Source organism: Mustela lutreola, chromosome 1 (assembly GCF_030435805.1).
Source record: "Mustela lutreola isolate mMusLut2 chromosome 1, mMusLut2.pri, whole genome shotgun sequence".
Taxonomy (NCBI): domain Eukaryota; kingdom Metazoa; phylum Chordata; class Mammalia; order Carnivora; family Mustelidae; genus Mustela; species Mustela lutreola.
In genome coordinates this window covers 127,600,704-127,744,882 of record NC_081290.1, presented here as the reverse complement: position 1 = coordinate 127,744,882, position 144,179 = coordinate 127,600,704, and the positions used below count along the sequence as shown (strand labels likewise).

The window sequence follows — 144,179 nt, the reverse complement described above, 5'->3', positions numbered from 1 at the left end:
ATAACCATGAGGAAATTACAAAAAACTAAAGCTTTATTACTTACAAGACTTGGAAATTATATAACACACCTGGGCCACACAGGAAGGTCATGGGTAGAGGGAGAAAAAACGCACAGACTTAGGGTTCTGCTTTTAAGGGATCGATGGTAGAGGCCGAAGGTTTCACAGGATCATTCTTTATTGGTGAATTTAAAACAAAAAAGCAGGACTTTAAGGCACTGGAAGAGAAGAAACAAGTTGCTCAAATGGTCTGTTATCAAAATCAACTAAAATCTCCAAAATAAGGAAGCCTTAGGAGAGGGAAGTGGCTTGGTTCTGTATCTAGCTGTGTCCCTGGTACTGTATTTATTCAAAATATGCTTCTTTGAAATAAAACGCCACTGCAATCAAAGCTTAAGTCAGGGGCTTGCATTAACAAACAAGCAAAACCTGTAGGGGCTTCTCCTATAGCAGTTTACATCTTGAGATCAGTTTTTGGGGATTGGTTTGCTTTCCTGCATGACCAAACTTAAAATTAGTCTGATCTTCTGAAACCGCTTTCTTTTATGTAACTTTATGGATAGGAATACAACCCTAATTTAATACCTAGGAAAGCCAAGAGTTTACTATTGTTTTCAACATAGATTAATAAGAAGTGTAAAGAAATTACCCTCTGGTAGTCTGTCTTTCTGGGAGAGGGAGAAGCAGGCTGACCACTGAGCAGGGAGCCCAATTCAGGGCTTGATCCCAGGATCCTGAGATCATGACCTGAGCTGAAGGCAGACGTTAATAACTGCTACCCAGGTGCCCCAGGAGTTTTAAAAAGCCAATTCAAATCAGATAATATTAAAGAATGAATAGTCTAAATTCATTACATGGAGAATAAGTGGATAGAATATTTGAATAGTATTGTGCAAATATCTATAATATTTGATCAACTTAAATTCCTATATACTTATATTTTTATTTTTAGTGTTCAGTTATGTTTTCATTCATTCAACAAATATTTATTGATCACCAAGGTGCTGAGTTCTAGAGAAATCACAGTACGTATGACAGATTTTATATTCATGTTCTAGTGAGACAGACAATTGTAGTAAAGGGGTAAAGTGTTATATAAAGTTACTTCTTTTTTTTTTTTTTAAGAGAAGGGGCATGATTCAAAAGAAATAGAAAATAAACTTATCTTTCCACAGAGTCTTATGGAAATGCAAAATAAGACTTCAGCTGCAAAGCCTTTGCCAGTTTTCAACTGCAAAAGGTAAGTCTCAGCTTGGTTAATATTTTATTTAATAGAGCATTTCAGTTCTTGGTTGTACAAAGGGGGATCTACAGCTAAGAAGATGTGAGGAAGAATAAAATCCTTTTTTTTTTTTCTTTTAAAGGTGGAGAGTTGAACTTCCAGGGGACACCCAACATAAGTGGGCCAGAAAACAGAGAAGCAAGGAAACACAGCATAAAGGAGCCAGGATCTACAGAGAAGATGGTCAGAAATTCCCGGGAAAGAAGACACAAAGTACTTGTTAAAAAATGGAGGTCTGATATCTATATTAAGGTGTACAGCTGGGATGTGACCCTCTCCTTCACCCTAACCTCCAGTGAACCTTTCTATGGGGACTGAGCTCCATTTCTGCATCAGCAGAGTAAAATTACTACAAGGATTTTGGATATTCCAGGGAATATCTACAATGCCATCACACATTCTAGAAAACCTGCTTTTTAGCACTGGATGTGGTGCATAAACAATGAATCTTGGAACACTGAAAAAAATTAAATTAAATTAAATTAAGATGTTTAAAAAAAAAAAAAGAAAGAAAGAAAATCTGCTTTTCAAGGGGAAAAACCATAGAACTATTATATTACAGCCTGAAGAATAAAGTAAAATTCAACTTTATTGGTATTGCTTAAATTCCTATATCTGAATGAGTCAGGAAAAAATATAAGTTCCCTTTCTAAAAAGAGTAATTTTGTTGCTAAATCTATGATGTTTTATATAAAAAAAAAAACCAACAACAGAAATTCCAGCACCAGCTGCCTTAAAAATAGGATAAACATAATCATTCATAGAACAGAAATTCCAGAGTTATAATAGGACTTGGTTGGTCCAATCATTGATTATCTTTTGACCAGACAAGATTGAGATTATTTCTTCTTATGGTTGTAGCAACTGGTATTTTTTCCTGTTGGAAAGAAAGTACTTTGGTGTCTGGTATTCCAACAAGATGTCTTTTTTTTTTTTTTTTAAGATTTTATTTATTTATTTGACAGATAGAGGTCACAAGTAGGCAGAGAGGCAGGGAGAGAGAGAGAGAGGAGGAAGCAGGCTCCCCGCTGAGCAGAGAGCCCGATGTGGGGTTTGATCCCAGGACCCTGGGAACATGACCTAAGCTGAAGGCAGAGGCTTTAACCCACTGAGCCACCCAGGTCCCCCCAACAAGATGTCTTAAAGCTTATCTGGACTGGCTTGCCAAAGGAACATGGCCAGCTTTAACCCAGCAATTTGTCCAGGAAAGAAGGTATGCAGTGGTTGGATTTGGTACTATTCTGCACGAAAGCCCGGGAGTTGATACAATGCATGTATACTTTAACAACGGGGAGAAGAGAGACAGAAATGTGTAAGCAGAGAGACAAACATGTCCATTAGAATAGGCAGACATGGAAAAAATAAAGCTAATTCTAATAAAGGAGAATTGTGTGACTTTATACACAAAATGCTTTCTTTAGTCTTAGAAACCTTTAAGTTGATTTGATCACTTACACATAATTTGCTATGAGTATAGTATTCTATTTATTTCAAAAGCTATTGTTTGAACATTGCATAAACTCTAATAACACTGTAAACTCAATAGAATAATACCATTTGCTACTACATATACTACCTGAGAGAATTTCAAGGTTATGAAAGTAGTTTGAGGCCCAAATAAACTCTAAATGGCACTGAATGCCCCCTCTGTTTTCAGCAGTTTTATAACATCATAAATATTTTTGTGTCTGATACAGCTAATGAGTTCCATAAAAGAATTTTTAGCCCACAAACATCCTTGTTCAGCACTCTCTTTTTGGCAACAATAATTAGGATTTTTACCTGACTGTGCTAAAATACATCATGGTTGGATAGCTATTTTTTAAAAAAATAAAATAAACAAAATTATATTATGTCATAACAAAAAAGACAAGATTTTTGTTTTAGTTGTTCAGTGGTTTTTTGCTTGTTTGCTTGCTGGTCCCCACTCCTGCTTTAAAATATCAGTGTCTGACTGCCATTCTATATCATGTATGGATAAATGCAAAAATCTGTCACTGATACTGTCCCAGATAGACATGATTATTTTAATCCTGGGGAGGGGGCAAGCAAATAAACAAACATTTTGTCTTTTTTTTTTTTATTATGACATAATACAATTTTGTGTGTTTAATTACTTGCTTTCAATTATGATACAGTCAATGAACTAGAAGAAGACTAAGGTTAACTGGAATGAAATTTATACAGCTCAACTTTCTCCAGAGATCAGCAAGAAAATTTGGGTCTAAAGGAGCCACATAGATCCATGGCATTCTCTAAGTGGTGTTTTTAAATTTCCTATTTGATATATTTGGTGCATAAATGTCAAGCAGCTGTTAAAAATTTAGTAATGTCTCAAATTTATTTTATAAGTTGCCCCAAAAATATGAAAAATAAATCTTAATTATTATCTAATGGAATGATGGGCATGATGATCTCCAGGCTCTTATATCTCATTTTAGAGCCAGGAGTTTATTATACAGATAAATATTTTTTTGTTTTCATACTAGTGTGTATAATTATATTACATAAAGGAATTATACCAATTTACTCCATATTTCTTCTTAATACATAAAAAATATTATATGATCTAAGTTCCAAAATAGTTACCTTCACTAAGTGCTTGCTATGTGCCAGATACTGTATGTTAAACATTTTGCCTCACTTTATCTCCCTTGTAAACCCTACCTGGCACAATATTATTTTAAGGAGGAACAAACTGGGCCCTGGAAATTTAAGTAACCCTGAACTAGTAAGTGATAGACCCAGGATGTTATCATAGATTGTGTCTAACTCCAAGAACCATGTGCAATCCACTGTTTTATAAGGCAGAATCATAATAAAATCATAGGAATAGGTAATAAGATGTGATTCTCCATTTCTGCATTGGGTATTCAAGTTCCACATAGACCAGTCCTCACCTGTGCTTCTTCCTCTATTCCATTCATCATTAACTTGTTCACCTCCTATTGGTTGAATTCCTCCTTGGTGCCAGGCTGATCGACTGTGGGAAATACAATGGTAAACAAGTCAGATAAGGTCCCTGTTCTCATGAAAATTTTATTTAATTTTTTCTTATAATTAGAGACACCAACAATAACAAGTTAATATAGAAGTTTAAAAAATACTCATAGGTTTGTGATAAGCAACAGTAACAAAACTCACTAGACACAGTATGATAAAGAAAGAACTGTCTTTTAAAGATTGGTGATCAGAGCAGCCAAGTTGAAGTTGTTCTGTGAAGAAGCAGAAGAAAGAAATGCATCTTTCAATATATTCACTTTTAAATTCCATTTTCATGAAATTCCATGTTCATGAAATTCAAAAGAGTGAGAGGCACACTCCAAGTAAACTGATGATCTTTTCAAGATATCCCAGTGATCATCCATAACAAGACAATGCGTTCTTTGTCTTTGACCATAGAGCTGTATGATCCCTTTAAAAATCCCTAATGAAAATAGGGAAGAAAACATCAGTGTACATACTCACTTCTAAATACATGATTAGGCAGAGAATATAGCGTGGATTTAATCTGACTTACGCGTAAGATTCTCTGGATAGTGAGGGTGGGAGATGGAGTGGTTAAAAAGACAGGCTTGGTATAATTTACTGTTGTTTTATATTGAAGCAAAACACTTAGAACATTTCAGGGTTATCTGTGCTTTTCTAAAGCATGGTGTAGAGAATTCTGAGCTGGCATCTGAGTTCAGCAGGAAAGATGCCATGACATGCACAATGGAAGTAGAAAGTGACAGCAATGAAGTCAGAAGAGAGCCTGGTGACAAAGGACACCCATTTGCCATCCCTTCTCTAAGGCATAAAGGTTACCCAGAGGGATGACAAGAATTGGATATTATTGGTTAGGAATCTTAAGTCAGATTTCCTAGAAGCAGACCCTGGACGAAGGATTTAAATACAAGTGATTTATGATGTACTCCCAGGAGAAAGAAAGAAGGGAATAAGAAACCAGAGAGGGCAAGGGAACAAACCAAGGCGGATATGCAACTTCAGGAGAATTCCCAGATTCAATAGGATCCCTAGGAGAGCTCAAGAACATGAGTCCCACTTCAGAGTAAAGGATCTGGATTTCTCTTTGCCCACACGGTCAGTCCCTGGCATTTGGCTGCCCCGACTCGGGAAACAATGTGATTTCCAGGCACTTGTGGCTCATCAGGACACCTCAATATTCTAGAACCATCCTCTAAAGAGCCATCATCTTCAGGCAATATCTTTGCACAGAAAACACATCAAAGTCAAAGGGTGGGTCCAAGGAACTGGTAAAAAGACCTGAGGGGACCTGGCAAATAAACAAGTAGGATCTGTGATACTACCTCACAAATCCCTCAGTAAATATGAGTGACCGAGAGAGCAATATAGGAGACAGTGTGGGAAATAGTTTAACAATGAAGTAAAGCTTCTGTACTAAGATGTCAGAGCACATGCCAAAGCATCTTTGCCCAGTGCTCAAAGCAGAGTTATCCCTGTGGAGGATATGAATGGCTCTATGGGGGAAAAGGATGTGTTCTCAAGGGCTGAAAGTTGAAACTGGGAGGGTATACTTGCTGAGTTAAGAAAATTAAGGTAGAGATAGAGCAACAAACTGAAAATTGTGACTAGATTGATTATTCTGTGGCCTCATGGCCTATAACTACACACGTAACTGGGATAGGTGTTACATGTGAACAAGACATGGGGATGATTGTCACAAGGGATATAAATTCAGTCTGCCTTTGGTCCAGTTTAAATCAGCCGTGATAAACAAGAACCTGGGAATTACCGGAGTTCTCCTCAGTAGTTAGCATTAAGCAAGATAAAAATCCAGAAGGGCAATAAATTATCATTGCTTTGATTAAAGAACTTCTTGAAGTGAGAATCTTGATTCCCACTAACTGCCATTGCAATAACCCTGTCTAGCCAGTATATTAAGCAGGAACTAAATGTAAACAGCAGATTATTAAGGACTGAATGTGATGAACCCTCTGATTCACTCAGTTTACTTGCTAGGTAAAGGCAAAATCATCTTTCTCATCTAGGAATCCTGTTGCTTCCTAATCACAAAGTTGCCAGAAGGAAATTTGAATTAGCCTTGGGCTCTGAGCAAAAACAAGCATTAAAACAGTTACAGAGAGTGGTGTCACAAGCAATCCCATTGAACTCTTAGGACCTGGCTGCTCTCATTACATTAGAGGTATCTGCAATCAGAATAAATTAGACCTTTGGCATAATTTGAATAAGGTTACTCCGCTGAGGCCTCATGGATGCTAGATCTGAGGATTGCCTGACTGCTGCTAATTCTAGCTTACTTGAAAAGAAAGTGTTGGCTTCTTATTGGATGTTAATTAAAATTTTACCCATCACAGAAGGGTCAAATAAATCTAAGGACAGAAATACCAGTGATGAATTAGATGATGTCATAGAAGCATTCTAATAGAATTAAGCTTTCTGATAGCATTGTAATAGGGAGAGAGGACCATGGCAGAGTTTCCTTATAAAAATGGAAGTTTAAGGGATGCCTGGGTAGCTCAGTTGGTTGAGCATCTTACACTTAGTTTCTGCTCAAGTCATGATCTCAGGGTCATGGGATTGAGCCCCGAGTCAGGTTCTGCACTTGGCACGGAGTCTGCTTGTCCTTCTCCTTCTGCTCATTCTCTCTCTCAAATAAATGAATAAAATATTTTTTTAAAAAATGGAAGTTTAAGGACAGCACAAGGTTGAGGGGGATTTCAGTGAGGTATGCCACACACATGAGTGGATTGCCTCACTTTCCATAGATCTTATGACCTCTGAGGAACTCCTTGTTCCCATTGCTGTGCAGCTAATATCTTGTTCTCACCCTACTGATGAAAAATAGGCTTTCTGGTCACTAGCAGGAGTTCCCAAATTTAGGGAATTTTCAATGTTAGGGAATTCCCAATCTTAGAGCCATAATGCCGTTTGGAAATCAGCCACGATATGCCCAGCAGATGGTAAAACTTTGATGGAAGCAAGCAAGGGCAAGTTCACATACATAATGAATAGAACTGAGAAATGTTTAATTAAAGGCAGAAGAGGAATTAGACTCAGGTCCTCTAGAGGGTGTTTCAGTATTTATAGACTTGGGTTGTAGCCAAAGACCTTTGCTATATGGTCAGGCCAATGGGCTCTAGATGACCGAACAATAAAAAAGTACTGCATATGGAGAATTCAGTTACAAAATTATCTGTGGGGATTTAGAGGAAGAATGAAATTGGGTCATGTAAATGCTCACCAATAAAATACTGTTGCCAGCTAAAAGGGAAATTGGAAAATTAGCATAGATGCCTCACTAGCTCCTGACTTTATGAACAAGTGGGCATGTGGATGTGGGTGTTCAGGACATGTACTCATGGACTGAGATGTCATGTCCTCTGGCACCTGAAGAAATGTCTAATGTAATAAGAAACTATGCCTAATGGCAACTGGAAAAGAATCAATATCTTTAAATCTGATTACACTGAATTTCAACCATTAGCTACAAGGATCTGCAAATGGTTTTGACTGGGATTGACACGGATTCAACTCTAGGGTTTTCTTTTTTCTTTCTTTTTCTTTTCTTCTTCCTTCTTTTCTCTTTTCTTTGTTTATCTTTCTTTAGCAAATATATTTTTTTTTACATTTTTTTATTGTGGTAAAATATATGTATCAAAATTTACCATCCTAACCATTGTTAAGTGTCCAGTTCAGTGGTATTAAATACATTCATAATACTATGCTATATCAGCACTGTAAATTCCCATTCTTTATCTTATAAAACTGATCCTTTATACTGAATAAACAATAACTCCCCATTCCCTCTCTCTGGCCCCTGGCAACCACCATTCTATTTTTTGTCTCTGATTTTGACTACTCTAAGTACCTCATATAACTGGAATCATACAATATTTGTCTATTGGTGACTGCTTTATTTCACTTAGCATAATATATCAAGATTCATCCATGTGCTTTAGAAAACATTAGAGTTTCCTTCTTTTTAAAGGTTGAATAATATCCCATAGTATGTATGTGTGTGTATGTATATACAAACATGTATGCATGTGTGTGTGTGTGTGTGTGTGTGTGTGTGTGTATCACATTTTGCTTATCTGTTCATCTGTCAATGGATACTTGGGCTTTTTCCATATTGTAGCTGTTGTGAATATTGCTGCTATGAACATGGGTTTACAAATATGTCTTTGTGACCCTGCTTTCAATTCTTTTGGGTACATGCCCAGACACGAAATTACTGCATTATATAGTAATTCTATTTTTAAGTTTTTTGGAGACCTGCCATGCTGTTTTCCACAGTGGCTACACCATTTTATGTTCCCACCAACAGTGCCCAAGGTGCTCAATTTTTCCACATCTTCACACACTTGTTATTTTACTTTAATAATAACCATACTACTGGATGTGAGATGTCATGGTAGATTTTGGTTTATATTTCCATAGTGATTAGCGATACTGAGCATCTTTTCATATGTTTTTTGCCCTTTGTGTATCTTCTTTGAAGAAAAGTCTATTCAAGACCTTTGCTGGTTTTGAAAAAGGTTTTGTTTCTATTACTGTTGAGTTTTAGAATTCCTCTGTGTATTTTAGATTTAATTCCTTTTCAAATATTTGATTCACAAACATTTTCTCCCATTCTGTGGATTGCCTATTGTGGGCTTTTCTACTCCTGCAGTACAATAGAACTTCCCTATGACCCTGCCATTGCACTCTTGGGTATTTACCCCCAAAGAAGCAGATGTAGTGAAAAGAAGGGCCATCTGTACCCCAGTGTTTATAGCAGCAATGGCCACGGTCACCAAACTGTGGAAAGAACGAAGATGCCCTTCAACGAATGAATGGATAAGGAAGATGTGGCCCATATACACTATGGAGTATTATGCCTCCATCAGAAAGGACAAATACCCAACTTTTGTAGCAACATGGCCGGGACTGGAAGAGATTATGCTGAGTGAAATAAGTCAAGCAGAGAGAGTCAATTATCATATGGTTTCACTTATTTATGGAGCAAAACAAAAAGCATGGAGGACATGGGGAGTTAGAGAGAAGGGGGTTGGGGTAAATTGGAAGGGGAGGTGAATCATGAGAGACTATGGACTCTGAAAAACAATCTGAGGGGTTTGAGGTGGCGGGGGGGTGGGAGGTTGGGGTACCAGGTGGTGGGTGTTATAGAGGGCACGGATTGCATGGAGCACTGGGTGTGGTGAAAAAATAATGATACTGTTATGCTGAAAATAAATAAATTTAAAATAAAAACAGCCTTGGAGAAGATAATTAAAAATTTGGAAAAACAAATTTTCTACCATATTGGCCCTTTTGGATAAGTAAGTGCTTGATAGCTACCAGTAAGCAAAATTGGAAAAAGAAGCCTAATATTATAAGATCTATCACATTTTAAATTTCTAATTGGAATAGGTAATGAATATACTTATTATTCAATACAGATGAAGGGAAACTCTTGAAAGATTGGCTTAGATGTTTAAATAATTTGGTCCTCAGCCCAATGGTTGAACAGGACATTTGAGCTAAACAATGCTTATCATGAGGAGTGATAAAAGGAAACAAAGAGAAATAATAACAAATGGAATTGGAATTTATAAGTGATTCACAGTCCTAGGAAAGAATGCTGTCATGCTATTTCCACAAGAATGTTTATTCTTCCCAAGTGCTCTTATATATGGCACTGATTAGTGGCTAATATTGGGAGGAAATTCTGAACTTATTTTTTTTTTAGAGAAGTGGAACTGGACTCTTGTTAATATATGAGCTCTGGGTCATAGGGCAGTTCTATTTTCAACATTTTGAGGAAGCTCCATGCTGTTTTCCAGAGAGGTTGCACCAGCTTGCATTCCCACCAACAGTGTAGGAGGGTTCCCCTTTCTCCGCATCCTCTCCAGCATCTGTCATTTCCTGACTTGTTGATTTTAGCCATTCTGACTGGTGTGAGGTGATATCTCATTGTGGTTTTGATTTGTATTTCCCTGATGCCGAGTGATATGGAGCACTTTTTCATGTGTCTGTTGGCCATCTGGATGTCTTCTTTGCAGAAATGTCTGTTCATGTCCTCTGCCCATTTCTTTTTCTTTTTTTTTTTCTTTTTTTTTTTTTTTTTAATTTTTTATTTTTTATAAACATATATTTTTATCCCCTGGGGTACAGGTCTGTGAATCACCAGGCTTACACACTTCACAGCACTCACCAAATCACATACCCTCCCCAATGTCCATAATCCCACCCCCTTCTCCCAAACCCCCTCCCGCCGGCAACCTCAGTTTGTTTGTGAGATTAAGAGTCACTTATGGTTTGTCTCCCTCCCAATCCCATCTTGTTTCATTTATTCTTCTTCTACCCACTTAAGCCTCCATGTTGCATCACCACTTCCTCATATCAGGGAGATCATATGATAGTTGTCTTTCTCTGCTTGACTTATTTCGCTAAGCATGATACGCTCTAGTTCCATCCATGTTGTTGCAAATGGCAAGATTTCATTTCTTTTGATGGCTGCATAGTATTCCATTGTGTATATATACCACATCTTCTTGATCCATTCATCTGTTGATGGACATCTAGGTTCTTTCCATAGTTTGGCTATTGTGGACATTGCAGCTATAAACATTCGGGTGCATGTGTCCCTTTGGATCACTACATTTGTATCTTTAGGGTAAATACCCAATAGTGCAATTGCTGGTTCATAGGGCAGTTCTATTTTCAACATTTTGAAGAACCTCCATGCTGTTTTCCAGAGTGGCTGCACCAGCTTGCATTCCCACCAACAGTGTAGGAGGGTTCCCCTTTCTCCGCATCCTCGCCAGCATCTGTCATTTCCTGACTTGTTGATTTTAGCCATTCTGACTGGTGTGAGGTAGAAGATCAAATGACAGAGAATAAAGAAGCTGAGCAAAAGAGGGACAAACAGCTACTGGACCACGAGGGGAGAATTCGAGAGATAAGTGACACCATAAGACGAAACAACATTAGAATAATTGGGATTCCAGAAGAAGAAGAAAGTGAGAGGGGAGCAGAAGGTATACTGGAGAGAATTATTGGGGAGAATTTCCCCAATATGGCAAAGGGAACGAGCATCAAAATTCAGGAGGTTCAGAGAATGCCCCTCAAAATCAATAAGAATAGGCCTACACCCCGTCACCTAATAGTAAAATTTACAAGTCTCAGTGACAAAGAGAAAATCCTGAAAGCAGCCCGGGAAAAGAAGTCTGTAACATACAATGGTAAAAATATTAGATTGGCAGCTGACTTATCCACAGAGACCTGGCAGGCCAGAAAGAGCTGGCATGATATTTTCAGAGCACTAAACGAGAAAAACATGCAGCCAAGAATACTATATCCAGCTAGGCTATCATTGAAAATAGAAGGAGAGATTAAAAGCTTCCAGGACAAACAACAACTGAAAGAATTTGCAAATACCAAACCAGCTCTACAGGAAATATTGAAAGGGGTCCTCTAAGCAAAGAGAGAGCCTACAAGTGGTAGATCAGAAAGGAACAGAGACCATATACAGTAACAGTCACCTTACAGGCAATACAATGGCACTAAATTCATATCTCTCAATAGTTACCCTGAATGTGAATGGGCTAAATGCCCCTGTCAAAAGACACAGGGTATCAGAATGGATAAAAAAACAAAACCCATCTATATGTTGCCTCCAAGAAACACATTTTAAGCCCGAAGACACCTCCAGATTTAAAGTGAGGGGGTGGAAAAGAATTTACCATGCTAATGGACATCAGAAGAAAGCAGGAGTGGCAATTCTTATATCTGATCAATTAGATTTTAAGCCAAAGACTATAATAAGAGATGAGGAAGGACACTATATCATACTCAAAGGGTCTGTCCAACAAGAAGATTTAACAATTTTAAATATCTATGCCCCCAATGTGGGAGCAGCCAACTACATAAACCAATTAATAACAAAATCAAAGAAACACATCAACAATAATACAATAATAGTAGGGGACTTTAACACTCCCCTCACTGAAATGGACAGGTCATCCAAGCAAAAGATCAGCAAGGAAATAAAGGCCTTCAATGACACACTGGACCAGATGGACATCACAGATATATTCAGAACATTTCATCCCAAAGCAACAGAATACACATTCTTTTCTAGTGCACATGGAACATTCTCCAGAATAGATCACATCCTCGGTCCTAAATCAGGACTCAACCGGTATCAAAAGATTGGGATCATTCCCTGCATATTTTCAGACCACAATGCTCTAAAGCTAGAACTCAACCACAAAAGGAAGTTTGGAAAGAACCCAAATACATGGAGACTAAACAGTATCCTTCTAAAGAATGAATGGGTCAACCGGGAAATTAAAGAAGAATTGAAAAAAAATCATGGAAACAAATGATAATGAAAATACAACGGTTCAAAATCTGTGGGACACAACAAAGGCAGTCCTGAGAGGAAAATATATAGCGGTACAAGCCTTTCTCAAGAAACAAGAAAGGTCTCAGGTACACAACCTAACCCTACACCTAAAGGAGCTGGAGAAAGAACAAGAAAGAAACCCTAAGCCCAGCAGGAGAAGAGAAATCATAAAGATCAGAGCAGAAATCAATGAAATAGAAACCAAAAAAACAATAGAACAAATCAACGAAACTAGGAGCTGGTTCTTTGAAAGAATTAATAAAATTGATAAACCCCTGGCCCGACTTATCAAAAAGAAAAGAGAAAGGACCCAAATAAATAAAATCATGAATGAAAGAGGAGAGATCACAACTAACACCAAAGAAATACAAACTATTATAAGAACATACTATGAGCAACTCTACGGCAATAAATTTGACAATCTGGAAGAAATGGATGCATTCCTAGAAACATATAAACTACCACAACTGAACCAGGAAGAAATAGAAAGCCTGAACAGACCCATAACCAGTAAGGAGATTGAAACAGTCATTAAAAATCTCCAAACAAACAAAAGCCCAGGGCCAGACGGCTTGCCGGGGGAATTCTACCAAACATTTAAAGAAGAACTAATTCCTATTCTCCTGAAACTGTTCCAAAAAATAGAAATGGAAGGAAAACTCCCAAACTCATTTTATGAGGCCAGCATCACCTTGATCCCAAAACCAGACAAGGATCCCACCAAAAAAGAGAGCTATAGACCGATATCCTTGATGAACACAGATGCGAAAATACTCAACAAAATACTAGCCAATAGGATTCAACAGTACATTAAAAAGATTATTCACCACGACCAAGTGGGATTTATTCCAGGGCTGCAAGGTTGGTTCAACATCCGCAAATCAGTCAATGTGATACAACACATCAATAAAAGAAAGAACAAGAACCATATGATACTCTCAATAGATGCTGAAAAAGCATTTGACAAAGTACAACATCCCTTCCTGATCAAAACTCTTCAAAGTGTAGGGATAGAGGGCACATACCTCAATATCATCAAAGCCATCTATGAAAAACCCACCGCAAATATCATTCTCAATGGAGAAAAACTGAAAGCTTTTCCGCTAAGGTCAGGAACACGGCAGGGATGTCCATTATCACCACTGCTATTCAACATCGTACTAGAGGTCCTAGCCTCAGCAATCAGACAACAAAAGGAAATTAAAGGCATCCAAATCGGCAAAGAAGAAGTCAAATTATCACTCTTCGCAGATGATATGATACTATATGTGGAAAACCCAAAAGACTCCACTCCAAAACTGCTAGAACTTATACAGGAATTCAGTAAAGTGTCAGGATATAAAATCAATGCACAGAAATCAGTTGCATTTCTCTACAACAACAGCAAGACAGAAGAAAGAGAAATTAAGGAGTCAATCCCATTTACAATTGCATCCAAAACCATAAGATACCTAGGAATAAACCTAACCAAAGAGACACAGAATCTATACTCAGAAAACTATAAAGTACTCATGAAAGAAATTGAGGAAGACACAAAGAAATGGAAAAATGTTCCATGCTCCTGGATTGGAAGAATAAATATTGTGAAAATGTCTATGCTACCTAAAGCAATCTACACATTTAATGCAATTCCTATCAAAGTACCATCCATCTTTTTCAAAGAAATGGAACAAATAATTCTAAAATTTATATGGAACCAGAAAAGACCTCGAATAGCCAAAGGGATATTGAAAATGAAAGCCAACGTTGGTGGCATCACAATCCCGGACTTCAAGCTCTATTACAAAGCTGTCATCCTCAAGACAGCATGGTACTGGCACAAAAACAGACACATAGATCAATGGAACAGAATAGAGAGCCCAGAAATAGACCCTCAAATCTATGGTCAACTAATTTTCGACAAAGCAGGAAAGAATGTCCAATGGAAAAAAGAAAGCCTTTTCAATAAGTGGTGCTGGGAAAATTGGACAGCCACATGCAGAAAAATGAAATCGGACCATTTCCTTACACCACACACAAAAATAGACTCAAAATGGTTGAAGGACCTCAATGTACGAAAGGAATCCATCAAAATCCTTGAGGAGAACACGGGCAGCAACCTCTTCGACCTCTGCCGCAGCAACATCTTCCTAGGAACAATGCAAAAGGCAAGGGAAGCAAGGGAAAAAATGAACTACTGGGATTTCATCAAGATCAAAAGCTTTTGCACAGCAAAGGAAACAGTTAACAAAATCAAAAGACAACTGACAGAATGGGAGAAGATATTTGCAAATGACATATCAGATAAAGGACTAGTGTCCAGAATCTATAAAGAACTTAGCAAACTCAACACCCAAAGAACAAATAATCCAATCAAGAAATGGACAGAAGACATGAACAGACATTTCCTCTGATACATTTTTAATTTTAAAGGAAAAATTCACTTATTTTATTCTGGTAAATTTTTATGACAGTGATTCTATCACTTAGTTTTTCAAATCTGCCTCTGAAACTATTTTCTCATTCTGGAGGTCATCATTTATAATAAGTTTGGTTTTTATTTGATCCTACCTATTAGCCTACAAATCTTTTGTTACCTATAAAATTTTAGCAGATAAATTAAGAGTATATTTGGCACATCATTTGTAAATATCTGGTATATTTATATCAGTAAATTTGCGATATCATTCTCATTCCTAACAGAAGCCACATTTTAGCAACTGGGATGGAGACTGGAGGTCTTTGTTTAGTAAATTTTGGATTCCAACTTGTGGGCATAACCATAGCTCATTTATGGTATAGCTCTTCACAGAACCTGACATAAGAGGGTCATGTGTAACACTGCCCATCTTTCCCCGCTATGAATAATCTTATATTGCTTCTTTATCTTTTTAATTCTAATTAGTTGTATCACAGAAATGACAAAATCTTTTTTACTTGTGGTAATGAACAATTAGAGAAAACAACAAAGGTCACCAATTCTTTAGTAATGTCTGGCCACAGTGTCCCTGGAAAATATAGCTCATTACTCTAACCCTCTATATTTTAAACACATCAGATTCCATATGATTAGAATACCCAAAAGTCATTCCTAGGTAAGAATTTAAGTCCTCTGTCATCATTGATGACAAGTATGGAGTTTTATTAGAGTCATTATTCAATTATTCAGAGTCATATTCTAAAAACAATACAATATGTCAATACAATATGTCAATAGTTACAAATTAAAACAATGAGTATATTCAGTACCTTAGTTTGGTAAATTTCTTAAAGTAAAATTCTGACTATATCACTTGCTGAATGGAGGATGGAAATAAATTCTTTCATACAATCATGGCAGGTGTGTAAATTGATATAGCTACCCTATAGAAAAATTTTGCTTTATAAATTAATTTTTTAACACTATAGATGTTCTTTGTATAGTTATCTACTACACAAAATAATTCTTACATAAATGCTAGGATATATCCACAAGGATGCTTATTTCAGCATTATTTGAAATAATGAAATTTTTGAATCAATAAATATCCTTTTTTTAAAGATTTTATTTATTTATTTGACAGAGAGAGATCACAAGTAGATGGAGAGGCAGGCAGAGAGAGAGAGAGAGAGAGAGAGAGAAAGGGAAGCAGGCTCCCCGCTGAGCAGAGAGCCCAATGTGGGACTTGATCCCAGGACCCTGAGATCATGACCTGAGCCGAAGGCAGCAGCTTAACCCACTGAGCCACCCAGGTGCCCTGAATCAATAAATATTCTTAATTTAATAAAATGTGATACCTGCATATGAATGAATAATCTGGTTATGTATGAATAGCTTTAAAAAAACCCTAAGGTTGTGAGTAATACATATGGTTACATATCATTTATGTACATTTAAAAACATGAATATTTGTATATTCTTTCTTTAGTATATTAAGCAATAATTTTGGAAAAAAGTACAAACTAACTGATAATCATAACTGCCTCCAAGTATAACTGCAGAGGATCAAGAAGTTGTGACTATTTCAAGTTTATCCCTTAGGGTCTGTTAACCTCAAAAATAAAACTGCCAGTTATTTTACCAGCAAAAAATGGGCTCATCTGGGAATAGCAATTCAGGACAAACAAGCCATGGTAAGTCATGGACAAGTCTGGAGAACAAAGGAAAAGTATGGGGTTTTTTTTTGTTTTTTGTTTTTTGTTTTTATAGAGGAAGGAGATTTCTATAGAAGGTCTATTGTAAACAAAATATAAACAAGTTGTTTATATTATAAAAAGCCCAATGGTAAAAACTGGGTTTGAAGTACAGTGGCTTTTCACTGGCTGAGTTGTGACTGTCTCTCATTGGCTGAAATGTTGCTGGGGAGGAACAAAACCTTTCTCTTCCTGCTGGGTAGTAAAGAAGTAGCTTAAGTATTGTCACTTGCAAGGTATATCTCTTCCTGTTGGCTCTGCAAGTGAAGACAAGTGGGCCCAAGAGTTTCCCCTTTTGGCCTCCCAACTCCTTTTACTTATGTTTCCTTTCATTAATTTTCATAATTCTAATTAAAAGAACAAATAAGACAAAGTATTCTTATGTTACTTACCAATAAAATGAATGAAAGAATTCAAATCAAATATGCTAGAAAGTTAAAGCGATTTAATTCTTAGTGTTGGAATATAGGTAATTATTATATTTCCTTTTCCATTTTTCTGATTTTTTCTATTCCCACTGATACTTCTCACTCTCAGTCTCTCTCATTCATTGATACACACACACATACACATGTTTAAAATCATAAAAAAGTTCAAGTTTCAAAAGAAAGAAGTTAAAAAAAAAGGAGTTTTGCACAGTGTAGTGGTGTGCAATACTGTGAATGTTTGTACGCCGCCAAATTCATGTTGAATGTTGAAATCCTAATCCCAGTGTGATGGTGTTTGGAGACTAGGCTTTAGGGAAGTTAATTAGATCATGAAGGTGGAGCCCTCAAGAACGGAACTGTTGCTCTGACAGCAAGAGGCCAGACTATTCACTAGCTCTGTTCGCCCTGTGAAGGCACCGCAGGGAGATGGCCCCCGCTGAACCAAGAACAGACATGCTGGCCCCCTAATCTCAAAATCAGACTTGAGAATTGTGAGAGATAAATGTTTGTTGTTAAAGTCACTGAGTCAATGGTGATTTCCTATACTAGCTTCAACAGACGAAGACACATAGGTGGAGAAGGAATCTGCGAAATTATTAGAGAGCAAGAAAGATGCTCATTCAAGTCTCATACCCTATATATGGTGAGAGAAAATAAACAGAGCCCACCTGAAACAGACAGAGTCCGACAGCTATTTTGCAGTTTGGTATTGAACTTAAACACTTCTCTGAAGAGCTCTGATTAAGTACAGGCAAGGTAGGGGAAGGAATAAAAGAAAGGTTAAGGGGGCGCCTGGGTGGCTCAGTGGGTTAAGCCTCTGCCTTCGGCTCGGGTCATGATCCCAGGGTGCTGGGATCGAGCCCCACATCGGGCTCTCTGCTCAGCGGGGAGCCTGCTTCCTCCTCTCTCTCTGTCTGCCTCTCTGCCTACTTGTGATCCCTCTCTCTGTCCAATAAATAAATAAAATCTTTAAAAAAAAAAAAAAGAAAGAAAGGTTAAGGATGTTCAGGTCTCATTGATAATGGCATGGGCATCCCAGGGGCACAGAGGAAACCTGTGGATACATGTGGAAAGGCGGGAACTAGAGGAAGTGGAGGATTGAGAGAAGAGCTGGCATTTGAGATGGGATGAACGATGATGGCTCGCGAGGAGATCCTAAGAAAGGGTATCCTAGGAAGTAAGATAAGATACTCTGCAAGTGCCAAAACCCCCTGGAGGACGGGACTGACCTAGCTTATGTGTACGGAGTTAGAGTCAGCCTGAATTATGAGTAAACCCAAAAGAATTGGACGAAGTGAATAGGGAGGAAGCTGGGTGTGTTCCCTTCCTGAACCATTTTGTACACAGAAAACAGGAGTTTTTCTTGAAGTATTCAGTGATGGGGTGGAGAAGCATATATAGTTGCTTTTATGAGGTGGGGCAGAATGAACCTGGGGTATATACAAGTGTTTTTTTTCAATGAATAGCATACAAATAAATAAATGGAACAATCTGTTGAGACGAACTTTTTCTCTCTGGGCCATCTGGTTCATATCAATTAGCACACACTTGTTTTATTTGATCCTTAAATAGACATTCTCTCAAAGAACTCCTAATGTAACCTTAATGTGAAACTGTTCTATATATATATATCTATATATATCTATATCTATATATATATATAAAATAAGTACCCTTTAGTACTTCCAAATGGGCAAAATATAGTATGTCTTAATTGCAAATAAAACACCAAAAAATTGTTATTATACTGTGTGTGTGTGTGTGTGTATTCACATACACCTATACACACACATACACACACACACACAGACACATTTTTTACTTTAGTATCTTTCCAGCATTATACTTGTCAGGTGTAAAGTGTTTAACAAGTATTTTTTTCATAAATGCATAAATATTATGGCTATAAAATATAATATGTTGCCTTAAGAAGATTTATTTTTTTTAAAGATTTTATTTATTTATTTGAGAGAGAGACAGTGAGAGAGAGAGCATGAGCGAGGAGAAGGTCAGAGGGAGAAGCAGACTCTCCATGCAGCTGGGAGCCCGATGTGGGACTCGATCCCGGGACTCCGGGATCATGACCTGAGCCGAAGGCAGTCGTCCAACCAACTGAGCCACCCAGGCATCCCGCCTTAAGAAGATTTAAATATAATTTTGTTACTTAGAGGTTGACCTCATACATTTTTAATATGAATTCAGAATGCAACACATTATCATTTATACAGAAGTGAGTTAATTGGATATTTTGATTGAGACTAATCATTATGGTCAGTACATATTTGAATTACTGATTTTCAAAGAATTAAAGTACAATAAAATATATTAATACAAAATTCTAGTAAATGTTATTTAGTATTCCCTCTAAGTTTCAGAAAGAATGTCAGAATCATGCATTCTCCAGGAAAATCATTATGAGCATTAATTATCCTTTATTAAATCTTTAATTATCTTTTATTACCATACATGCACAAGTTACAAGAGATTGAGTCCAGTTTGAACAATATGGGTAACATATCTAAGAAATCCTTCCTGTATTCTTTTTAAAAAATTCTGAAATATTCTCATTTATCTATTTTTATAGGATAAGTGTAGAGTATGACCCTTAAATATGTGGATTCTGAATTTTTGGCATTATTGTACTCTTTTGCTCACAACCTAATGTTTAAATTATGGATTCCAAGTAAATAGTCCAAAGATTCCTTTCATACCTACCAATACTTTAATATACAAGTTGTAGTTCCTGCTGTTGTTTCTATCCTTAAATTACATTTATTTTATATTCAAAATCAATCTCAATGATTATAGATGTTAAAACACCTAACATGCAGAAGTCATATGTGCCTCTTATCAAAATGTCAGTGTATATTTTAGCCAAACACTCATTATTTTAATTAGGAAATTTTGAAAAAGGGCAACTTCCTTAGAGATAGGTTTAGTGCTGGAAATACTGTAGTCATAGTAGTTAGGGGTAAAATCAGATAAAAATAACCACAATTTTTATTGCATGTACTATGTGCTGGGAACTCTGCTGAGCACTTTACATATAATAATACATTAAATCATCACAATAATATTGTGAGATTGTTATTGTTACCCATGTTTTAGAAATAGGGAAACTGAGGCTCACAAATGTTGAATAACTTGCCAGATATACACTAGTAAATAGAATCCTAGCATAGATTATGTGTTTCCAAATCCTAGATAGCCTATAATGGGCTATAAAAGGCAGACTTACACATCATAATTACTCATTCTTACATTATTTTTATTCCTTCTTTAAAAATAGAGTACTTAAGAAAAAATTCTTAGACCAGGTTTGCAGGGCTGTATATGGCAAATCTGGGTCCTATTACTTCCATTCCAAACGGTCTTTCTACTACCCATCCCTGCCTCCATGTAAGTTTCCATACGATGCTGGTTTTTGTCTTAGTTAGGACCCTGAGATTACTTTCATATCATGCATGTCCCACACGTAGTCTTCAGCAGATGTCACATTTCATTTAGACATTTAAATTCATTCATCTAGAAATTTGAACGCTTCTAAGATGCCAGTGGACTGATTGGAAACTCCAGTGATTTTTGAATGAAAGGGCTTTTGAGTATACAAATGAATAAACCAGACAAGTGCAGCTGTGTTTAGAATGAGGCTTTATAATAGTCCAAGGCAGAATTTATTAGGTATTCCCTCTTAATGAGTTCCATATAATTCTTTCAGTTAATAAGTTAAAGATCATCTTTGTAGCTGAGGAGCCTGAAGATTCTGACTTGGATTTATTAAAAATGCATATGTTTGGCTGGTAAAGTAGGCAGATGCCATTGTGTGCTAACTTCATGTCTAAGGAGAAGATCCCTTAAAGCTATATGGCGTAGGTTGTAGTCCTTAAAGAGAAGTGGATGGGGTGTTTATTATTGTTAAATGCCATTTTCCTCCTGCTACACTTCCAACTCTAATAAACACTTGAAAGAACATCCCATGGGAACCTACAATAAACTGAGCTGAGTTTTTTCAAAAATTAAAATCATTTGCCTCTTCATCTTGTTTACCATTTCACAAAATGGGGTTTCTGTTATGTGTCATCAATGGCATAGGGTGAGGCAATGCTAATTGACTAATAAAATCCCTATTTGATGAGGTAATTGGGAAAGGAGCTGTAGTTTGACTGCATTCTTGCTAAACGGGGGCGGAGGGCTCTGATTCCTTTTGACCACTTTACTGTGAATGATATTAATTGAACTGCAATTGCCTCAGGCTGCAAATTGGGATTTACTGAAAAATGTTTCAAGTTATAGGATTAAGATCAGATGGGAGTTTTAGTTAAGAGGCAAACATTAGGTAAAGTGCATTACATCATCAACTAAGGAAACTTGCCTTCCTCAGCAATGTTAACTAGGAAATAAAATACAAATAGCACTTTAACATTTTTAACTGCAATGTTTCTACACTTTACATATCATCATTTTTTAGTTAATATCTAGCTTCAAAATTCTACAATCTATGGTAAAATAGAGGTTACCTAGCTATATTAAACTATTTCTTACTTTTCTTGAAAACAGGCCTTTTTCTTTTAGACAAATGAGGTGGTTCCTTCTTGTGCTTTGGTAATGTGCATAATGCCTTCTGGTTTGTATAATAGTGATCTGTGTATTTAGCATATCTATTTCCTTCTCACACTATTGACTCTCATTTAAGAAGGGAGTCCTGGTCTTTACGGTTTTTGGTTGACACAATACCTTTAGCATATAAAGTGCCCAATAAGCATTTACTGATGTACAATTTTTTTTCAGTATTTTATTCTAAGAGGGTTTAGAGAGAATGGTTTGGGAGTGACATGTGAAATTTGAGAAATCTTAAAGTATTTGTGGAAACGTAAATGCATTTATTGTTTAGAATATAGAAATTTCAATTTTCTCATTGTTCTTCTAGGATAAGGACAAAATATAATAATATATGAGCATGTATAATAATATAGGTGTAAAAATATAGAGAAAATATAAAAGGTATTAAATATAAAATATAAAGTTTATGCCTATATGTATATATACACACAAAGTAGTAACCAATCATGAAAATGGCATCCATATTCTCCATTAATATTAATCACAAGAAAGTCTGTTTAGTAAATAAGGGAGGAGGTAGTGAATGCTAAATTATTGATATGCTGTGTAAACATATGCATTTAATTTGAAAATAAAATTGGAAAAAAATCTGCTATTCTAAAGCATAGCACAGCAATAATAGTCTAACAAGAAAGGCTTTAGGGAGCTTGGGTGGCTCAGTTGGTTAATTGCCTGCCTTTGGCTCTGGTCTCTAGTCTCAGGGACCTGGGGCCTACCTAGGCCCACATCAGGCTCCCTGCTTGGTAGGGAGCCTGCTTCTCCCTCACCCTGCCGCTTCCCCTGCTTGTACTCCCTCTCTCTCTGTCAAATAAATAAAATCTTTTAAAAAGTCGATTAAAAGTTATAAAAAATACTTCAAACCATTTCTCATCTTAGGCTTGGTACTTTAAAATTTTATATTCAACTATTTATGTAAACAAACTTTCAGTAAATAGGGATGATAAATTGAGTTGTTTTTAGAGCACCTTAATTTGAACACTGAATATGTAATAGGAAATATTTTAACTTCGTTTTTCAATAGAGATGCAACCATATGGCTAATAAACAATATTGGAGGAAAACATTTTAGTTAAAATGAGTAAAGACATAACATCCAAGAGTGGCATACTTAAAAGAAATAGTGAAACATGAAATAAACCATCTCCCTAAAAGGTAAGTTACCTAGCTGAACCTAGCACTCTAATCATTGCTAAACAGGACACATAAAGGTCAAAATCAGTTTGGTTGGAGTTTAAGATGTGAGAAGAGGGGTGGTATGGGAAATAGCTGCAGAGATAAGCTAAACATTTAATAGGAGAAAATTTCATGTCAGAGAGAGGACTTTTTACTTAGTTCACTGGGCAGCACAAGACACACCAAAGACGTTTGAGCAGAATGCCATGATCAAGCTTTATTTTGAAGAATTTAATTTCATGATAATTAAGTGAAATTTGTGATACTGGATTGAATCTTGAGACAAACAAAAAAAAAAAAAGTGGGGCAAATGGTAAATTTGAATAAGGTCTCTAGATTATAGCCTTGTATTAATGTTTATTTCTTGATATGGATAACTGCTAGTACTGTGGTACCCTCTCCTTGTTTAGGAAACATACACTAAAGTGTATAGAGGTAAAGAGAAATCATATCTTCAAATTTATTTTAAATGTTTCAGAAAAAAAAGTCTCAAGTACACACACACTCACACACACACACACACACAGTAGGAGGGAAATAAGTAAGTATGATGACATATTAACATTTGGGGAATCTGTATAAGTGGTAAACAGGAATTCTTTGGAATATTTTTGCAAGCTTTCTAAAAGTCTGAAACAATCTCAAGAAAGCTTTTAAAAAGAAAAGTAGTGTATCAGTGACATAAAGTAGGTTTAGAGATGACTAGGTTGTGAGAGTTGGATATATCATGATGAAAATCAACATTAGTAATTTTTGGAGAGAAATCTGGGAGAACACCCTCAAATTTAAAATGTACACATCTTTAAACTCAGCACTCCATTTCTGACATATGTCTCATGGAAGTATATTCATGTGTGCACAAAGATACTTAGTGCAATACTATTTTGTTTAGAAAAGTAAACCAATCAAAACTTCTGCTTAAGAAGCAGCTACATTCAAGCACATTCATGCTTTAGAATAATCAGGAGACAGAGGATAGATTTATAAATGTCCAATATGTCCTCACACAAAAAGATCTCCAAAACTTAAAACAGTAAATGAAAAATAAAGAAGTTGCAAAACTATGCATATGGTAAAATCCCCTTTATGTTAAATCCCATTGAATTAAATTATCTTTTATACTTAAACCTGGATAGAGTTGTAAATTTACCTAGAATAAGGTGATAACCTCTGGGAAGAAGAGAGAAGAGCTTGAAGAAAGATGGCCATGACACCAATGTTTAGTGCTCACTCTAAATACATCTTGCTTTCTAATATATCAGGTATTCATATCTTACTTGGATAATTTAAAAAACTAGTATCTCACAGTTAGTTCAAACTAAGCTGAGTTGGGGCACCTGGTTGGCTCAATCTGAGCAGGACACAATGCTTCATTTCAAGGTCATGAGTTCAAGCCCCACATTAGGTATGGAAAGTACTTAATCAAAATAATAATAATAATAATAATAGTAATAATCAGCTGAGATAGAGTGGAGAGAGATTAAAAACTGCTGTCGCAGTCTGAAAAAGAATGGGAAAGGCAACTAAATTAAGGTTGTATCAGCAGAAATGGAGAGGAGGCAGTGGTAAGGGTGAGAGGGAAAATCTCTATGCCTCTTGAAAGGGTGAAAAACGAGAGAAGGAAGGAAGATTTAATATGGCTGACTACAATAGCGACATCTTTAACACTTTAACAAGAACAAGAAATAAGGAAACCTACTGATTTGTGAAGAGAAGATAATTTTTATTTTGGAGACACTGAATCTAAGATACTGATATCCAGGTAGATATACTTTAAGTCTCCCAGAAAGACATAATATTTAGAGACATAGACCAGAACTACCGTTTTGTTAAGCAACTAAATCTTTGAGGTAACAATTACAAAACAACTATAAGTGGACACAGATTGTACTTCTTTGTTATGATCATGTTCCATTTGATGTTCCATAACACACTTAGTCCTGGAACAGGACATATTTATAGTTGGGTATTAAAATTGATCTTAAGGGCGCCTGGGTAGCTCAGTGGGTTAAGCCACTGCCTTTGGCTCAGGTCGTGATCTCAGGGTCCTGGGATCGAGTCCCGCAACAGGCTCTCTGCTCGGCAGGGAGCCTGCTTCCTCCTCTCTCTCTCTCTCTCTCTGCTTCTCTGCCTACTTGTGATCTCTCTCTGTCAAATAAATAAATAAAATCTTTAAAATTGATCTTAAGAGGCAACAATAGTATATTACATAAAGGAATTCATTCACATTTTTTTTTCAATAAATTCTTGCATGATGAAACCTGTCTTCCATTTGGTACATTTCCCACTTAAAATTCTGTTTCTAAATCAAACTCCTGAATATGAATGAAATTTGAGGCAACATAGAAAATGTATTATAATCAAATCTAATTTTTATAAGTAAAAATTTTAAATGGTTTAAGTTCTACTCAAGGCTTTTTTTTTTTCCCCCATCACAGTTCCATTAAAGTGTTACTGCCCTGGGTCCTCACAGGATATTCAAGTCCATTGGTGGGGTTACTTGTGGCATTTTATAACTATTCAGATGGCTAAATTTTGCAGCTAGGGGGTGCTGAAGGACTACAGTGGATTAGATTACATCTTACTTTTTAAAAATTTGGTAATCCGTGAAAATCTTTAAAAAATTAAAGTCTTTAATGAAATAGCATTGAATTACATATATCAATTTGCATAAACAATATTTAAACACATTTTATCATTGAATTGACCATATAAACTCTCAGCTCCAACAAAACTCTCTAAATAATGTAAATATACTTACTTTGTCTTATGCTTGTATTATATGAATTATGGATAATTCCAATTTCTGCTATGGAGAAATAAAAAAGTTACACTGGATTGATAACACTAGGAAATGGGAGACTTATAGATCATCAAGTGCCTATTTTCAGGTTCAAACAAGATCAATGTAAATAAATCTAAAAAAGTCTAGACTTCTGACAAGAAAGAAAATACAACTAGCAGTAAGACCTAACTTAAACAAAGATATTACATACTTAATCTTTAAATGTTTTATAGCAAATCCAAAAAGTATTCAAATAAAAAAAGAAATGAATTCAGAAAAAAAGTCAATTTTACTTAAAAAAATGTAAGCATTTTAATAAAGAAATTAAAATCCTCCCATGATTTTTCCCCCAAACTCAAGTTATTTCCAGTAATAGTGTATTTTCCTCTTCATTTCTTAAAAATTATGTGAAATCACATATCCATTATTATATTTCAATTTAAAATATTTATGACTCTTTAAGGCACAATGATTTTGTATAATCTGTATCAACAAAATGAAATCCATGAAAATATATTTAGGCTTTAACGTGAATTAAATAGACTTTCTTTTGCCAGAAATATTTAATCAATGTATCTATCCTTTATTTTTCTCAGAAGTCAGAATTCAGTATGAATTTACATAAATCTAGATTTCCCTTTGTTTCAAAAATGCTCTCTGTGTTTCATAAACTGGCATTTTGACAACACAGGCACACTTTAAAATGAGCTGATTTTGCAAATTAGTAATTTTTTGAACTTTATTTCTCCACAGAGCCCACATAATTATAGTTGATATGTTTCTACTTACAAAGTTTAAACAATATGTAATATAATTTTGCTTAATCTGTGATAATATCATCTAAAATTATACAATATTAAGATGGTTTTCTCTGAAAGTTACAAGGAAGGAAATTTGAAATTCTACATACATTAGAATGGTGACCATAACAGGATCCAGCGTGCACATCATTTTATTATGAGAATCATCTGAAGTATCTGCAATTTACACTAATTGAAGATAATTGTTTGGATTTTATTTTATGTAGTATGCTTATCCTTCATTTATTCTTAAAGCAATGTGTTCGATATACATATATACATCATTAGTAGAGCACAGAAGTAACAAGATCATGCTGCCATTCAAAAGTAAGGTGCCACATTTTTATTACAATCAAATGGCATCCAAAATGCAATATATTGCTATGAAAATGCAAAATTTCTCAGATTGGCATTTATGAGTGAGGCCAGTCACAATGAAATGGCATTTTATTTTACACAAATCAGAAAGATTTATCATAAATATATAGACCAATATATAACATTGAAGAACAAGAAGCAGAAAGGAAACAACGCTCTTGCATAAAGATCAATTCGCTTTGCTGCTGTTGGAATCACAGGTTTGGCAGGTGGCGGCTTCTTGTTGTTCTTCGCCTGAGATTTCCCAAGCCCATTGTTGACTTCAATAGGTTTTCCATAGCAGTCATAATTGGATAATTCAAAATCTCTTGGTAAGCTTCCAACAATGCTGAAGTCATTAGACCTCAGGTCAGACTTGGAAGTGCACACCTTTTTGCATCTCGTCTCTCCTACCTGAGAATAAAAGTTGAGGACAGAGTACATTTAGAATTGTTCTATTCATAAAACATCTCTTCAAAAGGATATTTTAAAAATCTGCTGGTTTAGTCATTTGACTATTATCTCGGTTTCACAAAAGATCCAATAGTAACTGATGAGGCCATCAGACTACCTGAATATTTAGGGTTCTAAAATGTTGCCCATATGACAAGGCTTATGTCATGGAATAAATTTTTGAAAGGTTATTTTATGTCAAGGGACTCAAAGTGCAAATCAACATTTATCTTAGGTACTCCCTATGTCAGTGCTTGTCAGTGTTCTCATTTGAAATACCAACACAATACAATCCAATATTTAACCATTATACAGACCATATTACTACAATACATGGATAAGAGAAATCTTCTGGTACTTCTAATCTTTGACTTCCCCATGGATTCTATTTCTGGAGATGGTGGTTTTTAAATGACTGAGGCCATTTATCTCTTTAATGAGACAGACTCTGTCTGTAAACTGCATTCACAACTAGAAACTAAAAAAGGGTCAGAGTGATCATGAACCAAAGACAAACTGGTGAAAGGCAATCATTCTTAATTTGTGACTAAAGTGAATTAGCCAACCACACTCAGAGAATCCAAAGAAATTATGTATATTTCAGCCAGATCAGATGTCATAGTGATTATTCAGTTGATAATCTCTAAACTATTAAATTTATAACATTCCCTATAAGATACAGAATAATTATTTCACATTGAACTCTCTCTAGCAATCAGAAATGCTCTCAGAAAAAATAGATGCTGGGGTGTCTGGGTGGCTCAGTGTATTAAGCCTCTGCCTTTGGCTCAGGTCATGGTCTCAAGGTCCCGGGATTGAGTCCCACATCGGGCTCTCTGCTCAGTGGGGAGCCTGCTTCCCCCTCTCTCTCTGACTGCCTCTCTGACTACTTGTGATCTCTCTCTGCCAAATAAATAAATAAAATATTTTTTAAAAGAAAAAAATAGATGCCAACCCCAACATCTTAAAAAAACACTGATATTACAAAAGGCCACCGAAGGGTTAACTCTTGACTCTACTGCTTAATTTCCTACTGTTCTTAATCCTAAATTCCACAGTTTGCCTTGGGAATCTCCATTATTGATATTTACTGCTTTTACTGAAAAAGGAAACCTGTCATTATATACTCTTAGTACACTATAGCTACTCTAGTTTTTGCATTTTTTTGTAATAAAATGACTAGTTATATAGATTCCATTCACCTTTACCAGATTATGGCTGGGTAAAACTCATGCTTAATATAAGAATTAACACAAATTATTTCCTAGCAGTACTTCAGGTAGCAGGACCCTAGCCTTTATCTGGACAAACACTGAGTCATATCTTCTGGTCAAGAGCCAGATGGCAGTGTTTAGAGGAATACAGCACATAAAATTAAGATATAGTGGGTGAAAACAAAACAAAACAAGTTAAGATGCGTTTGTGTATCTCCTATCATTATACATGTAGATTACTTCCATTTTTTCCTCAATCATGAACATGTCCTGGTAATGTTATTTTTTAAGCTGGTATATAAGTGTTGGCTTTAATCGTATATACTTTATACCACATAGATACGTGTAAAATTCTGCTGAGTAAGAATTGTTAAAAATATGTTTATATAAATATAACTATATAAAAATACACAAGAAGCTACTGATAAGTAGGAATAGGAATTGTGGAGCTGGAATTTTACCTATTTATTATATGTTTTTTAGGGGGGAATTTTACCCTTCTTAGTGTTTCATACTAAGAAAAAAAAAAAAAAAGATGTGAAACACCAATATATTAACATATTTAGAGAAGGTTTGGGATGTAAAATAGCCCAAGTGGAAACATAGTTCCATACCTCTTTGATGGAACTTTGTTTTAGCTAACAGAGGCAAACCTTAAGAGGATTCTCCCTACCCTTTCCTAATGTGTAGTTACGATTTACCAATTGTGAGAACTCAACTGACTTTAAAAGAGTATGGCTTGATTGGCTATTTTTGATTGAGCAATCACAATTTCAGGGTCTAGTCCATATCAATTTATGCAGTGGGTCTAGGAAAATATCTGGCAAAAAATAGGGACTGGTCAGTGGAATGAGAACAAAGGCAGCAACTAAAATTGAAATTATTTAAATATGACTTTGGGAAATCACATATATACAATTATGAATATATATATATAATAAATATATGAACATAAATACAAATATTATGTGAATATTGTAAATTATGATTATATAATAGAAAATATATTTTATATATATAAAACTTACTCATACCTTCCATTTAAATTCCCCAATTTAAAATTTTAAAAGGCCATTTTCAGCAAGCATTCTGTGATTTAAACTCCACCACCACACACATGCACACACAGACTCACATTCATACTCCTACACACTTCCTTAAGTGTACCAGAAAGAAGACCACATTTGAAGCTCTAATTTTCCAGTCCTATTTGAGGAGTAAGTCTTAGCATTATAAGTGAACTTTTGTGAAGAGTGAAATTGCTGCCTTGTTTGGAACAGAGGTTGAGAACAGTCTCTACATATCATATCTTTGTATTATCCCCAGACTCTCAGAGCAGTCATCAAAATCTGGGACTCTGTGGATATCCCATCTTGCTTTCTCCCTTTAGAATTCTCTACTCCAAAAGTTTTATTTACTAACTGTGCTTTAGAACCCACTTATCAAAACAAAGGGATATTTTAGCTTCTGCCAATAGACTCAATGCTTATCATTTACTTTACTTTCTCACAAAGAAAGCCATGCATATTTACTACAGAAATGCATTTAAATCATATTTTGTACACAGCTCTAGGTATAGTTTTAGTATCTATAAATAACTAAATAAGTAATCAAATTTATATGATATTATAACCTAAATCACACATAAATACTTGAAATTTTCTAATCTGTTTTATTTACAAAAACATATTCTTGGGTTCTGCTAGCCATTTCAATAATTTTAGAATTTCATCCACACAGTTTAATCAAAAATTAGACATAGGATGTTATATTTAGTCAGAGAGATTATTTAAATATAGTATATATGTCAGTAAAAGAAGAATAATTTCTTCAATGTTAAAGTAATAACAGAAAAGTACTCCAAAGAGCTTCAGTTTGGTTGTACTAAATCTTCACTCATTTAATTTATTAAAACCTCTTCTAGAAATGTATTTGAAGGTTCTCTTATTTGAAAAGAGTTGTGTGTGTGTGTGTGTGTGTATTGAAGGAGAGAACCTCTATTATGGAAATATCGTTTAATTATGTGACATAACTAAATAAGAAATAAGAAGTCCTCAGCTTCCTTAAATAGGCCATGATTCATTAACTAGTTGGCTGGGCTCACCTCTTAGCATTCATTGGAGATTTTACACAAACATAACTTTTTTTACACTAACATAACAATACTCTCCACACATAGTTATCATATCAAATATGTACTTAAAAGTATAAAAATATTTACAATGTAATATTATATAAAGCAATTATGATATCACATCAAGAGGGATTTAATACACTCCTTATTAATAAGAGAGTAGTCCTACGTAACATATTCTTAAAAGTGATCTTGGTTATATTAATCTCCAATTTATTATTTCTCAATTTTTCCTCATATAAATATGTGTCTCATTTACTTTCATCATATAAACTTGTCATTCCTGAAAATTACTGGTAGCAAAAATGAGCTAGTATGGTAATGAAACTGTCAAGAATAAAAAATGACGCAGATAAGAACTTCCTAATGCTTCAAATTACAACCTTTAGATTGTGTGTGTGTATGTGTGTGTGAGTGTGTGTGTGGTTTTCAGTTTGAGTCACACATTTAAAAGGAAATCACCATATGCAATATTTCTTGACCAGAAAACTTACATGTTTCACGTGGATAATAGTATCTTTTGCAGTTAATAAAAATATGTTCAAAAGGGAATAATTTCTATATAATTTACCCAATTTAAGTCATTCCTTATTTTTAAAAACCCATGATTACTATAGGAAACAACTATCTCATTCATACTTAAACAACAGGCTTTATGTTTTTAATTGTTCAAATCATAAGGCAAAGACACTATTTTGTCTTTTATTCACAGCATCTTTCTTATGAATAGCACAAGGTACACACTAGGCATTGGGGACAGGATGATATTAACAACAGTAGGTCCTCAACTAAATTTAAGGGGGAAATAACACAGATAATTATGCGTGTATGATGACAGATTTATGTATGCAGGCAAAATTTTAAAACATGCTAAAAGCTAGATTACATTATCATTGCTGTTTCTTATTACACTTTTTAAAATTATCCCTTTCCTTAGCAAACAGCATTATTTTAAAAATCAGCATCAAAAATTCCCTATAATTCAAATTTCATTGTGCTTTCATTAATAACTATTGTTATTCTGTCTAAAAATAAATGACATATCCTTTTGAAACTGTGCACCACAGGGTTCATGAGGCTGAAACTAGCAGAATGTTGAAAGCTTGTTTTTCAGAGAATCCTTTCTCCCTAATCAGCTATTGTGTGTTTTCAGACCCTACTAACAAATCCACTAGCTGTTTCTGTAGAAGACTGAACTCAAGGTCAACTGACATGGTGCCAGCCTATGAACAAGCAAGGCCCTGCATTCTTTCACAGAGATAACAAGACTAAGACCCCATTCCAGTTTATACCAGCTCTGAGTATGCCCACAGCCCCTTCTCCCTGTCCTAATATAACCTCCTGATGTGAGGGGCTGAATTTTTCCTCTTTCTTGTGTTAAGTCCCTACCCCAAAGTGAAATGAGATTTATGTTACATATATGTTTGCTCAATATGTGTGGTCCATCTTTCCTCATGAATAGTCATAAGTTTCTCTTCCCTTTTCATCAATATGTATGTAATCTCCTACCCTGAATTTCCCCCTTTAAAAACCCCACTTCTTCACCTGGAACCTCAGAGATGGTCCTTGGACACCAATCTACCATCTTCCCAGGTTGCCAGCCTCCTAAACAAAGCACTCTTTCCTTTCTAACCAACACTTGTCTCTTCAGTATTGTCTTTCAAGTGGCAAGCAGCCAAACTTGGGTTTCAATAACAATTTCATAGAAATTACTTTGCAAAAGTTTGTGTTTTGAAAGCAAAGTATACTGGAACAAATGTATTTTGAAACTAGAAAGTATGTTTTCCATAGCAAAACCACTAAATTAAAAAGACAACAAAATTTAATTTCTCTTTTTTATATTTTTTATGTCAATGTGTAACAGTCTTATGAATTTATCAAGCTTACATATTTTCTCTAAGTTTGACATATATATTGAAAATGTTAAGTTTTTTTACTCATTCTCATTTTGAAGTCTATCTCAGGATACAAATGTTACATGGGTACAATGTTCATTTTAGAAGTTGCATTTGGCCTGTAAGCAATAAAAATAACTCATATTTATTTCTGGAGACTAAATTTTCTGGTCAACTTTTAAACTCCATAAGTATCACTCTATGACTTTTGTAGCAAAATGTAAGTTTCAGAATCCAAACACATGTTTTTCTATTAGGAAGCTCAAACACAAAGAATTAAAATATAGATGTTCTTAAATATGTTCAACTTTCCTTCGTTGGGTAATTATTTTAATGCCTGAAAGCTAAATTTTAAAATAACACAATTCTGTAGAGAATTCAAGATGGCACAGGGAGAACCTGATCTCATCCCTTCCATAGACCTAACCAATCTACAACCATATATGGAAAAATTCCCTCTGAAGGGGATCAAGAATGTGGATGAACAGAGCCTCAGTACTAAGGGACATCAACAGAATGTGTAGAAGAGGCAGAGATACAGTCTCATTAAGGGGGAAAAAAAAAAAAAAAAAAACACATCTCAGGCACAGCACTCCATGTTTAGGAGGGATCTCAAAGTTACACAGCTTTACCCTGAGGAGTAAAAGATGTGAGCTCCAGGTCATGCAACTTAACCCTTAGATTCTGAACAGGAGACATGAGTCCTCAAAATACCTAACTCTGAAAACGGATAAGGAATATGTCCAGGAAAACTACAGAACCATAGTAATTGAAAAACCCACTTTTAAAAGGCTCAGGTGCTGACTCACTTGACATGGAAACCAGTGCAAGAACAGGAGGCAGCTGAGCCTCTTTTCCCCCAAGAACTTAGACAGTGGAGGTAGCCAGTTTTACCACCTTGTTCTTCCATGCTGATCCTGGCACTGGTGAGTGCCATTTTAGAATCCTTCCTCTAGACTGCTAATGTCAGAGGGCATGCTCCATAAAGGGCATCAAACAACCCTATGCCTTGGTCAGGCCTTGCAGTTGACAAGACAATAACCCCATCCACCATGCTCCTACAGCAGTCACAGCCAGGTATCCCAGCCAGCTGGGCCAGAGGCCACTCCCACCTATCACATGCCCACAACAGTCATGTATTCACCACAACGGAGGGTGCACACAGCCTACAGAGGGGATGCTCCTGGAACACCTGGCTACTGTGGCCAGGAATATGTGCACTTCTGGGCCCCACAAGACAACATTTACATGAGGCCACTCCTTCTAGACCAGGAAAAAGAGCTGGACTACTTAATACTTAGTAGCACACACGGAGAGTCAGGCAAATGAAGAGATGGAAGAATATGTTCTAAATGAATGAACAAGACAAAATCTTGGTAAAAGAACTAAATTAAATGGAGTAAACAATCTACCTGATAAAGAGTTCATAGTAAAGGTTATAAAAATGCTCACCAAACTCAGTAGAAGAATGGATGAAAACAGTGAGAATTTCAGCAAAGAGATAGAAAATATAAGAAAGCACCAGCCAGAGCTGAAGAATGCAATAATAAAATGTTAAATACGCCAGAGGTAAGAAAAGGCAGATTAGTTGATACAGAAAAATGGATCCGCAATCTGGAAGTCAGAATAGTGAAAATAAGCCAAACCAAACAGCAAAGAGAAAAATAATTTTAAAACTGGGTAGTTTAAGGGACTTTGGGACATCATTAAGTATACTAATATTCACATTATAACTCATACCACTCAATATAAAAAACACAGTCCAGTTAAAAACTGGGCAGAAAGGGCACCTGGGTGGCTCAGATGGTTAAATAAGTGTATGCCTTCAATTCAGGTCATGATCTCCAGGTCCTGGGATCTAGCCTCATGTCAGGCTACCAGTTCAGCAGCTCAGGGAGTCTGCTTCTCCCTCTCCCTCTGCCTCTCCCCTTGCCTGTGCTCTCTCTATCTTTCTCTCTCAGATGAATAAATAAAATCTTAAAAAAAAAAAAAACTGAGCAGAAGACCTGAAAAGACATTTTGCCAAAGTATATATAGATGATCAACAGGCATATGGAAAGATGTTCCACATCTTAACCATCAGGAAAATGCAAATCAAAACCACACTGAGATATCGCATCACACCAATCAGAATGGCTAATATCAAAAGAAATGACAAGTGTTGGTGAAGATGCAGACAGAAGGCCACCGTTGTGCACTGTTGGCAGGAATGTAAACTGGTACAGCCACTCTGAAAAACAGAATGAAGTTTCCTCAAAAAATTAAAAATAGAGTTACCATTTGACCCAGCAATTCTGCTTCTGTGTATTTATCTGATAAAAATGAAAACACTAATTCAAAAAGACACAGGTATCCCAATTTTTGCTGCAGCTTTATTTACAATAGGTGAGATACAAAAGCAACCTAAGTATCCACTTATAATTGAATGAATAAAGGAGATGTGGTAAATACATATAATGGAATATTACTCAACCACAAGAGAGAATGAAATCTTGTCATTTGTGACAAGAGGGGTAGACCTACAGAGTATTATGTTAAGTGAGAAAAGTCAGAGAAAGATAAATACTGTATTATTTGCCTTATACGTGGAATCAAAAACAAAACAAACAAAACTCACAGATACAGAGAACAAACTGATGGTTGTTTCAGGGGAGGGGGTAGGAGATGAATAAAAATAAATTAAAGGAATTAAAAGTACAATCTTCCATTAATAAAATAAGTAAAGTTATAGAATATAAATTACAGCATAGGGAATATAGTCAATAATTTTGCAACAATTTTGTATGGTGACAGATTGTGACTTGTCTTATTGTGCTGATTATTTCCCAATGTATATAAATATCAAATAACTATGTTTTCCATCTGAAACTAATATAATATTGTGTATAATTACTCTTCAATAGAATATAACATAATTCAGTCTAATGTTCTAGATCTTATTTATCCTTTATATCTATTGTCATTAAAATCTTGATATATTCTATGGTACTCTGAAAATCTCCTCCATCTATAAAATAAATAGCATCTATTCTGTAGACCTTCCTTGCTTTCTGTCTTGAGATCACTAGCCAGGGTTCAAGTTAGTGAGTAGAGGCATTAGTAGGTTGGAAAAAGGAGAAACTGATAAAAGACTGGGAGATATAAATGGAGATCAGCTGAGCACCTTCACTTGGTGGTGAGTTCTTGTGTGTCCTTTTTGCCTTATATATACCAGATTTGAAGCTGAAGGAGCTGAAATTGATATGCCAATGGGCACAGAAAAAAAAAAAATAGCCCCAATAAAATCCTGCTTCCTCTAGTCACAGAACAAAGCAAAAAGCAGCTTAGCAAGACGAAAACCCTTTTGGCTAATAATCTCTCTACTTGAGCCAAACACCACACACAAAAAAGTGTAACCCCGTATCCATTCATGCAGCAAAGTCTGAGTGGAGAACTGAGCCTTCCACCTTTAAGAGGATGTAACAAGGCACCCAATACTCTCACTGCAGTGGTATTGGAGAAGGCCAGACAAGAAGCTGGGACTTCTAGACTTCCATCTCCATAGACCACTAAAAAGGGTCTGCTTTTCCCACTGCATCAGTGGAGACTGTGTAAGCAACAAGGACCTTCACCCCCACCCAGCAGAAGCAAACTGCTTCCACTCTTTTACACTGAGGATGATACTACAGGAGGCCTAGCAGAGAGGCAGGACTTCTATCACCACAGAGTGGTAACAAGGGCATTCCCCCTGTCGTATCAGTGGAGACCACATGGGGTATTAAAAATTCCCAATACCACCCTGAAATAATGAAGAGACCCACACAGTGTGAGGATCTGAACTTCTACTTCTGGAAGTTCTGATGCAACATCCTTCCTTCTCCTGGAAGGACACAGTAAGAGAAAGCCCACAAAACAAGGCAAGTTTAAACAAGATTCAGAGTTTTAAAATAATATGAAAATGTTCTGATTTCAACAGAAATCACTCATCATATGAAGAACCAAAGAAGATCTCAAATTGAATTTTTAAAAAAAAATATGATCAGTAGATACCAACACCAAGATGAAAAATGTATTAGAATTATCTGAGGAGGAGTCAAGATGGCGGAGAAGTAGCAGGCTGAGACTACTTCAGCTAGCCGGAGATCAGCTAGATAGCTTATCTAAAGATTGCAAACACCTGAAAATCCATCGGCAGATCGAAGAGAAGAAGAACAGCAATTCTGGAAAGAGAAAAACAACCACTTTCTGAAAGGAAGGACCGGCGGAGAAGTGAATCCAAAGCGACGGGAAGATAGACCCCGGGCGGAGGGGCCGGCTCCCGGCAAGCGGTGGAGCAACGGAGCACAAAATCAGGACTTTTAAAAGTCTGTTCCGCTGAGGGACATCGCTCTAGAGGCTAAACCAGGGCAAAGCCCACGCGGGGTCAGCGTGGCCTCGGGTCCCACAGAGTAACAGAAGGATTGGGGGTATCTGGGTGTCGCAGAGCTTGCGCGTATTGGAATGGGAAAGCTGGCTGCAGAGACAGAGCCGACAGTAAGCTCACAACTCACGGTTACCTTGAACCTGTCGCAGGCTCCGTGAATCGGAGCACGGCCGGAGGTCAGGCAGACGGGAGTAACTGGGCGCTGTTCTCTGAGGGCGCACTGAGGAGTGTGGCCCCCGGGCTCTCGGCTTGGAGCCAGAGACCAGGAGGCCGCCATTTGTATTCCCCGTCCTCCAGAACTCTACAGAAAGCGCTCAGGGAACAAAAGCTCCTGAAAGCAAAGCCGACCCGGCCCCAGGTAAGGGCGGTGCAATTCTGTCTGGGGCAAAGACTCTTGGGAATCACTACACCAGGACCCCTCTCCCAGAAGATCAACAAGAAATCCAGCCAAGACCAAGTTCACCTACCAAGGAGTGCGGTTTCAATTCCAAGGAGAGCAGCAGAATTCCAGAGGCGGAGAAAGCAAAGCACGGAACCCATGGCTTTTTCCCTGTGATTTTTTTTTTTTTAGTCTTGCAGTAAATTTAATTTTTTTCTTTTTCATTTTTAGTTTTTTTTCTGGCCTTCTGGTAAAATTTTTTTTTTAACTTTTACCTTTTTCTTTTTTAACGTTTTTTAACTAGTTTATCTAATATATATATTTTTTTCTTTTTTATATTTTTCTTATTTGTTTTCTTTTTTTTTAAAATTCTTTTCTTTTCTTTTTTTTGTCTTTTTTCTTTTTTTTTTCTTTCTTCCTTTTGAACCTCTTTTTATCCCCTTTCTCCCCCCTCATGATTTGGGATCTCTTCTAATTTGGTTGAAGCTTATTTTCCTGGGGTTGTTGCCACCCTTTTAGTATTTTCCTTGCTCCTTCATATACTCTTATCTGGACAAAATGACAAGACGGAAAAATTCAACACAAAAAAAAGAACAAGAGGCAGTACCGAGGGCTAGGGACCTAATCAATACAGACATTGGTAATATGTCAGATCTAGAGTTCAGAATGACAATTCTCAAGGTTCTAGCCAGGCTCGAAAAGGCATGGAAGATATTAGAGAAACCCTCTCGAGAGATATAAAAGCCCTTTCTGGAGAAATAAAAGAACTAAAATCTAACCAAGTTGAAATCAAAAAAGCTATTAATGAGGTGCAATCAAAAATGGAGGCTCTCACTACTAGGATAAATGAGGTAGAAGAAAGAATTAGTAATATAGAAGACCAAATGACAGAGAATAAAGAAGCTGAGCAAAAGAGGGACAAACAGCTACTGGACCACGAGGGGAGAATTCGAGAGATAAGTGACACCATAAGATGAAACAACATTAAAATAATTGGGATTCCAGAAGAAGAAGAAAGAGAGAGGGGAGCACAAGGTATACTGGAAAGAATTATTGGGGAAATTTTCCAAAGGGAACGAGCATCAAAATTCAGGAGGTTCAGAGAATGCCCCTCAAAATCAATAAGAATAGGCCCACACCCCGTCACATAATATTAAAATTTACAAGTCTCAGTGACAAAGAGAAAATCCTGAAAGCAGCCCGGGAAAAGAAGTCTGTAACATACAATGGTAAAAATATTAGATTGGCAGCTGACTTATCCACAGAGACCTGACAGGCCAGAAAGAGCTGGCATGATATTTTCAGAGCACTAAACGAGAAAAACATGCAGCCAAGAATACTGTATCCAGCTAGGCTATCATTGAAAATAGAAGGAGAGATTAAAAGCTTCCAGGACAAACAAAAACTGAAAGAATTTGCAAACACCAAACCAGCTCTACAGGAAATAATGAAAGGGGTCCTCTAAGCAAAGAGAGAGCCTACAAGTGGTAGATCAGAAAGGAACAGAGACCATATACAGTAACAGTCACCTTACAGGCAAAACAATGGCACTAAATTCATATCTCTCAATAGTTACCCTGAATGCTAATGGGCTAAATGCCCCTGTCAAAAGACACAGGGTATCAGAATGGATAAAAAAACAAAACCCATCTATATTTGCCAACAAGAAACTCATTTTAAGTCCGAAGACACCTCCAGATTTAAAGTGAAGGGGTGGAAAATAATTTACCATGCTAATGGACATCAGAAGAAAGCAGGGGTGGCAATCCTTATATCAGATCAATTAGATTTTAAGCCAAAGACTGTAATAAGAGATGAGGAAGGACACTATATCATACTCAAAGGGTCTGTCCAACAAGAAGATCTAACAATTTTAAATATCTATGCCCCCAACGTGGGAACAGCCAACTATATAAACCAATTAATAACAAAATCAAAGAAACACATCAACAATAATACAATAATAGTAGGGGACTTTAACACTCCCCTCACTTAAAAGGACAGATCATCCAAGCAAAAGATCAGCAAGGAAATAAAGGCCTTCAATGACACACTGGACCAGATGGACATCACAGATATATTCAGAACATTTCATCCCAAAGCAACAGAATACACATTCTTTTCTAGTGCACATGGAACATTCTCCAGAATAGATCACACCCTCGGTCCTAAATCAGGAATCAACGGGTATCAAAAGATTGGGATCATTCCCTGCCTATTTTCAGACCACAATGCTCTAAAGCTAGAACTCAACCACAAAAGGAAGTTTGGAAAGAACCCAAATACATGGAGACCAAACAGCATCCTTCTAAAGAATGAATGGGTTAACCGGGAAATTAAAGAAGAATTGAAAAAAATCATGGAAACAAATGATAATGAAAATACAACGGTTCAAAATCTGTGGGACACAACAAAGGCAGTCCTGAGAGGAAAATATATAGCGGTACAAGCCTTTCTCAAGAAACAAGAAAGGTCTCAGGTACACAACCTAACCCTACACCTAAAGGAGCTGGAGAAAGAACAAGAAAGAAACCCTAAGCCAGCAGAAGAAGAGAAATCATAAAGATCAGAGCAGAAATCAATGAAATAGAAACCAAAAAAACAATAGAGCAAATCAACAAAAGTAGGAGCTGGTTCTTAGAAAGAATTAATAAAATTGATAAACCCCTGGCCCGACTTATCAAAAAGAAAAGAGAAAGGACCCAAATAAATAAAATCATGAATGAAAGAGGAGAGATCACAACTAACACCAAAGAAATACAAACTATTATAAAAACATACTATGAGCAACTGTACGCCAATAAATTTGACAATCTGGAAGAAATGGATGCATTCCTAGAAACATATAAACTACCACAACTGAACCAGGAAGAAATAGAAAGCCTGAACAGACCCATAACCAGTAAGGAGATTGAAACAGTCATTAAAAATCTCCAAACAAACAAAAGCCCAGGGCCAGACGGCTTCCCGGGGGAATTCTACCAAACATTTAAAGAAGAACTAATTCCTATTCTCCTGAAACTGTTCCAAAAAATAGAAATGGAAGGAAAACTTCCAAACTCATTTTATGAGGCCAGCATCACCTTGATCCCAAAACCAGACAAGGATCCCACCAAAAAAGAGAGCTATAGACCAATATCCTTGATGAACACAGATGCGAAAATACTCAACAAAATACTAGCCAATAGGATTCAACAGTACATTAAAAAGATTATTCACCACGACCAAGTGGGATTTATTCCAGGGCTGCAAGGTTGGTTCAACATCCGCAAATCAGTCAATGTGATACAACACATCAATAAAAGAAAGAACAAGAACCATATGATACTCTCAATAGATGCTGAAAAAGCATTTGACAAATTACAGCATCCCTTCCTGATCAAAACTCTTCAAAGTGTAGGGATAGAGGGCACATACCTCAATATCATCAAAGCCATCTATGAAAAACCCACCGCAAATATCATTCTCAATGGAGAAAAACTGAAAGCTTTTCCGCTAAGGTCAGGAACACGGCAGGGATGTCCAATATCACCATTGCTATTCAACATCGTACTAGAGGTCCTAGCCTCAGCAATCAGACAACAAAAGGAAATTAAAGGCATCCAAATCGGCAAAGAAGAAGTCAAACTATCACTCTTCACAGATGATATGATACCATATGTGGAAAACCCAAAAGACTCCACTCCAAAACTGCTAGAACTTATACAGGAATTCAGTAAAGTGTCAGGATATAAAATCAATGCACAGAAATCAGTTGCATTTCTCTACACCAACAGCAAGACAGAAGAAAGAGAAATTAAGGAGTCAATCCCATTTACAATTGCATCCAAAACCATAAGATACCTAGGAATAAACCTAACCAAAGAGGCACAGAATCTATACTCAGAAAACTATAAAGTACTCATGAAAGAAATTGAGGAAGACACAAAGAAATGGAAAAATGTTCCATGCTCCTGGATTGGAAGAATAAATATTGTAAAAATGTCTATGCTACCTAAAGCAATCTACACATTTAATGCAATTCCTATTAAAGTACCATCCATCTTTTTCAAAGAAATGGAACAAATAATTCTAAAATTTATATGGAACCAGAAAAGACCTCGAATAGCCAAAGGGATATTGAAAATGAAAGCCAACGTTGGTGGCATCACAATTCCGGACTTCAAGCTCTATTACAAAGCTGTCATCATCAAGACAGCATGGTACTGGCACAAAAACAGACACATAGATCAATGGAACAGAATAGAGAGCCCAGAAATAGACCCTCAACTCTACAGTCAACTAATCTTCGACAAAGCAGGAAAGAATGTCCAATGGAAAAAAGACAGCCTCTTCAATAAGTGGTGCTGGGAAAATTGGACAGCCACATGCAGAAAAATGAAATCGGACCATTTCCTTACACCACACACAAAAATAGACTCAAAATGGATGAAGGACCTCAATGTGTGAAAGGAATCCATCAAAATCCTTGAGGAGAACACTGGCAGCAACCTCTTCGACCTCAGCCGCAGCAACATCTTCCTAGGAACAATGCCAAAGGCAAGGGAAGCAAGGGAAAAAATGAACTATTGGGATTTCATCAAGATCAAAAGCTTTTGCACAGCAAAGGAAACAGTTAACAAAATCAAAAGACAACTGACAGAATGGGAGAAGATATTTGCAAACGACATATCAGATAAAGGACTAGTGTCCAGAATCTATAAAGAACTTAGCAAACTCAACACCCAAAGAACAAATAATCCAATCAAGAAATGGGCAGAGGACATGAACAGACATTTCTGTAAAGAAGACATCTAGATGGCCAACAGACACAAGAAAAAGTGCTCCATATCACTCGGCATCAGGGAAATACAAATCAAAACCACAATGAGATATCACCTCACACCAGTCAGAATGGCTAAAATCAACAAGTCAGGAAATGACAGATGCTGGCGAGGATGCGGAGAAAGGGGAACCCTCCTACACTGTTGGTGGGAATGCAAGCTGGTGCAGCCACTCTGGAAAACAGCATGGAGGTTCCTCAAAATGTTGAAAATAGAACTGCCCTATGACCCAGTAATTGCACTACTGGGTATTTACCCTAAAGATACAAACGTAGTGATCCAAAGGGGCACGTGCACCCGAATGTTTATAGCAGCAATGTCCACAATAGCCAAACTATGGAAAGAACCTAGATGTCCATCAACAGATGAATGGATCAAGAAGATGTGGTATATATACACAATGGAATACTATGCAGCCATCAAAAGAAATGAAATCTTGCCATTTGCAACAACATGGATGGAACTAGAGCGTATCATGCTTAGCCAAATAAGTCAAGCAGAGAAAGACAACTATCATATGATCTCCCTGATATGAGGAAGTGGTGATGCAACATGGGGGCTTAAGTGGGTAGGAGAAGAATCAATGAAACAAGATGGGATTGGGAGGGAGACAAACCATAAGTGACTCTTAATCTCACAAAACAAACTGAGGGTTGCTGGGGGGAGGGGGTTTGGGAGTAGCGGGTGGGATTATGGACATTGGGGAGGGTATGTGCTTTGGTGAGTGCTGTGAAGTGTGTAAATCTGTGATTCACAGACCTGTACCCCTGGGGATAAAAATATATGTTTATAAAAAATAAATAAATAAATAAATAATGAAAAAAAAAAAGAATTATCTGAGAAAGGTTTTAAAACATGAATGATAAAAATCCTTCAATTAGGTGTGGTGAACAATGGTTTGAAATCTTTTGAAAAAGAGAGAGCCTTAGCAAAGAAATACAAAATCTAAGCAAAGAAAGAATGAAAGAAAGACCAAATGGAGATTTTATTACTATAAAATATATTAAGCAAAATATAAATTTCAGCATATGAACTCAACAGAAAAATGGAAGGGGCAGAGGAAAAAAATCACTGGATTAGAAGATATAACCGAAGAAATTATCCCATCCCAATAAAACAGAGAAAGTCAACTAGAAAAAAATGAAAAGCCTCAGGGATCTGTGGGACTATAATAAAGGATCTAACAGTTGTGTCATTAGAGACTCAGAAAGTTGGGAGAAAGATAGTAGATCTGAAAAGATACTTAAGAAAATAATAGCTGAGGAAAGCATGAGTGGCTCAGAGGGTTGAATGTCTGACTTTGGCCCAATCATAATCCCATGGTCATGTGATCAAGTCCCACATCAGCCTCCTTTCTCAACAGGAGCTGAACAAATGCAAAGAAATCCACACCAAAACATAGAATTTAACTTCCGAATAATAAAGACCAAAAGAAGTCTTAAAGGTGGCCAGCAAAAACGAAAGTTTACCCTCAGAGGGAAAAACAATACAAATGAAGTGGAGTTCTCATCAGAAGACACAGAAATATACTTAAAAACAATATAGGTCAGAAGCAAGTAGCACAACTATTTTTTATGTGTTAAAAGAACTGTCAACCCAGAATCCTATAACTAATGAAAATATCCTTCAGAAATGAAGTGGAAATCAAGACTTCCTCAGATGGAGGAAAACTAGAACAATTTGTTATCAACAGCATTATCCAAAATAATGGATAAAGGAAATTCTCTAAAAGTAAACAATGAAAGATGTCAGAAAAAAAAGAACATGGTAAGCAAAAAGATATATAAATATAATAAGCTTTCCATCTCCCTCTCAGTTTTTCTAAACTATATTTGATAACGAAACAAAAATGTTAACACTTTCTAATAGGTTCTAAGAAATATTTACAATTCTATCATAAACAGAAAGTTAAAGAGATGTTAAAGAATGTAACATCACATGAACTGGCAAAATAATGACAGTAGTAGATTGTAACAAGTTATGTACATGTAATTAGTATCTAGAACAACCACTAAATAAGATAGACAAAGAAATATACTTAAAAACAATATAGAAAACTCAAAATGTCATTCTAAAAAATGTTAAAGTAACCTTCATGAAACAAGAAACAGAAAAGAGAGAGATTAAAAAAACATGAAACATAAAAAGAAAACATGAAACAATAGAATGAAATCCTAACATATCAATACTTACATTAAATTTAAATGATCTAAATATACCAATCAGAACATGAGAGTGGTGGAGCAGATTAAAAGCCATAAATCAACAATATATGTTGTCTGCAAAAAGCTTACTTCACATACAGTGATACAGACATGCTGGATGGAAAAGGCTTGAAAAGACATGTCAAACATGACCTCTCTAAGGTCATGATGACTCTGCAGTAATGAAAATAGTATACTTATTCTTCATATTCTTCATAAAGAGAGTTTAATGACTTAACTAGGAATTTTTTTTAATTTTCCTAAAAATTCTAGCTTCAGGCAACACCACATAGAAACAGTTTGTCTCCTTTTGTACTTAGAAAAGAGTCTGTAGCATACTTGCCTAACATTCTAGGTAAGGGATATGGCTGTAATTAACAAACTAATAGACTAATGGCCCATGTTAATGGAGCTATAATATAGCAGGAAGAGGTAAGGTTTTCAAGGTTGTAGGACAGTATGAACCTATTATCTCTTATGGAATTTATCATGCAAAGCTCAATGGACATAGTATCCTGATTTACTACTCATTCCATACAGAAGACATCAATCAGGTACACTGGGGTAAGTGGATAGCTATATTTAATCCATGAAATAGCCTACTGCTCCAGAATTTATCAGAATCTAAAGGCATTGTCTATTATTCTTAAATCTATGATCAAGTGATAAGGCAATGTCCAATTCTGTAAGCACTCCCCACTAAGCTGGACAGATACTAAACTATGGGTATAGTGAGAAACAGTCAGAAGGCCTATACTTTGGCAAGATCTCCACATTCAAAGGTAGCCATCAAAGCAGAAATGTACCATTAAACTCCATGGAAAGTGTTCTAGAAATCTGATACAGTGTGGATTCCTGTTTCTTAATTAGTATTTAACCTAAGGGTTTTTTTATTTTTATTTTTTCCAAAAAGTATGCTGTGTACAGTTCCTTTTTTTCTGTGAGAGAAAATGAGTGAACACCAATTCTATCAAACCTTCACACCACAGAAAAGTATCTTTCTCCTGATAGAGGAGAGAATTTCCCTGGACAGTTTCAATCTTACCTGCAAAGTGCTAATGTGAACAGGAGTGCCTGTACCATTGACAGTATTCTTTTTAGCAGCATTTCCACCTTTTCCATCTGCTTGCTCAGCCTTAGCAATTCTGGCTTTTTCTGCTTCAACTCTTTTGGGGTTATTCAACATCACCTGGACAACAGCATATTCCACCAGGGAAGCAAACCCAAAGAGAAGACAAGCAATGAGCCATACATCAAGAGCTTTCACGTAGGATACTTTGGGAAGTTCGGCAGCAAGGGTTGTACACTCAGAGGCCAAGCTGAGTACCGAGAAGATACCTACAGAAACAGAAATGGGAGTTAAAGTTGTTTTTTACCCCTGTGAAATGTTCTGCAAACATTACTTTTGGAAAATATCCCTCTCCAGTAAGTTGCAATGCTCCTCAGGTCTCTTTCAAGCTCAAAGAGTAGAAAAAACAATACTAACATACTTTTTATCTTAGGATTTGTGAATGTGGTTGGAGATTTTTACAAATATTTAATATTTAAAAGTAAACAGAAATTTAAACCAAGGTGTAAAAACACAATTTAGACCGGGTTTAAATATTGTAGATGTCTAAAAACTATTTTATAGTATCTCAAAGAAAGCCACAAAGCTCTCTAACTAGTTATTTCATTTTTCCACTTTATTTTAGACAGTTATAGAACTGAATTTTACCCTATGAAGAACTAAACCTGAGCAAGAATAGAGCATACAAAACAATTTTCTGATAAGGTTCACAATTAAAAAACAAAATCTAATAGAAAAGATAAAGATAGAGTATTCCTGATTATTTCAGGGAAACAAATGATTTCAGCTTTTCAAGGAAAGACTAATATTCTGCTATGTAATATTAACCACTTATGGAAAGCTAACTAGTTATATATCAATTTAAGTCAAATAATTTTAAGATCCTAAAGGAAAATTGCATTAATTTATATCTCTCCTTTTGTTTCCACTTGCCATATTCCCAGCCTTTCCCTTTAGTCTTTCTCTCCCTTCCTTCATATTTTCAGAAGAGGGGATGGGCAAATATGACCCATTGGCACTAACTACCAATAATACACTGGATCAGAAAAAATCTCATATGATGTTAAGGGAGACTCACTTTCAGCCATGTAGGTAATAGGTTTGCCTTGACTCTGTGAGTCCATTTCACTTATGGGCAAAGTAAACTTTTTAATTCTTAGATTTGACCACCCCTGAGAGTTAATGATATGTTATCCTAATAAAGATGTACTTGGCTCTCTTTTCTCTTGCTTTGAAAATATGGTAAGTACTATATTAGTATTAATAATCAGTTAAAACATTGAAAAATATATTCGATCAGTTGAATTCTGAGGCTCTTGAAAGTTAGAGTTTGTTGGTTTGTTTTTTTGTAAGTATGCAAGAGTTTAAATAGTCTCTATTAGAAAGAAAGGTTTCTAGCGGATGGAAACAATATTACTTAGAATATAAAGACTTGATAAACATCCTATATGCTATTAAACTAATTATCCTTAGTCCTGAGGAAAACTAAGAACTAATTAATAGGACTATATTTTAAAAGTTAATATAGGTCCTAATGTCACCAACCTGAAGTAGAAAATAACATACAAATCCAAGGTCCTATCACTTATTTCTTGAAACTACAGTGAGTTATGCCTATGGGTATTAATTTGGCAAATGATATTTCCAAGTCAATTTTTCTATTCTTAATCAAATGTTATCTGTCAAACTATCAATCAAAAATAAGCTTTACTGAATTCCTTGAGATAGAATATATTGACACACTATTCTCCATGTTTCCATAGCATTTCATGTTCATCAATAACAGAGAATATATCAAACTTAGTAGTATACCTGAATATTTTTTGATATATTAGAAACTCCATGAGAAAGTGGAGAATAATGTCAGATTATAGTGGGTCTTAAAAGCCCTATAATGAATTTACCAAATTTGGTAGAAAATATTAAGAAACTGTAAGCTGAGGGAAGAGAAATGACATTATCAAAAGAATGTCAAGAACATTACTCTGGTAAGGATATACAAAACAGACTAAGAAAGGAAAAAAACAGCAGTTTTAGAAAGAAAGCATGAGAAAAGAAGAATAGGACTAATATCAAAAGGATTTTGAAGAGAACATTTTAAAAGACTTGGCTATTGATTGAAGGAAGAAGGAAAAGATTGAGAAAATTATCTGAAAAACAGAATAACTAGAAAAGTACCCATGAAAGATGGGAAGAAGAGACTTAGAAAAGATGATGACTTTGGTGATGAAAATACAGAGTTAGGTTAGATAAAGGCCAAGAAACTGATGACCATGACAGAGCACAAAGCACGTGAGAGTTTTGTAAAAGGAAAGAAAGATCAGCCAATACGAAGATGGAGGCCATGCTGAAAATGCAGAAAGCTTTGTGAGGAAAAGATGCTGGAATTTCAGAGAAAGGAAACCAAAGAAAGAGAGAAGGGACTGTCTTTTAAAAGGAATGGTATGACATTAATAGATGTGGGGTGGGGGGAGAAAGGAGGTATTTATAATTCCAGGTATTAAGTTAGAAACCATGATAGTCAATTCTATTAGAATTTTTATCATTTCAAAGGCAAAAGAATAGAAATGGAGATGAGTTCTGGAGGAGGAGAACGTGAATATCATTGCATGCCTTCTCTTTAGGAAATCATATTAAAACAGGAAATATCTTGTTTTTGCAATCCTAAAATAGGAAATCATGGGGCACCTGGGTGGCTCAGTCAGCAAAGTGGCCAACTCTTGATTTCAGCTCAGGTCATGATCTTGCGGTGTGAAACTGAGCCCTGCCTCAGGCTCTGCCCTCAGCTCAGAGTCTGCTTCAGATTTCTCTCTCTCTCTCCCCCTCCATCCCAACCGCCACTCATATACTCTCTCCTTCTCTCTCTCTCTCTCAACAAATAAATAAAATCTTTTTTAAAAAGAAAATCTGAGCAAATAATATTCCTTTAGACAAACATTGTGACATTATCTTAATACATTCTTCAAATAAAATTACTTCATTATTAAGTAATGCATAGTGAATTTTTATCTGCATTTTAATAAATCATAAGCCAATCAAAGGAAATTCCACTGCTGGGTATCTACTCAAAGCAAATGAAATTTCTAATTTGAAAAGATATATGTATCCTTAAGTTTACTGCAGGATTATTTACAATAGCAAGATATGAAAGCAACCAAGTGCCCAATGATAGATGAATGGATAAAGAAAATGTGGAGATGTGGTGTGTGTGTGTGTGTGTGTGTGTGTGTGTACAGTGTAATATTATTCAGCCATAAAAAAATGAGATCTTGCCATTTGCGGCAATAAGGATGGAGCCAGAGAGGAGAATAGAATGCTAATGTAATAACAAATGCCATGAACCGGTCAAGAAGTAACTTCAAGTGTTCACATATCTGTCTAAACTCCAAATAATTTTTATACCATTAAGTGATAAACTATTTATCAAATTCATAGATGTGGAATTGTGATTAATAAAATGAAAATTCATTTAGAAGTACTACTGAATTATATTGGGATGTTATCATTTCAGAATGCCTTAATCAAAGGATACTAAAGGAAAACCATTATTAATATCATGTCCAAACTAAAATCCAAAAAGACTTTTTGACATTTCTGCAGTCAAATGCTCTACCACTGAGCTATACCCCCTTTTTGACATTTCTGAAAGAGGTCCTGCTCCAGATGAAAAGAGTATAAGAATGAAATGTATGTATGTGTGGTCTGCTAGAGGTCTGAGTTGTAGTCTAAATTATCAAATCTTTTTGACTGGAAGTTATTTGTTAAAAAAATTCCTTTTTAGCAGCAGTTCAAGTGTTTTATGTACCAGAGAAAGGGAATGTTCTGTATAATTTATAACAGTTAGTTCCATAGTTGTTTGCATAGTTATTCCCATACTTAAAGAAGTAACTAAGGACAAAGTCTTCACCTAAAATTCATAGAGGGAGCTTTCATGTTTGTTAACAATGGAAAAGGTAAATCAAAACAAGATTGGGAGAATATCCAGTGTCTTTTCATGTGTTTACTGGCCCTCTGTAAATCTCTTGGAAAAACATTTATTCAAGTCTTCTGCCCATTTTATAACTGGACTTTTATTTTGTTTTGTTTTGGTTTTTTTGCTATTGAGTTGTAGAAGTCTTTGTATATTTTGGATATTAGCATATCATATGATATGATAATATATCATATCATATGATAACATATCAGATATATGATTTGCAATTATTTTCTCCAATTCAGTAGGTTATTTTTTCATTTTAATTGATGGTTTCCTTTGCTGTGCAGAAGCTTTTTAGTTTGATACAGTCCCATTTTTTATTTATGCTCTTGATGTCAGACTCAAAAAATCATCACCAAGACCTATGTCAAGGAGCTTACCACCTGTTTTCTGTTAAAAGATTATGGTTTCAGGTCTAATACTTAGTCTTTAATCCATTTGGCATTAATTTTTGCACATGTATAAGACAGTGGTCCAGTTTGCAGGTGACTGTCCAATTTTCCCGGCACTACTGAGGAGACTGTCCTTCCCCAGCTGTATATTTTTGGCTCTGCCATCGTAAATTAATTGACTATATATGCATGGTTTTTTTCTAGGCTCTCTATTTTGTTTCATTAATCTGTGTATCTATTTTTCATGTCAATACCATAATGTTTTAACTGCTATAGCTTTGTAGTATAGTTTGAAATCAGGGAGTGTGGATACCTTTAGTTTTGCTTTTCTTTGTCAAGACTTGTCTGGCTATTCAGGATTTTTTTGTAACTACATACAAATTTTAGGATTATTCTATTTCTGAGAAAAATGCTATTGGAATTTTGATAGAGATTCCACTGAATTTGTACACTGCTTGGAGTAATATAGACATTTTAACAATATTAATCTTCTAATCCATGGGTATGGAATATCTTTCCATTTTTTTGCATTGTCTTCAATTTTTTTAATAACATGTAGTTTTCAGTATATAGCTCATTTATATCCTTTGTTAAATTTATTCCTAAATATTTTATACTTTTTAATGCAATTGCAAATAGGATTTTCTAAATCTCTTTTATAGTTCATAATTAGCATAAAGAAACACAGCAGATTTTTATGTGTTGAATTTGTACCTTGCAACTATACTGAATTCATTTATTAATTCTAGCCATTTTTTGATGGAGTGTTCAGGGTTTTCTGTATATAATATGTCATCTGCAAATAGTGACAGTTTAATTCTTCTTTTCTAATTTAGATGTTTTTTATTTCTTTTTCTTGCCTAATTGCTCTGTGTAGGACTTCCAATACTATGTTAAATAAAAATAGCAAGAGTGGATAACCTTGTCTTATTCCTGATCTTAGATAAAAAGCTTTCAGCTTTACATTGTTGAGTATAAATGTTGACTGTGGGCTTGTTACATATGGGTTTTATTATGTTGAGGTACAGTCTCTCTATATCTACTTTCTTGGGAGCATATTTTTAAATCATAAATGAAACTTAAATGTATCAAATGCTTTTTCTGTATCTACAGGTCATAGGGGTTTTATCATTCATTTTGTTAATGTGGTGTATCACACTGACCAATGTAGAGATGTTGAATCATTCTTGCATCTCTGGAAAGAATTTCACTTGATCATGGTGTATGATCATTTTAATGTACTCTTAAATTAGATTTGCTAGTATTTTGTTGAGTATTTTTGCATGTGTATTCACCAGGAATATTTGCCTGTAATCTTTTTAGTGTGTGGCATTTTTGTCTGTTTTTGGTACCAAAGTAATGTTGACCTTGTTAAATGTTTGGAAGAATTCTTCTGTTTTCTATTTTTTGGAAAAGTTTGGGAAAAACGTTAAATGTTTGAAATAACTCGCCAGTGATGCTGTCCAGTCTAGGACTTTTGCTTTTGGGGAGGTTTATGATTATTGATTCAATCTCCTTGCTGGTAATCCATCTGTTTGAATTTGCTATTTTATTATGATTGGGATTGGTAGGTTGTATGTTTATCCATTTCCTCTAGGCTATCTGTTTATTGGTTCCTAATAGTCTCTTGTGACCCTTCATTTTTGTTGATAACAGTTGTAACATCTCTTTTTTCCTGATTTTAGTGATCTGAGCATTTTCTCTTTCTTTCTATGTGAATCTAGCTAAATTTGTTTGTTTTCAAAGAGACAGCTTTTAGTTTCATTGATCTTTTTTCTTGTCCTTTTCATCTCCATTTATTTCTACTATCATCTTTATTTCCTTCCATCTACTTACTTCTGACTTCATTTGTTCTTCTTTTTTATAGTTCCTACAGGCATAAAGTTGGGTTGTTTATATGAGATTTCTCTTGTTTCTTGAAGTAAGCATTTATCACTATGAACTTCCCTCTTAAAAGTACATTTGTTACATCTATAAATTTTGGTATGTTACCTTTCATTTTCATTTGTCTCAAGGTATTTTTAATTTCTCTTTTGATTTTTTGACCCATTGGTTGTTCAGTTGCATGCTGTTTAATATCCAGAAATGTGTCAATTTTGAAGTTTTCTTTGTGTAATTAATTTCTAATTTCAGGGACACCTGGGGCACTCAGTTGGTTAAACTTCCAACACTTGGTTTGGGCTCAGGTCATGACCAGAGCCATGGGACTGAGCCCTGTGTCAGGCTCTGTGCTCAGTAGGGAATATGCTTCAGATTCTCTCTCCCCCTCTCCCTCTGCCCCTTCCCCCCACTCACATGCACATGCACTCTCTCTTTCAAATAAAGAAATCTTTGTAATTTCTTGTGTAATACCATTGTGGTTTGAAAAACTGCTTGATGTGACTTCGATCCTCTTAAATTTATTAAAACTTGTTTTTCAGCCTAACATATGATCTATCTTGGAAAATGCTCTATGTACACCTGAGAATATGTATTCTGCTGCTCTTAGATGCAATATTCTGTATCTGTTAAGTCCATATGTTCTAACATGCTGCTTAAGGCTGATGTTTATTGATCTTCTGTCTGGATGTTCTATCCATTGGTATAAATGGGGCATTAGAGTCTCCTTCTATTATGTATTGCTATCTATTTCTCCCTTTAAGTCTGTGAATATTTGCTTTATATATTTATGTGCTCCTATGCTGGGTGCATAAATATTTACAAATATTATGTTCTCTTGTTGGGTTGGCCTCTTTGTCATAATGTAATGCCCTTCTTTGTCTCATTATAGTCTCCTTTTTTTAAAAAAGAATTTATTTATTGGAGAGATAGTGAGAGAGAACATGAGTGGGATGAGAGGCAGAGGGAGAAGCAGACTCCCCACTGAACAGGGGGCCTGATGCAGTGCTTGATCCTAGGACTCTGGGATCATGACCTGAGCCAAAGGTGGACACTTAACCGACTGAGCCACCCAGGTGACCCTACAGTCTGTATTTAAAAATCTATTTTGTTGGGGCACCTGGGTGGCTCAGTGGGTTAAATCCTCTGCCTTCGGCTCAGGTCATGATCCCAGGGTCCTGGGATCGAGCCCCACATCGGGCTTTCTGCTCAGCAGAGATCCTGCTTCCTCCTCTCTCTCTGCCTGCCTCTCTGCCTCCTTGTGATCTCTGTATGTCAAATAAATAAATAAAATCTTTAAAAAAAATCTATTTTGTTAATGTAAGTATAGCTACTCCAGTTTTGTTTCCATTTGAATGGAATATCTTTTTATTAAAGTACCATGATACATTAAATCATACATTAAAGTAATAAGATTTCCTTTTTAGATAAAATCACAAATATGTAATGGTTTAATAACAGAGCTTCCAAATACATGAAGCATAATTTTTATAGTGTAAAATATTTAATAACTCTCTCACCAATAGCTATAAAAATAACTAGACAAAAGACACAAAAGACTTCAATAGTACTATCAATCAACTTGACTCCATTGATATTTACAGAACACTACACCCAATGATGACAAATATACTTTTCAAGTGAACATGGTATAGTTACCAGGAGACATATACTGGTCTGGGCCATAAAAAACAGTTCCGATAAACAAAAGTTTGAAATCATATTCTGACAAAATCAGAAAGCATTAAAATAAAATTAAAATCATGTTCCAGTACTTACTAAAACTCTAAATATTTGGAAATCAAACAAAATCCATAAGCCAAGAAGAAATCACAAAAAAAAAAACAGAAAATATTTTTAACAGAAAGAAGATGAAAAAATATATATCAAAATTTTGTGAATAGTAGCTAAAGTAGTGCTTATAGGGATATTAATAACTTTAAATGCTCATCTAGGAAAAAAAAATCTAAAAATGATCTGAGTTCCCACTTTCAGCATCAAAAATATCCAATTAAATTCAAACTAATTAAAAAAAGAATTTAATAAAGAGCTAAAAATCAACAAAAAGGAAAATAGAAGAGATAAATGAAACGAAATCTGAGATTTTAAAAATGTCAAGAAATGGGCAAGCTTTTAGCTAGAATGATTAAGAATAAAGAGAATTCACAATTTAACAATATCAGGAACAAAATCTGGAATACCACAACAGCCAGACATTAAAGGGATAAAGAAATATTATCAACATATTTTTGTGCTAATAATTTTTGCAACTCATGTAACATCTAGAAATCAATCAATATAATTCACCAAAATAAATATGAAAACCCATCTAAATACTTAAATACATGCATAAAAAGTATTTGGCAAAATTCAATCAAATTTAAACTCAATCCAAATTCAATCAAATTTTATCATACATGTTAAAAAAAAAAAAAAAACTCTGAGCCAACTAGAGAGAAAATGGAATCTATGCAACCCAATTAAGACAGCTACAAAAAATCTACAGCTACTACCACACCCAATAATGAGTGGCTCAGTTATTTCTACCCAGAAACAGGAATAACCCCTGTCTCAACAATTCTATTCAACATTACACTAGAGAACTACAATAAGGTGAGAAAATTAAATGTTAGGGAGTATGTGAAGCAAATGATACCATCTTTTTGATAAACTCTATAGTAGTATTTCATAAAAGAAAAACATATTTTGATATCATCTCACACCTGTCAGAATGGCTAAAATCAAAAACACAAGAAACAACAAGTGAGGTTGTGGTGAGGATGTGGAGAAAAAAGAGCTCTTTTATACTGTTGGTGGGAATGCAAACTGGTGCAACCACTGTGGAAAACAGTAAGGAGGTTCCTCAAAAAATTAAAAATAGAACTACCCAGAATTACATCCAGTAATTACAGTACCAGGTATTTACCATAAAAATACAGAAACACTATTTCAAAGGGATATATGTTCCTCATGTTTATTACAGCATTATTTGCGATAACCAAATTATGGAAGCAGTCCAAATATCCATCCATAGATGAATAAAGAAAATGTGGTATGTATGTGTATGCATATACCACATATAAACCCGTACATACACACATGTAAACATACCATGAAATATTATTCAGACATAAAAATTATGAAATTGCCATTTACAACAATATAGATTGAGCTAGAAATTCTAATGTTAAGCAAAATAAGTCAGAGAAGGACAAATGCTATACATATATATATATGCTATTCACATGTGGAATTTAAGAAATTTAAGAAACAAAACAAATGAGCAAAATTAAAAAAAAAAAAAACAGAAAGAGACAAATTAAAAAACAGACTCTTAACTATAGAGAACAAAGTGATGGTTACTAGAGGCGACAAGGATGGGGGATGTGTAAAATAGAGTGAAGGAGATTAAGAGTACACTTATGATGAGCACTGAGTAATGTATAGAAGGGCTGAATCACTACATTGTACATCTGAAACTAAAACATGGAATATTTACTATCAGGCCTTTTACAGGAGTGTGCTGATCCCTGGAACAAATCCACTTTGTCCTAGCAAAGTCCAGTCTGTGCACCAGATCTCATCCCCTCTCAATTCTCAAGGATTCTGCTCCTACACTTCTTCCAGCTCTCATTTTTTCCTTTGTTAATGCTTGTTTTCCACCAAAAATAAACATAATATGATTTTGTCCACCTTAAAAACAAAACCCCAAAACCTGTCAACTCCTATTCCCACCCCAGCTATTTCCCTATTCTCTTTTTCTTTTCACAGTTAACAATCTCCAATGGGTTGTTTATACTGGATGCCAATAGTTCCTCCCCTCCTATTCTCACTTGAAGTAACTCCAGCCAAGCTTTCCTCTTGTCACTCTATGGAAACTGTCCTTATCATGGACACCAGTGACTTCCTCAGGCTGCTGAATCCAATGACAATATTTAGCCCCAAATTTACTTGGTTTACAAGCAGCTTAACTGATCACTCCCTTCACCTAGAAATGCTTTCTCCATTTGGCTCCCAGGAAGCTACATCATGTTGGTTGTCACTCATCTTCTCAGTCTCAGGGGTTGAGTTCTGAGACGTCTTCTCTACCCATAATCCAGTCTCCCTTTAAAGATCATCTGTATGCTGATAAATCTGAAGTTCTTACCACCAGCCTTAATCTTTCCTAGAAACCCCAGTCTTGTATATCCAATTGAATTCCTGATAACTCTACCTAAAAGATATTTCAGACTTAACATGTCCAAAAAGAAGCTCCTGGTCTGTCCAACTTCTCAAACATACTTTGCCCACAGATTTTCCCATCTAATTTAGTGGCAGCTTCATCTTCCTGGCTTTTCAGCCAGAAAAACCCTTGAAGTCAGCCTTGAATCTGCTTTCTTAAATCCGACATACAACACATCTGCAAATCTCATTATGTCTACCATAACCATCATCTATTTATACGCGTCTCTACCCCCTAGCAATACTGTGATTGTTTCACCTGGATTACTAGAGCTTCCTAATAACTGCCTTCCCTGCTCCCACCCAAACCCCCTTTTAATGGGTTCTACACAAAGCAGACAAAGAGAATTTACTAAAATTTAAAGCAAATCACATGTAAAAGCCCTCAAGGTCTTCCCATTTCAGCCAAAATCATCAGAATGCCTTAGGAGATGTTACATGGTCTCCTTAATACTGCTGTCTTTCTGACCTCATCTACTAATCACACTTTCACTCATTCTGATCCAGCCACATTGGCCTTGGCATTCCCAAAAATATTCCAAGCATGCTCCTGCCTCAGGAATGCTGGACTTGATGATCACTATCCCAGCTTATTCTTTCCTAGATACACACAGTGATTCATTTCTTCACCTCTGTCACATTTTTATCCAATATCACTTCCTTCTGAGAAGTTCCTGACAAGCAGGCTGCTGTCCCTGAACTCTCTTAAATTGAAGTAGAGTTGACATACAATGCAATATTAGTTTTAGGTGTACAGTAAAGTGATTTGACAATTCTATTGAGTGTTCAATGCTCACCATGATTAAATGTATTCTGCCATCATACCTTGTTATTATAGTATTATGGACTATATTCCCTATGCTGTACTTCTTATCTCTAGGACTTATTTGTTCTATAACTGGAAGTTATATATCATCATCTTAGAGATTACATATTGTGCTTATTTGGTGTCTCTTTCTTTCCAAGAAAAAGTACACTCATTGAGGCTCAGTGTTTTTTTTTTTTTGTTTTATCTATTTTATCTATTTTCTATTTACTTTAACTATATGCCCACTTCTTGAACATTGCTTAGGACATAGTTGGTGCACAATAAATACTTGCTAAATGAATCTATTGTGTAAAAGTGCTTTATAAACTGTTATGTATAAATGAGGCATATTATTAACTCCTGAATGGGTAATAAGCACCTTCCACTCATATTTTCAATCTTCCAATTAACCCTTTGAGTAGTTTTACATCCCTATCGACATTTTAACAGAGTAGGCTTAAAGAGATTAGATCTGCTTGTTGTCCAAACTGTCATAGCTAGTAAGCAGAGAGCAGGAATTCAAATCCAGATTTAACGGAAGGGACTGACTTGCAACCATTAAGCATGTTTACTTCATACAACAGTTCCACTGGATATTAACTGGAAAGTTAAGGGACTTCATGACAGAAGTCTTGTAATAGATGGGGATTTACAGAGAAAAATCCTTCAAGAATATGTCAGGGATTGAAATGTCTCCAGAGTACTCTTGGAAGCCTGACATTTCAATTTATATCCCTGCATGATATTCCTAATAAGCAAAAAATTAACTATTTGGGGGAAATTCATGATATTTTTGACAAGTCTGACACAAATCTAGTTTTTTAGGAGTTTTATTCTCAGTACAGCATACTACATAGTTCATTCTCATCCCCTAAAGGAGTTAATCCTGGTTGTCTCTGTCTTCATTCCAGATACATAACCAGTCGGATGAAATTTCCCACATTTCTGGTTATTAAGATATAGATTTGGTCTCTGTGGCTCTTATTAAATACAAACCATCACATTTCTTACCCAGGTGAAACCGTCACTTTCATTGCTTCTTTCCTGGTTGCCTACTCTTTAAATTCTGTATTTCATTTAATTCCCCTACTCTGTCAGGAGGGAGATTTGCACAAGCTCTTTTCAATGGAAAAAAAAGTGCTGCAACCAGTCCCTAAGAGGCCAGATATACCACAGTCTTACCTATATAAGTTCCAGGTGATATTCAGAAAACACACACACACACATACACACACAGTAATGAAACATCTTAAAACATTATAAACAATCAAAATTTGTTATAACAATGTTCTTATTTTTAAGTTTAATCAATTCATCCATTAGAAGATCTCTTGATTATTTCATGAAGCAAAGACTTTTTCACCCCTATATAGACACAGTTTTCAAGACTGGCTGATGCTGTTTCTGTGTGGCAGAGCTTTAAAAGTAACAAATGGGGGAGCATGGATAACCATCTCTTCTTCTCCCTAGCCAGTCCTGATGATAGAGCACACAATAACTGATGTTTAAGAAAATGACATGAAGTCATGTTTAAAAAAATACACTGTACCACATATTCCCGGTTGAAGAGTATGGGATGGTATACAATATAATTTAGAAAGAGTCCCATCAAAATAGTTTTATGTTTAGTTTGGCACTCTTGGGGAGTTTAGATTTTAGTTATCTATGAAAATTATTTAATAATTATTGCATGAAAGTCAAAGTAGGATAGATTAACTGTTTAAAATACCCAAATATATGAAAAGGAAAAAAAAAAACTTGGTTTAATTATGGAGTTCATAAACATTGAGAAATTCTAGTTAAAGGTCAAGTTTTTTTTTTTTAAGATTTATTTATTTTATTCGACAGAGAGAGAGATCACAAGTATGTAGAGAGGCAGGCGGTGCGGGGGTGGGGAAGCAAGCTCCCTGCTGAGCAGAGAGCCCAATGTGGGGCTTGATCCCAGGACCCTGAGACCATGACCTGAGCTGAAGGCAGAAGCTTAACCCACTCAGCCACTCAGGTACCCTCAAGGTCAAGTTTTGAGGGAAGTCTAAAAACAGATGAGAATAAGGTTGCCTTCAATTCTAAAAGTCTATTTTAAAAGTGTTGAGTATATAGTGAGTTATGCAAGGACATAACTCGTTCCTGACACGAGAGAAAAGCACAGAATACTTTACCCAGGGGCACTCGGGCAGCACTTGCATCTGGGTTGATCCAGAAGGAGAGCCAGGAGAGAACCACTATCAGCAAGGTTGGGGCATAAACACCCATCATGTAAAAGCCAACCTGTCTCCTCAGGGTGAAGATGACTTCCACACAGGTATAGTACCCTTTTGGAAACAAACTTTATGTTAGAAATCAGAGGGGCCCACCTACCTACAACAGCAAAAACCAATAATGTACCTGTAAATTATAAGTCACTTCTATTTGAGACAGTTTCACAAAGTAAATTCCACAAAGAGAGTTTTCTCTTATAAATATATAATTTATTTGGTGTAAAGGTTGACATGATAGGACCCGTCTCACCTGACCTTTCACAACCTTATTATGATGTTGAGAAATAGATACCACATGCTGTTCCACTATGTCAGGGTCACAGCTTTTAAGTCTTTGTTCAGGCAATTGGCAATGAACTTAAACTTTTCATTACCCATGGGCACTGTCAGAGCAACTGATCTGAAGGAGTCATATAGGGAGCAGTAAATCAAAGTGGAACAAGTCTAAAAAGAAACATTCCACGACTATGTATTGTCAGTATAATTTTTCAGTTACATGTACCACTTCTTATCTAGAAAGCATAGCAGTCTACAATAACTCCTATGCATACTTAAACCTTAAAATATTAAGCATATTGTAAGTAAATCTTAGCAAGGATAAGAAATGCATGTTTTCAGGCTATAGAGATAAAATATTATACAGGATAGTTATCTGATATTCCTCTCAATTCTGTCCCATCTGCCATTCCAGGTGCTCAAACATGCTTTATGAGGGAAAGGACTTCATTGTCAGAAGCTGAGACAAAGAAATTGCCTTACAACGTAATTCTAGGGATGCCATGATACCAACTAGTCCCCCAAATTAATCACAAATTATGGGCAGCCTCATCAGAGCCTTTGCTGACTTGAGAAACAAAATAAGTGACAAGATATTCTTCTAGCACTGGAATAGAAGAGAGACTTCTAGATGTTTGAGACTTTTTTTTAAAAAATGCTTTAGTCCTTTCAGTTAGCAATTTAAATACAATAGTCAATGCTTGAAGTGCTTAATTTTGATAAAAATCTCATTTACCATTCAGAAAAAAGCAAGGCTATGTGCAAATAACAGAAAGTTAATATGTCTCCAATTGTGTTTAGCTTAAACACCAGTATTTCAAAATGCTAAAATAAATAAATGAATAAATAAATATAATAATTATGGGGAAAGGACAATATTATTTTTTTTGCTATTTTATATTTTAAAAGTAACATTTACTTAATTTTCCTAGTTAGGAAGAATATACACACTTCACTTCTAGCATTAGAACAATCTTCAAATTCATTCATTAATGATACCTATGGTGGTACTGGCACACAATAGGATCTTAAAAAATGTTAAATAAAAGAACAGCTATTCACATCCTCTTATTAAGTAGCTTAGACCAGAAATCTATCCTTTTCCCCATGTGAATTATAATCATTGCTAACTCTGAGAGATTAGAATATTGGGGCTAATGTAACAAAAATTAAGAACTGACTGGAACTGAAGTAAATTCTAATTATGCCAAATGTTTCCAAATTATATAAAACAAAACAAAACAAACAAAAAAACAAAAACAGCATGTTTGTCTTCTTTTTTATTTTAAGTACATTAAAAGTAGAAAATCAAGTTCATTTTATGTGTACCTAGTGCCTGTGAGATAGAGAACAATATGTATGTGTTTACTACATATTTTTAGGTACCCTAAATTGTCACAAATATTACAACAACTTACTCTAGGGTTGCTCACTCTAAAATGAATTTTGCATTCCATCCCACTACGTTTAAATAACAGCCTAAATAACAGGACTCCTATAGTCTGAAGCCGGTTTCCACCCCCTTCTTTTATGAAGGCACCCACTAGGGGAGCTTCCCAGGACTGGGATGAATTCGGCAATAAAATATATGCTTGGATATAATAGTGATTTGCTCCATAAACTTTTATGAGAAACATTTCTTGATCTTTTTTGATCTTTTCCTAGTACTGTTACATTTATGAGAGGCAGGTGGGCAGCTAATTGATATAAATGTTCATTGGCAAATTCAATTTACTTTCTATTTCCTGTGAGGTTTTATTTCACTATTATTCACTTAGGCTTTCAATTTAAGTATTTCTGTATACTTGTTTTCCTATCCATCTCTCCACCTCTGTAACATCTATAATTATAAAATAACTGTAATTTTTAATAAAGTTAAAGCCAAATCATCATTTCTGATTATTTCTGTACTAGTTAAAGAAAATACTGTCCATCATTTTATAAATGTTGCTGTCTATATCATTTTCACTATTTTACATATTAGGCATTCATATATTTAGAAGTTTCCATATTTATAAATACATATCTAAATATTATCCAAGTATTAAAATGTTTTACTTATATTCATATGATGACTCATGTAAACACTGATAACATGCTTATTGAAACACAGTAAATGACAATTATCATTATGTTAGACATAAGTTCTTTTATCGTTATTTTGTGTAGCTAATGAGAGATCAGCGACTTACTTAAAACAGCTCAAAAAGGACTACAAAAAACTTTCATGTTTATAATCTTGAGTAACCTCTCAAGCACAAAAGGATCTTATTTATTTTATGTGTGTACCATATTAGAATATAGATCTATAAAAAGACAGAGATATCTCCTTTATTTCTTGTTGCATCCCCAATGAAGGTTTTTAGATGTAGGACTTAAAGGTAAAAAAAATAGGTTAAAAAAAAAAAAGCACCCAGGATTTTCAATGCTATCTCATAATTTTATGCTATTACATAAAATCGGAAATAAAATTACTAGCTTTATTTTCATCTTTAGACAAAGCTTAAAACTTCAATAAGGTCATTTCTAATTTCTCAAAACAATTTTGAGCCTATTCATTTTGAAATATTAACCATATAATCTAGATATGGATAACTATTTGCAAAGTGTAGGAGGACTGACTTCACAGGTAGTATAGCAATGTCAGACTCACTATTCCAGTCATCACTCAGTAACTATATGACTTGGGTAAGTTTCTTTGGTCTATTATCCTAACATGTAAAAAAGGGAAAATAAAAGTACTGAATGCATAGGGTGGTTGTGAGAATTAAAATAGAGTTCCTGCAGAGCACTTAAAATAATGCCTAACAAACAGTAAGAAATCCAAAAGCTATCTACCAAATATGTGTTTCTAAACAACAATCCGAAAAGGATTGTCCTTGGCTTTCAAGCTTTTTTTTTTCTTTTTTCTTTTTTTTCCATTACTAGGTGACCTGTCAAAGTTTCTAAACACGGTAGTGCATTTCCCTTAATTTGAGTGAGTACAGAGAAAAGGAGTACAGTTCTTCATGCAGCAGCTGACATTGATTTGCCTGCAACTTTCCACAAGTCCCTCAATCACTGTGCTCCTCAGTTATTTTCTGTGTTAAATAAAGGAACTGGTTCAGAACTGTCAATAAGATCACTAAAAGTCCATGTATCCAAATCATACATGAGTGTTTTGATGGTCAAATTTTTTGAGAGTTCTCAGGTTTTCCTTTTTAAAAAACTTTATAATTTCTTTTAGCAGTGTATTTGTTTTTTATCTCTCTTGTTCTAATATACTATAAACTCTATAACAGAAGGAGCTATTTATATATAAATGCTATATAATCCATTAAATTATGTGAGTGTCAATGACAACAGATGCTCAAACTAACTTTATCTCCAAGTTGCCTAAGTGTTGCATTTACTGTAGCCCTGTAAATGTGTCAAAGTTCACTCTGCCTTTTTTTCGTATTATATTTTGTCTTTGATGATGCCATGATGGCAGCATTATAAACTCAAACATCTGATCTCCCCGAATCCTACACAATTACAGTATACATTTTTATTTTTGCAAGTCAACATAAATGTTACAATACATTAAATTATACCTATTTCTCTATCTCACTTTTTAAGATTTATTTATTTATTTATTTATTTAAGAGAGATTGAGAGTGAAAGAGCAGCTGTGGGTTGTTGGGGGGTGGGCAGAGATAGTCTCAAGGTGACTCCCTCCTGAGTACAGAGTTCTACACCACCTTGATCTCAGGATTCTAGCCAAAATCAACTGTTGGGCACTTAACCAACTGACCCACCCAGATGCTCCTAATTATATCTATTTCTGAACACCTTTGTCATATCTTTGTTTACTTCCTCATAGAAAATTAGAATTGCATAATTCAAAATTGAAATGATTAGCTTGAAAATAATGAGCAAAATTCAATCAGCCTTTTATGTATATTACTATAGGAAAAGCCATTATATTTAATAACAAACCCTCAATAACTATAACGGTCAGTTGTGACTCAAATGTTGTATATGAATCATATTATTAAAGTATTGATTAGTGGGTATATTTTCATTTCTGCAAAGCTTGAAGTAATGTAGTGAATGAGGTTAATTTGTTGTGCTTTTCACAATTAGCATTCCATAACCTAGGCCAACAATATTATACAGGCAATATTAACTGATGCCCCGTTATTCTCCACACTTTCCGCTTCCTGCGTAGCATAAAGATCAGTGCTTTCTGTAACTAAGAATATGGGTCAACCAACATCTAAACCTGCCTAAAAGACAGGAGACAAGTGTGTATGGACTACATTCATCAAATCCATGATGTTTGGTCCCAAACTGAAACTTGCCAGAAAAAGAGTTTCTTGGCAACACCTAAGAAAACTATTGCCTGGGAGAGTTCATATTACTAAAATAAAAAATTGAAAACCTCTTGTTATGTAGTTACATAAAAGCAAAACTATGTAGTAATAAACATTTTTAAGAACTTTAGTGAATGTCATTTTATGAAAGATTTAAATATATGAAGGTAAAGATAAACTACTTATAAATACTGAACTCACTATTTAAATAATTTTCTTCTATTCTGTTCCTGATATATGTTAAAATTGAAACAAACCTTTGAAACAGGACTTAGTTTTGTTTAATTCAAAGAATATTACTTACCAGTGCCTTTATAGTATTTTGTACAGTTGCCATATTCTATATCTTCTTTTTTAATATCAAACTGAGGCAAGGCGATTTTTTCTAACTGAACAGGATCCCCTGACTGCCAGATAAATCGTAAATCATCAGTTGTATAGCCAACTATAAACAAAAGTAAATAAAAATATTAGTTTGAAAGGTAATTAATATTTTCTTAATATTTTAAGAATCCAATTATTACACACATAAATGGTAAAAGAACAGGTCATTCTTCTTTGAAACTCTTGTTAAAAATGCAGAGATAAAATCTATGGCTATCAATGAAAACAGTAGCACAAATTTACAGATAATTGGCTTAAAGAAAGAACAAACCAAAACAATGAGCATATGGTACACAGTTACAATCTCACTGCCTCCTATATAGTAGCATACTTTGCTATGTCAGATTTCAGAGCTGTCATCAATAAAAAGTAAATAAGTCATACTAGCTTTCTGAATATATTCAGAATAAACTCATTCACAATTATACAATATACTACCTGAAAATTTAAAAAAAAAAAAAAAACCCTAAGCGCAAATCACTTATATTTTTGAAGAAATAACTACAAACTTCCCTAAGGGAGTTGCATTGCACAGGAAAGCAGGAAAACAGTCTCTCAAGTGGACATCATTACTAAATGTGAAAGCACATATTTGGGGTTTAGGTAATATGGCTACAACTCAAGGATCCTATGGGGTTTTACAGCATATCATAGCCTACCATTCAACTATAAGTACTTGGATTTTTCAAAGCAATACTTCAGTGCATCTGACAATAGATTTGAATATAAATACCCACTTGGAATTTCCTACACAAATACATAATAACACAGACATAAATGGATACAACACACAAAAACGTACATACATACATACACTTACATCTGCAAAATCTCAATTTATACTTAGAAAGCACTTGAGATTGTTCAGATTTAGGTTCCAGCTTCAGTAAATTTTTTTTTAAACAGCAGATAACCACAAAGTAACTTTAAAGCATATCATCTAGCAAGTGTATATATATTTTACAAGGCTATTCTTTATTTTTTTGCTGAGAGAGTTCATTGAATATAGGTCTTCAGGCTAAGACTTCCTTATTTTAGTGTTAGTTTTTCAAGTTTTATGTCCTCCTTTTATTTTCAAAGGATAAGCATGATTAGCAAATTAATTGGTATATTTTAAAGATAATTATTTCAATAATTATTTCAGTTAATATACCTTATGCCTTAATGTGGTATATCTTTCATGAAGTGAAAAACATATGATCATAGAAACACAAAAATCCCAATTTTGCAAAAAAAAAAAAACTTTTTAGACAATCCACAGAAAATGACTACTTGGTAGGATTTAGGTGCTGTTTTTTAATATTTTCAAATTTTATGATCTGAACATGTGGCTTTAACAGTAGAACAATTATTAAGATATGATTTTCTCCTTTATTTATATTATCAATTCAAATGATGATGGCAGTTGGAACAATTAGGCAGTGTACACCTACACAACTGAAAGCAAAACCTAGCACCCAAAAGATGTGTCTATCTTAGTAATTACTAGAGTAAAAGAATAACAATTATCCTAAATAAATTATTCTACTATTTGTAATAAAAAGCATTAGTTTGACCATTGTTAGGAATGTACTGGTTAGAGATTTTAAGAATTTGTATTCCTATTGTCACTTAGGGTCTCATTTACATACAGCTCTCCAGTTGCATCTTGCAACGTTGTGTATCCATGGGAAACAAGGTCAAGTCCAAAGGGCATGAAAGAGTAATAGATAACCTGAAAGTAGAAACAGAGGTCTTAGATGTCACTTAATGTGTTTGTCTGTGATAATCTGAATTTATACACACACACACACACACACACACACACACACACGTAGGGCTGTACAAATATTATTAAAGAGTACCTCATGCTGACAAGAACATCTCCATCACGAAAAATAAAAAGAAGGATATTTTCCTGGGTCACATCATGAAAATTGGCACTTTTTTCATTTGCGAAAAATAAGTCAGGTTTCCATAGACATTTGTACATTGTGGGATCCACCGTCAGTGCATCCGAGCCCCGAAAATCACTAGGGAGCTTCAGCCTGGGATCATTCCATTTCTGTCTCAAGAAGATGTTAACTCTATAGTCCTGGAAAAAAGTTGTGTGCATGTGTGTGTTTACTGCTATTTGAAAGAATATATTCAGCACCAGAATGAAAAGAGTTTCAGTGATAAGCAGCACAGATATTTTTATTCTCCCTCCACCCAACAGGATCAAAACTGCTTGGTCAATAAATATAAAGACACCATTGTGTCTATTTAATAACTTTACAGAAATTTCCTTAGCACTTGTTAGCTCCGATATCAAAATATAACTTTACCAATAATTGCTTCACCTTTTTACAAATACCAGTTATGCCAGTTGGTTAAGTGATATTATCATATAAAATAAAAAATTTAAATAAAAAAAAACATGAGATTACTAAATATTGTCATTCTTCCTCCAAAAAAGTAGAATAAAATTTAATTAAAAATAGATAAGCAGCCAAGGAAAAATATTTCTACTTGCCTTTTACTAAGTAGCAAGCTATAAAAACAATATATAACATGTATATATGTCTATAACACATATACTTATCTACATATATGTAATAAGGAAAAGATAAACTATTCTTGACTACTCATGTGTATATGATTGTAGAGAGAATGTGAGAAAGTCAAATGAGACTTGCATCGTGCAAAACAGATTAAGTATATCAAAATTTGAGTTACGTTTATTTAAATAAGAAGAAAAATGTTTTGAAATCCACTAAAAAGCTGGCCATTTTACTTCAGTTTTTTGTCTATCTTCAAAAATACTCATTTTAAAACTTTGTAAAAATTGAATTATGTCAAGACATAGATATTAAGAATATGAGAACCTAGAAACATGTTTAGTAGCTTAATACATTTTATATCATCAGTGAAATGGGGGTCTGCCACAAATCAGATTGTTAGCATGTATGTACTTAGCACTGAGCATGGTGCTCAGGACTTTTGATTTTAATTTTACGTACTGCACTCAGAACATACACAGAAGTGCTCAAGGTAAAAATTGTTTTGGGCTTCAGCTTCCTTGCTTTCAGTCATTCAAAATTCACAAAATGCTGTCTATCTATAACCTTTCAACATGATGAAAATGAATCAAAAACCAAATAAGCAACTAGGAAGGAAGACATTATAGATCATCTTTTATTTAGTAATAAGAATAGATTTCTATGAAACCTAAGTGCACATGTTTTATGTATGTATAACATATAAAATAAAACATAATCAAGGAGTAGTAACTGTCCCAGTAAAAAAGCTTGGAAAATTTACTTTCTCACATGATCTTCAGACTCTGCATAATAACTGTAGAAGGGTAAGGTACATAGTAATGACATCCACATACTGAAGTATAGATAGTGAAATAAAATTTAAACTACCTACATCTCATAGCTACTCTAAACTTAAGATTTATTAAAAAAAATTCAACATGTATAATACAAATTGATTCTTAAAAATCATATGCAGATGATGCTAGAGGACCAAAGTCAAATAAATTAAAGATTATATAAGCTGGCACTGAACATATATGCAGCACTGATTAAAAAAAAGATAATATCTTTCTAATCAAATGAACATGGAATTAAGGAGGGAATAAAGGAGGCTTAGAACTCTGGAAAATAAAGAGCTGCATTGTACAACTATATGAACAGTCAAAATATACAACTATCTTAAAACTCATAATGGGACTTAATTGCTTCACATCTGACAGTGATTATGACAAAAAGAACTAACTCAGACGCATCCAAGACAAAGGCTTATCTACATCACATGGTGAGACTTCCAGAAGACCTCATCTTGCTTCCTGATGCAAGCTTTTTTCCATTCCAGGCAAACATGCATGGCCCTCCCCTTTAAAAAGAATACACATTAGGTTCAATTATTTTCTTTTTTCGAAAAAAGATTTGAGAGACAGAAAGAGAGCACACAAAGAGGGGTGCGGGGAAGAAGAGAGAGAATCTCAAGTAGACTCCCTGCTGAGCATAAAGCCCGATGTGGGGCTCCATCCCACGACCCTGAGATCATGACCTGAGCCAAAACCAAACCTGCAACACTGAACCCAATGGGCCACCTAGGTGCCCTGGGGTTTGATTTTCTAATAAGATACCAGTTACATTACCTTAGCTAAAGCACATGGTTGACATACACTTGACATTACTTTGAACACTTAACAGTATTCAACTTTAAATTATTTGCTAAAAAGCTTCCTTGGAATGACCTGCTTAAATTATCAGCATTCTAAAATTAGGTAAACTAAAGCTATTTTATTACCTTCTCTATGTACTGTGTCTTATCAAAAGGTATATCATCAAAAACTACATCTTTAATCTTCCATATTTAAAATGTGCATTCACAATGTCATGGTAAAATATACATCCTTAACCTGTTTGCAAAGATTAGTATTTAAAATAACCAGATGACTTTGCTATGTATCTGTAAACACATTATTAAAGCCATGACTCCTTACTTTGGTCATTACATGAAAATATACAAGGTAAGTTCTTCTATATGTAATTTCTCATTTGTTTATACATATATAACTATAATACAACTATTTAGGTATTTACTATGTGCTAGGCATATTTAGTCTAAGGCTTTGCAAAAAGAAATATATTCCTCAGAGTTTATACTAAAAATACTTTCCTGATTCTCTTATATGCTTCCTATTACAGGAAGGCAAGACTGAACTATCGTATCATTTTTTTAAAATATTTTATTTATTCATTTGACAGAGATCACAAGTAGGCAGAGAGGCAGGCAGAGAGAGAGAGGAGGGAGCAGGTTCCCTGCTGAGCAGAGAGCCTGATATGGGGCTTGATACCAGGACCCTGAGATCGTGACCTGAGCTTTAACCCACTGAGCCACCCAGGCGCCCCTCGTATCATATTTCTCTTTTCGCCTGGCAGCTACACCACTAAAGACTAAATTCTATAGCCAGTTTAGTTAATAATTTCTCTCCCATATCCTTGTATGACTATCACTGTGTGGCCCTTGCATATTTAGTCCTATTTCAATTATTACCTTGCATATTTTTGGTATTATGATACACCTAAAACATTTGACAGAAATACAGATGAATCAAAAGTCAAATAACAATTTAGGTATTGTCTTTTTTTTTTTTTTTTATTTTTTATAAACATATATTTTTATCCCCAGGTCTGTGAATCACCAGGTTTACACACTTCACAGCACTCACCAAATCACATACCCTTCCCAATGTCCATAATCCCACCCCCTTCTCCCCAACCCCCTCCCCCCGGCAACCCTCAGTTTGTTTTGTGAGATTAAGAGTCACTTATGGTTTGTCTCCCTCCCAATCCCATCCTGTTTCATTGATTCTTCTCCTACCCACTTAAGCCTCCATGTTGCATCACCACTTCCTCATATCAGGGAGATCATATGATAGTTGTCTTTCTCTGCTTGACTTATTTCGCTAAGCATGATACGCTCTAGTTCCATCCACGTTGTTGCAAATGGCAAGATTTCATTTCTTTTGATGGCTGCATAGTATTCCATTGTGTATATATACCACATCTTCTTGATCCATTCATCTGTTGATGGACATCTAGGTTCTTTCCATAGTTTGGCTATTGTGGACATTGCTGCTATAAACATTCGGGTGCATGTGTCCCTTTGGATCACTACATTTGTATCTTTAGGGTAAATACCCAATAGTGCAATTGCTGGGTCATAGGGCAGTTCTATTTTCAACATTTTGAGGAACCTCCATGCTGTTTTCCAGAGTGGCTACACCAGCTTGCATTCCCACCAACAGTGTAGGAGGGTTCACCTTTCTCCGCATCCTCGCCAGCATCTGTCATTTCCTGACTTGTTGATTTTAGCCATTCTGACTGGTGTGAGGTGATATCTCATTGTGGTTTTGATTTGTATTTCCCTGATGCCGAGTGATATGGAGCACTTTTTCATGTGTGTGTTCGCCATCTGGATGTCTTCTTTGCAGAAATGTCTGTTCATGTCTTCTGCCCATTTCTTGATTGGATTATTTGTTCTTTGGGTGTTGAGTTTGCTAAGTTCTTTATAGATTCTGGACACTAGTCCTTTATCTGATATGTCGTTTGCAAATATCTTCTCCCATTCTGTCAGTTGTCTTTTGATTTTGTTAACTGTTTCCTTTGCTGTGCAAAAGCTTTTGATCTTGATGAAATCCCAGTAGTTCATTTTTTCCCTTGCTTCCCTTGCCTTTTGCGTTGTTCCTAGGAAGATGTTGCTGCGGCAGAGGTCGAAGAAGTTGCTGCCCGTGTTCTCCTCAAGGATTTTGATGGATTCCTTTCGTACATTGAGGTCCTTCATCCATTTTGAGTCTATTTTTGTGTGTGGTGTAAGGAAATGGTCCAATTTCATTTTTCTGCATGTGGCTGTCCAATTTTCCCAGCACCATTTATTGAAAAGGCTGTCTTTTTTCCATTGGACCTTCTTTCCTGCTTTGTCGAAGATTAGTTGACCATAGAGTTGAGGGTCTATTTCTGGGCTCTCTATTCTGTTCCATTGATCTATGTGTCTGTTTTTGTGCCAGTACCATGCTGTCTTGATGATGACAGCTTTGTAATAGAGCTTGAAGTCCGGAATTGTGATGCCACCAATGTTGGCTTTCTTTTTCAATATCCCTTTGGCTATTCGAGGTCTTTTCTGGTTCCATATAAATTTTAGAATTATTTGTTCCATTTCTTTGAAAAAGATGGATGGTACTTTGATAGGAATTGCATTAAATGTGTAGATTGCTTTAGGTAGCATAGACATTTTCACAATATTTATTCTTCCAATCCAGGAGCATGGAACATTTTTCCATTTCTTTGTGTCTTCCTCAATTTCTTTCATGAGTACTTTATAGTTTTCTGAGTATAGATTCTGTGTCTCTTTGGTTAGGTTTATTCCTAGGTATCTTATGGTTTTGGATGCAATTGTAAATGGGATTGACTCCTTAATTTCTCTTTCTTCTGTCTTGCTGTTGTTGTAGAGAAATGCAACTGATTTCTGTGCATTGATTTTATATCCTGACACTTTACTGAATTCCTGTATAAGTTCTAGCAGTTTTGGAGTGGAGTCTTTTGGGTTTTCCACATATAGTATCATATCATCTGCGAAGAGTGATAATTTGACTTCTTCTTTGCCGATTTGGATGCCTTTAATTTCCTTTTGTTGTCTGATTGCTGAGGCTAGGACCTCTAGTACGATGTTGAATAGCAGTGGTGATAATGGACATCCCTGCCGTGTTCCTGACCTTAGCGGAAAAGCTTTCAGTTTTTCTCCATTGAGAATGATATTTGCGGTGGGTTTTTCATAGATGGCTTTGATGATATTGAGGTATGTGCCCTCTATCCCTACACTTTGAAGAGTTTTGATCAGGAAGGGATGTTGTACTTTGTCAAATGCTTTTTCAGCATCTATTGAGAGTATCATATGGTTCTTGTTCTTTCTTTTATTGATGTGTTGTATCACATTGACTGATTTGCGGATGTTGAACCAACCTTGCAGCCCTGGAATAAATCCCACTTGGTCGTGGTGAATAATCTTTTTAATGTACTGTTGAATCCTATTGGCTAGTATTTTGTTGAGTATTTTCGCATCTGTGTTCATCAAGGATATCGGTCTATAGCTCTCTTTTTTGGTGGGATCCTTGTCTGGTTTTGGGATCAAGGTGATGCTGGCCTCATAAAATGAGTTTGGGAGTTTTCCTTCCATTTCTATTTTTTGGAACAGTTTCAGGAGAATAGGAATTAGTTCTTCTTTAAATGTTTGGTAGAATTCCCCCGGCAAGCCGTCTGGCCCTGGGCTTTTGTTTGTTTGGAGATTTTTAATGACTGTTTCAATCTCCTTACTGGTTATGGGTCTGTTCAGGCTTTCTATTTCTTCCTGGTTCAGTTGTGGTAGTTTATATGTTTCTAGGAATGCATCCATTTCTTCCAGATTGTCAAATTTATTGCCGTAGAGTTGCTCATAGTATGTTCTTATAATAGTTTGTATTTCTTTGGTGTTAGTTGTGATCTCTCCTCTTTCATTCATGATTTTATTTATTTGGGTCCTTTCTCTTTTCTTTTTGATAAGTCGGGCCAGGGGTTTATCAATTTTATTAATTCTTTCAAAGAACCAGCTCCTAGTTTCGTTGATTTGTTCTATTGTTTTTTTGGTTTCTATTTCATTGATTTCTGCTCTGATCTTTATGATTTCTCTTCTCCTGCTGGGCTTAGGGTTTCTTTCTTGTTCTTTCTCCAGCTCCTTTAGGTGTAGGGTTAGGTTGTGTACCTGAGACCTTTCTTGTTTCTTGAGAAAGGCTTGTACCGCTATATATTTTCCTCTCAGGACTGCCTTTGTTGTGTCCCACAGATTTTGAACCGTTGTATTTTCATTATCATTTGTTTCCATGATTTTTTTTCAATTCTTCTTTAATTTCCCGGTTGACCCATTCATTCTTTAGAAGGATACTGTTTAGTCTCCATGTATTTGGGTTCTTTCCAAACTTCCTTTTGTGGTTGAGTTCTAGCTTTAGAGCATTGTGGTCTGAAAATATGCAGGGAATGATCCCAATCTTTTGATACCGGTTGAGTCCTGATTTAGGACCGAGGATGTGATCTATTCTGGAGAATGTTCCATGTGCACTAGAGAAGAATGTGTATTCTGTTGCTTTGGGATGAAATGTTCTGAATATATCTGTGATGTCCATCTGGTCCAGTGTGTCATTTAAGGCCTTTATTTCCTTGCTGATCTTTTGCTTGGATGACCTGTCCATTTCAGTGAGGGGAGTGTTAAAGTCCCCTACTATTATTGTATTATTGTTGATGTGTTTCTTTGATTTTGTTATTAATTGGTTTATATAGTTGGCTGCTCCCACATTGGGGGCATAGATATTTAAAATTGTTACATCTTCTTGTTGGACAGACCCTTTGAGTATGATATAGTGTCCTTCCTCATCTCTTATTATAGTCTTTGGCTTAAAATCTAATTGATCTGATATAAGGATTGCCACTCCTGCTTTCTTCTGATGTCCATTAGCATGGTAAATTCTTTTCCACCCCCTCACTTTAAATCTGGAGGTGTCTTCGGGCTTAAAATGTGTTTCTTGGAGGCAACATATAGATGGGTTTTGTTTTTTTATCCATTCTGATACCCTGTGTCTTTTGACAGGGGCATTTAGCCCATTCACATTCAGGGTAACTATTGAGAGATATGAATTTAGTGCCATTGTATTGCCTGTAAGGTGACTGTTACTGTATATGGTCTCTGTTCCTTTCTGATCTACCACTTGTAGGCTCTCTCTTTGCTTAGAGGACCCCTTTCAATATTTCCTGTAGAGCTGGTTTGGTATTTGCAAATTCTTTCAGTTGTTGTTTGTCCTGGAAGCTTTTAATCTCTCCTTCTATTTTCAATGATAGCCTAGCTGGATATAGTATTCTTGGCTGCATGTTTTTCTCGTTTAGTGCTCTGAAAATATCATGCCAGCTCTTTCTGGCCTGCCAGGTCTCTGTGGATAAGTCAGCTGCCAATCTAATATTTTTACCATTGTATGTTACAGACTTCTTTTCCCGGGCTGCTTTCAGGATTTTCTCTTTGTCATTGAGACTTGTAAATTTTACTATTAGGTGACGGGGTGTGGGCCTATTCTTATTGATTTTGAGGGGCATTCTCTGAACCTCCTGAATTTTGATGCTCGTTCCCTTTGCCATATTGGGGAAATTCTCCCCAATAATTCTCTCCAGTATACCTTCTGCTCCCCTCTCACTTTCTTCTTCTTCTGGAATCCCAATTATTCTAATGTTGTTTCGTCTTATGGTGTCACTTATTTCTCGAATTCTCCCCTCGTGGTCCAGTAGCTGTTTGTCCCTCTTTTGATCAGCTTCTTTATTCTCTGTCATTTGGTCTTCTATATCACTAATTCTTTCTTCTGCCTCATTTATCCTAGCAGTGAGAGCCTCCATTTTTGATTGCACCTCATTAATAGCTTTTTTGATTTCAACTTGGTTAGATTTTAGTTCTTTTATTTCTCCAGAAAGGGCTTTTATATCTCTCGAGAGGGTTTCTCTAATATCTTCCATGCCTTTTTCGAGCCCGGCTAGAACCTTGAGAATTGTCATTCTGAACTCTAGATCTGACATATTACCGATGTCTGTATTGATTAGGTCCCTAGCCTTCGGTACTGCCTCTTGTTCTTTTTTTTGTGGTGAATTTTTACGTCTTGTCATTTTGTCCAGATAAGAGTAAATGACGGGGCAAGTAAAATACTAAAAGGGTGGCAACAACCCCAGGAAAATATGCTTTAGCCAAATTAGAAGAGATCCAAAATCGTGAGTGGGGAGAAAGGGGATAAAAAGAGGTTCAAAAAGGAAGAAAGAAAAAAGAAAAAAAAAAAAAAAGAAAAGAAAAGAAAAGAATTTTTTTAAAAAAAGAAAACACCTAAGAAAAATGTAAAAATATATATATATATATTAGATAAACTAGTAAAAAATCGTTAAAAAAGAAAAAGGTAACAGTTAAAAAAAAAAAAATTTTACCCGAAGGCGAGAAAAAAAAAAAAATGAAAAAGAAAAAATTAAATTAACTGCAAGACTAAAAAAAATCACAGGAAAAAAGCCATGAGTTCCGTGCTTGGCTTTCTCCTCCTCTGGAATTCTGCTGCTCTCCTTGGTATTGAAACCGCACTCCTTGGTAGGTGAACTTGGTCTCGGCTGGATTTCTTGTTGATCTTCTGGGGGAGGGGCCTGTTGTAGTGATTCTCAAGTGTCTTTGCCCCAGGCGGAATTACACCGCCCTTACCCGGGGCCGGGGTGAGTAATCTGCTCGGGTTTGCTTTCAGGAGCTTTTGTTCCCTGAGCGCTTTCCATAGAGTTCCAGAGGACGGGAATACAAATGGCGGCCTCCTGGTCTCCGGCCCGGAGGAGCCGAGAGCCCAGGGCCCCACTCCTCAGTGCGCCCTCAGAGAACAGCGCCCAGTTACTCCCGTCTGCCTGACCTCCGGCCGCGCTCCGAGCTCACCGAGCCTGCGACCGTTTCAAGGTAACACCGAGCTGCGAGCTTACTGTCGGCTCTGTCTCTGTAGCCGGCTTTCCCGTTCCAATACCCGCAAGCTCTGCGACACTCAGACACCCCCGATCCTTCTGTGACCCTGCGGGACCTGAGGCCACGCTGACCCCGCGTGGGCTTCGCCCCGGTTTAGCCTCTGGAGCGATGTCCCTCAGCGGAACAGACTTTTAAAAGTCCTGATTTTGTGCTCCGTTGCTCCGCCGCTTGCCGGGAGCCGGCCCCTCCCCCCGGGGTCTATCTTCCTGTCGCTTTGGATTCACTTCTCCGCCGGTCCTACCTTTCAGAAAGTGGTTGTTTTTCTGTTTCCAGAATTGCTGTTCTTCTTCTCTTCAATCTGCCGATGGATTTTCAGGTGTTTGCAATCTTTAGATAAGCTATCTAGCTGATCTCCGGCTAGCTGAAGCAGTCTCAGCTTGCTACTTCTCCGCCATCTTGACTCCTCCCCGTCTTTTTTTTTTTTTTTAAAGAATATTTATTTATTTGACACAGAGAGAAAGAGAGAGAGAGCGCGCACAAGCAGGTGGAGTAGCAGGGAGAGGGAGAGGGAGAAGCAGGCTCCGCACCAAGCAAGGAGCCTGATGCGGGAGTGTATCCCAGGACCCTGGGATCATGACCTGAGCCAAAGACAGACCCTTAATCGACTGAGCCACCCAGGCACCCTGGATTGTCATATTCTTGACAAGAGTCTGTCAACATTGTTTGTATGCCACTTCCCAGAAACTGCCAATGTGGCTTTTAGAATCAGGATGCTTTATTTTAGTCTAAAATTAGGTTTTCATATTTTAATAGAATGTTAGCTCTATGTTTAGAGATACAGATATTAAGACCTATTGGTATTCTTTAGATGAAATTTGGAATGTATGTTAGTTTACATCATGGTAATTAATTTCCAATGACATATCGATATTTTATAACAATACTCAAGATATCTGACAGGAGTTAAAGCAATTCTAAGCTTTAACTTGGGAATATTTTGCATAATTAAAAATAAGCCACCTTGCAATGTCTGGGGTAGAAATTTAAAAATTACCCCAGAATTACTACTGAGTTCTCCTTAAAATCTCCATACATACACACATTCTTTGGGGGAACACTCTTCTATATTCCACAATTCTATCTCCAAAAATTGTATGGGTAACTCATCTAAAATTATACAGCAAAGTTATTTTTCTTTTAAAACTTTATATCATCTCACACCAGTCAGAATGGCTAAAATAAACAAGTCAGGAAATGACAGATGCTGGCGAGGATGCGGAGAAAGGGGAACCCTCATACACTGTTGGTGGGAATGCAAGCTGGTGCAGCTACTCTGGAAAACAGCATGGAGGTTCCTCAAAATGTTGAAAATAGAACTGCCCTATGACCCAGCAATTGCACTACTGGGTATTTACCCTAAAGATACAAACGTAGTGATCCAAAGGGGCACGTGCATCCGAATGTTTATAGCAGCAATGTCCACAATAGCCAAACTATGGAAAGAACCTAGATGTCCATCAACAGATGAATGGATCAAGAAGATGTGGTATATATACACAATGGAATACTATGCAGCCATCAAAAGAAATGAAATCTTGCCATTTGCGACAACATGGATGGAACTAGAGTGTATCATGCTTAGCGAAATAAGTCAAGCAGAGAAAGACAACTATCATATGATCTCCCTGATATGAGGAAGTGGTGATGCAACATGGGGGCTTAAGTGGGTAGGAGAAGAATCAATGAAACAAGATGGGATTGGGAGGGAGACAAACCATAAGTGACTCTTAATCTCACAAAACAAACTGAGGGTTGCTGGGGGGAGGGGGTTTGGGAGAAGGGGGTGGGATTATGGACATTGGGGATGGTATGTGCTTTGGTGAGTGCTGTGAAGTGTGTAAACCTGGCAATTCACAGACCTGTACCCCTGGGGATAAAAATATATGTTTATAAAAAATAAAAAATTAAAAAAACAAAACAAACAAAAAAAAAAAACTTTAAAGTAATTCGAATGGTGCTTCCCCATGTGAAGTTCATTCTTCTAAATCCTTCTTGAAGTCTAATCAGTGCTTCCATCAATCCAAGAATAACTTTATAATGCTTATATCTTTATATCAGTTCTTAAGTTCAAAACATTTTAACCAGCCAAAAGCTGATTAAAGCCCAGCGTGTGGCCCTACATAATATCAAAGGTTTTGACAAAACAAAACCTATCTGTGGAAAAAATTACAAAATTACAAATTATATAAGAATGTTTTAATGCCATCCCTTTTAAAATTCTATCTATCATCACAAGTAATTTTTTGTAGTTATATGAATCAAATTATAGAGTCTAATAAAATGGAGTCAACATGGACTTGGAAATACAAAGTTTCTCACTCAAGTTTCAGCTCTGAATCTTATAGCTTTGACTCTGAGCAAGTTTCTTAAACTGTCTGAGCTCAATTTTTAACATTAAAAAATAAGAATCTTAATTCCTAATGTGATAATTCAATAAAATGCTCAATATAAAAGATTAATATAGTGACCACTATATAAATATCAGTTTCCTTTCCATTAAACATCCTTGATAATCTAGCTACAGAATATATCATTTATTTCCCAAACATGTTTATTTAAATTCCTCCTAAATATCTAGGTGATGGGTTGGCTCACTCATTCAATTCAAAAATTATTTATTAACCATATATTACTTTCCATGCTCTAGGTACTAAGGACACACTGTGAGTACTCTCAGACTTCAAAGAAATAATTGTCAGTTACATTGACAATCAGTCAAATATAAAACAATTTGAAAAAGACTCTGAAAATGGAAATAGATTGCTATGGGGCATGTAGACTCAGGATTAGTTAAAAGTAACAAAGTGAACTGACACCTACACTGAGACTTGAAGACAGGACAATTAGACAAATGTGGGTCTGAATTATGTCCTATTATGTGTCCTAAGGCTAGTCACTTAACTTCTCTGAGCTTAAATTCATCAATAAAATTAATCCTCAGTTATTCACAAGAATCAAATGAAAGGTCGTACCTAAAGCATGAAACCTGGAACAAAGAGGGTACTCAAAAGTTAACTAATTTATTATATGTATTATTAACTTTATTACCATTATAGTTATTATCACCACTTTGAAATGTTTCACAACTACCATTGACAGCATTCCTTTTCTATAGTTACAAAGATGCCACCTGAAAGTTTCAATTGGTTATTGAACATCAAAACTGACTTTAATTCTATACTTTAAAAGATTTTTAAAAATGTTTTTTGGGTAACAGATGTGAAGACTATGTTAGTAGCTAGTTATAAAAAGATGAATATAATATAGTACTAGAAAAAAAGGCAATTTCTGATTATTAATATGAATTATTAATATCTGATCAACCTAATATTATTCAGATTTCAAAGACTTAAGATACATCTACTAACAATGGTAGGTTTGTTTTGTGGACTAACAAAATAAAACATCTATGGTTTTTATGTTTAAGACTAAATTCAATGGTTACAAAAGAGACTGAGTTAACAATCAGTTTTACTTTGCTAGGTTAAACATTTCTTCCTTCATTTTTTCATTCATTAAATAATAATTCATTAAGAGCTTTCTATGTTTGAAGGTCTGAGCTACCAGTCTGAAAGAGATAAAAATTTGAGGGCCATACCCTTTGGAAGAGATTTTTTTTAAATTGTGTTATGTTAGTCACCATATAGTACATCATTAGTTTTTGATGTGGTGTTCCATGATTCATCGTTTGTGTATAACACCCAGGGTTCCAGGAAATCCATGCCCTCCTTAATACCTATCACCAGGCTCACTCATCCTCCTACCCACCCTCCCTTCTAAATTTCTCGGTTTGTTTCCTGGAGCTCATAGTCTCTCACAGTTTTTCTCCTACTCCGATTTCTCCCCCTTCATTTTTCCTTCCTCTTAGTGTCCACCATGCTATTCCTTATGTTCCACAAATAAGTGAAACCATATGATAAGTCAAACAGGAAGTGATGATTAAACAAGTAAGGGAATAAATGGTAAGGATTCTAGGGGTGACAGCACTTACTGAGAGAATGAATGATCACTACAGACACAGGTCAGGAAAGCCTGCAGATAGTGAGTCTGGGGAGTTCTCTAAGAGTTGGCAGAATTTTAACAGGTGGTGATATTAAGAAAGGGCAGGACTAAAGTAGCAGGCAGAAGTCACTGTTTCTCAAGTGTTTTGTCAGCAATACAAAAGAATCACTAAATACCAAGAAACATAAAGTAGCAGAAATAATCAAGATCAGTACTAAAAGGAGGCCAGAGCATGAGACAGAGGTTTGGGAGTGGCCAGGAGAAAGACGCTAGTTAAAGTCAAGACCAAGAAGAAATACACAAAATACATCTTAAAATGTAAAAATAAGAATACAAACAACCCCATTAAAAAAAATGGGCCAAAGATCTTAACAGACACTTCACCAAAGAAGATATACTGATGACAAATAAGCCTATCAAAAGACGTTCCACTTCATATGTCGTTAGAGAGATTCAAATTAAATAATTAAAACAATGATACCAATTACACAATGATCAGATAGGGCCAAATCCATCACACTGACAACACCAAATGCAAATGAGGATATGGAGCAAAAGGAACTCTCATTCACTGATGGTGGAAATGAAAATGGCACATCCACTTTCAAAGAGAGTTTGGAAGTTTCTTACAAAACTAAATATATTCTTACAACACTGTACTCCTTGGTTTTTACCCAAAGGAACTAAAATCTTACACAAAAACCTGCACGTCCATTTTTATAGCAGTTGTATTCATAATTGCCTAAATTTGGAAGCAACCAAGATGTCCTTCAGTGGGTGAATGGTTAAACTGTGGTACATGCAGACAAAAGAATATTAGTCAGCAAGAAAAAGAAATGAGCTATCAAGCGATAAAAATATATGCAGGAACCTTAAATACATGCCAGTAAGTAAAAGAAGCCAATCTGAAAAGGCTATATGCTATATGATTCCAATTACATGACATTCTGGAAAAGGCAAAACTTGGATACAGTAAAAATCAATCAATCAATCAATCAATCAATCAGTGGTTGCCAAGGATTACAGGGGAAGGAGAGATGAACAGGCAGAACACAGAGGACTTTTAGGGTACTGAAATTCTTCTATATGAAATTATAACTGGATACATATGTTCAAACATTTGTCAAAACTCATAAAATGAACAAGAGCAAACCCTAATGTCATCTACAGACTGGTTGATGATGTGCTATTGTAGGTTCACTGATTGCAACAAATACACCCCTTTGGTGCAAAGGTTGATAGTGGGGGAGGTTGTAGGTAGGGGGCGTAGGGAGTATATGAGAACTCTCTGTATTTTCTGCTCCATTTTGCTGTGAAGATAAAACTGCTCTCAAAAAAAAAAAAAAAAAAAAAAAAAGTCCAGTTTTAAAAGTAAGGTACTTGGTACTTCTGATCTGTCAAATAAATAAATAAAAATCTTTTTAAAAAATGATCTTTAAAAGTAAGGTACTTGGTACATAAATACATTTCAAAGATGTCTACTGCATACAACTATGTAATAGCCAAAACCAAACCAAAACAAACAAACAAAAAAACAAACAAAAACCCAGAAACAATCTAAAATCCATCAGAAAGGACAGATTAGTAAAATGTGTTATTTTCATATGAAAGAATGATATTTAACATTAAAAATATGAACATGATTTATATAAAACAATCTGATAGTTCTCTCAAAAACAGAGGGGGTACTGTACATTTCTTTTAAGAAAGTACTCTCATGGAAATCTCTATAGCAAAATTTGCTATGAAGAACCAATAAACATGAAGATACGTTCTGCCCCACTACAAAAGAAAAACAATGAAAAACAAGATTTTATTTTTCCCTTTGCCCATGAAGTTAGAAATGATGATGAGTAATCCTACTTATCACTGGTAAGGCATAGAGAGTTGGCACATTCATACACCAACAATAGCAACATAAATGCATAAATTTTCCTAGAGTATAAGCTAACCTGGACAGTTATTAGGCAATATGTATCAAAATGTAAAGAAAAGTAAATACATTTCAACAAAGTAATACATTCTAATAAAGATATGTACAAAAGTTACAAAGGGTGGATGTAAAATATAGTATAAACAAAATGAAAGGGAATAGACAAGAAGGTAAGAAAAATCAAAATTTGGAAATAAGGAAAAAAGATTATTATTCAACCTTTCAATATCCTGATGAAACAATTCATAACAAGCCCACCTAAGGGTTGTGGGGTTCTCTAGGAAAGTGTATCTTTGTCTGACTTGCCATCTTCTATTAGTTAGGGCCTAAATTCTGCAAAAGCAGATAAGATACAGAAGATTCATGAATTGCAAATGGTATCTGCCCGGTACAAATGCAAAGGTTCTATGTCAGGGAGAAAAGATATCCCCAAAGATTACACCTTTATTGCCCTGTGAGACATTAACAAGCCTGTGTCTAATTTAGCAATCTAATTTCAGCATTCATTCTTTCACTTCAAGCTCCTGAATTTTCCACTGAAGCAGCTTTAGTATCCCGCTGGGTCCCTCACTAATGAGTTAAATAAATCACTAACATGTCCATACTTCCTCACTAAATGTACATTTTTCACTTTTAAGTAATTATACTTTGTCCTCAAAAATGTAATAGAAATACCATATGATCCAGCAATTCCACTCCTAGGTATAAATCCAAAAGAACTGAAACCAGAGACTCCAACAAATACTTCCACACCATGCTCATTGCAGCATTATTCACAAGAGCCAAAAGGTGGAAACAACCCAAGCATCCATCAAGAGGTAAATGGATAAATGAAATGGGGTATACAGGCATACCTTGGAGAAACTGTGGGTTCAGTTCCAGATCACTGCAATAAAGTGAATATTGCAATGAAGCAAATCAAATGAATTGTTTGATTTTCTAGTGCATATAAAAGTTATATATATTGTACTATATATAATCTATTAATGTATGATAGCACTATGTCTAAAAAATGTACCTGCCTTAATTTAAAAATGCTTTATTATTTAAAAAAATACTAACACTCACCTAATCTTTCAATGAGTCATAGTATTTTTTTACTGGTGGAGGGTCTGGCCTCAATGCTGATGGCTGCTGACTGACCAGGCTGGTGGCTGCTGAAGATCAAAGTGGTTGGCAATTTCTTACAAGAAGACAACAGTGAAGTTTGCCACACCCATTGATTCTTCCTTTCAGGAACAATTTCTCTGTAGCATGTGATGCTGTTTGAGAGCATTTTATCCACAGTAAAACTTCTTTCAAAACTGGAGTCTGTCCTCTCAAACCCTGCTGCTGCTTTATCAACCAAGTTTACGTCATGTTCTGAATCCTTTGTTGTCATTTCAACCATCTATACAATGTCTTCATGGAGTGGATTGCATCTCAAGAAAACACTTTCTTTGCTCATTGAAGAGAAACAATTCCTCATCCATTCGCGTTTGATCATGAACTTGCAGCAGTTCAGTCACATCCTCAGGTTCTACAACTAATTCTAGTTCTCTCACTATTTCCACTGTATCTTCAGCAACCTCCTCCACTGCAGTCTTGAACCCCTCAAAATCATCCATGAGGTTTGGAATCAGCTTCCAAACTTCTGTTCATGTTGGTATTTTGACTACTTCCCACAAATTACAAATGTTCTTAATAGTATCTAAAATGCTGTATCCCTTTCAAAAGCTTTCAATTTACGTTGCCCAGATCCATCAGAGGAATAACTATCTATGACAATGATAGCCTTGCAGAATGCTTTTCTTAAATAATAAGACTTGAAGTTCAAAATTACTTCTTAATCTCTGGGCTGCAGAATGCATGCTGTATTAGCAGGTATGGAGACAACATTAATATTGTTGCCCATCTCCATCAAAATGGTTGGATGACCAAAAGTATTGTGAAGAAGCTATACTTTTAAAGGAATCTTTTTTTAGAGCACTAGGTCTCGGCAGTGGGCCTAAAACATTCAGTAAACCATGATGTAAACAGACGGCTGTGATGCCAGCTTTGCTATGCCACTGACAAAGCACAGAATAGATTTAGCATACTTCTTAAGGGCCTGGGGTTTTCAGAATGGTAAATGAACACTGGCTTCCATTTCAAGTTGTCAGCTGCACTAGTCCCCAACAAGAGAGTCAGTCTGTCTTTTGAAGCTTTGAAACCAGGCACTGGCTTCTCCTCTCATGCTATGAAAGTCCTGATGGCTTCTTCTTCCAATAGAAGGCTGTTTTGTGTACGGTGAAAATCCCTTGTTCAGTGTAGCCACCTTCATGAATGCCCTCTGGTGGATCTTCTGGAGAACTTGCTGCAGCTTCTCTATCAGCACGTGCTGCTTCACTTTGCACATCGATGTTATGGAGACGGCTTCTTTCCTTAAGCTTCATGAACCAACTCTGTTAGCTTGAATCTTTTCTTCTGTAGCTTCCTCACCTCTCTTAGCCTTCATAAAACTGAAAAGACTTAGAGCCTTGCTCTGGATTAGGCTCTGGCTTAAGGGAATGTTGTAGCTGGTTTGAGCTTCTATCCAGACCACTAAACAAGGCTGCTTTGCTTTCTTATCATTCATGTGTTCACTGGCATAGAATTTTTTAATTTTCTTCCAGAACTTTTCCTTTGCATCCACAATGCGGCTGTTTGGTGCAAGAGACCTAGCCTTTGGCCTATCTTGGCTTTTGACATGCCTTCCTCACTAAGCTTGATCATTTCTACCTTTGATTTAAAGTGAGATAGATGATTCTTCCTTTCACGTGAACACTTAGATGCCATTGTCTTGTTATTAACTGGCCTAATTTTGGTATTATGTATCTCAGGGGAGGGAGGCCCATAGACAGGGAAAGAAACAGGAAATGGCTGGTTGGTAGAGTAGTCAGAACACACACAACATTTATCAATTAAGTTTGCCATCTTATCTGACCTTGGTTCCTGATGCCCTAAAACAATCATAAGACTAACATCAAAGATCACAGATCACAGATCATCATAACAAATATAATATTAATAATAGAGTTTGAAATATTGTGGGAATTACCAAATGTGACAAGGAGACAGCAAGTAAGCAAATGCTATTGGAAAAATGACACAAATAAACTTGCTCATTGCAGGATGCCAAAAATCTCCAATCTGTTAAAAAAAAAAAAAAAACAGTATCTACAAAGCACAATAAAACAAGGTATGCCTGTATATGCATACACCCTAAGGAATATTATTTGGCTGTAAAAAAAGAATGAAATTCTGATACCTGTTATGATATAAATGAATCTTGAAAACATAACCAAAGGGGGGAAAAAAAAGAAGATGATTAATTAAGAGTTTGTCCATAAGTATTAGTTAGAGTAGGAATCCAAAGCAAAAAACTAGATAAATAAATAACCCTGGGAAGGACATGCATTCAAAGGGCAGGCTAGAAGACTGAGGAAAAAAGAAAACCCTGAAAATGTGATTTCACCAAACCAAATAGCCCAAAGCTTTGAGAAGGTCAACAGCAGCAGGTGTCATACAGTGTCAAGCAGTCATACTGAATACTCTCAGCAAATGAGAAAGCCACTGAAAATTTTAGCAAAAGCATTTTTGGTAAAGTGGCATATTAAAAGCAAGATTATGGAGGATTAAGAAGTGAACAAAGGACAAAATTCCTATCTATAATATGGGGATAGTAATAACTTACCCACAAAGATAGGATTTTTATAGAGATTAAATGAGATAGTATACCATGTATATGAACTGGACTTGGCCATATTAAAAGCTAGACAAGTATACTGCCTTATTAGGATATACCTTTTATGCTGCTGTTATCCTTCTATAATGTTGGTAACACAGTTTAATAAGTTTTTTGTTTTCTTTTTTTTTTTTGCTTCAAAACAATTCTGCACCTAGTGTAACTCATTTAGTTTGTTCTGTACTGTGTTGATCAACCAATTATTTTTTCATTTGTTTATCTTAAAGATTTTATTATTTATTTGAGAGAAAGATGGAGAAAGAAAGAAAGCATGAGTAGGAAGAGCAGAGGGAGAATCAGGCTCCCTGCTCAACAGGGAGTCCAATGCAGGGCTTGATGCCAGGACCCCGAGATCATGACCTGAGCTGAAGGTAGATGCTTAACCAACTGAGGCACCCAGTGCTCCCAACCAACAATTATTCTTAACAGTAATCTACTTCAAAGTCACAAATCTTGACACAGTGCAAAAATCTGCTTCTGAGCATCTCCTGAATTATTCTTCATGCTTTCAACTGCTCCACTGTAAGCTTAACAAACCACATATCTTCAAGTCTCCACTGTAATCCTTTTCTTAATTTTTTAGAAGAACTCCAGAGTTGTATTATAATGAGCATCACCAAAAATCTGGAAATTGCTTATTTCATTGTATCAGTCTTGGCCATTATATCTTATTATTTCCTTATAAAAGTACTTCAAAGATGCTTTTCTATTAGCTGTGTAGTCACATATCATTATGATTCAATCCAAGTTGTAGCAAGTTTATATATCTTTTAAGAGTGTTTTAAAATTTTACAGTTTAAATTAATAGTTTGAGTTTAACATTCATTAAAAGATAAAAGCTCATTAGTTGCTTTGGTTAATGTTTTATGAGCATTTCTAAATAATTACTAGTTATTGGCATTTCAAATGTTCTATATTAAGATAACTATCTTTGAAACCTATTTATTTTCATTTTCAATTAGTCAATCACAGTAATTATAGCTTTATAGTTTATTTTGCAATGAACAAATTCCCATCAGAAACAGACTTCTTTTATCAGTGGGAAATTACTTAATTGTTTTTAAAGAACTTGGTGACAAATACTACTCATTGTTCATTCCAAAGAGCACACTATTAGTCATTATCTGGAAAATGGATGTTCTCCAAAATTTTCAGTTCCAATTAAGACCAAAATTCAACTATTTCTTCAATGCAATAAAACATTTCATAACAAGACATTAAAACTGGTTAAGTTGTATTATTGATATTTTAATATTTAAAAAATGTTTATACTTTCTATTGTTGTTAGGATAGCTATTCTGGTTAGTTATAATTTTTACCTGCCTCTCACACAGGGAATCTCTAACTCATCTGTAGTCTTTACCTTATAATAAAAATGTTAGCATTCGGGCAATGAAGGAGATCAGCTCTCATAGCATCTGGCAGCATTATAATTAAAGTTCTGTCAAAGAGCTGTTATAAGCCTGGTTTGAAAAGATTTAAATTTAGTCATTAGTGAGGTTAGGTATTTCATGTAAGAATTATGAGTTAGCAAAATGCCACTAAAATTTTCTAGTTTATATTTTAGTAATTATTCCAGGTATGTCATTTTATTTAAAAAAATAGTTAAATATTATTTAGTAACACCTTATGAATATTTAAAAATTCTAGACCTATTCCAATATTCCATGTGTATTAGGAGTGCCTGCTAGGTGGTACTGTGGTGCCTCCCTGAACTATGAACTCCGTAAGAGTGGCAGTATGTTGGGCTGAATAAAAAGTACTCAACACGATTCTATTTAATACATATTACTGTCACATTTTGACAGGTTAGGATATTTGTCTAGTATTATTAATACCATTAATTTAATTTTTCCTATATCAGTTGATAACAATGACTAATTACTGGAAGAAGAAAGTAAAACTTGAGCATTTCTCATCCTTCCTTATTGCCTAATATAATGTTTAATCACCAATACTTCTAAATAATACAGCTAGGAGAAAAAAGGGAAGAGAAAAGTATCCACAACAAATCATGTTATTCTTCATTTTAAGGCAGATACTAAAAAGTAACTTTGACAAAAAAAGAGAATGAAATACATTTTTAACAACTAAAAATATATTCTCTTTCAAATTATGTCCTTATTACAATTAACAAGTGAGAGTATTTAGTAATCACTGAATTCAAAACCATTGATTATTTCCCCATATACATATATGAAAAAGTTATATACATAATCAGATATCTCTAGTAGCATATAGGATGAAGTTATATGCAATTAGATAATCTTCCAATAGAATTTGGGAGGAAAAAAATGCATCAACAAAGTGTTCATCAGCACATGTATGAGTTTCCCATTGCTGCTGTAACAAAATTATCAAAATTTAGTGATTTAAAACATCATAAATTATTACTTACAGTTCTGGAATTCGAAACATCAAAATTAGTTTCATGGGACTAAAGTCACAGTATCTGTAAGGCTGACTCCTTCTTGAGGAGCTGAAGAGAGACTCCACTTTTTTGCATTTTCAGTGTCTAGAGGCCGCCTATATTCCTTGACTGATACATCACTTCCTTGCGTCACTCCACGTTCACACTGTCTTGATCACATCTACCACTATTGACTCTGATCTTCCTGCCTCCTGCTTAGAAGGACCCTGTGATGATAGTGGACCCACTTGGATAACCAGAATAATCTCCCCAACTCAAGATCCTTACTTTATTTATAAACACACAGTCTCTTTTATCATGTAAAATACCTTATTCACAGGTTCTGAGATTAGGACATGGACGGTTTGAGGGAACATTATTTAGACTACCACAGGGGACAGACCTGAATATTGATCATATGAGAAAAAATAAATATAAAACCCTTTTGAAACTTTGTGTACCTAAGATGCAAAATAGAGAAAAATGGGGAAAATATGTCTAATATTATTCTACAGTGAAATAATGCTAGAAAGTTAATAATAAAAGCAACAAGATAAAAAGAATAGTAAGCTAAGACAAGTATTAAGGAAAGAAACGTAAGTTTATATAAAGGGAAATACATAAAATTGTTTCTAAAACAACAAAGATAAATAATTGCCAAGAACCATAATTCAGCTCTTTTAACAGTTCCAAAATGTGACTTCTTTTTTTTTTTTTTTTTTCCTGACAGGCACACTGGGTTGCTCAAAAAGAGTTGAAGTCTACTGAGACACATTATAAGTCATGCAGCAGAAAGGCTTTGAAAGTCTGATGGGATCATGAATTGCAGTGTAATCATAATTCAGTATAATCATGAAGCATCCTCAACCAAAGAAAGAACATGGGTTATACAAACAGGCTCCTATTTCCATGAAATAGCTCTTATGTGTTCCTGATGAAGTCTATGCATTGATTATTATAATAAAACATACTACCTAATTTTTCCTCACAAGTGCAATAGTTCACATTTTCATTTATGAAAATCCCAGTGATTTAAGCCAAAGATAAAAACCAAATGGAAAAATCAACATGTATTACAATCATTAACCACAGAGCAGATGCCACTGACCTCTAAAAAATCATTCTTCTCAGTGTTCTGAATACTCATTTCAGTTGCCACAGGCAGTAGCATGCAAACTGATAAAATTAGAACTTGAAATAGAATGATTATACTTATTAGATAATTTTGGTGATGTTACTATTAATGTCAGTAAATACCATGCATAGTATTTATAATGATACCTTACAAAAATATAAGTTAGTGAAATGTAAATAAACACAGATATGAGAAAAAGGAATTATAATGCTTATAAAATGAGATAATAAAACAAGCTGAAGGGGCCTATAACCATGGAAGTATAGAAGATCTTAAGGAATACTAATAAGGCTATAATTTCTCCTTCACTACACAATTATTGCTTCTGAATAAGTGTGAGATTACTTTTAATTTAGTCGCCAATAGTTAGCATCTGAATTAAGAAAAAGAAAAATTAGCACAAAGAAATGGTTTCCAAATGGAATTGGTTCAAATTTCCTAACAACAATGTGAATGCCTATAAACCTGATTGCTTCTTTGATAATCAGTGTTATCTGTTGGAAAAATGGAATGGTCACCCTCCCCTTTCAGAAGCTGCCCTACATCTGTCCACCACCTGACTTGCAGCTACTGAAGTCACAGTCACCCCCAAGTTCTGTGTTCTGCATTATGCCTTCTGGAATAAGCAACTTCCAGTTGAGATAGAAAGGTCTGAATGGGAGAGAAAAGTTTGGGGCAGTATCAAAGCTTCCCAGATTTTATGAGTTCCTTTATTTTAGCAGAACTTTGTAAGGGAAATTTCTAGTGGGCTACTAATAAACAAAATCCCAACTGTATAATGGTGCTACTAACGAACTTATAAATGGTTCATTTTCTTTAGCATTTTCTTTCGATTGAAATTCTATTGTGAAATACGAAGTGAATTTGAGAATGCATAACAACCCAAGAATCACCATCACTGAAAGCTACTGCTTCTTTATTTTTTGTAATTTACACAACAGATTCAAGCACAAGCCAGTCTAATATTGCAACTTACACACTGGTCACCATATTGTTTCCCTGAACATATATCCTTTATTTACACAAATCTAATACCCTCTGTTTTCCCAACCTCTTGTTTTGGGGAACTTTTTTGTTTGGTTTGTTTTTAAGAAATATGCTCTTGGGCTATTAGCAAAATAAATAAATAAGAAAGAGAGAGAGAGAGAAAAATAAAGCTATCAGATTTAAGTAACAAGTGATAGAGATGAAAGACCTGGATTGAAAAGAAGGCACAAAGTGAGTCAGAGCAGCCAGAAAAGAAGAATTAGAAGAAATGGAAATCAGGGTTAAAAAGCAGGGACAAAGACTCTAATGAGAATAGGCTGAATCTGGTCCCAGCAATAAGTACCCTGGGCTAGCTACTATATTGAATCCCTGGAGGAGGACAATATGAGAATATATTATAAATATGTAATATTTTATTATAATCCTCAAATAATCTGTAGGAAAGTTCCTCTTCTTTTTCTAGCATACCTTTCCCCCAGTGTTTTCAGCCAGATATCATCAAGTAACTACAGACGGGGCCTGGAGAAGTTGAAGTGTTTAACATTTGGAAGGCATTCAATGATACCTGAAGTAGAGATACATTAATGATATCTACTGAGCTGGACACATGTGTGGCTTTTATGCAAATGAGAAAAAATATCCTTGCATTAACTGTCCCAAAATGCAAGACAGAGCAGGAGTGTTTCCAACAGGCCAGAACATCTTTCAGAGATGATTTAGTATTAGTTTAGTGATGCCAAGAAATACAAGAGGGCACAGAGAAGAGTATCCAGACAAAATGGATTCCTTTAAAGTTTCACCTTGAAAAAAGGACATCTCTTATTCTTACAAAGTGAAGTGCTTAGCTAGACTAACCACATTTTCGGTAAACAAATGCTACACTTGTCTCCTGAGTGCTATACGGCACTCACTCTATCTTACTCTGTAGCTGTCTTCTGGTGATCTGTACTCTATTTCTGTGATTTAGGTAAACTAAAAAGTCACCGGAAATAAATGAATTTGATTCCAAAATCTACTTTTGAATAATTCTCTAAAAATATTTACACACTAAGAAAATAATCAATTATTCAGGGGCTAAATACATGCTTCTACAAAAACATAAATAACATTCTTATTTCAATTAGATACAAAAATGGGTGTCATAAATTAAATGCAATAAATAGTTGCTTTGATAACACATTATGCTGCCATGAGGAATAAAGGAATAAATATTTTAAATCATTCTTTCTCTAGCCTGGGAGAGTCCCTGAAAAATTGTACTGTGCCCTATCCATTACTGGCCTTTCGATCCACAGTGTATATTACTAATAAAATATAAGGATCTCAAAAAAATACAAAAACTTGGGCCTTCTTTCTCCCACTTGAAGTATCATTTCAGCACGTCGTTTTTCAAAAAGGCAGAAAACCTAATATTCTAAAACATCAAAGAGCAAGTGGACTTTATTGAATGCCTTTTAAGAAGCAGGAGTAATTATATCACACATCATTCAGAAAATCTGCTAATGTAATCTACTAATTAGTAACCTACTAACAAAACTACTACTTTATAGAAGCCTTTGTCCCTGCAGTCCAACTCGTCATGGATAGCAGCCACGCCTTCAAACCCTTCTTGTCCATTCCTTTCAAGACAGAAGCCTGACCGTCACCTCTTTCTTGCTCCTCTTTTGCCCTTCCTTGATCTTTCCTCTTATTATATAATTTTTTCACGGAGCTCTGTTGCCTTATCTTATAAAAATTAATTTTCCTCTTTGCTTTTTACTATTCTCTGATCCAAGCACCACAATATTAGCACTACAGAGGAAACAAAGATTCTCCTCAGGAAACTAGGAGAAAAATAAACGATTACAAAACTTAAAATAAATTTAAGAAAAGAAAGAAAAATAAACCGTGAACACTTAAGTATTTTTTAATGTTCATACATACATGTATACTAGGAAATAAACATTGCTCCAGAATATTCATAAATGCTTTTCCCAGATGGTATCCAATTAGTAGCTCAGAGTGAGTAAATTAATTCTTTCAAGTCTGTAAGTTTTAATTAGCATTAAGGCCACATTTGAATTGCAAAATTATATAGGCACTGAAATCACTGATGTAACACGCCTTGGAATTTGGATATTTCATACTAGAAGAAAGCATGCATTTTCCCATAGAGTTACTCCTTATTTTCAGTTTTACTATATCTTTCACTATCTTCTAGTTAAAATTTTGATAATTAAAAATATTAAATTGCCTGTAATCTTACCATTGTTGTCTCTTGAATAGATCCAAAACTGTTGATAAAAATGTTGACTACTACATCAACAGGAATGCCTACAAATAAAAATTAAGAACATACTCAGTAACTGTAAGAATTTGGTTAGATTATCATATTTTTATGGTTTATGTACTTGATTTTATATTTTTTTCAATCCACTTGAGATACAAAACTTTAAAACTATGGTCTTAGTATTCCATGTTCACAATTGCTATTACTTTTTTTCTAAGGCATAATAATAAAAATTTAAAAATAAGTTAAGTTGTATTAACTCATGTTATTATTCAGAAATATTTATTTCTTAAATTGTTAAGACTGAGTAAATATGTTAACTTTTAAAGAAGTTTTTAATTGAGCTAATGCACTTACCTTAAGAAACCGTAAAACATTCTTTAAAAAAACATTTTTTAATGTTTTAGTTTTTTGCATTTTTATAATCATTTCAAGTCTTACTTTCATTAGTAAAGCAGTGTTCAATACCTATTACCTATAATGACTGTATTTTGATTTTTAATTCATAAATATACAAAGTTAATCAGACATATAACAGAATCATTATAAAGATTTTTGCCTGACCTGTTGGAAAATAATTTGAAAGTTCATGGAGTGAGAATTAAGGTATAATGTTGCAAATTTCTTGCTTGCTTGCTTTTTTGTTTTTTTTTTCTTTTTTCTTTTTATTCATTGTGGGCTGCTGGTTGGGTTAACAAAGGGAAAAATGTGAATTTAGCCTTTTAGCCACATAACCACTGACTGATGGAAAACAGGTGGTGAATCAATATATGGTAGACATGTGACAACCCAGACCAAGGCTGTTGTTGAAAGTAACTGAATAGGTTCTGGTAATGAACAAAAAACCCTGTTTTTACAACATAGTTGTATAACTTCAGTTGACTAGAAACAGCTGCAGACTTTTTTTTTTTTTTTTTCTGTAAAGGAAGAAGAAAAAAATATCAAGCCTTATAATGTTAATTTGATCTACATTAATACCTGTCCTTAGCCAGCAATAAGGATTATAGTTTTCCAGAGGATATTTTTTTCAGATAGCTTTTCCCAGCTCGCCAAGAGGACAAAAAAAGAAAATAAGAAAAGAAAGAAAGAAAGTTTGCACAACTATACAATCTTCTCGTGACTTTGCAAGTATGGTTTTAGTTCTTGAAAGGTGTGATAAATAGTAATATTCTGTTGGAGTAGAAACAATCTGTTGTAGAAAACACAGTTGCTTTTATTCACAAAGTTAGCATGTTTTTAAAAACCATATGGCCATCTTTTTTTTTTTTTTTCAGCAAAAGAGTAGAGGGATATTTTTATCAATGTGAAATGCTAGCAAAAATTTTAAAGGAATCTAAAAACGTATCAGAACTATTGTCTATTCCTAACAAGTGTAGGCTATTCTACAAATTATAACTTTGGTGTCTGTGAATGAAAGGAAGATCTGTGTCCAGAGCTTGAAATTTAAATCACTAAGCTTTGGAATATTAAGTGCTTAGCAAATCCATGATGGAGGTTAGTCTAATCCACAATATACTTATTTTGTTCTTTTAACTGGGAACCATATGAAACAACAGAACTAGTATTCTGCTTGTCTTTGAATATTTTTGTCACTAAATTGCTCGAAACCTACGCAACATCACAGGACAGTAACACACCAATTTGAAACCTTATTGTTTTGAATATCACAACTGAATGATTAAACACATAAAATTAACTTTTAAACTGCACAGATTGAAGGTTTTGGAGGGGGTAAGAAACAAACCTTTAAAATTTGGTCTTATCCTGGGATCATAACTGACCAATAGCCTATTCAAGATATTGCTAGTGGAGTTGGCAGGTACTCGGGCAAGGTCCTCGGCTGACTGCTGGCTATAGGAGAAGAAAACAAAACAAAACTCTGGTAAGCATTTAGACATAGCCGGCAATAGAAATGTGTAATTCTCCATGGAGAAGAGATGCTTTTTGAGACACATTCATCACTACAGCATGGCTTTTCCAAATAGAAGTAAATAAAAATAGTAGGCATTGTCAAATGCCCAAAAGATAGTTGTCATGAGAAATAAAAGATGAAGAAAGTATTTTAGCACTTAATTTTCTAAATTCATGCAACACTGCCCCAAGTACTCAATGTTGTTTTCTTTTAAATAAAATTAAGTAGATATATTACTAGTTCAGAAGCGATCTGCAATCAAAATCTAGAGATGCACAAAGGGAGTACAATGAGATAAAAGGGAAAAAGAAAAGAGCAAAAAATAGTTTAATAATGTATATTAACCTTCTGCCTAAACAAAGGAGTATTTACATACCCTAAGAGGATATGGCCAGAGAGACAGTCTAACAATTCAGAAAACTATCACGCTGACATTTATAAAATGGTATTCCCCAAGAAATCACCGATGAACGTCCTCACTGAGTTCAATATGTTGGGGAGAATGGTGGGGGATGCAGGGAGTGGTAAAAGAAGTTTCTCTATTACCAGATCAATTAAACAAGGAAAATACTGAGCTACAAGTTACAGCTATCTCTTTTCTATGTATGTTTGCTTGTTAGCTATCAAAATGAGAAAAACCTGGCACATTTTTCTCTTTTAATTAACCTTGAACAATGAATTTTGACCAAATTGGTATCAATTGAAAGCACTATAAAACACAAACAGGGACACCTGGGTGGCTCAGTGGGTTAAAGCCTTTGCCTTCGGCTCAGGTCATGATTCCAGGGTCCTGGGATCAAGCCCCACATCAGGCTCTCTGCTCAGCAGGGAGCCTGCCTCGTCCTCTCTCTCTGCCTGACTCTCTGCCGACTTGTGATCTCCGTCTGCCAAATAAATAAATAAAATCTTAAAAAAAAACCCACACAAACAAAAAATCCACTTTCTTGGAATCCAATGAAAAATGCTTTGGTGTTGCTATAAACATTGGGGTACAGATATCATGGAGGACAAGGGGTGTTAGAGAGGAGAAGGGAGTTGGGGTAAATTGGAAGGGGAGGTGAATCATGAGAGACTATGGACTCTGAAAAACAATCTGAGGGGTTTGAAGTGGCGGGGGGGTGGGAGGTTGGGGTACCAGGTGGTGGGTATTATAGAGGGCACGGATTGCATGGAGCACTGGGTGTGGTGAAAAAATAATGAATACTGTTTTTCTGAAAATAAATTAATTAATTAAAAAAATGCTTTGTTGTTTACTATTTGTTGGTTTGTTTAACATAAAGTAAAACAATACATATTTTTACACATAAAGTCTTATATTATCATTGTCTCAATACAAAAAAGGAAAAAAATCCATGACAATCACAAGGAAGTTTAAAATTATACTTGGAGTATCTGCCCCTATCTAGTGTATTCTGTATTGATAGGGTGAAAGTTTCGATTTCGAAAAATGATATTAATTTATACAAAGCAAACTTAGAAGGAAGGGACATGGTGTTGTTTTGAAATCCAGCCTCTCATGTATCAGGCACTTCTGTTCTGAGTTAATTACATACAGTCGGCTGATAAGATGTAACCCCTAGAGGTGGGATGGGATGGATAATAAGTTTATAAAACTCAGAAAACACTACAAACTGATACAGACAATCTCTTCAAGTAGATATCAGAGTCCAAAATATTAAAGAAAAACATGCTAATCAGTTAGTTAAACCACCTAAAGGTTCAGGAGATGATGTAGATTTTTTAAATTGCTTCCCGTGGCCTTATCAGTGCCAATACTGTGGCTGCAGGGACTTGGGGGTTAGTAATGAGATTTCCCATTTCATTGCAGGTGAAATTGTAACCTCCCTAGAACCAAGTGTCACCCCTTATCAAAAGATTGAAAACTGAAGAGAGTGAAGGTATGTAGGAAAATTGGATATTTGGATGCAAATTAGTGTTCAAACCCATCTACAAGGTTTCCATTCAGGGGAGGAAAACAGAACTGATTGATTACAAAATATACTTGTATTGGATTAATTAAGGACTTCATTATTGTGTCTATTGACGTAAAATCCTTTACAAGTACATCCCTTTTAACCAATGAAATGACCAGACAACATTAAAAAAATTAACACTAATTTTAATAATGAGAACTTTCCAGCCTGATTTTTTTCTTCCAGCTGTGGAAGATGTCTCTTTGGCATATGGATTATTTGAGCTAAAGTCCTTGAAAAAGAGCAAATGCAGGGGGGGCTTTCTCTGAACTCCTATCTGCCTACAGACAGATTCCCCCAAAAGAATTTACCGTCATAAATCCCCTCCGTTGGAGTTTCATCAACTAAATAAGATTGACTCTTATCACAGGACAGGACACAGAAACAAACTTTGTCATATTCGATCATACCTCCCAACTGTTCTTCTAAAGGCTCATTCATCTTTCCTAAAAATCTGATATTTTCCCCTAAGAGGAACATATCCTCCTCCTCTTTCTCTATGAAGGCATAATATAAGCTCTCAAATCTCACCACTCTGGGTATTCACTATTTTTTTTTTTAGCTCTGATGCCCCCATGAATGTGATATTAAAGATTAATAATTTGTATACCTTTTCTCCTGTTAATATGCCTGTGGTCATTTATTTCATAGACCTAGCTATTGAGGATAGAAGGAAAAAAATCTTTCCTCCCTTACCACTATAAGTTGTATCAATCAAACTTACTTTCTGGTCCTTGGAACTCACTGCCAAATTTTGTCCTTCCTCCCTTCCTGGAATATTGTAACTTCCACTTCTCATTGTACTACTCTAACCCCAACCTGTCCTTTAAGACTGCTCTCCTAAAATCTTGTTTCAATCATCCCATCTTTCTCTAACAAACACAAACATAAACAGACTGTTTGGCAATTATATTATAGCTTTTTTTTTCATATCTGTGTATTTATTACCAACTAGACTGAATCCAGACAGTATGATTCTTGAGGGAATCATGGCTTCTATATTTTTGTAATTCCATATACTTTCTGTATAATATGAAATACACACTCTCTCAAGCACTTTCCATCTGCCAGCTCTTTTTTTTTTTTTTTTAAAGATTTATCTATTTGAGAGAGAGAGAGCGAGCAGGGGTGGGGAGTTGCACAGGGAGAGGGAGAGAGCATCTCAAGCAGGCTCCATCCTCAACACTAAGCCCAAGAGCAGGGCTCTAACTCACCACCCTGAAATCTAGACCTGAGTCAAAAATCAAAAGTCAAATGCTCAGCCCACTGAGCCACCCAGGCATCTCCTATTTGCCAGACCTCTAAGCTGACTGCAGCCTCAGGAAGCCTGCGTGCACTAAAGCAAGGGCATTTCCACACATCACATGCAGGTAAAGAGCATTTCCTCCTGAGGTGTCTTCTCAGAATCAGGGTTACTTTTGTTCTTTTGTTTTCTTCAGAAGTTTTCCAGCATTGGCCATTGCTGAACCAATCACTGTCAAGGAGAAAAAAACGACCATGATTGGCTCAGAGCAATAGTCCAGAATGAAACACTGAGAAATCAACTATCATGTCTATTATATTCTTTGATTTGATAATCACAAACATTCCCTTGAGAAACAGGAGAGATAATTAACCACCCAGAGAGCTGTTCTTCAGTGAAGGAGAAAAACCCTGACCAGTAAAAGAGTACACACTAGGTTGAGTTAATGGAACAACAGAGGATGTACCCACAGGAACTAAGACAGCAAGGCTAAGAAGATATCCTAAGGTGGGAGAGTTATGAAATCTGGTAATCCTGATTCCTACTTGTCATTTCACAATAAACCTGCCAAAATGGGAGTGAAATAGTATTCATCTTATCACCATCCACCCATATATTTCTTTAGGATATATTATATAAATGTGTATGTATAGATGTGTGTGTGTGTGTGTGTGTGTGTGTGTGTGTGTGAGAGAGAGAGAGAGAGAGAGAGAGAGAGATAAATTCTTAGTTTCTATTAGCCTTACTTATCATTAGTCCTGGAAAATCTGAATCTGCTCTTTCTATAATTTATCAGAGTCACTCTTCCATCCAGACATCCCCAAATGTTTTTCTTTCTTTCCACAGCTAAAAACAAACAAAAACAAAAAACAAAAACAACAAAAATTCTTGTTTATTAACAACAATAAAAAAATCAATGTCAGCTAAGAAAAATCTCTTCAAATTAATAAAAAAGGAATATATCAAATACATTATAGCTCCTTTCTTTTATTCTTATTTGTATAAATATATATTCTCATGTCTGTTGTAGTTAATCTTATATGAATATTCAGTTGATAGGTCACCTTTCCTTATACTAGAAATTCAAAGATATTTTAAAATTTAAGTGAATCCCATGTAGTTCATATTCACACGCATGAATTCAGGGGTTTTTCCTACCTGAAAACAATAGAAATCTTTTGTTTAGCTCACTCAATACTAAAACAACATTAAAGTCATCTCTACATGTTAAGATACATTTTAAGAGTCTAGAAGCTACAGCACTTTCTGCCAAAGAGCTGAAATAATCTGCAATTTTTCTCTGCACTTTAGTATATAAACCCTGTAATACGGGAAAGTGACTACTACTATTTACACAAAACAAGCAAGAATAAGAAGAGTTAAATGCATTTAAATAGGTCACACACTATATGTTTCATTGTTAGTCATTATATTCTGCAACTCAGTCCAATATTTTATCCATTTTGACTATGCCATTTTGTTTTATGTTAAGAAATCTATCAATAATTCTGTTATTATGACAAAACAGTATTTATTCCACAGAAATATGATATTAATTTAAGAAAATAACTTACTTTACTCAAGCAAAGTGATCAAATGACTAGAGAAAATAATGTTTTATATCAAAAGCCTTTTTACAACCAGTCTTCTTTTGTTCACTTGCCTAAACTTGAACCAATGTCATTACTAATATGTGAAGTTATGCAAGGAATGTATCAGGCTGTATAGTTGGATGATGTAATGTTTTCCAGAACTAAAGGACAAATCCAGAAATTTCTTTCCAAAGTGGAAACTCAGTTTTCCATCAACTGTAGCACACTCTTATTTTTACATGACCCTTTAGTGACCATACTGCATAATTCAATATCAAAACTGGTGTGTATGAGCATATTAACTGAATATCTTCCCTCCAGTTAAGAGTCTGAGTCCAAAGGGATGCTTATGTTTTTACAGAGTTATAACTGTAACAACAATGGTCAAAGTTCTTTTTGGACCTGAAAGCAGTCTGGCATATGCTGGAGGAGGAATCTGGGTGTGGGAGCTATAAAGCTTCCAGCTGGACATGAACTGAGGCAAGCACAAAGCAGTTAGGAAAAAGCAAGGTATGTAAAATGTGTATGGTGTGTTATTTCTCCTCTTTACACTGGAGCAGTGATTCTTTACCTCTTTTTAGGTTATGGACAACACTAAAAATCTGGCAAAATCTATGTTCTTCCCTGAAAAATTCACACAAAATTTACAATGCTGAGGGATCCTGGGCCTGAACACTTAAGTTGTAGAAACTTTCTTTTGTGGAAACAAATGCTGGTATCCTCATCTAAAATGAGAGGAAAAGAAAAACATTAAAAAAAAAAAAAAAAAAGATGGGCGCCTGGGTGGCTCAGTGGGTTAAGCCGCTGCCTTCGGCTCAGGTCATGATCTCAGGGTCCTGGGATCGAGGCCCGCATCGGGCTCTCTGCTCAGCAGGGAGCCTGCTTCCCTCTCTCTCTCTCTGCCTGCCTCTCCATCTACTTGTGATTTCTCTCTGTCAAATAAATAAATAAAATCTTTAAAAAAAAAAAAAAAAAAAAAAAGAAATAAAGAAAAGATCAGATCTCATAACAACTGAAAGTAAACTCAAAAAAAAGAAAGAAAGAAAAGATAATCAGAGTGTGTCAAAGGGACACAGAATCCAATGAAAAGATTTCCCAAATGCTCAAATCTAAATGATGTGAGCAATTAAATAAAGTCATATCGGGTTATATTCCAAAATATAAAGTAAAAATCCATGAGTCCATATGGATACAAATAAATGATTCAATAAATAAATGAAGGAGGATAGTCAATCTTCCCAAGAAGAATTCCAAATAACTGGAATTTCAAGTATACCCTCTATTCTCAACTGGTGGGGCATAACTCCTGAGCATATGCTGTGCATAGTGACTTTCTTTCAAAGAACATAAAATGGGAAGGGGAAAGAAGTGACTTTACAGCAAAGCAACCTGACACATACTACCTTAGCCAGATGATCAAGGTTAACCTCAATAGTGTTGAGTCATGTTGATTTTACGTACCATTAATAAAATGTGATCAGAATGGCATTGTATCCTGTGACCTTCCTCCTAAAACTATACACCTCGAGTCTAATCCTGAGAAAAACATAGACCAATCCCAGTAGAGTGACATTTTACAAAATATCAGACTAGTACTCCTCAAAACCATCATGGTCATGTAAAAAAAGGAAGGTCTGAGAAACTTTCACAGCCAACAGGAGCCTAAGGAAACATGAATACTAGATGTAATGTACTGAATGGCATCTGGAACGGAAAAAGGACATTGGGTAAAAACTAAGGAAACTTGAGTAAAGAATGGATTTTATTTAATAACAGTGTAACAACAGTGGTTCTTTAATTATAAAAAAATGTATCATACAAATGCTAAAGGCTAATAATAGGAGAAACTAGGAGCAGAGTATTTGTGAACTCTGTATTTAGCAAATTTTCTGTAAATCTAAAGTTGTTCTAAAATAAATCTTATTTGAGGGGGAAAAAAGAGCAGAGTGCCAAAGACCTTCATAGATACCTCACCAAAGAAGACATACAGATGGCAAATAAGTCTATGGAAAGAGGCTCCACATCATATGGTATCAGGGAAATGCAAATTAAAAGAAAAATGAGACACCATTATACCTATTACAATGGTCAGAATCTATAACACTGATACCACCAAAAGCAAATAAAGATATGGAACAATGGAAACTCTGATACATTTCTGATGGGAATGCAAAATGGTGCAGCCACTTTGAAAGACAGGGTGACAATTTCTTACAAAACTAAACATAACTGTTACAAGACGATTTAGCGATCTCACTCCTTGGTATTTACCCAAAGGATATAAACACCTAAGATCTACATGAACAAATCTGCACACAAATATTTATAGCAGTTTTATTCATAATTGCTAAATCTGGAAGCAACCAAGATGTTTTTTAGTACATGAATGGATAAGTAAATTGTGGTACATCCAGACAATGGAATATTATTTAGCACTAAAAACAAATGATCTGTTAAGCCATGAACAGACATAGAGCATCCAGAAATACATATTATGTAAAGGCTACTATGCGATGATTCCAACTATATGACATTGTGGAAAAAGGCAAAACTATGGAGAGAGTAAAAAGGGTTGCCGGGGACTGGGGTGAGTGGGGGATCGATAGGCAGAGCATAGAGGATTTTTAGAGCAGTGAAAATACTCTCCTAGATAACCAGACAGATAGACATACAAAGACAGGGAAACACCTTATATATTCAGGTAATAAATTGAGTCGGTAGTTATGTATGAATCCAGGGAACTGCAAGGTTATTATAGAGGAGTTTTGTTTGTTTTGTATTTTCCTAATTACAGTAAAACTTATTATTACCTCTCTTGACAGCTTCTATATTTATTTTCCGTTCTGTTTCTGGATTAAACTATGAACAGAAGGTTTATGAATACAGTGAGGGATACCTTTTACATGATTGATTTAGTTTAATTAGTTTATATTTACTTGAAAAGAATGTGTTTATGGGTATGTGTGCCTGTGTGTGGCAACGTCTACTGTGTCATCACAGGCCAAGAATCATAATTAAGAACAGAATTTCACAGCAATCCTTCTGTTTATCTCTCAACTGGGCTCAGGAACTGTTGGGTCCTGTGGAAATACTTCCAGATCTTGTCTACCTTCAGTTATGCAGTTACATCATCCGTGACTCAAAGAAAAACATTTTTCACAGAGTAGAAACATCTATCTGCAGAGATGCTGGATTCCGGAGACCAGCAACTTCCCAGTCTCATCAGAGGCTGTGGTCTCTTTTAACCTCTGATCACATGTGAGATTCTTCATCATATGAATACTGCAAGGGTCGCCTACTGACAGGGTATGTTTCTCAGTGTAAAACATTATACATTCTCGCTACTTCTTATTGGTTTACTAAGTTGATATAAACCTCATAACCAAAGGACACACACATAAACCTCAAAACATTCACTCAGCAATTACATTCCATGCTCTGCAGAAAGAGTACTACCTGCTCATCAAGCAAAGGCAAATCCGGAGTAATACCTCTAACTCTGCTTCTAACTGCTGCTACAACTGTAATTATCTTTTCTCAATTTTCTATTTCCCTGCAGAGATAAATATAAAATGTTTCCTTTCTGGCCCAACAGAAATGGTGATAGGATAAATCCCACACTCACTCACACACAGTGGGTATAACTGAAGAAACACTTGTCTAAGAGTAAGGGGACTAGCATTCTAGACCCCGACAGACTCTAAGGTTACTACATAATATGGGGCAAATCCCTCTCTGAGCCTCAGTAAAGTCACCTTTAAAGATTTTTATTTATTTATTTGACAGACAGAGATCACAAGTAGGCAGAGAGGCAGGCAGAGAGAGAGGAAGGGAAGCAGGCTCCCTGCTGAGCAGAGAGTCCGATGCGGGGCTCAATCCCAGGATCCCAGGATCATGACCCGAGCCAAAGGCAGAGGCTTAACCCACTGAGCCACCCAGGCGCCCCATAAAGTCACCTTTAAAATCAAAGGTCTAAATAAGATGATCAGTAAGATCCCATTTGGCTGCTAATCTGGTTCTACTTGTAGCAGATGCCGTGGTGCTGGATCCTCCCCATCACCCCTTCGGATCCGAGGCTTCTGCAAGGAATGCTGGCTGCTTAAGGCTCTGAGCTTGGTCCCTTTTGGAATAGCCTTCAGCTGAAGGAAGGTGTCCTGCTCTGGAGGCAACTCAAACCCAAAGGCTTCAACATGGGGACACAAAAGCATTCAAGTCTCTTCTTACTGATTGAGATAACTTTGAAGGACCATCCTAGCTTCAGCACTCCCTGTAGCATCGAACCCATGCCACAGGTGCAATTGCACCTTTCCTGTGTTTGAACCTGCTTCCTCATTCCCATTTTTTGTTCCAAAAGCAAGCTTTTTCTGCGTGGAAATCTTTATCTCAAAGACGATCTTAGAGACAACTCAACCCACAACATCAACTAAATAATACAATTCCTTAACAAACAACAAAAATGTTACTATCACTCAATTATCTATACACCAAATATTTTCCCGAATTAGTAATTCCTTGAATTCATTTAACAAAGTTTTTGAGCATTTTCTATATGTCATGCAAGATATCATGTATTTACAAATCAAACACGAGTGTTGGTTATTCTGATGAAAAAGTAGTATTTAAAGATTGTGGGTTCAGATGGATTTGTCTAGTGATTCTCAGCTTTGCTATGCACTAAATTCACCTGAGAAGCTCTGCAAACAACTAAGGCCTAGTCCCACCCCAGCTTTAATTAGTTTGGGATGAAGTCCAAGCATCAGGATTTTAGAAAGCTCCTCAGATGATTCTAACAGTCTAATGAATCACTTGTTAGAAAAGAGAGTTTACAGTGAAAGAATATGGAGTTAAAAACTGAGAAGTCCAACATTTAATGAGCAGATGGAGGATGATAAGCCAACAATTAAGACAAAGAATAAACTGCAAGAGAAGATGAAATCCAGAAGCATGTGGTGGCAACAGAATTAAGGAGAAAGAATATTTTATGAAAGGGTTGGTTAATGGGACCAAATGCTACTGAGAGGTTAAGGTGAAGAATGAAATCTCACTCATGGGATTTAGCAAAAGGAGAGCTGTTTTTCAGGTGAGAGAGACAGGAGCCAGACTGGAGTGGGCATAGTAGTGAGGGGCAGGGAAGGAAATCAACACTCCTTCCCTTTGTGGGCATACCAACTCAACAGCACCACACAGATGAATTCTCTTGTCAGAAATCCAAAATCTAGTTGACAGGCTTCTACACCCAAGCAGGTGCAATGAAATTAGTAGGAAAAATGGAAACACCCTCTTGCCCTAATCCCCACCCTAGCACAGCACAGCACAGTATAATCCCATCCAAATGTGTCCTCAGCTTGCAGTTCCTCCCTGAAGAGGTAAAGCCTCAGACTTCATATCTAATACACCAGCTTTGCCAGGTGCTACCCTAGGGACCAGCTCCTATCTCATCTGGGGCACTGAGGGGAGCCAGCACAAATGCTAGTCCCTGGGGATGACAGAGAACAGAACAGCTGTGCCAACAAGCAGCACTCACCACAGCTCCACCCCCACCACCTTGCTGCACTGTGACTGGGCTAGAAACACAGCTCTTCCCTGTGTCTGCATCACCGGAGTCAGGGCACCACAGTAGCCACAATACAGAAACAAACTAAATGTCCACTGACAGAGGAATAGATAAAAAGTCCTGCATATACATGCAATCAACTACTATCCAGTCTTCACTTTTTAAGATTTTATTTATTTGTCAGAGAGATAGAGAGTACAAGCAGGGAAAGCCACAGGCAGAGGGAGAATGCAGAGCAAGGAGCCCAATGCAGGGACTCCTCAGATAATGACCTGACCAAATGTAGACACTTAACCCACTGAGCCACCCAGGCGTTCCCCTACCCAGCCGTTAAAGAGAAGGACGTTCTGCAACACGGAACAGAAATGAATCTTAAGGTCATTATGCAAAGTGAAATAAGCCAGTCATAGAAGCATAAATACCGCATGAACGATTCCACTCAAATAAAGTATCTAGAGTAGTCACACTCAGAGAAGCAAAGAAGAAAATAATGATTGTCAAGTGAGAAGAAAAGAGGTAAAATTCAGTTATGCAAAATGAGAAAGCTCTACAGGTCTGCTGTTTAACACTGTCTATACCTAATAATACCATATTACACACAAAAATCTGTTAAGAGGGCTACATGTTATTTAAGTGTTCTTACCATAATAAGATGGAAAAAATTTAAAAAACACAATTTCGAGTGACAACCCCCCAAAAGAAAATCTATACTGTATGTATACATATAATAGGTTTTGAATGAGTTATTGCTCAATTAAGTATAAAAAAAAAGTCAAAAATAAGTTTGCTTTTTTTTTTTAACTGAATCGAATGGCTGATTATTGAACTATTTGTACAGCTATTACTTGGAAATCGGGGAAAGGGTGGCCTCTTCAAAAAATGTGCTGTGTTAACCAATACGCCTATTTTAGAAATGAGTCTTGAGCTATCCCACATCATATATGAGAAGTGAACTGAAGTAGATTATACAACTAAATGTGAAATATAAAACAATAAGGCTCTCAGGGAAAAAAAAAAACAAAAACAAAGACTATCTACATGACCTCGGAACAAAGAAAGATGTAAAAAAAAAACCACAAAAGCATTAACAATAACCAATAAATCAGAACTCATTCAAAATAGGTACTTCAACTCATCAAAAGTTACCATTAAGAAGTTGAATCAAAGGATGGAGAAGAGATTTGCAGTACATGCTTGTGACAAGGAATCCTGTCTAGGATGTATGAAGAATTTCCATATACCAATCAGGAAAACAAACAAACAAACACTTAATTGAGCAAACACTTGAAATAGCACTTTGCAAAAGAAGACAGCTAAAAGTCCAATATTTGCATGAAAAGATGCTCGAATGATAGTAATCACTGGAGAAATACAAATTAAAATCACATTGCAATATCATTGTACCTACACCAAATGGCTAAAATTCAAGTTAATGCTAATAATATCAACTTTGGATATGAGCATGGAGCAGTTGGAACTCTCATATATTAATGATGAAGTCTAATTGGAAAACTGTCCATATCTTCCAAAGTTCAGTATACACATAGCCTCTGATACAGAAACTTCACTCTTAGGTATATGCTTATGTCCACCAAAACACGTATATAAAAATGTTTATAACACCTTTAATATACCCCAATAATAATGACCCCAAACTGGAAGCATTATGAATATTCATCAAGAGTAATAACAGTAATATTCAAACTTCACTTGAATTCCCAAAACACTGGGACATTAAGAAATATCCTTGCCCTTTAGCATTCTGGGAAGCATCCTACTGCAAAGATCCTGTCCTTAGATAACCTGATAAGACTCGTGGTTAACCCCTTGCTTGCCTATGACAAGACCAGAAATCCCCTAAACTCCTCTTTTTTGTCTCATAAAGGAGTACCTGAACTGTTTGTCCCCACTAACCAACCTGAACTAGATGCCTGGCCACTTCACTTGAAGAAATTTGGGTTAGGCTTCTCTTCTCCCAACAGGATCCTCAATTTTCTCATGTCCCTGAGATTAAGCAGTCACTTGGAGAGCAGAACAAACCCTCCTTAATGGACTTCCCCAAGAACTGGCTTGTGGCAAAGAAAAATTGTCCAACTTTGCCACTGCTCACTGCACTCCCCAATACCTGGTTCCTTCCAGCCTCAATTACTCCTATAAAAGAGAAGCCCCTTCTGCCTGACCTTTGAGATGCTTACAGAACTTAAAGTCAGAGCATTCAGTCTATTGGAATAATCCTTTCAAATCGAACTTCTACCTATGTGCAGATGTATTTTTCATTTGACGTGTAAAGCAGACAAACATACAAAGATAGTATATTCAAGACAATTGAATACAACACAGCAATGAGGAGGAAAGTACTATTGCTATACCCACAACATCGATGAAATCTTGCAAATATGATGATGTTGAGTAAAGTGATTTTCCAAGGTTATTAACCCTGTTTACAGATGAGCTAACTGATGCACAGAAGCTAATAATCCTGGAAAACCATTTCTTCATAAAAGACCTGTTTTCAGGGTTAGACAATTTAAATAAAGACCTTCGAACAAGGTCTATTTATATTCTTTGTGTTACATATCACTTCCCAGTAACCTATTTTGTGTCATAGGCAAAGGAAGAGAAATCAGTTATAAAATAAGAAAAACCAGTGGGGGTGAAAAAAAAAAAGTGGAGTCTAAACCAGTTGAAACTTATCAATTATGTGGTTTGGTTAAGCAAATATGTAAAATAGTGCATTTTCCAAAGCAATACCCTAGTTCTACTGCTTTCTAGAAAATTATGGTACTGAGCTAATAAAAGGAAGTAGTTTTTTTGCTAATACAAAACAAAACTTAAAAACAAGCTATTGAGAGGCCGGAGCAGAAATTGGGAACTGAAACAAATAATTTAAGCCTCACAGCCCTTTAGAGTAAAGAGCTCCAAGAGATACTGCCGAGCTTTTGGATAAAGGGGCTTCTTCTGCTCAGGAGTAAACTGAGTGAGCCGGGGAAAAGCTGTCACTATTGACCCTGTTTCTGCTGTAACTGCTCTTTGTAGCTTCTCTTTGCAGCATTTCTAAGGTATAAGATTATTTGTGAGATAGAGATCAGAAAACTCTCTCTTTTGAATGATATCTTCATTAAAACATCCACAGTCACACATGTCTGCACAATGATAAGTGTCTCAGACAAACATCCCACTAAAAGATACAAAGGCAACAAGTATGAATGTCATTCAGTGAGATGAACTGCTTCCTTGCAGTACATGGTGGCACCTGGATAATGAAAGATAAGCCTTTTGTTGTTGTTGTTCTTATCAGCCACTGTTTGGAAACCAATGTAACTTTTTATTGAATGAGCTAGACTCTAGAAGACTCTCTCTCTCTCTCTCTCTCTATATATATATATATATATATATATATATACACACACACACAAACATATTCTGCTTTTCCCTCTACACCCATCCAAATTCACTTTGTGAGCTAGTACTTGCATGAAATCTCCCGCAGATCTCATAATATTTACAGTCACTCTCAGATAATAAAAGGTCTCCATGGCACTTAAGTCCCTCCAGAACTGTCATTTTTATAATTCAGTTGCCCAGTCCCTGGTAATAATAAAAATTCTCAGCTTGATTCAAAAATGATATGCCCTCTCTCCCCTAGACAAGTCTTCCTCAGAAAGGTGCTGTGGGCCAGACTAGTTTTTGTCTGTTCTCCTGCCTTGTTAGTTTACAGCATCTTTGTGGGTTTCTCAAAATCCTCTCTTTGAGAACCTCTCATTTCAATGACCATAAAATGGCCATGGCTTTTCTTCAGCCGACAGCTCCTGATTCTAAACTTCACTCCAGGTATTCTGCAGTCCACACCTCACAGGCACACTACTGGGTTCCAACACACTCCTAGGCCCTTTGGAGCAAAGTTCCTTGGTTTTAAACATCAAGCAGGCACGTTCTTGCTCACTTTACTCTCACTGTCACTGTCTACCTCTCTTGGTCTCTATCATAGAGTCAAGCGACTACTCAAGTATTCTTTTTCCTGACAAACAGAAAGTGAATCTCCATGTTGTGGTAGCCCTCTTCTCTTTGGTATCTCCGCTAACCCATGGTCACAGCCATGGCTTTGACTTCTCTGATATGTGTCAGAAACCAGTCTACTATGAGCCCCCCAAACAAAAGGGGACAAACATGGTTCTGCCTCTCACTAGGATTTGAGAAGGAGGAAATACATTTCCCTCCCATCTCCAGTGGCAAAGGGTATGGAAAATGCCACTGGGCTCGAGCAAATTTCTCCAAACAATTTCTCCTACTTGGTCTCGGTCTTAACCCAGTAAGGCCATCAAGGCACCTATCATTTTGTTTGTGGCCTTTGGCACTTCATCCAAGACTGAGTCAGAAAGAATCCTACTTCAACTTCCTGATAAACTAAGTTAAATTTTAACTGCTCTTAGTGGTCCTTTTTAACAGAAAAGGTAAGTAATTATAGACTATTTGATTAATAAAGTAAATGTTAATACTTACTTAAAATTAAATACAAGTAATTACATTTTTGAAGTTTAAAGTAGCAAGATTCTCCTTAATACCAAATAATCAATCATGATTTCTATAATTTGGATTCTGGCAGGACATCACATAGGCATAAAAGACTTTCAAATACAGAAGGTGATTATGAATTGAAACAGGCAGACTTACTAAAGTAGAGATTTAAGAATTTTCATGAACTAAGATTAAAAAATTATGAAATTATAAATTAGAATTTTAATAACTTGCCTCTCTATTTAAATAAAAGTGCTTTGTCCTAATAATAAAAAATCAGTCATTTCTACAGGAGGAGCTCAAAAAAAACCTCTATTTCAAAAATGCCACTTCTATTTTATTTTAATATGAAAAGTTTAGATTAATATGTAAAAATAAGCAGTTGTTCATGTCTTATAAATTCTATTTCTTCCTCTACAAGATCACTGCTATCCAAAGAAAGTCTTAATTATAAATTCTAGAGAATAAAGGCAGTAACCTCTTTGACATCAGCCATAGCAACTTCTTTCAAGACATGTCTCCAAAGGCAAATGAAACAAAAGTGAAAATGAACTTTTGGGACGTCATCAAGTTCAAAAGTTTCTGTACAGCAAAGGAAACAGTCAACAAAACAAAGAGGCAACCCACAGAATGGGAGAAGGTATTCACAAATTACACTACAGATAAAAGCCTGATATCCAAGATCTATAAAGAACTCCTCAAACTCAACATCCACCAAACAGATAATCACATCAAAAAATGGGCAAAAGACATGAACAGACACTTCTCCAAAGACATACAAATGGCTAACAGACACATGAAAAAATGTTCATCATCACTAGCAACCAGAGAGATTCAAATTAAAACCATATTGAGATACCACCTTACACCAGTTAGAATGGCCAAAATTAACAAGACAGTAAACAATATGTGTTGGAGAGGATGTGGAGAAAGGGGAACCCTCTTACACTGTTGGTGGGAATGCAAGTTGGTGCAACCACTTTGGAAAACAGTGTGGAGATTCCTTTAAAAATTAAAAATAGAGCTTTCCTATGACCCTGCAATTACACAACGGGATATTTACCCCCAAAATACTGACGTAATGAAAAGAAGGACCATCTGTACTCCAATGTTCATAGCAGCAGTGGCCCCAGTCACCAAACTGTGGAAAGAACCAAGATGCCCTTCAATGGATGAATGGATAAAGAAGATATGGTCCATATATACAACGGAATATTATGCCTCCATCAGAAAGGATACAACTTTTGTATCAACATGGATGGGACTGGAAGAGATTACACTGCGTGAAATTAGTCAAGCAGAGAGAGTCAATTATCATATAGTTTCACTTATTTTGTGGAGCATAAGGAATAACACAGAGGACACTGGGAGATGGAGAGGAGAAGTGATTTGGGGAAAGTCAGAGGAGGAGACAAATCATGAGAGACTGTGGACTCTGAGAAACAAACTGAGGGTTTTAGAGGGGAGAGGGTGAGGAGTTGGATGAACCTTATGGTGGATAGTATGGAGGGCATGTATTGCATGGAGCACTGGATGTGGTGCATAAAATGAATTCTGGAAAACTGAAAGAAATAAAACAAAAGAATTGGGGGAAAAAAGAAAGTCTTAATTAATATTCCTGTTCAAGGGGGGTTTTTCCTAAAATTTCACGCACTGTTGAAAGACAATTTGTGCAATATGGCTTAGAAATGGGACTCCAAAGACAAACAAGTATATGGAAAAAATAACAATCTGCAGCTCTGTAAACTAATCTTCTGGAGCCCACAGAGACAGACCAATGAACCATAACCAGTTATCTACTGTATGGTATAGAAGTATCAGTCAGTTAAAACCTGTTTGGGTTGTACAGATCCTGCATGGTTATGTAACGGAGACTTGAGAGAAATATAGTTGATGCCCTGGTGTATATCAGAAGATTTTGTTTTGGCATCTGTGTTCTAGCCCAGAATAAATGGCAAGGATAGTAAGTGCAATATACTGTTACCAGATGAAATCCCTTTTTATGTTTCCCATGTAATAGGATTCTTTTTTTTTTTTTTTTTTTTTTTTTTTTTATTTTTTATTTTTTATAAACATATATTTTTTATATACATATATTTTTATCCCCAGGTCTGTGAATCACCAGGTTTACACACTTCACAGCACTCACCAAATCACATACCCTCCCCAATGTCCATAATCCCACCCCCTTCTCCCCAACCCCCTCCCCATGTAATAGGATTCTTAAACAAAACAATTGTTTGTCTACTTTTCTTCTATCATTGTGAACCTCGTAGACAAGCTGGAAAAAAAAAAATAAAAATGCTACTGAAGGTTACATTTTCTACTTCTTTGTGAGTTTCTTCCATTGTGGAATCACTCCAGCAACTGTCCCTGCTCTCCTGCATTACGAGCTTTCTCTCTTTACCAGAACCTTCTCACCACCTTGTAAATATCCTTTATTATCCCCCATCTGTAAAAACTTTCCTCTTGACCCTAAGTTCTTTCTGACTATAGCTCATTACTACTCTGTTTCTTTTTACATCAAAATTCCTCAGAAGAATTTTAATATTTTCAGCCTCCATTTCTTCACTAATGTCTATCAAATCCAATATAGCAAGATTTTGTAACCATCTATAGAAAAAAGTCTTATCAAGGTCAATGATGTTGTCAAATGTAATGACCTATTCTCAATGTTCACCTCTCTCCAGCTAACAGCAGTATCTGACATTGTTATTCCCTACCCACCTTCTTAAAAGATTTTCTTAATTTGACTTCAGTTCAAGTAAAAGATGTGCCCTTCAAATCCAGTCTTTCTTTCGCTAGCTGCTCCTTCCCATTCACCTTTGCCTGCTGTTCTTCATTTCTTCAATGTCATCTCCAGTCGTTTCTCAGATGTTTTTACTTTCCTAAGACACTTTCTACATGACCTCATCCACATCATTAATTTAAAACTTGCAAATTATACCTCCAGACTGCACCATTCCCCGAAATTTCTGATCCATATTCAACAGCTGAGGAGACATTTCCTCTTTAAAGTCTAATAGAGACCCCCAAATGATTGCACCAAGACCAAACTCTTGATTTTTCCACTTCCTATCTATCTACTCTTAATGTAATCTTTGATATACCTCTCAGTAAATGAAAAAACTTCATGTTTTCTGTTGCTCAGACACAAAGCATGGGAATCACCCTTTCAGTGACCTACAAGCTTTCTGACTCTTCCATCATCACTCTGTTCTTGGACTCCAGACTGTTGTTTGAACACATAAAGCCTGCTTCAGGACTTTGGTATTGGGTGTCTCTTTCCCTTAATCAATGTTCCTCTAGAGATTGCCATGGCTTTCTTCTTTACTTCTTTTAGCTCTCTATTCAAATCTTACCTAATCATAAAGATATTTTTAACTAACATGCATAAAATAGCAACTCCCTTACACCCCCGATTTTCCTTATCCTGCTCTCTTTTTCCCCACAGCAATGATTGCTGGTATTGTGGAGGGCATGCATTGGATGGAGCACTGGGTATGGTGCAGAAACAATAAATTTTAGAACACTGAAAAAAAATAAATTTAATTTTTAAAATATTCATGTTTACATGTCATTGTTCTGTCTCTTACTAGAATCAAACTTCCTGAGGGCAAAGAACTTTGTTTTGGTCTCAGCTATATCCCAAGCACCTGGGTCAGGGCCTGGCACAAACTAAATGCTCAATAAAGAGTAAGTGAATAAGTGATTAATTTTTAAGACATGAAATGAGAAGTAGACAGTATGTTCATTAAGGGTCAGAAAGAGATTGTTTATTCTAAGTTAAAAATTTTCATTAAGAATTGTGAAATAAGGGGCGCCTGAGTGGCTCAGTGGGTTAACAGTGCCTCTCTGTCTACTTGTGATCTCTGAGTGTCAAATAAATAAATAAAATCTTTAAAAAAAATTATGAAATAATATAAATGCATTCAAAAGAGTAATGAGTAATTACTCATTGAGTAATTACCCAATTATAATGAGTAATGAGTAAAAGAGTAATTTTGCCATTTATTTGTTTGTTTGTTTTTAAAGATTCACTTGAGAGAGAGAGAAAGCACAAGTAGAGAGAATCCCAAGCGGACTCCTGGCCAAGCTTGGAGCCTAACACAGGGCTTGATCTCACAACCTGAAGTCAGCACCTGAGCCGAAAACAAGAGTCAGTTGCTTAACTGACTGTGCTACCCAGAGGCTCTTGAGCCTTTCATTTAAAGCTACCTATAGGACTACTCTCTTCCATTCCAATGATAAGCCAGCATTTTCTATACCCACCTAATTTTGATAAGCAAGAAGATGCACATTTCCAGAAATAACTTACAGGAGTCTATCTTTATCTTGAATATTTTAACTACACCTCCAAATGGCTATTTCACCTTTTTCATATAATTCTCATTCTAGACAACTTAATCTATATTAGTACTACCAAAGGTCTAATTCTTGATGCAATGCCAAATATTATTTTAGTCTAAAAATTTGTATTTTTTGAATCAAAAAAACCACACTCAAACTTTAAAAAAATGAATCATATTTTGGTAATTACATATAGTGTTTCTATGAACATTCTTGTACATATCTTTGAGTAAACATGTACACATTGCCACTGAGTATATATACACATAGAAACAGAATGGTGGTTGAATGATAAGGAATGTGACTTTTCAGGGGTTTTTAGATGCTGTCAATTTACCTAGTGTAATGCCAGTCTGAACTTTCACCAGCAGTGTATAAGAGCTATAGTTCACATTCTGGCTAACACTCTTGATATCCGCCCCCCCCCTTTTTTTTTCTTATTTTAGCCACTCTGGTGGATGTGTAATAGTATCCCATTGTGATTTTAATTCACATTTCCTTAATCACTAGTGAAGATGCTTATGGCCTTTTGTCTATAGACTTTTAGTCATTTTCTATTAGGTTGCCTTTTTCTCAATAATCTCTAGTTTTTCATATGTCCTCAATAAAAGTCTTTATTTTTGTGTATGTCCATGTATTTGGAAACAACCCAAAGTCTCCAAAGTAGACTAGAAAAATAAAGTGTAGTGGTTCATAGAATACTATGCAGTAATGAGCTACTACTGAACATTGCAGATGAATCTCATAGATAAAATGAACAAAATAAGGTACTCATTAAAGATATTTACTGGATTATTCCATTTATATGTAGTTGAAAGGCAAGTTTAATATACTGTATGGTAACCTTCAAGAAGGCAATGAGTAATTGGACGAGGACATGAAGTGGCTTCTGAGCTTTTGAGTAAGGTGCTATCTCTAGGTCTCAAGTGCTGGTTACACGGTTAAATGTGAACTTAAGCTGTATACTTATGATTAGTGCATTTCTCTGTATGCATATTAGGCTTCAGAATGTTTAAAACAATACACACAAAAACAACTTTTGTGTTTAACTGTATGTGTGTGTACACCTACACGGACAGACACAAACATCTGCATATATACACACGAAAAGAAAGACAGATTGACTGTACAAAGCAACAAAAAGATGATACTAGAATTACTGGTCAGAACTAAAATTCTCTAATATTCTATATGAAAGGGAGTAAATGCATTCACTTCAAATTTATTTTGGTCACTAAATGATAATTCCCTTTCTTATCTCTGAAGAATTGGACTATTGCTTTTTATCTCTTAAAAACATAGCCAAAGAGAACTGTGTGTTTTACACTTAATTTCCTTTGTAGTTACGCCTTTGTAGATCTTACAGTATGAATATATGCAGTTTGAAGAAAGAATGCATCATATACTGTTTCATGACAATAGTAGCTCAGAATGACTTATTTACACAACTCTCTTGGTAACTAACATTCAAATTGAATACCATTAATCAAACTAACGACAAGTTTTTATGTGGTGGAACACACATCAATGAACAGGAAGACTATAAGGCTGTCCACTCAGAAACTGACATTCTGTTATTTAGATAGAACTTCAGTGAGTTTTCAATCTCAGTAAAAGACCGCAAGTAAACCTGTTATGTTATTTGAAAATGATAAAAATATAAAAAGGATATGTGAAATCAAGATAAAGAAAAATGAGTTCTTATTGGTGAAAGTAACAATTAAATAAATACAAACTGGAAAGAAAGCTAATTAAAAAAAAAAAAAAAAACAAAAAAAACAAACCTCGGACTGAGAATCAAAAGACCTAAGTTTTACTCCCAGTTCCTAGCCAGTGGTATGCCTTAAGAAAGCTATTTGACCTTGGTTTTATTACCTTCCAAATAAACAGGATGGGTTATGATATGTTATATGAAGAAAAAATTAGTCTAAAATACCCATCTGGATTAGATATCTAGAATACTATTAACCTTATGACCTTAAAAAAGCTACATAAATGTGCTCCACAATACAAACTTTTCATATATAAAGGTGAATGATGTTGCCTGCTAGATTCACTGTATCAAATGGGGCCATATGTCAAGCATATGGCGCCCACCATTGCATTGAAAGAGTGCACCACAAATGTATTCAACCAGTCCTAGTACTGAATCTATGAAAATCTATGTCTAATCAAGCTACCCAGATATTTCCTCCATGACTAGTTTTTCTGCCTATGAAAATTAGCCTAATAATAGAAAAATGAGATCAAGAACAATATAAAATATGCAAAATTCCTTTGAATCCCTAAAAAAGGGTTCCATAATATACTACTATAGGTAGTCCACTTCGTAAAACTTTTACAGTTCAGAAAATACGTTCACATAAATTTCAAATTATACCTTCAGAGAAGCTCTATGAAATAGGTAGAGATTATTATTTCCAATTTACAGGTGAGAAAATTGAAGACTGGAGAGGAAAAACAATTGTTCATTCAAGGTCACAAATGTATTAATGTGTTCTAGACTAGAACTAAGGTCTTCTGACTCAGGACAACATTGGTTCCACATGTCAAAATTCCAAATAATCTTTTCTCCCAATTACTGTGAGAAATTCATAAATCATATTGCTATTCTTTCATTTTACAGATCAGAATTTTTAAGATCCAAGATTACTTATCTTGGAGGACAAGTATGACTTGTCCTTCATGCTTACCCCCTCTCTCTGCCTGCCTCTCTGCCTACCTGTGATCTCCGTTTGTCAAATAAATAAATAACATCTTTTAAAAAAAAAAGATGTTATTTATTTATTTGACAGATGGAGATCACAAATAGGCAGAGAGGCAGGCAGAGAGAGAGAGAGGGGGAAGCAGGATCCGTGCTGAGCAGAGAGCCCGATGCAGGGCTTGATCCCAGGACACTGAGATCATGACCTGAGCCGAAGACAGAGGCTTAACCGCTGAGCCATCCAGGCGCCCCTCCCCCACAACACTCTTAATTAAATAAATACATCTTTCAAAAAAGAAAGAGAAATAAATGCTTGGATATATATTGAGCATCACAAATCTGTTGACCCTATGAAACAGCAGTTTTCAAAGTGTAGTCCACAAGGATCAAAAGGTACCCAAGACCTTTTCTAGTGGTCCACAGAGTCAAAACTATTTTCATAATAATAATTATTATTTTAAAATACTATTTACTTTGTTTCACAATACTGACATTTGCACTGATAGTGCAAAAGCGATAGTGAATAAAACTGCCACTGCACAAATCAAGAAAATAATATTAATAGGCACTAATAGTCATTGTATTCTTTACTACTGCATGTTAGCAGTAATTAAATAAATAAATAATTTAAAAATAGTGTTAATAAGTGATTTTCTTGAAGAAGAAATTAAAAATTCTAAGTTTATTGAATTTTAAAATTTAAGTCCACATTGTCTTAATATTCTGTATGAAAAAAAAATGGGAAGTATCCATGCAGCACTTCTGCTGCATACGAAACTATGTTAACTGTTCCTATGTAAAGCATTCGGGTGAATGATGTTCTAGCAGTGGTATTTTTATGGAACACCATTTTCATGGAACACCACAGAAAGGCTATGGTCATTTAGTTTTAAGATATCTAATGAATAACTTTTCAACAGCAAATCAAGACAGCTTACACCTTCAACAAAAACTAAAAAGAGCATAGCATTTGTTGCCAATAAAATAATGTAAATTTTCACACAAAATGTGGAATTTTGCGAAACAATATTCATCACCATGACCCTGACAGCTTTTCAATACTTAATAGACTTTCCAGTGAGATCAGAAGTGACATTAAATGGATGTGACTTTTTGATATTCTATAAGGAAATGTGTCAACATTTGCAAAGCCCAGTATACCTATATTTTCCTAATGACCAATGCAGGATGTTATAAAATCAAGTTTGGGCAGAATAGCCATTCACTATAACTACAGTTAATAAGACTATACTGTATATTTGAAAATTGCTGAGAGAGTGAATCTTAAAAGTTCTCATCACAAGAAAAAAAATGTGTAACTTTGTGAGGTTTAATGGATATTAACTAAACTTAATTATAATCCATTCACCATATTTACATATCTCAAATAACTATGTTGTACACCTTAGATGAATACATTGTTACAGGTCAAGTACATCTCAATAAAACTGGAAAAAAAGCGGAAATTAAATTGTTCAAAAATAATTAAGACATAAAAAAATGTGAACAGTAATAAAATTAAACTCTAAGAAAAAGTGTATAATGAGTTTTACACTTGCAACAGAAAATAGAGTGTTCACTAATCTGATTTCAAAATTTACACTGCAACTATCACTTGTTAAATTTTGACATGGCATTAAAGAAGAATATTCAGTTATGAAAAGGCTATTAAAATACTCTTCCCATTTCTAATTACATGTCTGAGGTCATATTTTCTTTACCTATTTCTATCAAAGCAATATATCACAAGACCAATATGAGAATCTGGCTGTCTTCTCTTAAGCCAGCCTGAAAGAGATATGCAACAATGTTAAACAATGGTTACTCTCCCTACTATTTTTATTTTTGAAAATATAGTTATTTTCACAAGAATTAAGTTGTTTATGTTAACGTGTAATGAGTAGGCTTATTTTAAGTGATTTAATAAATTTTTAAAAAAATTTGTCTCAATTTATAATAAGGCTGTATTAGTAGCTATAACGCACATAAACTGAAGCTCTTTGTGTCCTCAATAATGTTTCAGATTATAAAGGGGTGCCCAGACCAACAATTTGAGAGCCACTACCATGCAGTGTGAACTAAAGTGGAGACGATAGGACAGAATTCAGGCTTCCAGGTAAGTAACTGCAATAAGAGATTCCAGGTGAAATTATGAGAGCCTGGCAAAGACAATACTAGTGGGGATGGGGAGAAACAGCAGATGCAAGAGTCATTTCTAAACAAGAATCAACAGGAAAAGTAACTGATGAGATAATCAGGGAGACATCTCATGGAAGAAAGTTGCTTCAGCTATTTCTCACAAATGGCTGAATACAAAGCTGGGAAATGCAGACGGAAGAGCTGGTTCCATACATTAACTCTGGGGTCCAGTAGAATACTGAAAATAATTATCGGGAACTCACGTGGGTAGTTACTCCTAGAGGTAAAGATGTGGAAAGAGCTACAGATAAAGCAGAAATTACTCAGGGGAAAATTGATGAGCAAGAAACTCATTAGTTCTCATTACAATCATTAGTTTTTACCAAGTAATAGAAGGACTCAAAGGAAAGTCAGTAGATTTGGTTAAAAGGAATAAAGTATCTTTACCAAAAAGTACAATGAAGCAGCAGTTAATGTCAACAGGAGAGTACTTATTCAGAATACTAAGTGATACATATTGTTTCATGTGCTACCCCAATAGTGTATGGCTTTCATAATTTAAAGAAATTCAAGGAAAGGAAAGGAAAGGGAAGAGAAGGGAAGGGAAGGGAAAAATAATTAATGAATATCCCTGAGAAAGTATAGACAATTGTAGTCGATTAGTTTAAGACATATGGCAGTGAACACAGGGAAAACAAAACAAAGTGAATGCAACAGGACTATAAAAACGTTCTTTTTTTCTCAACTGAGAGACCCTTCTGTAACTTTGTAAGCTCTCAGAGGAAAAAAAAAGAGCCAAAGAAAAAAAGCATATTGAAAAGTTGGGACAGCAATGGTAAGATAATAGAGGTAGGTGTCAGAAAAGGGTGGAAAAGATGGGACAGGGACTGAACAAAAGAAGTCACTTCCTGTTAGGTCAGAAGCAAAGGAGAAAAGAAAGGATGATGTTATAGGTAGCTTTAGCGTGAAGACAGGGAGACACTGGGTGAGTTCCTGCCCAATGGCTTCTATTTTTTTTTTTTTTTTTTTTGAAGCAAAAGCTAAGAGTGCATGCTAAGATTCAGGATAAAGGATGAAACAATTATTAGAGAGACAGAGAGAAAAATAGAGCACTAAGGGCCAAGTACAAGGATTATTGGAAACATAGTGAGGACCCAGCCAAGACTAGATCACCACACAAAATAAATCAACACAGATTCTTAATAACTGAAAACATCTACATCTGTAGAATTAAGCCAAAAATATTATAATCAAATGAGTACGAAACTTCTGGATGATATTAAAGAGTGCTACAGTTAGACCCCTGGATCGTTTTGTTAGCCACCCCCATGGTATAACAGAAAGCTAACTATCGGTGGAGAAGAATACTCACTACACATCCAGTCATTAATAAGTTGGCCTTTTTATTAGGTTATTCTCAGAAATCAGAATAGTAACCTTCCCTGAATATCACAAATTCATACTATTGTTTTCTCACAAGAGGACTAATAAAAGTCAGATGTTTCAAGTTACCCAACATATTCTATTAGTGATTTAATCACTGTTTTGCTGTCATTCCAATCAGAGCTCTAGAAATATTATTTTGTATTTACATCATCTCTCAGAGGAGCTATTTGTATGTACATAAATTTGAATAATTTGCTTCATGAATTCTAAGTGTAAATTTCCATGAAATATCTATGGTTAAGGAACTCATTTAAAAAGGTTCTCTGCGGGGCGCCTGGGTGGCTCAGTGGGTTAAGCCGCTGCCTTCGGCTCAGGTCATGATCTCAGGGTCCTGGGATCGAGTCCCACATCGGGCTCTCTGCTTGGCAGGGAGCCTGTTTCCTCCTCCTCTCTCTCTCTGCCTGCCTTTCTACCTACTTGTGATTTCTCTCTGTCAAATAAATAAATAAAATCTTTAAAAAAAAAAAAAAAAAAAAAAAAGGTTCTCTGCTTTCTGGAACACAGAAGCGATGTGCCTCTTTTAGGTAGTAGCACAAAGAGAATAGAGAAGAGTTCTGCAAATATATTCTGAAAAGACTTTACTGTATTATTGTATTATTCATCTCCAAAGGGAAAAAAAAGTACATTTTTATAAGTTAAACTCCTTAATTTGTGAAAAATTGGTAAGCTAAGAAAGCAAACAGTTCACCTTCCGCATACATTATTCTACTTTGGGATTCAGTTAAATGCTTACATTTTGTTAAACCAAGTTCAAAATTTAGATCTCTTTGTAATTAACTTGGTCAAGAAACAGAGTTTTGTGTATTTTTCTGTTGGTTTGGCTTGACTGGTTTTGAATCTGAAAGCAAAACAGTGACAAAAACAAAAATAGTTAACACAGAATATAAAGGTACCAAAAGAATCATGAATAAAACTTGGTAAAGTCTTACAAGATACAGCTGTCATAAATGAATGAATGAGTGAAATTAGGAGACCACTGGGATCAAACCTCCTTATACAAATGAGATGCCCCCTAAAATTAGTGAATTACTGAAAGTCATAAAGCCACTCAACAACAGCTCTAATTGAGATACAGCAGTGTTCTTTCGCCTATACTACCATGTCATCATGAGTTAGCAGACATACAAAGGGAACTTTAAACAATACAGGTTTAGAAGTGCTACCTTTAATCACAGTTCCAGCGAGCCACTGACCAATCAAAAGACTTGGTTTTTTCTGTAGCGTCAGTGACCCATTTTATTCTGCTTGATTTAGCAAGCATAAGTGAGGCTCTTAAGGAAAGAATTTTGAAGTAAGCAGAATATAAAACTGTGTATGTGTCTGTGTACACACACACACACACACACACACACACACTTTCACATATAGGTTAAACAAACATGCATGAATATATATACATATACACACACTTTTATATTTTGCCCACTTCAAGATTCTTTGCATAAGAGTCTCATTTATGTATGCTACATAATAAGGGTGTATGAACACACTTGTTATATATGGTTAGAGTTAATACATTGTGTTAACAATCTAAATAAATTGTAAATATTTGAGGTGAGATGGATGTGTATGTATATATACACATATATATATATATTAAATAAGATGTGCATATATACATGTATTAGAGTTAATACATACATAATATAGTTCAACTAGAAAATAAAAGATATCAGATAAAGAGTATTTGTATTAAATAAAATCAAATGTCAAAACATACAGTATGAGTAGCCTGGGTGGCTCAGTCATTGTCTGCCTTCAGCTCAGGTCATGATCCCAGGGTCGTGGGATCAAGCCCCATACCGGGATATCTGCTTGGCTAGAAGCCTGCTTCTCCTCCCAATCCCCCTGCTTGTGTTCCCTCTCTCGCCGTGTCTCTCTCTGTCAAATCAATAAATAAAATCTTTAAAAAAAAATACAGTATGGACAAAAGAGATTCAAAAAGATCAAGAAGAGGGAGTGAAGGGGCACCTGGGTGGCTCAGTGGGTTAAAGCCTCTGCCTTCGGCTCAGGTCGTGATCCCAGGGTCCCGGGATCCAGCCCCGAGCAGAGAGCCTACTTCCTCCTCTCTCTCCCTGCCTGCCTCTCTACTTGTGATCTCTGTCTGTCAAATAAACAAATAAATAATTTTTAAAAAAAATTTTTAAAAATAAAAAGGAGAGGGAGTGAACATAAGTTCTAATCATAGACTCATGAAATTTTGAGGACAAAAAAGAACTTTCACATTCTATAACTTTCCAGTGATGCTTGACTTGGGTAATATCCCTACCCAAACTATGTTTAATCACTGTAGCAACAAAGAACCACCCAAAGAAATTCATTTTATTTTTGGACAGTTCTATCATATCCTTTAAAATTGAACTTGTCTTCCTCAATGTTTCTCTTTGGTCTTGGTTCTATAACTTGACATCATACAAAAGAAGTCGAGTTTACCTCATGTGGTAATTCCGCAAGCAGCAAGTAATTATTCTTCTATTCTTCAAGAAAAACAACCCACAGTGCAATTGATCAAACAACAAATTGTCATGTTCCTTCAAACCCTGATCATGATTCCCTGGACAAACTCTGATGTAATTCTAACCACCACACACGATAGCAACCAGAATTTATACCCACCATATTAACTTTTTTTTTTCCTTTCTAAACATAGTATTTCTATCAGTGTCCAAGACAAAAGTATTAAATAGCCATCACATGCTATTCATTTATATTAACCTTATTCTTAACTGAAACTTCTAATTATTTTAAAACTTTCGTAAGACAAGGTACTACTTGAGATGAGTCCTGAAGGACTACACAGGAAGTTGTCATTCTACACATAAACAAGTCTAAGCATAAGCAATGGCAAAAGAAGTTTAGGAGTGAAAACTGATCAGCCTTTCTAAAATAAGTAAGTTGGGAGAAATTGGAGGGGGAGAGAAACCATGAGAGACTGTGGACTCTGAGAAACACGCTGAGGGTTTTGGAGTGGACAGGGGTAGGGGGTTGGGTGAGCCTGACGATGGGTATTAAGGAGGGCACGTATTGCATGGAGCACTGGGTGTGATACATAATGAATTTTGGAACACTGAAAAAACTTAAATTAAATTTAAAAAAAAAAAAAAAACAGATGAGAAAAAAATCTACCAAAGGAAAAATAAAATAAAATAGGGTAGTTTCACATAAAGTTTGGGATGCAAATTACAGAGGCCCTTGAAAGTCAAAGTAAAGAGTCTGCACTGGGACCCATCAGGCAATAAGAAGACACTGTGGGTCTTGAATATAATATTAACAAGATGAAAATGGAAACCATATGCAAAATGAATGATAATGAACAGAAAAAATAGGATAAATAATTAGAAAAATATTGATGAAAACTGTTCAAAATGATGGTAAGTGGAGAGGCAATAAACCTGACAGATATAGGAAATAATTCTAAGAGATAGAAAGACAGGTTCCATTTAAATTTCATGCCTGAGTAGCTAGAATAATGAGGATGCCAGTTTTAAAACCTGGGAAATTATTTGGAAAGGGAAGATCATTAATTCAGCTGACGGCAAAAGAAAAGCATGCCACTCAGCTGGGACTGTTCAACAGGTAGCAAGAAAATGTATAACTAAACATCAGTGAACTATTCAACCTAAATATGTTATAGTAAGAATAATGTAGGCAATTTTCAATCGTATTCATTACCAAGATTACCCATAACCTTTTGCAATTGCCTTTCATCTTTTGGCCAATGCAGTTATCATCAACATTTCCACTAGGAAGAAACTAGAACTAAACTAAAATCAACCTATTCTATAAATCAATAGTAGGTAAGTAAATTAGAATAGGAAGAAAATGGCTAATAGTATACTTACACAACACGTAGTAGCTTTTTGATTATTCAGTATTCCTACCCTTCTACCACATAAAACTGATGTGTACAAATGTTATTATCAAGTGGTACAGTATATCTCTAAAGGAAACAAAAAAATTTCTCATAACAGAGAGTAACGCTTTAACTCACATTTTTTTTTTTTTTTTTTAGTATATGAACAAACTAATATAAAGAAATCACACTTTTTCCATTAGTGCACACAGAATCACAGTAAAAATTTCCTTGTCATGATTTTAAAGGTAGAGTACCAATGGTCTGGAGGAAAGATCATGAAGAAGACAGGATAAATTCACACTAACATGACCACACACTAATGTAAGTAATAGCAGCCCTCACCTAGTACTAATTTAGGGCTTATTATTAAGCTTCTCCATACCTAAGATAAAAGTTTGGGCCAAGTAGGAGAAAAGAGATTTTAAATTTAACTTGTAAACATATTAGTGCACTTACTATAAGCTATCAGACACTTGAAATTCAAACAGTCCTCAACAAATGGTGGAGGTTCCCTAAGCTCAATGATAGTAAACTATGGCAACACGTGCTAAGAGGTTACAGCCTGGTCAAACTCAGTATGTATGTACGTATGAATTTGAAAGATTTATTTATTTACTTGAGAGAAGAGCATGGGAGAGAGCACATGTGAGTGTGGGGAGCGTAGAGGGAGAGGGAGAATCTCAAGCAGACTTCCAGCAGAGCACAGAGCCCAATATGGCGCTGGAACTCACAACCTTGAGATCACAACCTGAGCCAAAATCAAGAGTGAATGGGTCACCAATTGAGAGGCCAAGGTGCCCCTAAATTCAGTATTTAGATGTGTTATTATATCTGCTGGGAGCACAAATAGAAAGGACAAGTAATGTTTTTACTGAGATAATTCTGTCTTATTTTTGTTTATTCAAACAAAAATTCTGCAAGTGTATTTTATTTTTTGAAAGGTTTTATTTATTTATTTGACAGAGAGAGAGAGCAGCAGAAGGGGAAGCAGACTCCTCATTGAGCAGGGAGCCTGATGTGTGGCTTCATCCCAGGACCCCAGAATAATGACCTGAGCCGAGAGTAGATGCTTAACTGACTGAGCCACTCAGGCAACACTGAAAGTATATTTTAACATGTTCTGGTTTCATATATAATACACATATAAATATAAGTTTGCAAACCTACACCTTCTTATAAATTATGGTAAGCATTAATTGGATCACTTATGTCTGTCATCCTCCAATCACTATGTAAGACATATTTCTGCCTATTGGTTTAGATCAGAAAAGAAAAGTATTTTCTGGGTTTGAAAGAGATACTTTAAAAATATGATTATTCATGAAATTCCAAGATTAAATTCTACTACTGAAGGTTTTTAAATCCTTATTATTAATATAGGACCAAGATAATATTTATTTTATATGGTAGAGCATCCCAAGGCAATGCACCAAAAGTAAAGGCAGATCTGTCTAAACATGTATTGAGATAAAATTTTCAAGTTATTCTATCTCATTCTATTGGACAATAGTAAGGCCACAATCAAATATAATATATTAGAATCAAAGAATCTTAAAAATCTGGCAAATTGAAATGACCTTAAGTATCACCATCTGGTCTAACCACCCAACCAATGTTCAAACTTTCTATAAAATGTCTGCCAAATAATTACCCCTCAATGCCAAGTGACACCAGTCATATAGAACTCTACTACTTCCCTTCCCAGTCAATTATATTTAGGCAAAATTCTTATCAGAAAGTTATTCCTGAGAGCTAAAAATATCCTACCCGTAGCTTCAGCTCATTAGTCCTGGTTTTCATTATTGGTGCCAACTGCCAAGTCTACTTTCTCATCTACATCACAGTTTTTCAACAATTTGAAAACAACTTTAAGTATCTCAGTTTCTTTCAGTCTCCCTAATATGATAATGATTTTAATGATCTCAATTGTTCTCATTTCTCTCCCCTGAAAATACGACTAGCACAATGCAGAAATATCTGTAAGTCTTGCTTTAAATATCATCCTATTAAGTAATAGAGTAAACATAAAATTGGTAAAATAAAAATATTAATTTAAGTAAGTATATATACTCATTTGTATCATATATATTGTTTACATGTAATACATATATATGTATATAAATCATTACTGTATTATCTATTTTTTTCCCTCAAATGATCTCTACCATACTGTGTTTCCCCCATCCTATACTTGCACAGATGATTTCTGGGCAAAAGTGCAATTTATACTTCCATCTACCTTTTTTAGTTTCAGTCCATTACTTTGACCCTTCAAGATCATAGTGGATACTAATTCTGTCTCAGATATTCATTATATGTCCCTAAGTCACATGATTCTCAGTTTGGATAAGTATCTCCTCCATACAGTCTTATTTTAGTCATTGATAAAATGTTAAACACGATAAGGCCAAAATTTCATCAGGAAACATCATCCAGGTTGGAAAAGTTTCACTAATTACCCAGTTGTTAACTTATCTAGTTATCCCTATACTGAGACCATACTTCTAAATATAGTCCATAGGGACTATATAAGTTATATTCAAGTTCCTTAACAAAATCTAAATATAAGATTTATAAGAGCCAAAAATCTTTGGATTTTTATTCACTCTTTAAACAAATTTTTATTGTATGTATAATTTGTGTCATGCACTAAATTGATATCATCTCTGGTGATTGAGTAGTAGATGCTACTCCCAAGAAGCTTACAATCAGGTGGGGAAAACAAAAATTCTAATTGATGACAGTATTATAAACATGATAGACAATTAGGGATATATGGAAGTATAGAGTGTAATTATCTAAATCAAATTATCAGATTAGGAAAGATTTCCCAAAGGAGATAGCAAGGTTTGAGTTTGACGTCACTGTGGGTCCGTCAGATTAAAATCTGGTTATATGGGTGTGGTGCTCTTCAGAAAGACGTCTGGGCCAGGCATACAGATTTAGGTGCCTTAAAAAGAAAACCACTGGCTCAAAATGGTGTCACTTCAGTCAAGTCACCAAATATGGACCTAATACCTTACCGGACTACATTTCAACCTACCCTAAAAATGTAGTGTTAACTGGTTAGTCAGGAATTTCCTGACCAGCATCAATGAGGAATCTGTCACATGCGCCCTCTCCATCCCCCAAAAGATGAGGTAATCTACCCAATAAAATCCCTTGCCCTTCCCCTTAAGGGAAGGTAGCTTGCCTGAAGCAATCCTTTCTTTTGCTAATAACTTCTTACCACATTGTCCTTCCCATAAAAACCTTCCATTTTTGTATAACTCTTCAGAGCATCTCTCTACTTGCTAGATGGAATACTGCCCAATTCTTGAATTTCTTCATAAAGCCAATTAGATCTTCCAGTTTACTCAGCTGAATATTGTTTTCTAAGAAGAGTCAACAGTGAAAGATGATATTTATAGCCACAGATTTAGACAAGACCACTGGGGCAGGAATTAACTAAAGATAAAAAGAAAGCATTGGCATTTCAGGTAAAGGAAAGCATACTTCCAAGAAGTATGAAAGATCAAGTGTATATGAGACCTGACTCATATGTGTTGGGTGGGAGGATAAAAAGACACAGATGCAGGTGTCAGAGGCCAGTTCAGCAAGAGCTGTGTGTGTGGAGCCAAGAAATGTGCAGCCAAGAAATGAGCCAGAGGCCAGTTCATCAAGAGCTTTTTCTATGAAGCCACAGAAAGCTATGGAGGTGCTTGAAGGGTTCTAAGCATTAGAATTACTTGCCTAGATTAAAGATTTAGAACACATCCTCTAGGGTCAGTGTCCAATATGAATTGATGGAGGAAGACAAGAAGAAGGGAGACTAATAAAGAGTTCATGAAAATGGGTGGAGAGAAGTAATTAACGCAGTGCCCACAGGGAAGCGAAAATGAAGGACATATTCTGGAGGTGAGAAAGATGGAATTGAGAAGTCTTGGACACTACTGAATTTGCTTCAGTAGAAAGAGAAGGTCTAAGGAGATGCCCAGCATTTTGGTTAGTAAAAGAGGTAGTGGTATCATTTCCTAGATAATGCATTTCCTAGATAAGGAATGCATTACTCCTGTATCAGGAGTGATGGGGAGGATTTCTGAACTCAAGTGTTATCATTTGAAGTTGAGTTTGAGGTCAAAATAGGATAGCCAGGTAGAAAATATTGGATGTATGGATATGGCATTCTTCAAAGTCTGAGATGGACATAGAGCCTTAGGAGCTAACAGTGAATACATGGTAGTTACAGCCATAGATTTGGATGGAATCACTCAGGCCGACTCTATAGAAAGAGGAGAGACCAATAAATGAAGGTTAACATTAAATTCAAGCTGTAAATAAAAAGCTTACTGTATCCAAGGACTTAATCAATTTTTTTCCTCATTTATAGTTTATTTCTTATATCTCAATGTGTTTTAAATTTCTGAAGTTTTTGAAAGGAAATTTATCAGAAACCTTGTCAGTGTGGTACTACTGCTTCACTTATAAACATCAAAAACAATAGCATAAATTTATGTTATAGCATCTCAAAACAAAGTAAGTTAAAAAAATATATAGTAAAAGAGCCAGTAAAAGTTTATGATACAATTCAAGCTCAACATCAAAATTAAGCCCTAGAATTTTAAGAACCCTGAATTTTCTATTCCTTCATTTTAAACCCTTTTTAAGTCTTGGTTGGGGGACAGAATATTGCTACAATAGTAAAATGGGAAATCTTTGTTCATGTTTGCAATACTCACACATTAACTGCATGTGTGTATACAACCTCATTGCTTTCTCAATTCTATTCAAAAAGAAAAAAAATGTAAAGAAATAAAAATACCACGGAGGGAGATCTCACCATATTGAAAAACATTATGGTGGTCTGTACCTAACTTTCATAATCTCAAATATTCCTCTTAGTCACAATGTTTTTATACTTTATCAACTCATACAAGATGGGCTAACTGGATCATTCTCCAAGATACAAAGGATCTGCATATTCTTTCATAGCTCATTATAATAGCTGAGATTCTTAATCTGGATATTCCAAGGAATTATGTATAATGGATCCAAACACAGCCAGAGAAAACGCTATTGTCTTCTGAAGTTCATAATTTAGTGTCAATAAATCAAAATTCTTATAAAATGCTCAAACAAAAAAAAATACATAAATCTTATTCTCCAAGGCACGCCTGTTTTTTAATAAGTCAGATTTTTGGCAGCATCACCATGGCAACTGTTAATAAAGTTTTATCTAGTCTCATAATTATAATAAGATAAAATAAATAAAATAAAATTTTAAATTTCATGGTAGAAAATTTCAAAAATAAAATTTCAGTTAATTACACAATGTATTTAAAATACCATAATATGGGCTTACCAAGTCTATGTTGGGCCTTCTATTTGTCAATTTAAATGTTCAGCAAGAGAACCTTATTGTTTCATTCTTAACCTACTAGATTTAACTTTAAAAATCTATCTTAAATAACTATAGACATTGAAAACATATAGCCAGTTTATATATGACAATTTAATAGCATAATTCTGAAAAGGGACAGAATGTCTTCTAAAGGACTATCGTAAGATATATGGTAGTGACGGATATCTGGGTGCCTCCATTGGTTAAGCACTGGACTCTTGGTTTCTTCTCAGGTTGTAATCTCATGGGTCATGAGACTGAGCCCCATGTTGGGCCCCACAATCAATGGGTAGTCTGCCTGAAGATTTGCTCTCTCTGTACCCCCAAAATAAATAAATCTTCAAAAAAGGGGGGGGGCACCTGGGTGGCTCAGTGGGTTAAGCATCTGCTTTCGGCTCAGGTCATGATCTCAGGGTCCTGGGATCAAGTTCTCATGCTCATGGAGCTCATCATGCTTTCTGCTCAGCAGGGATCCTGCTTCCCCCTTTCTCTCTGTCTGCCTCTCTGCCTACTTGTGATCTCTCTCTCTCTCTCTCTGTTAAATGAATAAATAAAATCTTAAAATATTTAAAATATTTTTAAAAAAAAGATACATAGTAGTTCTAAGACCTGCTGTTGCCAGCTTCCGAACTCTTTGATTCATGACATTTGATTGGGGGCGGAGGGTGAGGGACAGGCAAGAGGTAGTGGAAGAGAGTTCTATCAGCTTCCACATATAGAGAAACCTGACTGATTGAAGCTGGCCTAACCCACACATAGAGTCACCATGACTGTAACATGTATGCAACAGTTTGTATCAATATGCCAACATGCATCAAGTAAAAAATACAAAAAGAGCTAAAACATGAGAATGTGTCCTTTCCCTTGGGAGGAGTAAGGCCTGACAATGTCCATTTTGCTAACAGGCTTATCTCCTGATTGTGACACCAAAACTCTGAACACTGAAGAATAGTAATAATTGCAGATGGTGATTATTCCTAAACCTACCCCACCAGATACTGCATATCCAACTGGAAAGACAGCTAAGGAGGGACATGTGAATGTAACTCAGGGCCATCCCGTAATACACACAGAAATCTGGCCCTGACATCAGACTCTGCAGCACTGAAATAAGTAGGACTAATAAACTTGAAAACCAAGAGATACTTCTAAATCAGGAACTTTATTTAATGCTAACCTATATGTACATGATACTGACTCCAGACTTCCAGTCTCACATGGTCAGACAGATATCCATCCCAAAATACCAATTTTAATATCCTTTCTTAACAAAATAAACTTCCCAAAATGTTCCTATCTCATACGGAATATCTACAAAGCTATCATGGTCTATCTTTGAATAATGTTGATTCTGAGATGTCACCCATGATCAATATGACATTTAAAACATCTTAATTAAAAAATGACCTATAACAGCAAATTAATTTTTATTCCAGATCATGGCATATGTGATCTTATTACCTAAAGATCCCTTATATTTATGAAAGTTATTTACTTACAAACTCTTCAATTGCTCTATCCATTAGGTATTATAAAAAATACGCTGTTATTCACCAGTAATATTAACCATTCCTATTAAAAAAAATAGTCCAAACCACAAAAGGAGTTGGTGTTTCAGATTTAGATTTTGTTTTTACAAGTAACTTGAAATTTCGTGACATATTTTTGAAAAATATCCTTTTCTGAAAAATATTTGAAATATTTGAAAAAATATTCCTTTTTTGAAAAGGAAAAATATCATTTTTTGAAAAATATCCAATTTTGAAAAAAATAATTTTCCAATCTAAGCCCTTTACAGAAAAATATTGAAATAGAAAACTGATCTACCATGTGAATTTTCTTCTTCCATGCATCAACATAAATGAAATATACCTTAAAAATCATACTATAGCTAATTTTTAAACTGATATTCATTTTTAGGAATTTTTAAAACCATCTTTTTGAACTGCTGTTGATCAAAACATGGAATTTCAGTATCCAATTATAGCTCCATATTTAGAGTAAGAAAGAAATAGTAATTTTTTTCCTAATTTTATAAAATATGTACATAAATTGTATAATCCTAGAGCATGAACAAAACTTTATAAAACTTTATCTTAAGCACTAGGTATTAGTTATCACATTCTAAACCTCTCCTGTGAAACCAATGGGTACATATTCTGATATGAAAAGTTCTGCTGATATGCTTTAACAAACCACCTTACTTTGATTAAAAAATGCACTAATATTTCTCCATATAATAATATAAGACATGAAGGACGTACGATGGGCATAGATACTGCTTCTTTTTCCCCTTCCCTTTCTTTGAAGACTTCTCTTTAGAATAAGCTTCTTCAACCCATAAGGAAATTAAAATAAAAAAGGCAATCGCCAATAAAAACTTCATCTTGAAAGTTAAGTTTCAGGAGATCAATCTACAAGAAAGAACAAGAAAAGGTTTACATAACGTGATAACAATACGACTGTAGAGAGTATGACTATTACTACCCAAAGGACAAGTACATTTGTACATGAAATTCTCATTGCTCAAACCTATGTGGTTGGCCTTCATTATATATTTGTGAGTAAAGGTTAAATGGAATAACCGTTCTTAGAAAATACAACCCCAAGGAGGTATAAAAGATAAGTATGCAAAATTTCTGATTTTATGTTAGAGAAAATCATAAATTGACATTGAATTGCACAATATTCAATATATGCTTAGAAAACTACCTGCAAGGATGTTTAACACAGTGTTAAAATGGTTTCCTTCTTCTTGTACATTTGGATTTTTTATTTCCTTTTTCAATTTCTATATTTTTGAACTTTGCATGTATATTTTTTCAAAAATAATAAAACTATTCTAATCACAAAGATTAAAGAATTGACAGAGATAAAAGAAAAATATTAGCATCAAAATTTCACACTTTAAATTCGGTGTTTTTATTTATACACATTAAATTTGCAAGTTACCTTTTACCCAAAACGGGTGCATACTGACTTAAGGTATTTTGTTGGCTTTCCCACTTTCATGATATTAAGATTGATCGAAGATGATTTTTGACTCTACATTCTAGGTAACATAATATGGAAAAAAAAAACTAGCAAGTATGGTCAGACTCTTTAACATAATCTTCTTAGACCTATTTTAATAACACTTTCTATGCTCAAATTATAATTATATTCTTGCCGGTCCGATGCATCAAGAAAAAAAAAAAAAAAAAGAAGAAGAAGAAGAAGGAGAAGACGAAGAACTTTAAGCGTCTAGAAACACTGGAATATTTATTGAAGTCCTTCATTTCCAAACCATAAATTGTTTCTCCATCATTGTTTTCTGCAGACTAAGAGATCTATCAGACTCCTCACCATTGACTTAATTCCTCTCACCCTTATAATCTTGCTTCTCCTGTGTCATATTTTGCACCTCCCTTTCTCCCAGGAATTCTTATTTTCTTCCATGTATCCTTTACAGCACCTATGGCAACCCAGAGGGCTTCTTCCCAGGCCCCCTCTCCGAGGACAACAGAGAGGGCTTATCATGCCCAGAGCAACAACAGAAGGTTCTCCTCTGTCAACTTCCCACTGGACGTTCCCTTCCCCCATCCCACGGTGGCATCGGCTTCCACACACCTCTGCCCACAGCAGCAGGTACTTCTCCCACCTCCACATTCTTCCCCAGGAAAACAGGAGGGCGGTCCCAACGGTTTGAAGGGGCCAGAGAAATCCAACCCTATGCTCCCTGTCTTCACCTCCAACCTTTCAAAGGGGACAGCTGCAATGACTGAAGGAGCTTCACAAAACAACGCAAGGAGCCCTCCCCGCACATCCTGCGTTCTCCCAGTTCCCCCCAGCTCTCAGCATCCTTCCATCCGGAGCGTATCCGCGGACGCCACCGGATCGCTGCATCCCTGACTCGGCTGCCCGGCGCCCCGCGCCCCTTTACCCACGCTGGGCAGCACTCGCCTCCTCCCCCTGCACGCCGCAGTGCTCCCCGCGCCTCCACCACCCCAGGCTTGACCCGGTCCTTCCGCAGAGCGTTTTTTCCCGTCCCCAGACCACCGCCGCCTCCCTCTGCGGGTCCTCTCCTGCCCTCCTCCCCCACCCCAGCCAAGAGCCCCCGACACCTACCCGAGGCGCCCCCGTCCGCAGCCGCCAGGCGAGGACGCGGCGGCTCGGGGCCCAGACGGCGGTGGCTTCTGGGGGTGCGGCGGGCGCAGAGCGGGGGCAGCTGCGTCCCCGCCGCCCGCGCCACCGCCAAGCTCGGCTGACGCGCCTGCTCGGGCCGCGGAGCCTGCGCCGTGGCGTCCCGCCGCCGGGCGTCCGCAGCCGCGCTTCGGGCCGCTGCGGGTCCGCGGGCCGCGCTGCCGGGAGCCAGGAGGGCTGGCGGGACGGCGGGATGGCGGGACGGGGGAGGGAAAAGGTGTTCCGAGCGCGCCTGGAAGGACGTCACAGCACCTTCCCCTCCGGGCACTGGAGGGGTTTCTGTGAAATGTAGTCCCCCTGCAAGAGACTAGAAAAGACGGGCGCGGGGAATGGGGCATGAGGACCGTTTTGATACAGAGGTTGGGGGGAGACTTTTCAAGGGGCTGGAATTCATTTAGGGTCTACTTTGGATCACTAGGAACAGAAACAGGAGAATAACAGATGACCTTCTTGGACCAGGGCGGACAACGCGTAGTTTCTGAAATTCAGTCATCGGACTCGACATCTAACGTAATCGCTGAGTCTTACCAACAATATCTAAAAACCTGACCTTTCTAAGCAAACGTAAATTAGTCAAAATCACTGAAATCATGTAATCCTGCACTTGACAGTTTCAAAACCCTTGCCCTGCATTGTCTCCTTTGGCCCTCACGAGGTTCATTCCTGGGCAGGTTTTATGTCGTCATTCCCGTTTTGCAGATGAAGAAAGTGAAGTTCAAATACATTAAGGGATTATTTAGTGTTACATATTTTGAATGGAATTTACCAGAGACTCAGTCTGATATTGACAGGTATGACATTGGCCTTCTGGTAGCCAAGTGTTGGTTGTGGTCGTTTTCTAAGAAGCCTTTCATTTGACAAAACACCTTTGGGTGGCAAACCTTTCCCATTACCTCTTAATGCTAGAGCTAACTGACTTTTTTTTTTTTTTTTTTTTTTTTTTTTTTTAAGAAAGCATTGTCTCAGGGGCACTTGAGTGGCTCAGATAGTTAATTGTGGGACTCTTGATTTTGGCTCAGGTCATGATCTCATGGTGGTGGTATGGAGTCCTGTGTTGGGCTTTGGGCTCAGCAGGGAGTCTGCTTGAAATTCTCTCTCCTCACTCTTCCCCTGTGCTACTCCCCTTCTGTGGTTGCTCTCTGTCTCTCAAACAAACAAATCTAAAAAAAAAAAAAATCATCATCTCAGGTGAGCACCACTTTGCATCATACATTTGGACCTACACATGTATTCACTAATAAATACTTCAACCCATATCTATGCCAGGAAGGGAATATTTCCTATATATAACCATGTTCTATAAGCTTACAAGGTGTTCTGCTGCCTAAGGTTAGCATTTGATCATTATTTTAAAGAGCTAGCCTGGGTGGCTCAGTGGGTTAAAACCTCTGCCTTTGGCTCAGGTCATGATCCCAGGGTCCTGGGATCCAGTCCATATCAGGCTCTCTGCTCAGCAGGGAGCCTGCTTCTCCGTCTCTCTCTGCCTGCTTGTGATCTCTGTCTGTCAAATAAGTAAATGAAACCTTTAAAAAAAAAATAAAATGAAGAGCTGTCCTATTGGAATCTTCAAATTGGATCAGGAGAGGATCTTGGATTTTACAAGTGTATAAAGGAGAATTTTATTGATCATATAAGTTTAATAAGATATAAGTTTTGGTGAACAAGTCATGTAAGAAAGTGAACGAGAACAGAATTTGCTACCCCAAGATATATGTCTTTGGAATAAGGATTACTTTGAGCTGATTATTTTTACAAAACAGCAGACATAAGAGAAGCTCTGAAAACTGGGTAAAAAAGTTACCCTTTTGTAAAAAAAAATTAAAAAATAAAAACACACATTTATAAGGGAAGTCTCCATTTGCAAAGGTGTTTCCCTTTCTCTGTTTCTGTCTCTGTCTCACTCTCTCTCTTTCTTTCTCCCTCTCTCTCTTTCTCTATACCAGGGAGAGGAAGAGGGTGACTAAATCTCTAGAAACTCTTGTTGATGGAGAAGTTACTGACTTAAATCTGTATAACAGCATACCCTTAGTTACTGTGCCATTCCTGGTAACCTCCACAACTGGCCTTCCTGACAACCTCTTCCCCTCCAATATCTTCTTTTGTCTTTAGCAGTAAATGGTATTTAAGACCATGGCTTGGGCCATTTTAGAGGGTTACTCAGTTTTCCTGGATGCCTCCCAAGTATATAAGAAGTACACATGTTATTAAACTTTTGTTTGTTTTTCTCCTGTTAATCTTTTATTAGGGGAGAGGACAAGGGAGGTGGTTCTTAACCAAGAACCTAGAAGGGTAAAGGGAAATTTTTTTTATCCCCTACAGAAGGATAAATGAAAAGTTCCATGCAACCAAGGGAGTTCAGAGGTCAAAGAAAACCACAAACTTTGCTTTCTCATAATCAAGGTATCACTAAAGTTTGGAATAATAGGATATTCAGACTCCTGTAATGAAATATACCCACCTTCTGCTTACAAAAATCTTAGGAACACATTTAGAAGGGCTTATGTGTGCAAATACCTAAAATTAACTGGTTTACCTCCCCTAGTATTATTTTGTAATTATGCCATTTATGGATGTATTATTGGAGAATTAGTTATTCATAATAAAAGCATGTCCAACTGTTTAGATATGTTTGGGTTCATTTTCTTTTGCCCAAAGTTTAGAAAGTACAGTTGGTGACCTAGAAAGACCTCTTCCAGGCTTGTGAAACCATGAAGTTCAGAATTTTTAATATTTTCTATGAAGATGATCAATCAGCTGTATTTATATAGCTTTTTTTGTGTGTATTATATTGTTAAAGGTAAACCTTCCCAATAATGTCATGAAATAACCTGATTTTCCCCAATCCTACCAAGAGTTGGTCTACTTTCTCTATTTTTCTTTAAATCTTCCTTCACTGTTTTAGTAATTTCATCCAGGTATGTAGCTTTCAGTATCATTGTTGATGACTCCCAAATTTATTTCTCCAAACTAGACTTCTTTCCAGAACTCTAGACTCAAATACCCAATTGCCTTCTCAATGTCTCAACTTGCATATTTAATAAACACTTTGTACTCAACACGTCTAAAATGGAGCTAATGTTCTTCTCCCCCAAATCTGCTCCAACTGAGTCTTCTTCTTAATTGATCATAACCACTTCCTTCCAGTTGCTTAGGCCAAAAATTCTTAAAAGTTGTTCTTGATTCCTCTCTTAGTCTCCTTCCTCACATCCAAACTATGAGGAAACCGTTTCTCATTACTTTTACTGTAACAAACATGGACTGAGTCACCTTCATCTCTAAGTTGGATTATTGTAATAGCTTCCTGTCTGCTCTCCTTGCCTCTACCATTAGGTCTCCCCTATTCTCTAATATTCTCAGCACAGCAACCGGAAACGGTTAAAACAAGTCATATGTCAGATGATGTCATTCCTCAACCCAGAACCCAGCAATGGCTCCTCATTTTATTTGGATTCTAAAGCAAAGTGTTCACAATAGTTTACAAGGTTCCTAATGTAATGTACCCTCTCCAAATACTGTCTTCTCTCCCTCTTCCCCTTAATCCCTTGGTTCCATCCATACTGATCTTGCTGCTTCTCCAACTTGCCAATGCCACACAGAGCCCACCTTAGGTTGTTGGCTACAGCTGTTCTCTTTGCTTAAAATGCTCTTCCTCCAAATTCTGTTACACTGAAAATAAATAAGTAAATAAATGAAAATGTTCTTCCTCCAGACAATCATGTCTAGTTCCCTAATTTCTTCAGTTGTTTCTGAGATGTAACCCTCTCAAGGACATTTATCTAATATTTTTTTTTAAGTGAAAACTGTCCCATCTCCAAGGATTTCTGATCCCGTTTTTCCTGCTTTTCTTTTTCTTTTTCATAGTACATATTGCCTTTTAATGTATTACATGACTTATTAATGTATATGTTGCTTCTCTTTCTACATTAAAATGTAAGCTCAATGAAGGGAGAGGTTTGTGTCTGTTTTTGTCAGTTGATATTGCCCAAGCACCTAAAACAAGGTTGAGTAAATGAGTAAATCTTGACCTAGTTGCTTAATCTCTTTAAATGTTGTGTTTTCTTACCAGTAAAATGAAAAGAACAGTGCATAAGTTTCAGATTGTTCTAAGAAATAAACAGAATTTTATTTGCTTAACAGAATGATACATTTTTTTCTATTATTAAGATCCTGTTTTACATTTCTTTCTGCTTGTTTGTTCCTTTACTTACATCTACCTGGAATCATTTTAGGAAACCAAGCTCAACATATCCAATAAGAACCCTATTTTTTATGTACCCAGCTTTATGTGGCCTATAATACCTATTTTACTTGAAAATCAAATGTAGATGCTGTCTTAAATATCTTGTGTTAGACTGAGTAGCCAAACATTAGAAGAGAAGACAAGTTTCTTGCCATATTATTTGTTTATATGACATAAGCACTTAACATTCTTGCTATGGCCTTAAGTAGCTTTAAAACATTAGTCTGGAATACATACATTTATTCCCTTTTTAATTTTTCTCTATGCGAGTCATGCTGATTTATTAACATTAGCCCAAATTGTAAGTCATAATGAGATTTTTTCATCATAACTTCAGTCCAAATTCTATTATTACCACCACAGATTTTTAAGAGAAGCATATCCAGCTCCTTTATTTTTCCCCATTTTATTGAGATACAATTGACCTACAATATTGTATAAGTTTCAGGTGTATAACATAATAATTTGATATCTGTATATATTGCAAAATGATTATTACTACATCCACCACCACACATACTTCACACATTTTTTTCTTGTGAGGAGAACTTTTAACTTTTAAATATACAATATACTATGTTAACTATAGACATCATGTTGTGCTTTCTATCCCCAGAACTTATTTACCTTAAAACTGAAAGTTTGTACCCTTTGATGCCTTTATCCAGTTCTTCCACTATGTCCAGCTATTTTATTTGTTTTTTAATCAATTTAAGTAGGCTCCACACCCAATGTGGGGCTTAAACTCACAACTCTGAGGTCAAGAGTAGCAGGCTCTACCCACTGAGCTAGCCAGGCACCCCCATGTCCAGATACTTTAGATGTGTTTTTCCCCAATTCATAATCTTTAAAAATGATTCAAAAATAGATAATGGGACTAAAATATAAAGGGAAGATTACAACAGAGAATAAGTAGATAATGTGTCAGTTATTCAGAATCTCTTAAGTACATTCATGATTTCAGAGGAGAATAAAATTTGTATTAGGAAATTTCAATGAGCAGCTAATTTTAACATACTGGAATAACAAAAACAGTACTTGATAGCCCAAGATCACTTCCATGTTTTTTTTAAATAGTGTATTATCCTTAAAATGTTCTCCAATCTCCTAATTATTTTAAAACTAACTTTTAAATGATAGCCACTTCTTATTGATTGATTGCAAGAAATGTCATTGAATTATGCTTTAAAAACTTCAAGATATCTTGGCAAGTTATTTTCATATTTGTATTTTTGATGAGAAACCAAAGGCTTCAAAGATAAATCCACTTATATAGTATAATAGAGTTGGAAGGTGCGGAGATGGAATTATTCCATCTTTAACATCCTGTAAAACATTAAGACTCTGATTCTGAGGGGCATCTGGGTGGTTCAGTCTTTAAGCTTCTGCCTCTGGCTCAGGTCATGATCCCAGGGTTCCCCTATCCAGCCCCGCAATGGGCTCCCTGCTCTGCAGGAAGCCTCCTTCTCCCTTTCCCACTCCCCCTGCTTGTGTTCCCTCTCTCTCTGACTCTCTCTGTCAAATAAATAAATAAAATCTTTGAAACAAAAACAAAAACAAACAAACCAAAAAAACAAGCAAACTAAAAGACTGATTCTGATTGCATATAGGTGATTTAGAGCAGCTTGGTTTTTAGACATAGACATGGCTTATACAGAACTCTGACTATAGACTAGGAAGCTGGAGTCAAGGAGACTGTTGTATAGATTCAGGCTCCTACTTCTAGGCCCAGGTTAGGCCTAAATATGAACTAACTTGAGAATCACTTTCCCCCTTTTTTTTTTTTTGTTTGTTTGACATAATGGCAATAATGCTAATTATCATTATTGATTGAGGTGTGCTATTTCTCAGATATACACAAAGCATGTTACCTTCATTATCTTCTCAACAACTTTATGTGGTCAGTACTATTTTTACTACAATTTATAGATGGAGATTCAGAGGCATGATACAGCTCTTACAGATTTTGCTCTAACTTTGCTAATAAATGATTGCAAGAACTATATGATTAAGTATGTCTAATTCTGGAAACTGGCCCTTAAAATATTTGTGTGGGTGTGTGACTGCAAATTATATATTCAATCATATCCCATGAGACCTAGAATAACATTTATATGCAACCAAAACACTACATTAATTGTAATGTAATTTTGAGAAGATAAAATAAGAACTATGAGTAAGATCTTCCTGTTTATGAATTTGAGCATTGTACCGTTTCATCTAATTGAGGAACAGTTCTGAACAATTAAAGGTCCCCTGTACCATCTATCAATCCATCATCAGCCCTTACTCGCATGGAGGAAAAACAATCCTCAGATGGTTGTGCAGGGACTAAAAATAGATCAGGATTTTAATGTTCTGTCAGAATATTTACTGCAAAAATGCCTACATGACATGATATAGTTTTTAGATAAATCAGATATATGATCCCTGATCTTAGGGAAAAAAAGGCAAAAAATTACTGACCTCTATGGAAATAACATGATACTGTTACTGTACTTTAAGAATGTGCTTTAGGAAAAAACAAATAAGTCTATTATTTAGTGTCATTAAGGCTAGTCCAATAACAGTTATATCAAAATTATTGATTTTAGCCAAAGCTCTTTACATCCAGGTAGATACTATGGAACAACTGTCATCCAAAGTTATTTTATAGTTAGCACGTGATAGGTTGGCTCATTCAGGACTACTCAAAGTCATACCTTCTTCTGGAGCAATAGTAGCAATTATTACGGCAGAAGAATGTGACTACTAAGAATGTGACTACTAAGAGACCCACAGATCTTCCAGTCAGATGCAGTTTTAACTAAGTCTGAGAAAAGTTAGAGTTGCCTCTTTTGACAAGCTTTGAATCTGCCTATCAGAATTGCTGCAGATCTGAGAGGTCAAGCTTTCCTCCAGCAGCCAGGAATTCAACTCTTAAATATTTATGACAACTTACCCTCTTCTCCAGTATCCAAAGCAAATATGTCACATCAGTTTAAAAAGCAATCCAAGAATCTCTTTTTTCAAAACCTGAAACAATGTCAGGTTTGACTTTTTGTTATTATCTCTCTTTTTTTAAAGACATAGTTGAACAATTAATATGGAAGTACTGTGTATGATCAATATTAAAAATTTATTCCTCTAGTTTTTCTAATATCAAGCTACAACAACTGAAAGTTAAAAGCATGCAAATCATAGATTCTAAATCTACACCTTTGTGGCAAATGTTTCATATTTACCACACCAGTAAACCCCATTTATAATTTATGTATATGGCATAAGAGATAAATGAATAAGAATAAACATTCTATTTTAGCAGGTTTCTTTTAAGAATAAGCAAGTAAATGCATAATGATCCTATGAATACTAAAGGTAAGTTATATAAAGAAAACCATGGTATTTATCAAATTATTATGGTTTAAAGTAAAATATTAAAATCAAGCTCACTGAGGAAATTAAGTTCACGTCATTATTCACTAAAGTTTGCTGTGGATTGTAAGGTTTATGTCTCTCTAACCCAAGGTTTAAAACTTATTTTATCAATAGAATTTATATATAGCACTGGTGTAGGAGAAAAACATTTTTTCTTAGGCAGCAGCGTCCACAGAAGGGGTGAGGGATAAAGACCCTGAGACTGGCTTGATTGGGAGAGAGAAGCCAAAAGGATAGTCAATAAAGCATTGGGTTGACTTAGGGAAAATGGGATCAGAATAAAATGGATATGGGGCACCTGGGTGGCTCAATGAGTTAAAGCCTCTGCCTTGGGCTCAGGTCATGATCCCAGGGCCCTGGAATCGAGCCCCACATTGGGCTCTCTGCTCTGCAGGGAGCCTGTTTCCCTTCCTCTCTCTGCCTACTTGTGATCTCTGTCTGTCAAATAAATAATAAATAAAATCTTAAAAAATAATAATAATAAAGTGGATAAAATCTATCAATTGGCATTTCTGTGCAACATTAGGCTTCAGTATGCTTCATGAGAAAATAGAAATAGTCAATGGATAAACAAACTTGGAAATTTTTGTCTATTGTACCTACTCAGATTTATATTCTTTTAGCATATCCCATGTTTTGCTATGTCATAAAGAAACATATTAATGTCATTTAACCCAATATTTCTGTAACATGTTTGTCCAAGATTTTTTTCTTTTTTTATAATGCCACAAGTTTAAATTTCTATAGACCTAGTGTTCCAAGAAATAGTATTCAGAAAAGGTTGCTCCATAAAAAAACAAAAACAAATAATACAAAAAAAGCAGTATAAGAATAGGCTCCTGATAGAGAAGAGGGATGTTGAAAATAATGTTTTTTGTGTGTTTATATAAGAATAGAATATTAGCTAAAATAAGAGACTAATGGCACAGTGCCTGTCTAAAAGGATTTTAGAGTAATCATGGCCTCAGGTGAAGGACTAGATGAAATGAAGTCCAAGAAAGTGAACAGAAATGATGAAATCTTGTAGTTATTCTGGAGAGACAATGGAGAACTCTTAACTCGGAAAGTTTATGCAATAGTTTATACAAATAGTTCTAGAAAGTATAAAACATAGTAATTTCCTTAATGGGTTATCCCTCTGGGAGAGCCATAGCAAACATAGATTTGAAAAACTACAAGCAACATGAGAGAGTTCAACATCTAGCATTAAACCTTGGGGGTGCTAATAGTAAATGAAGTGGATAGTCAATAATAACTAGCAAAAAATCTTCAGTCAGGTGTAGGGTTTTTGCCAAGAGCAAGAATAGAGGGCAACATTGCTAGCAAAGAGAAAAATGAGAACTTAGTAACAGATAGAAGGGAAGAAAAATTCCACAATGATTCCAAGACTAAAGCCTTAGAAAAGGTAAGTTAGAGTTTTCACTAAAAATGAACAAGAGGGGGTGCAGGTCCACAGTGGTCACACCAAAGAATATCATGTCCATCAATCAATAGTAAAATGAGTCAAACACAATACTACCCCCTCTTTTAAATGCACCACTTCCCAAGAGTGTAACTTAAGAGTATTATCATTACAATAAAAAAAACTCACGTACCAGGCATTCATGGCCTCCTGAGAGTGAGTTATTAACTGGCTCAAGGCTATGAGGGAAGGATTGCTGTTTTTCATGAAAATGATGCCTGAGTTTGGTTTTATAAAATCAATATGCCGGACTGACCAAAGGGAAAAGGGAATTCAAAACAAGTAGAAAAACATGTGTGAGACATAGATGTAGATTACATGATATATCCATATTTCTATAGTTTTATTTTGCTGGGCTATAAAGAGTTAATGACATGAGTAAAAGAGAGAGGGACAGAAAACAAAGCTAGAGAAATTAGGATGGGCCAGATTATGGAAGTCCAAATATACAACGATATTCATTTCCTAGGCTATATTTACATTTATTTTTATTATTTTTTAAAGATTTTATTTATTTATTTATTTGACAGAGATCACAAGTAGGCAGAGAGGCAGGCAGAGAGAAAGGAGGAAGCAGGCTCCCTGCTGAGTGGAGAGCCCAATGTGGGCCTTGATCCCGGCACCCCAGGATCATGACCTGAGCCGAAGGCAGAGGCTTTAACCCACTGAGCCATCCAGGCGCCCCTATTTTTATTATTTAAATTCAATTAGCCAACATGTAGTACATCATTAGTTTCAGATGTAGTTCTCAATAATTTATCAGTTGCATATAACACCCAGTGCTCATCACATCATGTGCCCTCCTTAATTAGCAGCAAAGTGTCTTAAGAAAAGGGAATTACAGGATCAGATTTGTCTTGTAAAATGATTTCTTGAAGCCATTTAGAGACAATGATAAGAGACAAAACAAGGAACAACAAGACCACTGAGGAGGTTGTAAAAGTATACAAGATAATATGGGTCCAAACATAATGAAAACCTTGGAAAATAAAAGAAACCAGAAATTATAAGAGATACCTATGAAGCAAAATTCCCAGGATAGGTGACGATTAGATGTTGAGAAATGCATAATGGAACACGACAGGTTGAAGATGGCAGAACCAAGCATGTGGTTGACCAAAAACATAAGAATAATGGTGTATTTTGTGTATTTTGTTTGTTTTATTTCAGTTCAGTGGCTGAAATAGGAATATAAATTATTGTTAGGCAGTTTCAAGGAATAACGTTTTAATTAATATCCTGAGCTACACTGCTTCTTTCTTCTTCTGCTGTATCCCTTTGATAAAATTCCAATCCTGGGTAAACCGAACAACCTGAATTCTCCAAAACTGAGTGAACAGATTAATTACTTAACAATAGCTTAAATGACATTTATACTAGATTGGCCCTTTAAAAGCACAACAATGTTATTATGTTTGCTCTTGTTTTCCATAGTTATTTCATGCATTCTCCATTCTCCTCAAACCTCCATGCATCCCACTTCCTCCCTATTCTCAATCCATGAGAAATTGGAAGCATGAGAATGGATATTCCTCAGGGTTTATTCAACAAACCTGCTTATGATAAGAACTTTTCTTTTCCCTTCCATTCAGTTAGATAAAACATTTCTTCTTCTATGCTTCTTGTCCTCTCCAAGATCAATTCCCTCACCTGTTCTTCGAATTTCATCACCTGTGTGACATGCAGGAAGTATAACGCATCAATTCTCCTCTCTCTTTACTTTCACCTTCCCTTTCTCTACTAACTCGATCGTTAAACATACCAAGGCCTTCAGATGTTTAAAAACAGAAACCTTCTTCAGAAGGCTAAGTAATCCACAATAAACATCAATATCAAATAAAAATAAAGCAGTGTGTAAAAAGCATTCTGACTCTGAAGCTCTGCATCTACAGTTTTGCTTTCTTCTTTGGCTAGAACTTTCTTTCTCTCCCTTTCCATGATCAACTTTACTATGTAGAGGAAGAACATTAGAATCCCTACTGACTGGAAAGTATTTGACCCAAGTTCAAAATCATATTACTTTTCTATGACCATCATAACAAAATAACAACAGAAATTAATTTTCTCAGAGTTCTGGGGGCTGGAAGTCCAAGATCAAGGTGCCAGTAGAGTTGGTTTCATTTAAAGTTTCTTTTTTTGGCCCACTTGCTGCCTCTTCATATGGTCATATGGCCATCCCAATGTATGCACACATGTCCCTGGTGTCCCTTCTCCTCCTCCACCTCTTTCTCCTCCTCCTCCTCCTCTTCCTCCTCCTCCTTTTTCTTCTTCTTCTTCTTCTTCTTTTTCTTCTTCTTCTCCTCCTCCACCTCTTTCTCCTCCTTCTTCTTCTTAGATTTTTATTTTTAAGTAATCTCTATACCAAACATGGGGCTCAAACCCACAGCCCAGACAGAGATCAAGAGTCACATGCTCTACCAACTGATCTGTGGGGCAAGCCCCCCCCCGCCCTTTTGCCCCCCTCCCTCTTCCTCTAAGAACACTAGTCTTATTGGATTAAGGCTTCTTCCAAACCATCTCCTTTTAATTTAATCACCTGACTCAGGCTCAAATCTGGGACCCTGAAATCATGACCTC

General features: G+C 35.7%; 1 protein-coding gene across 3 annotated transcripts; it reads right to left on the bottom strand.

The window, feature by feature from the left end:
* Positions 1 to 25,643: 25,643 nt before the first annotated feature.
* Positions 25,644 to 132,684, bottom strand: GLRB (glycine receptor beta). 3 transcript variants are annotated; one of them, XM_059173906.1, is made up of 10 exons: positions 132,409 to 132,677; positions 130,566 to 130,715; positions 93,382 to 93,488; positions 91,614 to 91,681; positions 65,922 to 66,151; positions 65,709 to 65,791; positions 63,998 to 64,138; positions 58,982 to 59,134; positions 45,524 to 45,816; positions 25,644 to 27,388 (listed from the first exon to the last, which is right to left on the bottom strand). In XM_059173906.1, the coding sequence occupies exons 2-10, from the start codon at positions 130,685 to 130,687 to the stop codon at positions 27,092 to 27,094; spliced, it is 1,494 nt and encodes a 497-aa protein (XP_059029889.1). In that variant the 5' UTR covers positions 130,688 to 130,715; positions 132,409 to 132,677; the 3' UTR covers positions 25,644 to 27,091. The 3 variants fall into 3 exon arrangements, with proteins under 3 accessions (XP_059029889.1, XP_059029898.1, XP_059029907.1); XM_059173915.1 differs by lacking the exon at positions 132,409 to 132,677 and adding an exon at positions 97,512 to 97,611 and having other exon boundaries at positions 130,566 to 130,694; XM_059173924.1 differs by lacking the exon at positions 45,524 to 45,816 and having other exon boundaries at positions 27,216 to 27,388; positions 132,409 to 132,684.
* Between the last annotated feature and the right edge of the window lie 11,495 nt (positions 132,685 to 144,179).

Coding starts and splice junctions, on each gene's coding strand:
- GLRB (XM_059173906.1), bottom strand. CDS start 130,687: ATGAAGTTTTTATTGGCGATTGCCTTTTTTATTTTAATTTCCTTATGG. Junction 64,139..65,708: donor CAAGATGCAACTGGAGAGCT/GTATGTAAATGA, acceptor TTTTGTTTATAG/TTGGCTATACAACTGATGAT. Junction 59,135..63,997: donor AAAATACTATAAAGGCACTG/GTAAGTAATATT, acceptor TGTTTCCAAAAG/GGTACTATACCTGTGTGGAA.